Genomic DNA, 142,173 nt, shown 5'->3' on the forward strand with positions numbered 1-142,173 from the left:
TTAACCAGATAGTTTATTAAGTAGATTTTTATTGTACACAGTAGACAACAAATTTAAATTATAGTTTAGGATGAATACAGCAAGGTATTAAATACCTAATGAGCAAAAGTACCCTGATATTCAATAAACTCTTAGGCAAGTCACCCAGACTTGAAAAGTTTAGTTTGAGAACTGCAAAATTTATTGAGAAGACCAAGGCTAAAACTTATTTTTGCAATTATGTTGATCCCGATGTATCAGGATTATTTATTTAATGGTAAAATCTGGCTTCCCACTTACCCCAATTTGAAATTTTGTCAGTGGGAGTATGTTATTTGTATTTAATTTGAAATATGATAGCATTTTATGGCAAATATAAATAAGCCAGGCTGATATTTTGCCTTTTCTATCATTGTTTTCTCTAGTGGTGCCATATCTCATGCATTCTCAGATATGCAGCTAAAGAGTTTGGCATCTTTATTGTCTATTTGCATTACCTAAGCAAAATTAATTAACATCTGTTGGACTGGAAAATTATGCTATGATCCACTGCTTTAGTTTTTCTTATCCCTTAAGATTCTTTTACATAATTAGTTTTATTTGAAGAAGCTTGGAAGGTTTCTGCATTGAGATTTAAAATTCATACTGTTGCGATAATTTAGCTTTCCAGGATTTTTACATTTGAATTTTTGTCTTTTCACAGACAGTATAACAATATCACACTTAACTAGTGAAAATTTATCTTTTTATTGCTGCTTTTTCATGGTTACCTATGTATCTGATAGTAAAAGAACTTTGTTAACTTGTGTACAGTCTTTGAGTCTCTGATTGACGTGTTAAGTGTGAACTACATAGAACTTTAAGACAGTTTCATGGTTTAAAGCTGTTAAAAATTAAAGTGTTGTGTATGGTAAGAGTATCTTCAAGGTGGGTGGATGTTCTTTGTTCTAAGGAATAAGATTATTGGTATTCCAACAGCATTTTTTTCTTTTAATGTTTTCATCAAGCACCCAGTCAGCTTGAAGAGTCTCAAATGGACCCTACCACTGAGAAATCAAGATGGCAGTCCACTATGGGGAATAGAGGAAAATGGATTAATACAAGAGTGCTGTGATAATATACAACCAAGACAGGGTTCTTTTAACATGGATTGCATGAAATGAATGAAGACAGTAGATTTCTTACCCTACATAAATGGACAGTGGATTTGACTTTCTAAAGACTTTTTGTATCATTAAAACAAGTCCATTTTTCACATTTGGAACCAAAAGATGGCATGTTTTTGTATGCCTGGAATTTTTTTCATTTTGATTTGTATGAATATGAACTTGTGGAATGTTAACTTTAATAAAATTTCTAACACTTTAAAATTTCTCAGTTTGGGCTTTTTTTTTTAGCTGAAGGTTTATTAAATTAAATGTTCAGTTATTGCCATAAATAACTCTTTGGCCTTTACAGTTGCCCAACAGTAAAGCGTATTGAATAAAGCTGGTAATAATGGCAATGGTGTGCTGCAAAATATTTTACTTGGTTGATTAAAATTTTTCTCCACAAAGTTGTGGAAATGTATTTGTGCTTTTAAGAGATGGTTGTTTGGTTGAAATGCTGTTCTATGCTTTCTTAAAATGTCTTGCAAATAACAACCAACCAGTGGGTAATAATAGAATCTTTAGCTTGCCACATGATCTTAATGAACTTTTAAAACAAAGATGCATTTTGCCTCAAAATTCAGGATGAGTGATACAGTGTTTTTCTGAGTTATTTTGTGTTGATGAAAAGATCTTTTTTACCTCTGCTCCTTAATATTGTTAATAAAACATCTTGAATAGAATATTCATCTGAACATTTAAACTGTTGCCTCATTTTTGTCTTTAGTTAGGGGAAGAATTGTTGGCTTTATTAGGGAAGTGTCCTTTAGTATATTCATAAAAGGCCTTGAAATTTTTTTTGGTGGCAATATTGTCTATGATATACTTCATGTAAGTATAAAATAGGAATATTCTTCATTTTTCTTATTCTGTATCTTTAAAAATTTAAATAACATCATGCCACAGGTTACTTACATTTGATTTCCAGGTGAATACCGGCATTGTATTTATTGATAATGAGTTGATACGTACCAGTTTATAAAGGTGTGGTAGACTTTATTTTGCCAGACCAAATGAATTGTTGATAATATTTTCTTATTATACAGGAATAGCTGAGCTTGATTTTTTTGTTGGTGAGAAATAGTTATTTATACTGTGATTTGTGATTAATGCCAAATACTATAGCACACACACCCATTATCAGTACATATGCAGTATATATACTCGTTGGTTTGAAGTGGTTAGTTTGTATATGTAAAAAGTGGAATTTTGGATTTTGATTTTGGTACAACAATTATCTTTTGTAGAACGAAAGTATGGAATTGAAACTGGGTTTTGGTTATGGGTTTTACATTTACCTAGATGCAACTTGTTGCTTTTCCAGTGTATAAATGGAAAATGTATGTCCTCAGTGAGGAAAGGACATTGTTCTGGAAGATTATAATGTTGAACAGGGAACGTTTGATTCTTTTTTGGATGTGTGAATGTTTTCTTGGGTGCTTTCTGGGAGAAAAAGTGTTGAATAATTTGTTTTTTGGCATTAGTATTAATTTTGTTTCCATAGATCTTAGTGTTTTCATATCTAGGAGAATTTGCCCTGTGACATTATTTTAATAATTGTGCTGTCAGATGTGACTGTTATTAACCATTGTCTAAATGCGTACATACATAGAAACGGAATTGAAATACAAGGGAAGATTTGGGGGTATATATGTTGTGTTGGTTTTGGAGGTGGAGTTTCTTGGATTTGTTATTGGAAAGTGACTATGGTAGTTCCATATTCTTGAGTTTAATAACTTTGTTTTGCCTGAATCAATGTGGGAAGTAAATATATTTTGACTATGAGATTTTTGCGGGGAGAGGGATTTGCAAGGTTATATAACGGGTTAAAGAATTTTGTGAAAGTATGAAGAAAAATTGAGATACTAGAATAAAAACTAGTTAATTTTTGCTCTAATGCAACTGAACACTAGGGAGGCGCTCTTGAGTTGTACCCCTTTCTTCCAGTTGGGATGGAAAATTCCCCCTAAAATTTTGTCTTGAGATAATTTTTAGGCTTCATAAAGAAGGCAAAAGTTGCAATTAACTTATAAAATTGAGATTTTGCTTTTATTTAGAAACCATTTTACCCAGGGGGGTTGTTAATTTTTAAAAAGATTAGTACTAAAATGAGCTTAAAATTCTCTTAAGAATTATCCCCTCTTCAAAATGGCTTTATAAAACAGCACTTCCTGTCCAGAGAGGAAGTTATTTTAGCTCAAGGACTGAAATATTTAGCAGATCTTTAGACAAAAGGAACAAATTACATTTCTCTCTGGCTTAAAAAGGGTGCTTGAGCCAGAGGGGGTTAAGAAACCCTCCCCCTTCCCTCTGATGGGGTGGTCTGGAGGGGCAGAGAGGTGTGGGGTGGGGGGTCCTTAGGCTCCCTGGGATGAAAGATTTTTTTTTTTTTTTTGGTGGAGATGAAGGGGTGGGTCTATGGTACATCACCTGAGTTGTGGGGTAAATGTAGAGAGTGTCAATCAAAGGCAGAGCTCTCAGAGCTGGGAAGGAGGCTCTAGATGGCGGCTGTGCCTTAGAGAGAGCGCGCTCTGCTCCCTGCCTTCGCCTCACTTTACGCAACTTTCCCTAACTTTCGGGCAGCCTCAGGGGGCCCCCGCAGCCCCCTGCCTCTCCTGGTGACTTATTGGGGTCGATTCGAACCTTTTTTAGGGAGAAAAGCAGCTTTTAGGAGCTTTCTTTTCGTGCCTTGCTGGAAAGAAGCAGCCGTACTGAGAGCCCAGGTCGTTGTTTTTTCCAGCTTAGAAGCCATGGCGCACCTCCATTTTTGTGCGCTCTCCTAATGAGGTTTTTTTTCTTCGTACCCGTTTTAGTATTAATTGTTGCTTTATTTTTTTTGAACAGTCAACATATTTGAGGGCTATTTTATTTATTTTTCGTCCTTTAGCGGGGAATTTTGTTTTTATTTTTAATTATTTGGGCTCTGATATTTTTCTACTACTAGATAGGATTCTTGCTTTGGACCTACTACATGGATCAGGTAAGTTCGTGATCATTAGTGATTATTTTAAAGATTTATATGTTAAAGTTTGCTTTATTTTTTGTAAAGATGAGAAATTCCTGTATGACGCAATAAGATACAGAGATTGTTATTTGTATCCAGTGTGTTACTTTGAGAAACTTTCCTTATTGATAGAGATGATTGCCCCTGTTCGGTTTATCCCCCTCTTTTTTTTTTTAAGGTAAAAATAGAAATATTTTGTTTTTTGGTGCTTACCGCTGTTGTATTCTAACAATATCATTACGTGGTCAGGACTTTGTTCCTGATAATGAAACCATAGCTAGAAGCTGGGACCTTACCTTTCTTTCAACTTTTGACAGTAAATACCTGGGCACAGGACTTCAAAGCAAACACAGATTCCCCCTCCCCCTTAATATTTAAGAATTAAAAGATGATGAGAAATAAGGACAAAAGCCAAGAGGAGGACAGTTCGCCACACAGCAATGCATCGAGGTATGAGCTATCAACTTTCTTCCTTTTTTCTTTTTTTGGGGGAAACCTCAGCTTACATTGTTTACCTTGACAGACGAGGATAGCTGTCTGTGTTATTTTAAGTATTTTAATAATTTGGATTCGTTTTTTAAAGCGTGACCTTGAGACTGCTAATATGCCACACCCTAATTTTTTGGTAGCAATTTATGAAAGTTGAGTTGACTTAAGGCCTCTTACAGCAGTCTAAAGGTAAGGTACCTTTATTCAAGGGGGCCTTTTTTTGCAAACTACAGTTTTTCTGTTAATAAACTTCATGTTTTAGGTTTTTGTGCTGTAGAAAAATGACCTTGTCGGTTTAGCCATTGCTGCATTGCACCATTTTACATACAAGGCAAATTTTTTCTTTGAAGAAACTAGGATTCCCAAACTTGTAACTGAAGGCCATAGAGGAGCCTTGTGGTAGTAAATTATAGTAAATAGACATTTGAGAAAGTTATATGAATGAAAAAATGTACATTTTAAAATGAAATTGCAGATGGAACCCTTTGACTGATGCCTCTCAGTTTGTATTTTTACTTGATTCTATATTTCTTTTGATACCTTTGACATTTTAAGAAATTTTTTATGATTTATTAACATTTAGGCAGTGGTTACAGTTCCTGCATTTATGAAATTAAATCTGTGATCCCAGAAATCCTGGAGTACTCCTAATACACTTCTGCTTTGTGTTTGTTACTGTGATTAAAATTGTATATTTTACATTTAAAATATTTTAAGGTTACATTTGTATGCTTAAATTCAGACAATGTTTTCTGGTTGGTAGATGTAGTGTAGTATATTATCCTGGCACTTTAGTTGTAGCTGCTTTACATTTATTGATTTATTTCGACAGTGCCTTTTGGAATGCTTTATCTTCTGAAGCTTACAAATGTACTGTTAAAATCATGATTTGTTTCACATTTGTTGGAATATATATTAGTGCCTAAAGAATAAAGCCTCTGAGATGTTTGTATGATCTATATGTTAATTTTTAAAAGTATACGAGTGCTTTTTTGTGTTCTTATAAATTGTCATGGTATGAATTTTAAATCATGGGGTTAACAAGAATGTGATAATTTTTCTTCCTACTTTTGCTTTTACTTTTATGATTTTATACAAATAACAGTTTGCTATTGGTTAGTCAATATGAAAGTTTTTAACATGGTTTATTACCAATGTTGAATTTTATGTTTCATTTGACTTCAAATAGTTTACCCTTTTTTTCAAAAATACCATTCCACATTCTTTTGCAAACTGAGTTGTCACAGAGTTTGGTGCTGTCTTTTGAACTCCAATGTCCTTGTAATAACCCAGGTTAGATTTAGGACAGAGAACCTCTCCATTACTAATCCCAAACTGACTTTTCTGAAAAGTCATAGTGATTTGAAGAAATAAGAATCCCCACAGGTGTTTGACACATTACTAAAGATACAGTACCTAAAATTGTTAATCCCTTGAGTGTGTTTTGCATAGTCTCACATGGCTTTTGGTTTTCTTATGCAAGGGTTGTGGTTAATGTGGATCAAATTGTTTTCTAATTAAAAAGCAAAAGCAGTGTTACTATTCTTTTAATAATTTCTTTCACCTGGAAAACGACTCTGAAGCTATCATTTATTTACCTACTGGCAGTGGGGTTACATCTTAACAAGCATACAGTGTGTTTTTAAATGCATTTTGTCAAGTATATTTTGATTCCTGTACCTGATGAATGCCCAAAAATACTTGCAAGACTCCTTGAAGACACCTTAAAGTTCTAAATTTACTTGAATTATGCTTACCCTAAATTGAATACCTTAACATATGTACGTAATTATGACATCACTTCTTTTAAACTTGTAAAGATAAAGGGTATTATTGGTGTTTTATTGTAGTACATTGTTATTTTTGTTTTTAGTGAGCTAAAATAAAGGAGACTGTCTCTAACTAGTACTTTGTTCCTTAATCCATCAGAATTTCCCCGTTAAGGACCTGTTTTTAGGTCACAAAGTCCTATAATATTTACTACAAAGACCACTTCTGCACAAGAGGAAGGGAGAAGTTTGCAGGTCAAGTAAACTTTGGCCTGAACTACTTTAGGAGCTGAAGGGATTGAGTGCAAGTTTACTCTTTTTGGAAAAAATTCAGTACTAACCAGTGGTTATGTAAATTATTACTGTATTTTATTGAAGTATATATTTAATACAGTTATATTTTGTATAGCATGGCTTTTGAAGAGTGAAATGAAAGTTAACTTTCAAAAATAAGGTTTAAAAAATAGTTGTTTACCTGTAAAGTTTCTAAATATTTAAAACAAAGTTGCAGTGATGGGCCTCTGCAGAAATGTATACGACACACATCTAAATAATTGACATTTTCAGGTGGCTTAAGTAATAGCAAATAAGGGAAGCAGGAGAGAAGGGAACCAGAATGGAAGTGTGTGTGCACACAAAGAGTTCTGTGTTCTAGGACTCCTCCGCCTTTGCAATTTATCCTAAGAACTGAAACCGTGTATTAAATTTATCTCCAAATTGCCTCTGCACCAGATTTATTTTGGTAACCTGTGGTACGGTGACATTCAGCTTTTAGCAGCTATTCTGAAACCCTGGGGTGTCTGAAAATGGTAACTGCAGTTGCTTTTGTGACTGTAAAAGTCAGTTTTTTTTTAAGTGGCAGCCATTTTATGACACTTAATTCTTACGGATCGGGAGTTTTCACAAGACTGAAAATAAAACGAATTGAAACCTGAAATACCAAAACCTCTTTTTCTCCCACCTCTCGTGTTTTGGTCCTCTGGTGCTAAAATAAAGGGCATCTTGGTACTTAGCCCTGGCAGAAGCTCTGCGAGCCCCTGGCATCTTGGTGCAGGTCCAGCTCAGTCACAAAATGGCTGTTCCTTTGTGCCGCAGCGCTGACAGACATACTGCATTGCACTGTGTACTCGCCAAACAGCAGGAAGTTGCCGTGCCGAGTTCAAAGGCCGGCCGGCGCCGGCGCCGAAAGCTGATTGGCTGATCGCACGCTTGGTAACAGCAGGTCAACAGCGTCGGCTCCGCCTCGTGACGTCAGGCGTCTCGTCGCCGACGTGAGTGAACGTGGTGACGTGCTGCGCGCGCAGCCCAGGTGTTTCCTCTTCAGCCCCGCGAGTCGCAGCTGGAAGGGGCCGGGAAGGAAAGGGATCTTTAGTTCGGACCTGGCGGGATCGGCGTGGGGAGTTTACTACCCTGAATGATTTCGCTCTTGTTTCTTCCCACCTTTTCAAGCCGTCTACATCCTGCAGCACGTATTCTTTTACTTTTCCTGGGAATGGTTTTCCTGTTTTAGAAGTACCTTCTACTTTTGGAGAAAGTAAAACGGGCCAGTCGGAAACCTTCAGATTAAAAAACTGCCCGTTTTTACATTTTTTGCTTTCTTTACTGGTATCCTAGCGGCGGCCCCCCCCCCCTTTTTTTTTAATGATCAGTGTGATTAGTGAGTTTAGTTTTGTTTCTATTGACCAAAACTGGGCCACTATCAGAGGAGACATTTTTATATAAATCAAAACGTTTTAGCAGGTGTTAGAGCTGTTTTAATACATGGCTCATAAACAAAGGGATGATTATTTGAATTTGTCCCCGTGTACTTTTACTTGGTACCATACGTTTTCTGAATTGGCATTTGATGGAGTAAAGTTCAGGTCAGTATGTCCATAGTGGTTTATTTTTAAGATTAACAACGGGATAGTAAAATAGAACATCTCTTAAAGTTTTTCACTTTACCTTAATATTAGGTTAACTTAAAAAAAAAGAATACAGCTTTAGGCACTCATTACTGTGCAAATAGATGTCAGAAAAACAACCCTTGAAGCTTTAATAGCACATACAAAAGAAAAGTGACTCCTGAAACTTAGCTGATAGTAGAATCACTTGGCAAAGTGTTGGAAAACATCTCAGAATCTGCATTCTGGAAATTTTCATTCAGTCCCAGTAAACTTGTGAAAATACTATGGTGATTCTCTTGGCCCGCCTTGTTTGGAAACCCTTGCAAGGATTTCTGAATTAAAAAACAAACAAACAAACAAAAAAAACAGTTTACCAACAACAACATTATACAGGCACAGTTAATTTAAGCATGAAGGGAAGGCTGTATTAATGTTTTTTTCTCTTGTACCCAACCAGAGGTGGTTTTGTAAGTCAGTGGCATACTTTTAGTACTAACAGGAGGGAAGTGTCATGTAGTTGGCCATAGGATGAATGTTTTTTGAGTAAAATATTTCGAAAGAGATGTGTCCCATATGAATGTCGCTTTATAAAAGGTGTGAAAATCATTGTGGTTTTGTAAGTTCTCATAGTTTTGGTAACTTTAGGAAGAATTCTTTGGATACTTTATGGAAACTTTAAGTGAAACTGGGTTTTTATTTTGTTTTATAGACTTGATCATCAGAAGTTCTGTAAGTGATTTTTAAAAACATTTTATTTATTTTTAAAGAGAGGGAAAGGGAGGGAGAAATGGAGAGAAACATTGATGTGTGAGAAAAACATGGATTGGTTGCCTCTTGTACATGCCCCAACTGAGGACCTGGCCTGCAACCCAGACCAGTAACCTGACTGGGAATTGAACTGCCAACCTCTTTTGGTTTGCAGAAGGACACCCCAGTTCACTGAGCTACATCAGTCAGGGCTGTAAGTGATTTTTTAAAATGTGTCAAATGTAACACATTTAACAGCCTTAGGGACAAATACTGAAGAACTTGATCATAATTGGTGTTTATTTTTAGAGAGATGGGAAGGGAGGCAGGGGGAGATGAAGAGGTCTGTTGCCTGTCTTGAAGTGGCCCAACTAGGGGCCAGGCCTGCAGGCAACCCTGGGCATGTGCCCTGAATTAAACCAGCGACCTTTAGCTTTGAGGGATGACACCCAACCAACTGAGCCACATCCTCCGTGGTTAGGGCCTTTCCAATTTCTTGAAGTTCATGAAAAGCAACAAGAACAAAGGTTTTTTTTTTGGTTTGTTTGTTTGGTTCATTTATTAAGATTAAATAGTTTCATTAACATTTTCGTATTTGGTAAATTCCTTTTTGTGTTTTCCTGAAATTCCTAAAGGTGGAATACAATTGTCAGTGAAGTCATGCTCCAGAATCTAAACCATTCTGCTGGAGATGCTTTAGTCTAAAATAGGTATCAGTACTATGTGAGTTAAAATCTATCTGATAATGTGGCAATTTATCTATGAACTGTTTGCATGTCAGGTGAACCAAATATATTTTTAAAGAACCAGAGTATGGTTCATTGAGGTCTGTTCATTGAGCCTTTTCTGTGTTTTCCTTCTGTGTCCACAATGGAAAAGTGTTGATCTCTCTGTTTTGGATTCTTGCTTTGAAAATCTGTAGTTTTCGATTGATATTTAGCTCTTTGGAGTAACATCTTTTGTAAAGATTACATCATCACAGGAAGGTGGGCAAAACTATGATAAGGTTTTAGAAGGTATTGCTGGACAGGCATACTTGGGAGTTTAATTGCATTACACCTGCCAGTATGTGAAATTCACAATTTAACAATTAGTGTTTTCCTCGGCCACCCCCAAAGACAGCAGTTCCCTTACTTTTGTGATGAATCTTGAGGCCACCTGAGATTTCCAAATTCCAGTCATTTCTCCCATAAAATGTGGCACAGTAAACCTTTTCCTAATGTCAAGATGTGTGGCTGCTCTGTGTGACATCTGTTGAATACTTTCATTTTTAAAGGTCTTTTTTTCTGAAAACCTTAAGAGTTCAGTTAGCTTTTCTTGAAGGGGGGGGCACTTTAGCAAAGAAACAATGTTGTTTTTGGTGGTATTTCATCTCTTGCCACAAAGCCACCTATGAGAGTTAACAGTTTATTTTTCTTTAAATTTTTCAATTACCTAAGTTATTTTGTATATGAATAAAAATAACTATGTTGGCTCACTTCTGCTGAGTACTTGTTACAGCTGAGCAGTTTCCTCCTGCACCAGCCTGACTGGGCATTGAGGTCAAATTTGTGCTTCAGCAAAAGTGACTCACCAAATGCTAGGGTTGGAATACATTGTGTAAATGTCTGTTAGGACCTTTCTCCCTATTCAGTCTAAAGTCAAAAGTAAGTTCTAGTACTGTCTACCTTTGAGTGCAGTTTATTAGGTGAGTGACAGCATTACTTTATGAAATAAATCATGGAGGAGTGAGGTGTGTTAAAGCCATCCATGATAAATTTCTTAACAGTTGCAATTTAATATTGTTAACATTTTTGGTTAAGGGTCACTTTTTTTTTTGGATACTTAAGCAACATCTGGACTTTATTTCATATTGAAAATATTGAAATTCTTCCCCCCCCCCCCCCGAGAGCCCCCCCTCCCCCCTTATGGTTGGGTACCCATGTGATCACTCTGGCCTTCAGGCGTGAATACTGAAGAAGAGCCCTGGGTAAGGCATTGTTCTAAGGAGAGTCCAGATTTTATACTTTGGATTCAATTCTAGTGAGTTGTTTGGTCTTTGGTGATGTGTTTGTTCCCTCAGGGTCTGGCAAGAGTGTGTGTACTCTAGTGCTGAAAACTTTTCCCCGAATTGAGGCCAGTGAAGCCTTGCAGTTTGCTCTTATTGAGAGTGCTTCATAAGGAAAAGCTGTTAGTACTGTTATTTTATTCCTAATGTTTCATTTTACGTTCTAACCCTTTTGCACTTTCTAAGCCCCGTTATAAGAGCTAGGTTGTCCCCGAGAGCCTCGGTTGGACTCCTGGTCTTCCCGTGACAAGGGTCTGGTCAGGTCAGTTACAAGATAAGTTCCAATGGTTTTAAGGAATGGACTTTCCCTTTTACTTAATTGTAGCTGTGTGTATTTTGCACTCAAGTCTCTCCTACAATTTCTTTCTGGGAGTACCAGCCTTCAAGGGCATCTGTGATTTCTTTCTGGACTCAAATAGCCTCTCATTTGAGTTAGTCCTATGCTCTTGGCAGCCACCCTGAGCAAATGCCCTTTTTCCTACTCTGGGGCTAGTGATTATTGCCCCGGCCCACCCTCTACCTCAGTTTCCCTCTCAGGCTGAGTAAGAGTCAACAGCGAATGCTAAAGTGCAGTGCTGGTTGGGTATAAATGGAACAGCAATAATATTTACAACTAATGTTTATATTGGCTGCAGCTTGCTTTTGGTAATCGGTCTGCACATTGGCACTGTATATTTGATTTAGCATAATGTCTGAAGTCCAGTTTATTGTGTTAGAACTGTATAGTCTCAATATTTGCGGGGGGTTTTGGCATTTCTTTCACGTCCTTCCTTTCCTTTGTGGTCAATGAGTGGGTTGTGTTTTTAAAAAGAGAGAATGGGCCCCAAAAGGAGTCACTTGTGTGAAAGCCCTCACATGGCAAACCAAGACCTAGTACCTAACCTAATTGTACTTTCAGCCTTCCCCAAGAGTGTGGCTTTTAACCAGTCAACCTGGCGGCAGTCTGCTCGGTTTCATCTCGGTGTGCCTGTGGAGGGGGGGGGGCCTTGCCAGAAACCGTGGATTCCCTGCTGATAATTTTCTTTCACTGCCCCCTTTCTGCCTTTAAATCCTTCCTTTTTGTTCAGCCCTCTGGAGCTCCTCTCTGCTTGCTAGCTGGCATGCTGCCCAATTCCTGAATGATTCCATAAAGCCAATTAGATCTTTAAATTTAACTCGGTTGAATTTTAATTTAACAATTGAATTCTGTTCCTTCCTTTTTCATTTTAATATCACATCTGAGAGCTTCTAAAAATACCAGTGGTCAGTTCAACCCCTGGGATCCAGTTAACTTAAAAGCACTCCATGTGTTTTACATTTGCATTTGTTTCCATACATTTCCATGTGTCTCAGAGATTTTGATGGAGCCCAGAATTCTTGTCCTTATATTGTTTTCTAACCCTTGGTCTTTCCTTTGCTTATGCAGTATTCTCAGTTCCCTTTCTGGGCGGTTTTAACAGCAGCTTGAGTTGGGAGGTCTGGAAACAACATGGGGGTTGGGTCTTCTGCTTGATGGAAGAGGAAGTTTCTGCATCGTGTCCTGCTGGATCCAGCCGTAGTATACCTTTAAATTGTGTATACCGATGGGTTTTTTCCCACCTGAAGTTGCTTTAAATTCTAGTGCTACCTCTTCCCCTTTTGAAATACCTGCAAAAGCTCGGTTTCCAGAATTAACTTTGAATTCATTCGCAGTCCATTCAGAACTCCCTTTCTCTCTAGCCATTACCAGGTAACTAAAGCCAGGGGGCTGTGTGAGTGGACGTGGCTGCGCTGGGGAGCAGTTAGAGTGGTGTTTGTCACTGTTGGTGGATTGTGAAATGTAACCAGCATTAAAAACAAAATGAGAGAATAGCATGTGAAAGTGAACCTCAGGGTTTTGCAGTTCGTTGGGTTATTTCTTTTTCCTTTTTTAAAAAAATTTTATGTATCGATTTTAGAGAGTGAAACATGGACCTGTTACTTCTCCCATTCATGCACTCTTGGGTTGGCTCCTGCCTGTGCCTGACCCTGGATCACACCTGCAATCCTGGTGCCCTGGGGGACCGGCCTCCAACCAATGGAGCTACCTGGCCAGGCCTGTTGGGTTATTTCTTAAGTCCAGCAGTGTTTGTAATGCCAGTAATCTTTTCTTTTGGAGGGACTGTAGCACATGGTGAGCAGTTTAATTAAAGTAACAGTAGATTTACATTTGACTGAGTGCTGTTTTATTTAATGTGGGAGTTGGTGTAGCAGAATGGCTTAGTGACCTCCTTAGAGGTAACCAGCTCTCCAGAGTAACCGACAGTGGTCAGTGAGCACTCTGCCTCTGCGCGTCTGTGGGTGGTCCTACACCCTGCTGAGCTACTTCATACACCTACCTTTCTCCTCCTTTAGTTAACTTTTGTATACTTAACAAGAATTAGTAGCTACTTCTCAAATTTGTTTATGCTGATTGTGCTTCTATTCACACATTTCAACTAAATATCAAACCACCCAACCAAACGAGCTTGAGAGGTGTTTCACTCAAAACTAAATAGATTCCTTTGGAAAAATTTAGCGATAGCTTGGTGCAACCACTTGTACCTGTGTCCTTTGTATATGTTAAATTGAGTAATCCGCACAAGTCTGTTTTGTAGAGGAGAAAACCGAGGCACAAGGTAGAATAAATGGTAGAGTTGCAGTCAAACCCTGGCGGTTTGGTTGCACTTAACCGTCTTGTCAAAAGTTGCTGTCCACCCTGACTGGTTTGGGTCAGTGGATTGAGTGCTTGCCTATGAACCGAAAGGTTGCAGGTTTGGTTCACAGTCAGGGTATATGCCCTGGGTTGTGGGTCAGGTGACCAGTAGGGGGTGTGTGAGAGGCAACCAGTTGTATCTCGTACATTGATATCTTTCTCCCTTTCTTTCTCCCTCCCCCTCTCTAAAAATAAATATACTTTAAAAAGTTGCTGTCAAATTAGATGGGTATGAGGACACTCTATGGGAGATTGTGGAACATACTAAAAATCTAGAACAATTCTGTACTCTGCTTACTTTAAAGAAACCAGAAACTCAAAATCACTGCACTGTAGGTGTGATTGGTGCCAGACAGACAGTGTTGTTCAGCAGGCCACAATTTTACATTAGAAGACTCACAGTTAAAATGCAGCTGCTGGTGCGGCTCCTGTGTGCTAGTTGGAGAAGCAGTTCCAGGATGGCGGGGTGGGGGGGGTGCGGTGGGCTGCAGGAGGTGGTGTCCTGGAGACCTAGGAGAACTCTGTCCTTGCACAGTTGGATTCCCCTTCGTGAAGATTGAACTTTGCTCCCTTTTTTTGGTGGTTCTAAACCTAGTTTGCAAATAGACTTAGCACCAGAATCACATAAAAAGAAACCAGCCCACACTTGATTAGATTTTAGGGCTTTAGTTCTGTCTGAAGTTGCCCAAATGGGTCTGCTGCATAGCCAGGGTTAGGATTAGGTGTGTCTTCTAGGGGAGTAGTTCTTGAATGTGCAGTACGTATCTCTTAGGGTGGTTAGAATGAAATAAAATCACACTTCAACTAGGGGCATCCCCTGCCCACCCCTGTGACTTTTGACAGGGTGTGGAGACATTTTTGGATGGACTGGGGTGCAACTGGCATCTAGTGGGTGGAGGCCAGGGGTGCTGCTAAACATCCTACAACACATAGGACAGCCCAACCAATCAGTAATGCCGCACATGAGAAATTGGTCTAAAACGTTCAGCAGGTTGCTTGACATGGTGAATGTTGACTGTTAGTAAGAAAGTTGTGAGCACTTGCCTTTTCTGTTTTTTTTTCTTTCCTGTGGTGTGATGCAGGGACCCCACTTCCTGTGACATTCTTAGCATAATTTATTATTGAGGTTAGCACCCATGCCTTGGAAGCTTCTTTGAACCTCGGAGTGGCTGCGTTATAAAAGTCTAAAAATTATAGTGTGGAAGTTAATAAGGAAAGACAAGACTCCGTGGGCTGAAAGGAATTGCTGTTCAAACTAGGCCATCTCTCCTCAGGGTTCTAAATGGATGCGAGTAGGTCACTTGAGGATGGTGGATTAAAGGGAGAGATTTTCCCCTCAGGATGCCTTTTTTTAACTGCTTGTGGGTTGCAGAGTCTCTTAACCTGCTCTTGCCTGTGTAGAAACTTTTCCCTTTCCTTTATGTAATCCTTAATGCATCGCCAGGCCTGGGCTGGGTAGGTTGTCCCTTGTCCATGCTTCTTGTTATAATTCATTTTGCTCTGATGACTTGTCAGCTTGAGTGTCATTTGTTTGACGCTCCCCAAGGAATATGATAAAGATGACTTCTGTCTGGCACCAGTTGGGAATTTTGGAAACATACTTACTGAAGGTAGACCCCCCAGCCCCCACCTCACTTTGCCACTGGATTCCTCAGTCTGAGAGGTACTGATGGGACTTGGCTTTCATCCCCTGGAACTGTAAGCGGCATTTTTGTTACACATAGGCCTTTTTCTGGAAAGAGGATCCATATGTTACCAGTGTTGAGTAACTTCCAGAAGAACTGTCGAACCCTAGGTGAGTCTGCTCTTGAATACTGATCAGTCTGTAGTGTTAGAAAAAAACTCTTTTTTGAGAAATTCAGAAAAGTGCCAAGAATACAATTAAAGTTTTAAGAAAGTTGGATGTATATGGTTTAGCCCTTCTCCCCAGTCAATTTCATGAAATTGGCGTATAAGACATTAAAGCATACACGGTTTACATAATATATTTTATTTAAAAAACATAGTTTTGAAATTGTCATGTTGATAGTTATAGATCTAATTCATCCCCTTAGTTCATTGCATAGTATGAATATTTCACATTTTATATTTCATACATGAACACTTAGGTTTCGTTTTAATCTTAGGAGCAGAGCTCTGACCAACTTGTATATCCCACCTGCTGCATAAGTTGGATAATTTTCCTAGGTTACATACCCACCCACAGGTTCAATTGCATGATACATGTGGATATTTTGAGGTTCACTGAATAATGTCAAGGTGCTTTCCAAAGCTTCTACTGATTACTTTTTCAATAATGGTATATGAGTACTATTTTCCCTACTTTCTTTTTTTTAAAAAATTATTTACTTTTAGACCAAGGGGAAGGGAGGATTTAGAGAAGGAGAGAAACACCAGTGTGTGGTTGCCTGCCACGTGCCCCCTACTGGGGACCTGCCCTACAGTGCAGGCATGTGTCCTGACTGGGAATCAAACTTGTGACCCTTTAGTTCTCAGCCTAGTGCTCAATCCACTGAGCCACACCAGCCAGGGCTATTTTCCCTACCTTCTTACCATTGTTTAATATTATCAGACTTCCAAAATTTCTGCAAAGGAAATGAGTTTAAAATAATCTTGTCATATACACATCCCAAATTATGGGTGAGGTTTAATTACTTTTTCATAAATTTATTGGCCATTTCAGTTCTTGTTCTGCAGTTGCATGTTTCCTTTGCTCAGTTTTCTGTTGTTTTTCCCTTTGATATGGAATTCTTCATTTGTTGCATGTATACATGTTTTGTTGAGTATATAATACATCCACATTTCTCTGTTGCTTGCCTTTTAACCTTGTTTATGATGTAGGTGGCTTAGTCTTCAGAATCATAGACCTTGAGCCAGAGTCTGGAGGAGGCCTTAAGGATCTTTGACGTAGAGGTGATTGATTAGAAGGAAGCCTGCTGCATCAGCCTGGGGCAGCTGAATAGTAATCTGCTGACCTGAAGAATGACTGGTTTGGTAGGACAGCAGAACCGCTTAGAGGTTCCAGACTGGGGGTGGGGATGATGGCATCGCATACACACAACCTGGGCTAAGTCTCCGCTGTAAAATGAGGATGATTCATCTGGTTGTAAGGGTTAAAGAAGAATTTTTGTGTATGTCTGCTACATTGAGGGCTCCAAAAATATTAGCTGTTTATCATTGATAGAGCTTAATCTGTAAATAGGTTTTATGGAATCCCAGCATAGATTGCTTTGTGTTTTTACCAGATTTTGCTTTGACCGCCACCTCCACCAGCAACAGCAAAAACTTGCTCTGCCAAGTAGTTCAGCCATTTTGTTAAGTTCAGGAAAATAAACACTTAAGCGCTGAAATGGCAGCTCCTGGGCAGGGAACCTCGTGCTTGGTTTTTTAAGTGGATGTTGCTGCTCTGCCCTCTTGTGGCCCTTTGGGAAATGGAGATTAAAAAGTTAAAAATGGAACAATAGCTATTGATGCCTCTTGATTTCAAAGTCCATTTGTAGGAAACACTTAACGGCTCCATTTTGCCAGCTTCAAAATGGATTTTGAAAAGATACCAAATTGTTTTTATTTACAAGTGAATAGTGTTAAACTTTTTCCATAAGCATTCTTCTATTGGGATGTAAGATGTCAGGTTTGACGAGTTGCTTTCATTTATTTTTGTGTTGTATTTTCCTTGTATCGTTCAGTCAAAAATTGGGATATTTGTTTCTAATTTAGATTTTGAGTACGTTTCAGATACTGATTTTTTCTTTTTCCTAAGTTTTATTTTTTCAACTACAATTTACACTCAGTATTATTTTGTATTAGGTTCAGGTTCCGATACTTATTTTTGATGAGGCTTCTGTATGTATGGTGGGTAATTTCTGAAAATTCTGTTTTTAATTGCCTTATAACTATTCGTACCATTGGAAATCAGGTAATTTTACTAGGTTATTGTTTAGGTAAAAGCTTAGTGAAAGGACTTCTCATCAACTAAACTTTGACCCTACTTGTCAGGCCTGTGGATTTTTCGCATCTGATACTGAATCAGCATGGCAAACTACAGTTTAGCATTACTAGTGTTTGGTATTATAATGAAACATTAATAGCAAAGCTGCATAATATTTCAAGAAATACCCTGTCCTTTGAGGGAATAATTAGACAATCAGTGCCTTAAATGTGGAGATGTTGATTGTTTTTTAAACAAATATTTTCTGCTCCAGGAAGTGCTAACAAGTGAGAGCTCCTTCGGAGCGTGGGAGTTGAAGCTCAGGTTGAAAGCCGGCTTCCTGTTCTCAGTTCCCCAGGGGTAATCACTGCTGTGGCAGAGATGCTAAGTAAGACAAGGTATCATGGGAGTGCGTAATAGGCACTGAGCTTCGAACTGGAGAGCACAGATGATGTTTTCCTAGAGAAGGTAATATGGGAGGGGAGGCTTCAAGTGTCAGAGGTACTTAGCCTGGTGCAGAAGCAAGGAGTGGAGGTGACCGCTCCAGGGGTGACTGTGTGCTCTGCAGGTGGTCCAGTGTCGCTGGAACAGAGAAATGCATAAGTGATGAGTGACACCCCTTTCAGACAGGCAGCCCTTTTTAAATCCCTCACTTACAAGCACATTCCTGGAGCTGCCTCAGTACCTTTCTGTGAGCGCTTGGTGGGGTTCCAGCTGGTAATAAAGTCCAACCAGCGGCACGGATTGCGTGGGCACTGCCTCACCCACGGGAGCCAGCTGGGAAGAACTTTGTGTTAGAAGGGGAGGTAGAGCTTGGATGTGAGATTCTGACATTCTCATGTGTGGTTAAGAGTTTGGCATTTGTAGAGTGCTGCTTTCATAGCTGCCATTTCTTGCTCATGACCGTATAGATAATGGCCCAGAGGATGGCACAGGTCTGAGATGAGCCAGGACTGAGACTCACGCCATGGACACTGGAGTCTTCACTTCTAACTATGCTACCCAGCCTTCCTCTCTCTCCTCTCTGTGTGGTGACGCCATCTCATTGGTCACAGGTGAAGGGGTAACTAGTCAGTCACCTTAGGCAGAGGGGTCCAGCCTTTTGGCATCTCTGGGCCACACTGGAGGAAGAAGAGCTGTCTTGGGCTTCACATTAAATACACTGTAGCACGTAATCACAAAAGAAAAAAATTTCACCATTTTTTAAGTAAATTTACGATTTTATGTTGGGCCGCATTCCCAGTCACCCTGGGCTGCAGGTTGGACTCCGTGGGAGGATCAAGGAGTCAGTAAGTGTGATGAGGCCCTGACGACGCTGAGTCACTGGTACCTGGTGCCTGGCTGGTTTGCGACTTGGCGCGAGAGGGACAAGTTTACTTCCTGAGTCTCTAAGGTTTTGTACCCCTCTACTTTACAAAAGTAGAGTGTGCTCTTCAGAGCGAGACTTGGGGAGGAATTCCTGCTGTCCTCCCATCCTGCACACTTTCAAGTTACGTGATTAATCAAGGCATTTAAAACCTCTCAGTTTTTTTTCTTTTGTGTGGACATAGTAATGCCTAAGAGGGTTGTTCCGGGGAATGAGCAGAATGATACATACAGAGCACTTAGAGTGATGCATGGTACCTGTGCAGTGATCACAGCCCCCTTTGCCAAGGTACAGACTGCCCTTTCCCGTTTATTGTCATGGCTTCCTCATCTTAACACAACACCCCCGGACTGCGTTGTGCTTAGTGTGGCGCACACAGGACTTCTGTGTCAGTCCTAGTTAGCCTCCCTTCTAGAATTTTTGGGCTTTCATGCCATGTGTCTTATCTCCTGCTTACTAAACTCAGGGACCTTTCTGTTAAGTTAATGTTACTCTGGGTTCTGCCTCACCTCCTTCTCACGAAAATGAAAAGATAGGGTTTTTGTAGAAAATGTTTTTAAAGATTTTACTTACTTATTTTTAGAGACAGAGGAAGGGAGGGAGAAAGAGGAGAGAAACAATGATCGGCTGTCTCGCACACCTCCCGTTGGGACCTGGCCTGCAACCCAGGCAGGTGCCTGGGAATGAAACACCTAACCCCTCGTTTTGCAGGAGGACGCCCCACCCACGGAGCCACACCAGTCGGGGCTGAAAAAATAGTTTTCAGGCAGCCGAGTTGAGTGAGCAGTACATCTCCACCTCTTCCTCTGACATGTGTACCCCTTTAGGTCCTTTCTCTCAAATTGTCTTCACTCCTGCCAGCATGTTCCTGGCGTGCTTTCTCCTGGTTGGAGACCAGGAGGGTATATTGCCTTCTAGGCCTCAAAGCTGATAATCTCCCAACAGCCTTCTGTTCCTGTCTGTGGCTTCTGCTGTCACCTGCTTAGGTTGCCTCCTTGTGAGGGGCGTTGGGAATGAGGAAGAGGCAGGGATTGTGGGAGCCAGGAGCTGTCTGCGCTTAATTAGGCCCTCTCCTTAGAATCAGAATGTCCTTTTTGTTGTGTTAGATCTTCCAGGTCTGGGACTCACTGCAGGAGATTCCCCGGCAGGACCTCTGGTTTGGGGGTCCGTGTGTGTGTTTACAGGACTGCCCAGATGAGTCTGATTAGCACCTATTGTTGAGGACACTGATTGGAAAACTACAGCCAGATTGCAGTCTTATTTTTTGGGTAACCCTGCCTTGCTTTAGTTTTGTTCTGTGTTGGGTTTTGTTTGTTTTGTTTTGAGGAGGGAGGGATGATACTAAACAAACAAACTTGGTGGATTCAGACAGATGGACCTGGTTTCATATCCTTCCTGTGTCTCCTGGGAGAGTTACTTAAGTACTTCTGAGCTTCAGAGTCTTTTTCATTGGAATAAAGCAGAAAATAATATTCCCCTTCCGAGTTTTCGTAAGAGTGAATCTATCTAAATTAGCTGGTACGTGGCTTCCTACAAGCACTCAAAAAAAATGGTAGCTATTAGGGATGTTGAGGTTAATAGTAATGATATTATTTGCAATATAAGAATATAAAAGTAAACTTAGAGGTTTTGATCGTATATTATCAAAATTAGTGTCCATTGTTGTTTTACTGCTCAGATATTTTTAAACAGGTTTATATGGCAGTTCTTAAATCTTTAAATTTTTTTTTTAAATCAAGTCATTCGGCATCTGAAGAAGCTTCAGGTTCAGACTCAGGCAGCCAGTCGGAGAGTGAGCAGGGCAGCGACCCAGGAAGCGGACATGGCAGCGAGTCAAATAGCAGTTCTGAGTCTTCAGAGAGCCAGTCGGAATCCGAGAGCGAATCAGCGGGTTCCAAGTCCCAGCCAGTCCTTCCAGAAGCCAAAGAGAAGCCAGCCTCTAAGAAGGAACGGATAGCTGATGTGAAGAAGGTATCTCCTTTGCTGTAACTGTACAAATTGCCTGCCAGCTGGGACCAGCTAGCAGACCTTTACTTCCCAAGGAAAACTCATTAGGTGTCTTGGTAACACTGCAGCCACTTTTTCTATAATATGCTGTCTCTGGGTATAAGTGGGCACTGCTTTCTGCTCTACTAGCTGATCATCAGCTGTAAAGGAAATAATTACATGAACCATGAAATTCTAGGGCAGCGGACAACTTTCCGTAGTTTTGGTTTTTAACCATTACTACAGGTAGTTAGATTTTTTTTTTTTAAGACACCATACCGAGAAACACCAACGCATCACTGACAGGTGACTAAAAGGCAGTTGTAAAGCGGTGTGACGGGTGATCACAATGCGAGAATCGGGGCGGTTTCCGTTTTCCGAACAGTGGAAGGGGAGCACTTCCCACAGAGGAGAAGCCGCCTGCACATGGGCAGTGCAGGTAGCGGTCTTCGCTCAGCCCAGACGAGTCCTCAGGCAAAGGATGCAGAGCTGTAGGTTGAGTCTCACAGCATTTTCCTTTTGATGCTCATACTTTAAGATGCATTTAATGACTTGGTCTAATTAATCATAAGAATGCAGCTGATCTTTTAAAATACCATTTGAGACACTTAGGTATTTTTAGTGATTCACGTAAGAATATTGCTTTTAGAAATTTGAAAATAAAAGCTTTATGCTAAATCAGTTTTTGTTCTTCTTAAGATACCAGTTGATACTCTGCAGTTAGAGATTCATAGCAGGACAAATGATTTTAAATTACCTGCAGGTTCTGCAGAAGAGCTTCAAAAATCTAAAATTGAGAAAATAAAATTGCCTTGAACTGGAGCAAAATTGGGATTCACCGTGATGCTTCCATTCTGTTCCCAGTGTAACCAATGCATAATGGCAAGTGACCCTTAGGAGATGGTGGGAGATCAGGGAGTGCTGGGGGCCGTGTTAGCGGCAGGAGAGTGAGAGTTGTCCTTGCTAATTAACTGACCGTCAGAGAAGTGACCGTGAGACCCTCAAGTGCTTGCCTTGTTCCTGCTCCTCCATAGGCCAGGCCTTTCACAGGAGGCAGTTCAGGTGGTGACTGACTTCATTCAAAAAGACCCTGCGCTCGAGAGTGCTGCTGAGAAATCTCGCTCTGAGTGTCATTAAATGCAGAAACTTACCTCCCAGACTTGTAGTGGAAGGCTGCCCTGGGCCACCTACAGGGCGTCGTGCCTCAGCCTGCTTTCCTGTGGACGTCTAGACCAGGTGTCTCTCTCCCAGGGGCCACCACACAGGTTTGAAAGCAGTGTAAGGGACAAAAATGAGTTTGGATGTAACTTCCTTCTGCACACAGTTCTTTATTTGTACAGAGGGAAGGAGACCGGTGTGCGTTTAAAACTCGATGGAAATCGTGTTGACTGTCTATCTAGTGTTCTCAACTGTTAACTGTGAGGACCTTGCCTTTTATAAAGAGAAAGGGAAAATAAGAAAGAAGGGAAATCATTACTAAGACCGAATTTCAACCTAGAAATACAGCTTTAGGCAGAAATATTAAAATAATACTTTTAAAGTTAAGGTGATCGGTTCTACAAAGTTAATACAGCTAACACATGGGTGGACATCCCAGACAGAAAGATTGGATTGTGACTTTAGTGACTGTTACTGTAAAAGGAGAGCTTCTAGAGAAGGTTGTTTCCTTTGTCCATCTTTCTTCCACACGGTAAAGCTACATTCATTCATCTTTCTTCATTGAAGAATCGAGTTAGATATCGTGAACCCTCAAAAGGACTAAGATGATTTCAGGATGTAGGCCTTACAATGTATACTGTGATTAGAGTCTCGGTAGTGGAGGCCAAATGCCTCATATTCTTAAATGATAAGACCAGTTCAGGCAGTGACAGTAAATAATGCAGCCACCACCATTAATGAAAGCCCTCTAAGTACCCATGTTGACTAATTCCCCAGTTCTAGCAGAGGTTCGGAGAGGGGTCAGGGTGGGTGTTGGCCGACGGGACTGGAGTAAAGCTATTGGTCTCCTTCCCTCCCCCGCCAGGTTTGGTCCGTGTTCTGCGTTGCTGCCTCTTCGGCCCGGATTTCCCACCACTTGCTTATTCTTGACTCCTGTGGTTGGACCTTTTGTCTTCTGACTCTCAGATGAGTCTAAGGCCATTACACAGTCTTCACCTTCAAAAACTGAAGGCACTGGTTTACGTGCTTAGCTCAGATTCTAGCTCTAAAATGCCTGTTCCTGGAACATCTTGCTTGTTTTTATGGAGGCCTTGTTTTTCTGTAGCTTACTCAGGGCTTTTTTGTTTTGTTCTTTAAGTCACTTGATAAAGTGGTCCCTTGGCTTGATGCCATTTTTTTTTCTGGGCTGTCTTTCATCAAGTTTACCTTTTGTGGGCCACTTTATACATGTTTCATGAGCCTTAGCCAATGGCATTCTCTTGCCGTCACATATTTTTGTGACATAAGCTTTCACCTGTGGGGTTTTTTTGTTGTTGTTTTTTATTTATTTATTTTAGAGAGATGGGGAAGGGAAGGGGAAAGAGAGGGAGTGAAACATCAATGTGTGGTTCCTCTAGCACACCCCATACTGGGGACCTGGCCTGCAACCTAGATATGTGCCCTGACTGGGAATCAAACTGGTGATGCTTTGGTTTGAAGGCCTGCACTCAGTCTACTGAGCTACACCAGCCAGGGCCTCACCTGTGTTTTGATGATAAACCCCCATTTCTAATTTTGGCTCTCACGCATCTCTTACACGTTTAACTCTGGTTAAACACTTTCACGTCGGTATTCCACAGTGCATTCAGATGCGTTCTGCGTTTCAGCGATTGATTTTATTAAAAGAACACAATATATTTAGCTGTTGGATGGAGCATGAGATTGTTGGCTAGACCCTGTTACAGGCTGAGGAAGGAGGGGCCTTGAATATTTGTACTATGCAATTGTTGGCTTGACTCTTCGTATAAGATGGTGCTGAAATATATTGTGAAAAAAATTTTCTCTTCAACTAATTCCTCCTTTAAACTTTGTTTGATCACTAGTGAGAATTGTTGCTAAAAATAGTTCTTGGAGGCAAAGGGCTCCTGAACTGCTAAGAAAATAAAATCAGGTGTGTTGGAAAAAGGTAGCAATGATTCTCATTCTGAGAATTTCTAATTTAAGTGTTAGAAATACCTAATTTATATGTGCCTGGCATGCTACCCATCCTGAGGAATTTAAAGAAATACACAAACGCCCCGATTCTTACTTAATTTGACTTTGTTGGGCCCTGCTTGTTTTTTGAGTGTTTTAGATGGGTCAGTATGCAGTCAAAGCTGAAATGGAAACAATAGGACTTAAACATCAGGAAATACTTTGTCTTTAGTAGAAGCCAGTGTTCTTTTGCCATTTTCTTCAGCTGTAAGTTTGCATATATTTAATGATGAGTAAGCAGTGTACCATATAGTTTAATAGCCATTAGTAATGAGGCATTGGTAAACATGAATGTGTTCTAGGATAATATGCCTTATTCTTTTTAAAGATGGCTGCTTATTGTCTCATCAAACTAACAAAACAATCCTCTTAATATTCTGTTACCTGAATACTCTTAAATTAAAATACATGTTCCAGTAATGAAAGTAGTAAATGGAGGGTCAAGGTAAAAAGGAAAAAAGATCTATGCATGGTCTGTTAATTTTACAGATGTGGGAAGAATATCCTGATGTTTATGGGGTGAGGCGGTCAAACCGAAGCAGACAAGAACCATCACGATTTAATATTAAGGAGGAGGTAAGAAAAAGAAAGGTTTTACGGACATATATGGAAACGCCTTGTCTCACCTCATCCTTTTTGACTCTGGTATGTGTTGTGACCATTAACAAAAGTCAACTTCAGGATGGGAGTTCAGTGACTAATGATAGCTTTCTCAACCTGGTGCAGCAGGAAAAGCCACCTCTTTAAAAAAAAAAAAAAGAAAAAGAAACTTTGCAGAAAGCGCATGTCATGTGCATGCTTCAGTAACAGTGCTCAGAGCATTACACAGAACTGGCCTCAAATTTCTGTTTTCTTTTTCTTTACATTTCTCATGGTAAAATTGATTGTAGCAAGATGTTTATTTTTTAAAATACCTAATCTCTAAATCTAGATTTTTATTCAGTGAGTCACTTGCTTGGTAAACAAATAAAACAATGGAGGTAGTTTCAGGTTTATTTCTGAGAAAGGAAGGAGAGTTTGCTTGATGTAAGCAATGTACATCATCTTATTTCTGTAAATGTGGTTTACTAGCTCATTTTTAGTGTGCACTGTAAAGTGTTTCACTCTGATAAAACATTTACTCTGATGTAATTGTGAGAGATTGGTGATTGTTGAAATTAGTATTATATACTGGGTTCTGTTGTTTTTAGAGATTCAGACCTTTTTCAGTTTGTGATATTTTTGTGGATTCTTAACTCTATACCAGCTTTATAGATTACATTCTAAAGAGATGCTTTTTTGTCTCTTGATGAAATGTGCCTTCCTATTGCCGTTATTACCTATGTAACATCCTTCTGCTAAAAGCTATTAATGACCAGGGGTTGGAGAATTGCGGGTGGGTTTTTACTTTAAAAATATGTTTTACTGTAAATCTGCATTGCATTTATGGTGTTTTATTTTGAGTGGCCTGAGCTGCTGTGCCTTAGCTTTCTTTTTTCCATAGTGTCTAGAACTAGGTTAGTGAGCCATGTTTGTTATAACCAACCAGGTAGTTGTGTAAATGTTTTTCTCTTTTACATATAAATGAACACATTCTCTGTAGGGCACAAGACGAAGAGCAGTAGGGAGGGGGAGTTTGCCATTTTGCTTACTTTTGGAGAAAAGGAGCTGTTCAGAGATGTCTCAGACCGTCACCTTCCCTTGGCCAAGCGCTGTCAGCAGAGCTCTGTCGCTTCATGAGTGAACATGCCCTTCAGTGGGTCTAAACTGAAGGTCAGCAGTCACCACCTTCAGTGGCAGGCTGGATGTGGCAGTTTTGTATGGCGTCGTGGATCTGCAGTCCCCAGTGTGGTTGCCCTAGACGTGTGACTTTTTAGATTGGTTTAAATTGACTAAAATGAGAAACTCCATTCCTTAGTCACACTAGCCCCATTTCGGGGCTGCAGGAGTCATACGTGGCTGCTGGCTGTGATATCTGAGGGGGACAGTGCAGATGCAGAGCATTGCTGTCACCCCATAAAATATACTGCATTGCTCTCCTAGAGGAATCAAGCTGAGAGAAATGTTTCCTGACATTAGTAATGACACAAATTAGTTTTCAAAGCAGAAGGAGAGGGAGTACCACCAAACAGATGCTTAGGTTTCTCTGTCTGAAAGCTCCTATTGAATGATGTTGTACTGAGTAGACTGTTGAACCAGGGGTAGTGTTGACCCTAACAACTGCGCATTAAAGTCTGTACTCATTTTCTCCCCCTCACACACTGAAGGCCAGTAGCGGGTCTGAGAGTGGGAGCCCAAAAAGAAGAGGCCAGAGGCAGCTGAAAAAACAGTAAGTCTTTCCTGGGGGAAATTACGAAACCTAGTAGTTTGTAACATGTCAGCATTTCTGGGAAAGCTTGGGTGTGCCTTCCTCGCACACAGGTCCCAGAGTCCACTTCTCTCTCTCACCATCTTGGGTCACTGTCCAGCTTGACCTGCTGTGGCAGCAGCAGTCGGAGCCCAAGATTCTCGTCTGTATCTCGCATGTGCCTGGGCTCCTTCCTGGGGCAGCCCCCAACTTCCTCCACCTGGTTGGCCCGATTAGCCCAATTATTATTTTTTTTCTTAAAAATGTACACAAATACCAGATATGTATGCACTTGGTATTCTATTCTAATCAAACATGGAACAAATTTGGGTTTTCTGTTTTTCATTTCCCCTTGGGTTTTTTTTGTGTGTGTTGGCAAAATTGTATTGGTTAGAGACACCCACTTTAATGTGAAAATTCAAATTCACCTTGTTGTTTTCCATGTCATTTTAATATTACAGTTCATAAGCCAGATAATATTAATTCTTGGGCTTACTGTGAAATTCTTTCATAACATTATAATTCATTGTTTCAACATTTATTTTAATAATTCTATTTTTGGTGAAAATGTATTTGATTTTTCTTTTTAAGAAATAATTTTAAAAATCTCTTTTGGAGTGGATGTGGATCCCTTTGAGAGTCTGGATTCTGTAGCCTGTCTCCTCAGGAAAATATATAGTAGCATTTCAAAAAAGAAAGAAAAAAATGTGGATACTGAAAAAACCTTCACACAGATTTAGGGGCTTCTCCTTGTAAACCGAGAGAAGTTCTCATGGCCCCCCAGTAAGAGCCCCAGTTATGTTCTCTGTTCTAAATATTAGTAATCTTAAGTATTGGCCTAAGGCACAGTGATTGGAGTTTTCAAAATCTGTTTCCTCATTTCCAAAGTGGAGTAATGCTTGTTCTGCTGACCTAACAGGATTATTAGAAACTATGCCGAGTCTGGTGTTTAATGGTGGTGACCTGCGTGGAGGATATGCAGCTTTCCTTTCTGTTCTAAATATTTAGTTGGAGTTGGAAAAATAATAGCTGTAGGCGAGCCTGCACTTCTTAGTATCTTAAAAGGCTGTTTTCTACCTCTGTTGCATGGCCTGCTTAGGAGATTCTGTTCTCAGCTTACCAGGCTAAGTGGCCTTTGGGAGCCCTGAGAACTGTGTGACTGGGCTCTTTCCTTCGCCTCTCACTGCATCCTGCTGGGCTCCACCGGCATCCCTGGGTGCTGAGCTTGAAATCCTCAACTGCCCATCTTCACGGCCTTGTCCAGGTGTGCAGAAGCCCGCACTTTCCCAGAAGACTTGTACAGGTCATCAGGCTTCCTCTTTGGCTCCTGCACTTATTTTCCCTCTCCTGTCAATCCTCAGAGTTGTCCACGTTGGCAGCTTTCAGAGGCCTTCAGGAACCTTTCTTTACCCAGAGAAGAGCCTCTTAGTTCTTGTACAGGGGTGTGTGTCTTCTGTCACCCCGCCTCCGTGGCCCAAGACTCCCTAGGAACTCACCAGGGGCTTGTGCATTTGGGCACTGAGCTAGCCTTGCATCCAGCCAGCCTCTGGGTAGCTAGACTTACTGGGAGCACCTCTGCTGTGAGTTTAATTAGTAAGATTACTTGGAGGAGGTCCCGTAGCCAGCTGCTAAGATTCGGGTTGGGAGGCCCTCTGTGCCCTCTGTCTTTGGAGCAGGCTGGACCAAACCCAGCATGAGTTCAGGATGTGAGAGAGACCCACTCAAAGGGAGGGGGGGAAATTCCAAAATGTCAGCACAGGGAAATGGTGTTCTGAAACCCTGCAGACTACTGTAGATTTTAAAGATTTTTAGAAGGAGCAATTTTTTAAAACTTTTCTGGGGGAGAATTTTAATTTTCAAAAAGTTACAAGAATGAAAGCATGAAGAATGTGTGCTTTACCTAGTGTTTACCATTGGTTATCATTTTTGCCCCATTTTCTTTATTGTTGTGGCTGTTCATTTTATATATACTCACACATAGTATTTCTTCTGACTAGTTTAAGACATGTATACACCATGGCCTTTTTACCCTTAAACACCCAGGTGTGTGTTTCCTAAGAATGAAGGAGACTCTCTTTCATATGCCCCGTGCAGTTTTGTCATGAATAGATTTAGCACCGCTGAAATACTTTTGTGCAGTTCGTACTCCCATTTCTGCCAGTTGACATGATGGCTTTCCTGACATTTTCTACCTCCACTACAAGAGCCAGTCCAGGATCAGACACTGTCTCGGTTGTCAGGTTTCTTTCATCTAGAGCATGTTCATGGGCTTTCTTGCTTTTATGACATTGACAGTTTTGAACAGGACAGCCTTACAGGGACCTAATTCCCCAAAGTCATAGTGTGAGTTAGCACTTGAAAAGCTTAAAACACAGCATGATGATCCTGCACTGCGTATCTGCAGGGTTGGGAGGCAGTCTTCTTGGCCGCTAACAGATCGCTCTTCTCGCCTCACCTACAAAGTAATGTAATATTGCTGACCTTTACTTTTTTCCCTGGTTTTGAAAATCAAAACAAAACTTAAAATAATTCAGTCAGTGTCAGACACGCATGTATACAAAATTCATCAGGCCTCCTCCGATTGTTCAGACGCCCCCAGAATGTGGTAAGCCTGGCTGTAGTTTTTCTTGATTCTTTGGTTTTTGGGGTTGAGAGTTGCAGGGCCAGAGCTTTGACATGTGGCCAAACCACTTGTTTTCATGGGGCTTTAGTTTCCTTCTCTAGGCAGAGGCATTTGCTGAGTTTTTGTACATTTTTGTACGGGGAGGTTCTCAGTCCTCCTGTTGTCTGTAAGTCCGTACATCTGCAGGGCAACTGACAAGCTGTAGCCGCAACGCCCCCTCTCCCAGTGTTCCCTCCCCTGTTAGCCTCTTGAAGAGAAGACGTAGACCCTCACTGAGGTTCTCAGTACCTGGTGGGGTTACGTATATCACAACTAATACTTAAGGGAGGATCTTTCTCACCTGATCTATCGACTCTTAGCCTCCACTGTTCGTGTTCTTTCAAGCCTGTCTTCTCTGCACTTGCCTGCTGGGCCAGCTGTTCTCGGGGCTTGGTCCCGGGCACTACGGCTTCACGTGCCAATCTCCCGGTTGCTGCAGGGCATCTTCCTGACTTCTTGCTGTCCATCACTTCTATTGTTTGGATTCTTTAGCAGACATGTATTGTCTAGGCTCTGGGGAAAGAGAGTAAGATCGGTGCCCAGAGTGTCATTAGGCATATGGAGGTGGTTCTTTTAGAGAGACTGAAGGATTAGGCAGTGCTAATGGGCCTTACTCTCTTAACTGGTGTGCTTCCCTAACACTTCCAAAAGCACTCTACCTGTCTGACGGATAGACTGACAGGGCTCATTCGTTAATTATTTCTTCACTTAACAAGGGAGTACCTCTCTTCTCTTTGCCTGCCTTTGACCGGAGCTGTGATACAAAGATGAACGAACATGGCCATGCTCACAGGGACTGAGCTCCTTACTATTAGGGAAGTGGATGTGAAACAGGGTCACTAGAACCTAAGTAATGGATGTAAAGTGCTTCACTGCCTTTTCATAGAAGGCTTGAAGAACCTTTTTCCCTGAAGTCTATACAAATTCAGGTGTAGGGTGGCTCCTGCACCCGTTTGGAAGGTTCTCAGGCTCCACAGATCAGCCACCTCCTTGCAGCAAGCTTCCACTGTTACTTTGACCCGTTCTCCTGTGAGGAAGATCGATTTGACTTTCCAGGTCTGCAAACAGGTGTCTTTAGCATAACCATTTCCTGTACAAAGACCAAGTGGCACCTTGGTGATGGTTTTATTTGCAGGGAAACACCAAGATACTTGCCTTTTTTTTTTACATTTTATGCCCACTAGCTATTATATGTTCCTTGTTCCCCACAGGTGAGAAATGAGCTCAGTCCCTGTAGTACCTTACTGGGTTTTCAAGCAAACTTAAAACACTAGGGGACTGAGACACCTGTAGGGTGAGGCTCTATAGACCCTCCGACATCTCAAGGAGCAAAGGAACACCTTCCTAAAATCCACTGAAAACTACATATTTGGCTTAGTAGATAATTTTAGTAGATGGTAGGTTTATCATTAAAATAATTTTAGGGATGATTTCCTCAAATGTATTTTAATGATGTTAAAATAGCTAGTATGAGAGTTCTCAAGGAGGTCCCTAACTATATCAGCATCATCTGTGAATTTGTTAAAATTAAAAATTTAGGGCTTACATTAGGCCTACTGAATCAGAAACTGGCTGTGGCCTAGAAATCTGTTTTAATAAGCCCTTTAGGTAGCTTTGATTGATGGTAAAATCTGAGAAGAACTGATTGAGTATATGTTATAGCTCCAATCTGGTCACCGATAGTAATCAAAACAATATGAGATTTAATGGCACTTTTTTCTGGAACAAATCGTTTAAAACATAGATTCTTAGTTTCCATTTTCATTTATTTTGTCACAAGAGAGAAAATAGGAATGGATATTACATAGTCAAGGAAAGAACAGAACTAAAATTTCAATGGAGCTAGAAGAAATCTCTTTAGAATAATAGCTAAAAGATACATGTTCTGTCTTTTGCATAATTAAATCAAAATTAGTGTTGTCAGATTCTTCAGACTAAGTAACCTGGAAGAATTCTTTTGGAAAAAAATCATTCTGCTTTGCTTTGATCACAGAGAAAAATGGAAACGGGAGCCTTCAGAAGATGAACAGGAACAAGGCACCAGTGCAGAGAGTGAACCAGAGCAAATAAAAGTGAAAGCCAGGAGGCCTGTGCCCAGAAGGTGCAATGTTTGCTTGAACATCTCTGCTTCTGGTGGAACCCAGTTTGCGTTAGGTGGAGACGACGCAGTGCTAGCTTTGATTGGTGGAATGCAGTGTGTTATGGCCCTGGGTTTGGAATGTCTGTGGTTCACTTCTTGCCAGCCTACATCATTAGCAAGTGACTGGATGATGGAGCTGCTTGTGTTGATTGTGGGTGTTTGCATGGTGTGTAGCTCAGAGTGACTTACTGTTTCCTACTCCATGGAGGGTTAGGTCTGAGGGAAGAACGTATCTCCTAAAAAGTGCTCCCTGTGCATTTGACCACTGTACAGGTTCTTTTTCAGGGAACTAATTGTAAAGTTTAAAACGTTGATTGTCTAGTTGAAAGCATACTTCACTATTTATTACCTTGTTCATATGGTCTGTGTAGTATTAACCAGAGAATCAACTTGTGCAGGAAAGGAAGTAGGCCGAGGTGGCAGCGTACTGGTAATTTTTGATCAGACAGAGAACAACATAAAGTGCCGGTGCTGGGGAAGGCGGGCAGTGGAGGGCAGGGAGGCCCCAGGAGAGTTGACCTTGCAGTAGGGTGCAGGGTGCAGTTGGCGAGCGATTGCCTTTGGGCCAAATCCCACTCACCACCTTGTTTTGTGCGGCCTGCTAGCTAAGCATCGCTTTTACAGAAGGACATTCATAGTGTGACCATCGGGAACACTCAGTTTGAATCTTAATTAAGTGAAATAATACCTTTTCAGAAAGAATGATATTCTCTTTAATAGATATATATCACACACACAAAAACAACTCATTATTTTATTTTGAATTTTGTTGCTAAAAAACACGTGAGCATTTATTTTCTCTCACTACATAAGTAGCTGTGTAGTGGCCTCAGTTTTGCCTTTTGTCTGGGGAAGCCAAAAATCTTTACCTTCTGGCTATTCACAGGAAGTGTTTGCCGATCCCTGGCTTAGGGCATCACACCTGTACCCCCACTCCTACCCCCCACAGGGGAATCAGCAGCTGAGTTTAGTCTCCTTTCACCTGCGTTTGAGCACTTGGGAATGGGTCTGCCCTTCAGTTCCAGCTTCTAGACATTGCCCATTATTTACCGAGCCCTTAACCTTGACTTCTTTGTGTAGCATTGGTTTGGTAGGTCTGACAGAAACAGATTGATGCATTTGGGAGTTTTTGTCTCTAGTCACCCTTCTCTAGTCACCTTTTTGCCACTGATACAGTGGTAATTTGGGGATTTCGTGTGTGAGCTCCTACGTTATTGTCCCCGGTCCTGGCTGTGCACGTGCGTCACCGGGGGTGGGGCATGTCCTCAGTCTGTTCATTGGTCTATGGTAGGGCAGTCTGTCAGGTAGTCTTCAGATACATTTTGTGCATAAAAATGTATGTGTAGTTATTTCTTATCCTTTCTCCCTGTATATAGACTGTACATTCCGTGCCCCTTGTGTATTTTTCTTTCATGACCTTGGAAATCCTTCTGTATCTGTACATGGAAAAACTCCCTTTGTTTTCTTTTCTTTATGGCTCCATAATATCCTATTCATTGAACTAGTTCCCGGTTGATGAACACTTAAGAGTTTTTCTAATGTTTTGTTACTGCAAATAATACTCCAGTGAATACTTTTAATATGCCTATACCGGTGTGTATCTGTAGGATCAATCCCCAGAAGTGAAATTTGTGTATGTACGTGTCAGGTGACACCGAGGAGCAGTGGAGAACCATTGCCTCAGAACCCACTCACTGTACCTTTTATCAATGATTGAAGATTGGTAGCATGAAAACCACTTTCATGTTGAAAGTGAAGATTTCTAATGGATTAGAATCTCAGAGAATGGGACCCAGGAATATAATTTCTGACTTTGCCCTAATTAATCCTGCTTATGTACCCCTGATCTGGGAAATACAATTATGCAGATTTGAAGTAAATAACAAATGATAGTAAAAGTGGCCTTTTTTTTTCCTCTTCTTATTTTAGATCAGTGCCAAAACCTCGGGTTAAAAAGCAGCCTAAAGCTCAGCGTGGAAAGAAAAAAAAACAAGAGTCTTCTGATGATGATGATGAAGATGAAGAAGCTCCAAAAAGGCAGACTCGCCGCAGAGCTGCTAAAAATGTTAGGTGGGTTATTCCTCAGAAGGTTTTCAGTAGTGTGAGGGTGATAGTTTACTTGGTTTGAAGCCCAGGATTGTGCATATGTTAGGCAAAAATAATGACCTATGTCCTGCATAGGTGTTTGGAAATCTGGTCTGTGTTCTTGCAGAAGAGTGGTGTTGGCCAATGGGAATGTAGAAAGAGTAGCAATGGCTCATTGCAAGCCTTCATTCCTGTAAACAGAGCTGCTTTAAGTTCATGTTCTGTCGAGGTATCTTCGTTTCATAACATCCTTTTTTTTTTTAGGAGAGATGTTTGGGTTGTATTCTTGCTTCTGATTTGCTGTGGGGATCAGACAATTTTTTCTGAAGTTCAGCTTATATATAGTAGTTGGGTATAATAATTTTATCAAGCTTACTAATGGGGTATGATGCATTAACAGAAATTGAAATAAAGGAATAGATTCATGCAAACAGTATTTTACGTTACATGAATTAAAGGGCATTTAATTTTTTTCTTTTAGAAAATACTCAATTTTTTTCATCTAATTAGATGTTGATACAGAGTCCTGGAGCTATTAGTACCCTGTCCAGTGTATCCAGCGAGTGATCCCAAAGCCGGGACTAGACTCGAGTTTGCTAATGGAGAGCTTTCTCCTCTCACAGCTGCCCTCGCATCCAGGACTGTGATTTTTTTCTCTTGTGTGACTCCCACACCACCTGTTGTTAATATGTGGTAGAGGGTCGCGTTTGGGGATTTTATTAATAGAAAGTATGTTTGTTGAAGGTCTTAACAGTTTGAAAATACTCAAATTTCATATCCTGGTTATTGGAAGACAAAACGGAGGGTTAAAACATTTAATCTTGGAAATATTGCTTGTGTTTTGCCTAACAGTAGTATTTTTTTTAATTCATTATGCATTTTCTGTGTAGTTGTTCCCTTATTATATAGTAATGATCTCACTAAAAAGGAACACATAGGCATGTTCTTACAGTTTTTTGTATTTTGCTTACACAAATCAGTGTCAGTATACTCTTGTTTTTATTTTGAAACATGAGTTAGCCCACCTGTAGTTCCTGTGAACATGCATTAATACATAAATAGGGAAAAAGTGAACTTTGAGCCTACTTTATATGTGTCTGATCTGTAAAACAGTGTATTGGAGCCAACATGGTATAGTTCCTTTTTCTAACGACATTGTACATGGCAGTGTTAAATTCTGAAGAGTTTCCCACTTACTCAGCATTGTCCCTCCTGCAGTTACAAAGAAGATGATGACTTCGAGACTGACTCAGACGATCTCATTGAAATGACTGGCGAAGGAGTGGATGACCAGCAGGATAATAGTGAAACCATTGAGAAGGTCTTAGATTCAAGGCTGGGCAAGAAGGGAGGTATGTGCCTTTGGGTAGCAACATACTTTCTACAGCTGCTTAATGAGGCCCAAATGTTACATATTTCAACTCTGAAGTGCTGCATTTCACTCAGCCCGTACCTGTATTGGTTGTGAAATGTGAACGTTTTTCTGACCCCGTCTTCATGTTTCAGAGCTGAGACCAGAGGGATGTGTTTTATATTTTTGAGATTTGAAGCTAGTAAAATGTGTTACTGTCTTAAACAGCAGTAATGTAGTAGAGTTTCTTCTTCATTAAGCAAATACGCCTTTACTTCTTTCTGAATCTTGTGAAAAGTATGCAGCTGATTAAGTGCGTATTTGGACAATAGTGAAGATTTTTTTATAATCAAATTGAGATATATCATAACTTGGTTTCTTTTTTTTAAAATTTTATTTATTTATCTTTAGAAGGGAAGAGAAGGAGAGAAATATCAATGTATGGTTGCTTCTGGTACATCCCCTGCTGGGAACTGGCCCCTGCTGGGAACTGGCCTGCAACCCAGGCATGTGTCCTGATGGGGAATTGAACTGTGATCTTTTGGTTTGCAGGCCCGTGCTCAATCCACTGAGCTACACCAGCCAGGGCATAACTTGGTTTCTTTAAAGTAATCTTTCAATGTAGGAAATATTAAGATAACACCTAATTCATTTTTTCTGCCCCTTTTTTCTTTTTCTTTTTTTTTCTATCTAGCCTTACTTGAGGTTAATAGAGTTAACAGAGAACTTTGGGTAATTGGTGAAGAGATATTTATTTTCTTAACTTATTTTTAAAATTCCCGGAGGGCCAGATTTGCTTTCTGAGTTATTAGGGACCAAAATGAATGGATGTTTCTGTTCCATTTTTATTGTGTTTGGGCACAAGGACTTTTTTTTAAATTTCACCAGCAAATTGGAATACATTTTAAAGTATAAAAATTGGATTTTCATTTTGAAAATATTTGAAGTTATTGATCTTGTTTATCCTGTATTTGTGAAATTCTGCTTCTTTCAAGTTGAAGGATTTTGGTGCTTTAGCCAAAAGGAGACTCTTTAAACAGTTGTACGCATGGGAAACTTTTCAGTGTCTGGTTTCACACACTTTTCAAGGTTTGTTGAAACGGAATCCTTTTGCAGCCACTGGAGCATCTACGACTGTGTATGCAATTGAAGCTAATGGAGACCCAAGTGGTGACTTCGACCCGGAAAAGGATGAAGGCGAAGTCCAGTACCTCATCAAGTGGAAGGGTTGGTCTTACATCCACAGCACGTGGGAGAGTGAAGAGTCCTTACAACAGCAGAAAGTGAAGGGCCTAAAAAAACTCGAGAACTTCAAGAAGAAGGAGGATGAAATCAAGCAATGGTACATTTTCCACCATGGATAAAGGAAATACATTTGCAGCCCGAGGGACAGGAAGGGGCCATACACCCGGTCATCATACCTGCTGGTATAACGTGATCAGGTTATTCTGTGTTAGGAATAGAGACAGATGAGTTTTAATTTCTGTTTTATTATAGTATAAAATACGCTACTTCACAAAGGCACATACTCAGAGGGAGCTGAGTAAAAAATACAAATATTTCTAAAATAAGGGTAACTTACGAAGCATAGAAATTTAAAATTCCCAGATGCACTATATTATCTCATTTCAGGTGGCTGCTGCTGTCCTTTGGTGCTAAGAATAGTTTTCAAACAAAGTCATGTTCAGTCACTCCTAAAGCCAATCATTATATATTTAAAAAGGCCTATTTTAAATCTGAAAGACAGTTGTATTGTTCCAATCTGTTTAAATCTATGAATTTATCCCATGAAATTACATGAATTTGTCACGAAATAGTTATTTTTAGGTAAATAGGCCACATCAGAGGGGTGTAAGGTGGTCATTACTTTCTAAAAGTGTATGTTTTTTTGTAAAATCTCTGGTGTAGTTAGATTACTAAAGGGGCAGATAGACATGGAGATAAGATTCTTATCCTGTCTCTGACTTCACTTTCATAAACGTGTACAGATACCCCAGCTTTAATGAGGATGTGCTTTTTCTGTCTTCTTTCCAGGTTGGGGAAAGTTTCTCCTGAAGACGTGGAATATTTCAACTGCCAGCAAGAGCTAGCCTCAGAGTTGAACAAACAGTATCAGATAGTAGAAAGAGTAATAGGTAAGAACATGGAAACTTACTTTAGCAATGCATGAGCTCCACAAATAACAGGAATGATGTAAATTTTAAAGTACTTTTTTATAGGCTTAATTTGGGGAATAGATGCCTAGATTTACCTAGATGGAAAAGCTAACAAGATTTGCTGATAAATTTGGAGGTGGGGGGAATGGCAGAAAGAGGTGTTAAGGGTGATGCCAAGGTATTTGACCTGAATAAACAGAGTAGAGGTACCACTTACTGAACTGAAAAGACTGAGGGAAGAGCTGATGAGCTGATGTCTGGGTGGAAAACAAGCCTAGTTTGAAAAACTTTTTAGTCATTTAAATGTAGCTAGCATATGTGAATCTTAGAACTCTTAGTCTGGGCTGGAAATTTACACGTGCGAATGCATCAGTATGTAGATCATACTTAAAGCCTGAGATTTAATGAGATCATCAGAAATGGTTCACTTGGTGAGAATAGGAAGTCTGAGAGCATTCCAGCTTTTGGAAGTCAGAAAGAAACCAGCAAAAGGAGACTGAGGACAGCCAGCCAGTGAGATAGGAGAGCTGGGAGGGTGGCAAGTGGTTGATGTGGCTCAGGAAGGCGGAAATGCTGCTGGTCCATGTAGTCCGCCTGGGACTCGATCCTTGAGTCTGGCGAGAGGTGCGGCACTGGTGGCCGATCCTGCAGTGGCAGGGATGCAGGCCTGCCTGTGGCCGCTTCCTGAGAGAAGGGGGGGGGACAAGGTGTGAGAACAGCTGTCCGGGCATCGTGCTGTAAGAGGCACACAGAAAGGGACAGAGAGCCAGCCAGGGCGATGCAGACCTGTGGGTTTTTTCTTTTTAAGATGGGAGATGGTATATTTTTATTCTTATTCATAGGTCTTAAAATGGCACTCTGTGATTCTAGTGACAAGTTTTCTCTATTATCTTCCATTTGTTTAGCTATGAAGACAAGCAAATCTACACTGGGTCAAACAGATTTTCCTGGTAAGTAAGAGATCTTGTTTATCAATGTTTAGCATTTATCAGCAGCTCATGTTTTGCCACGTGATGTTCCATTCATTTTATGTAAAACAGAATGTCACTCCCCTCCTTTAATGGATAGTGGCTGACCTGTGAATTTTTATATGTGAAATAGCCCACAGTCGGAAGCCGGCCCCTTCGAATGAACCTGAATATCTATGCAAGTGGATGGGACTGCCTTATTCAGAGTGCAGCTGGGAAGACGAGGCCTTGATAGGAAAGAAATTCCAGGGCTGTATCGACAGCTTTCACAGTCGGAACAATTCAAAAACCATTCCAACAAGAGAGTGCAAGGTGTGGTGTTGGCTGGCTTTGGTGTTTTGTTTTGGGCGGGGAGGGGAGATGTATTGATACAGTGTGTTGTCAGATATTGGGGAGATCTTTACTTTGTTAATTTTTGTTTTTCAGGCCCTGAAGCAGAGACCACGCTTTGTGGCTTTAAAGAAACAGCCGGCATATTTAGGCGGGGAGAATCTAGAGCTCCGCGACTATCAGCTAGAAGGTCTCAACTGGCTTGCTCATTCCTGGTGCAAGTAGGTAGAAAAGGATGCTTGGAGTTGTCTGTACTGCTTCTGGCTTCTTTGTTGTTATGTGCGAAGAGTTACTTCTTTCTCCTGTGTGTTGTAGAAATGAGAAAATTATGAGATTGAGAGAATTCCTTTCTGGGGAAGTCCAGTCAGCCTTTCAAATCCACAGACGCAACCAGTTTTTGAATGAAAATATTCTAGGGAGAAACGTTTGTTAGGGAGAGAAAATGAATGTTGGTGGAAATTCACCCTGTTTCCTCCCAGTAGAGTGGAAAGCTGAGAGACATAACGAGGACTCAGGAACACGCTGTATCTGAACAGTACATAAAATAGGTGTGTCTGGGATTTATAGAGAAACGGCTTCCTCCTTTTCCTTTCCTCGAGTATATTCTGCTTTGTTCTTTTGTGTGCTTTTTCCCTAAATTAAAAATTTAATCTCTTCTTGGTGAATGTCTCATTTATCCAGTTAAGTTGTCTTGAACTTATATCTCACTCCAGCACTCTTGGTTCATTGCTTAAACATGTATTCCATGCGTGTAATCCTTCAGCTGCCCGATTTTCAAGAAACTTTTAATGTTTGCAACCTGCATCATACATGTATTCCTAATTTCTTGCCAAATTAGCTATTTTTTGTTTTCTGAACATACCTTTCCTGACTCCGGCCATTTCGTCATTTTTTTCCCCTTACGTCTCATAGTCCTTTTCCTATTGGTGTCCTGCTCAAATCCAGCCCGTCTGCTAAAGCAGGGCTTTTCAAAGTGTGGTCCCAGGAATACACCTGCATCACAATATGCAGAAGTGCTTGTTAAAAATGCAGATTCCGGAGCTATTTCGCAGATACTCTGATTCAGTAGGTGCAGGGAAGAATTTAGAACCCTACAGCCTGCCCTTGCTACAGACTGGGGTGTATTTAAACGAGCTGTACGCACAGCAGCATGTAGATCTAGGGGCAGTGTGTGTAGCACCGAACAACCTGGTGGCGTGCAGTGTGGACTGGGTGGGTGATTCGAGCAAACACTCGTGACTGTCAGGCTGTCGGGTTCACCAACAGTGGGGCGAGCCAGTCTGCCCTGCTTTCAGTATTGGAAGCCAAGGTCACGTGCTCGTGTCCACCTGCCTTCTCTGTTAACAAAGAATAGATGTAGACGACCAGAGGCAAGGTCATGAATGTGGTCTCTATAGGCGCTCGCAGTAATCCAAGTGACCATGCTTAGATCACTTACTGTTCTGCTGTTTGTAGCTTGTAGTTTCTTATGTGGGAGACTTGACTGCAGGTGACAGGAAATATAGTTGAGGTTCACAATGAAGTGTCTTACTCCGTGACATTGTGGGGCAGTGGTGTCCTTGCTCTCGGTGCACATACTGTGTGTGTGTTTGTAAACTAATGATTTTTTTCTCCCTGCAGAAGTAACAGTGTCATCCTTGCTGATGAAATGGGCCTAGGAAAGACCATCCAGACCATATCGTTCCTCTCCTACCTGTTCCACCAACACCAGCTGTATGGCCCCTTTCTTATAGTCGTCCCTTTATCCACCCTCACCTCATGGCAGAGGGAGTTTGAAATCTGGGCACCAGAGATTAACGTAGTGGTTTACATAGGTGACCTGATGAGCAGAAATACGGTGTGTAAACCAAAAGAACTGGGATAGAATCTGTGTTATGAATGTATTTTGGAAATTGACCTGTAGCCATTATAGTTTTTAGTAAAAGTATGATTCTGACACTGCTGTGCCCCTGATACTGGGAGATGATATGTATCACAAAAATGTAATTTAGGTGTTCTTTAAAACATGCTTACAGTATTTAAAGAAAACTTGTGAGGGGGGACTCTTTTAGATTGCAGTATTAATTAATTTTTCTTCTGTCCTCTACTTTGAAGACCACTTTACTTGCGTAGGGTTATAAGAAGGAGTTAATACCTTGTAGAATGTTAACATTATTGTTGCTGTTTGTAATTGAAAAAAATTTAAAACTTACAGGAATTAATTAAAATTGAGACGGCATAACTTGTAAGACAGGTATAAGGGGAAAGGACAAGGGGCCATTCTGAGGTGGCAAAAGTGAGATTTGCCTGTTATCATACTTAAGCATCAGAAACTTAGAACACTGGGACTTGAGTTTATTTTTAAAGAAGCACCTGTTACATGCCAGACCCTGTGCTTGGTGCTTTATGTATGTTGCACGTAATCCTCACGAGAGTCTTCCAAGTAGAGCATAGTATTTCCAAGCAACTGAAGGAGATACTCAGGTTTGCACTTGTCCCCAGGCCACCTGGAACGTGGGGATGGGACAGAGACCTGTCTGGGCCCATACCCTTGCTCTTTCACCCCTGTGTGTTCCAGTAAGCTGTTTCCAGGGGGGCTGCTTATATAAATGAGAGCAAATCATCATGAATCCAGAAACCTTTGAGGGAAATGTTAGAGTCATATATTATCAAACTGATTCAAATGTTTTTTTTTTTTTTGTTAGATACTTTCATTGTCTACCCTAACCCCTGGTGGATTTCATTGTCCTAATTTTGAATTTCTAAGCAAAGGATAGTTTTTAGCTTTGCTAATCCATTTTTTTTTAAACCATTATGAAAGTAGACTTTCTAGATTGCACTTTATGTAATAATGAAGACAAGGAGAACCGAAAAAGTGTGGCATCAGGGGAGTTTTCTTAATGGGCCTCACTCCTTTTGTTTTTTCCTTTCTTCCCCCTTTGGAGGCGATCAGCCACATGTACTCCTTGTTCCTCTTGTCCATTTTCTACCTTGTCAACCAAATGGCAGAGCTTTGTCACAGGCCCTTGCGCTGGCTGGGTGTCCAGTTACGCCCTCCGTGTGAAGGTGTCAGCTTTTGCGTTCCTTCATGTTGACATGATTTTCATTCATGTTCAATGTTATTTTCATCCATTAACCCTCACTTTCCTTTTCCTTGGGGCCCACATCTCTGTGCTCTGTGAAGTGAAATTTCTGAGTGAGCTAGTGGTTGGAATTTGTTTTACTCGTTAATAAAAGTATTGCCTTGCCCAGGGAATAAAATTATATTTTCTTAAGAAAATCCTCATTTTTGGGGTTTAATTGCTGATGAAACGCATCACTTGGTTAGTTGCGTTGGTTGGAGGGGCGAAGGGAGACAACAGTTTATTTGAATTCCGGCAGTAACGTTTTTGCTGCTCAATAATAGACCTTTTCTTAAAATTTATTTTATTTTTATTTTTTAGTAATAGACCTTTTAATTCTAAATTTTACTGCTTTTTGCTTAAATTGTGTCATTTTAGAATGTGTAAGGTATTAAGTTCTAATCAGGTCCGTTAGTGGAACATGTTTCTGTTGCATCTGTCATAAGACTTGATGGTGATAGAGAAAAGTAAAAGTAGAAATTGTATTTTAATTATCATTTTCTTTTATAGATACGGGAATATGAATGGATTCATTCTCAGACTAAAAGGCTCAAGTTCAATGCACTTATCACAACATATGAGATCCTCTTAAAAGATAAGGTATGTAACTGGTAGCTCAAAGGCTAAGTTTTATAGAGCTACTTACCAAAATGGTGGGGTTTATGACCCCCCACTCACCATGTTATCTTTATTTATTTCTTTAAAAAAACAAACAGATGAACAAACAAATCCAGAAAGAATTTGGAGGTTGTAAATAAAAATTAGACCCTTACAGCTGAAGGGGGCCTTAGGTCACCTGGTCCAGTTGAGTGATGCAGGATGCAGGATGCACAGGGGCACTGAGGCCTGTAACCTCCCTGAGATTCTAGTCCGTGTTGGAAACAGGGCCTGAGAGCCATCCTGTCCTTGCTAAGGTTTCTCCAGAGCACTCGGTGGGGACAGTCTCTGTGACGAGAAGGGCAAAAAAACGAAGCTCTTCCAGATTATCTTCTTCTTCTAGTTACTAAGAAATGTAAGTGACAGGTGATCCCATTAGTGACAAGGTGACAAGTAAGTGTAAAGGTCAGTTTGGTGACTCTTGATGTTTCTGTGCTTCAGGATGGGGCTGGAGAACAGGGAGAGAAGAATATTAGTTAAGGAGAGACTTCCAAATCACTTTTTTGTTTTTTTTGTTTTTTTTATTTTGTTTTTTTGCCCAGCATATCAATTTTTGCATTCTTCCTTAAGAGCACACAACAATACCTGGCATAAGAGATTCCCTGTGTCTTTTCCAGGAGGATGTGCCCTTTTGAGTAGACGTAAATCTGGCAACCAACTAAAATAAACAGAAGAGTCCTCATGTACTTCTAGTCAGCAAAGAATAAATGTTTCTGTGTATACCTTTGTGGTGGTATTTGTACAGAGATGATTAACACTTGAAAGCACTTTTGGGTTCCCTTCTGACCTGGTGGCTCGTTCTGTTTTGTTTTTACTTCAGACTGTGCTGGGCAGTATTAACTGGGCCTTTCTGGGAGTGGATGAAGCCCATCGGTTGAAGAATGATGACTCTTTATTGTATAAAACTCTGATTGATTTCAAGTCCAACCATAGGCTCCTGATTACGGGGACCCCTCTTCAGAATTCCCTCAAAGAGCTCTGGTCCTTGCTGCACTTTATTATGCCGGAGAAGTAAGCTCCTTACTGTGTATTTCAAAACATGCTGGGATGTCTGAAATGCCAATGCTCTTTAACTTTTTTGAGTGGACCTTAGGGAAATGGATGGCATGTTTTGGGGAAAGCAAAGCATTGACTGAGGGAGGAACAAATGTATGAAAATGTTCCGTAATAAATGAGAGAAGGCACAGAAACCAGCCTGTTAGGGAGGGAAGGCTGTCTACCAAATATTTAAATCAGTTACTGCTTTGGGGAAATACTTAGTAAATAGGAAACATCAGGCCTTCTCATTGTTGTTATAAGGTACTGAGTGAAAATTAAATGAAATCTATAAGGTACATAATCTGACAAGTATTAAAAATACCTTAAATCCAAACCTTTGCTAATAGAAGCATCAGCTTAAGGTCTTATTCCAGTCTTTAACTTACTAAAGATTTTTATGGGAGAGATGGTACGTAGTTTCATAAAAGTTAAAATTACCCAGTGGTGGTTGATGATACCTGAAATGATATCTGTACTCACTGCCCTAATCTGTAGGACCCTGTTCAGTCTGCCCCTTGACAGTACTTGGGCTTATCTCGTACCTCTTTCTCCACCGCTCACTCTGCATCAGCTACTCTGGCCGTCTTTTTGTTTCTTTATCATGCCATGCCATTGCCGTTCCTTTGGTCTGCAGTGATATTTCTCCTCCTTGTCTTCACCTGGCCAGTCACTCCTTAACATTATTGCCTCAGCTTATGTGACCGCCTCTTTTTAGAGGTCTCAGACCATCCAACCTAAAAGTAGCCTCTTAGATGTGCTGACCATCTCTACCTAGTTGCATTTTCTATATGACACCTTTATCTTTTTTTCCGCTTATTCCGTCATCCATCTCATGTCATTAAATTGTGAGTTCAGATGTAACAGGGATCTGCTGTACTTTATTGCCAAGAATAGGACCTGACACCCCGTCAGCAGTGTGGTTAAGAGGTGTCAAATTGGCAGGTGAATGCTCCTCCCTTTTTTTTTTTTTTTTTTTACAATTTGGAAAAGATGAGAGTGTGTACTGTGAGTCATAAACTGATCAAGGCATTATGGGTAGCCTGATGACCAGCACAGAAATGGTCCCTTCCCCCATGTGTTGTTAACTTTTAAAACAACTTTTCGACATAATTTGCATACCATAAAGTAAACCATTGGAGGGATACAATTGAACATTTTTAGTAAATTTGTGGAGTTGTGCATCCATCACCGTAGTCTCCTTTTAGAATATTTTTTCACCCCAAAAAGTTCCTTTAATCTCTGCTTTTATCTGTAGTCTTAGGCCTTCATGAATCAGCTTTCCTCTCTAGTAATTTACCTTTTCTAGAAATTCTGTATAAATGGGATCCTGGTAAGTGGCTTCTGTTTTTATGTCTGAGATTCACTTTTGTCATAGTTTACCAGGGACTGTTCTCTTGCTGTGGACTAACACTCCATTGAATGCCTAGCCATTTAATGGACAGATTGTTTTAGTTTTGAGCTGGTCATGTTCTTGTGTGGATGTACATTTTACTTATCTTGGTTAGTTGCTTAGGCGTGGAATTGCTGGGTTGCTAGGAAAGAATAAAGTTCTTAAGAAACTACCAGGTCGTTGTCCAAAGAGACTGTACCATTGTATGTTCCCATCAGACGTGTTTCAGTTTGCCAATTCCCTCTGTATCATCACCAGCACTGTACTTGGTGTGTTGTCAGGCTTGGGTTCTAGCCATCCTGGCTGTGTGGTGGCATCTCATGGTTTTGACTTAGATTTCTGTGATAATGGATAATGGTAAACATCTTTTTATGGGTTCATTAGCCATTTGTATATCTTTGGTAAGATTTCTTTTGCCCATTGAAAAGTTGGATTGTCTGTCTTCTGTGTTAAACAGGTTTTTAACAACTTTTTCTTTATTTTTAGTATTCTAAATGCAAATGCCTTGTTAGTGTATGATTTGCAGGTGTCCGTCCCAGTCCGTGGCTTGTCTTGTCATTTTCTTAATGTTGCCTTTAGAAGAGCAGAAGTTAACTTTGATGAAGTATACTCTGTTATTTTTTTAAGTGGATTGTGTTTTGATGTTGTAAAATAAGATGTTTGCCTAATGTAAGGTTACAAAGATTTTCTTATTTTCTTCTAGAAATTTTAGTTCTTACATTTAGGTGTGCATTTTGTTTTGAGTTACTTTTTTGTTTATAATGTTAAGCGTGAGGGCCTAAGTTCATCCTTCTTTGAAGAGAGATTTTGGAAATTGTTCAGGGCCATTTGTTTAAAAGAATACCCTTTCCTCATTAAATTGTCAGGGCATCTTTGTTGAGAATTAGTTCAGACCATAAATGGCCCATTTCTGGATTCTCAGTTCTGTTCCACTGATGCATATTTGTGGGCCTTAGGTTTCCTTTGTGAGAAGTTTTTTAATGACTAATTCAGTTTCTAGTTACAAGGTCTGTTCGGGGTTTCTGTTTCTTGATTTAGTTATGTTAAAGTGCATCTTTTAAGAATTTATTAATTTCCTCCAACTTGCCTTATTTATTGACATAAAGTTACAGTATTTCCTCATAATCCTTTTGATTTTTGAAGGATCAGTAGTGATGTAATTTTTTTGTTATGGTAACTAGTGTCTTGTCTCTTTTTCTTGATCATTTTGGTAAAGGTTTAACAATGTTGGAGCTGTTTCTAAGGCTGGTGTTGACCCCCTGGTGGCACCTGACACAGTGCCTGGGCGTTTATGACGAGGTCAGGAATGGCCGCAGATGCGGCCAATGCCCTTGTGCCTGGTGGCCGTTACTGTCTCTGACTTTCCGTCTTACCAAAGAGCTTGTCCTTTGAGTCTTTACCCAGGGGTAACACTGAATCACTCAGTGTCGAGTCACTCTACTTTGTCATTCTGGGACTTGTCTGGCCTCAGCCAAGCTGGGCCTCCTGGTGTCAGAGACCAGACCGTGGGCAGTGACTAAGCTTCCAGTTGTGGCCTTAGTTACAGGTGCTCCCTTACCTGCTGAGCGTGTCTGCCTGAAAAATGAGGCTAGTTCTTCCAAGTGGGTGTTTGCGTGGCAAGACAAAGTTTGTTTTTCTGATCCTTGTAAAACAAATTTTCCTCATTCCTTTTTTATTTTTGAAGAAAATTGATCATAATGTCCCATTCTGGATTTCTGCCACAAGTCCTTTAGTGTGATCTGAAGATGGTTGAATTAAAATTCAAATGTGAGAAACTTCTATCTAAGTTTGGGCAGAGCTACATGAGAGACAAGTTTTAAAATTTATTAATAAAATTTATGTCTGCAGATTTCACTAATAAGAACTTTATATCAGTTGTGTCGTTTTTGTCTGAGAGCTGTTGTCTTATTTCTGTTGTTATAACCCATTAACTTTTCCATTGATGAATAGTGAAGATTATTGATGGAAATGACATAGCTTTCACCTTTGAGCAGTGACAGCTCTCATACTGCCACTGATTATTCTTTTACCTTGGAATTTTATTTTCCCAAGGAATTGAAGCTTATTAAAAGATTGTTTTTTTTCTGCATAATATTTCACACAGTGACTTAACTATGTTTGTGCATATACCGATTGCATGATAAACTGACATATTTTGTGAACTCTGGGTGCATTCTCAAAATTGGAAAACTGTTATCCAGTGTAGACTGATGAAATTAATTCATTTGGTTTCCCCCTGTTTTATATTTAAGGGCTAGTGACAGATAAGATTTATCTTTTCCTGTAGGGAAGATTACTTGTTGAAACACATTTTTTTAATCATTTAGTTCCATAAAGTTTTTTTTGGGGGGGAGGAATGCCTTTTTCTCCTGTGTAGCTGAGTAACGCCCTACTGTTGCATCTCCAGGTTTGAGTTCTGGGAAGATTTTGAAGAAGACCACGGGAAAGGGAGGGAGAACGGCTACCAGAGTCTTCATAAGGTGCTAGAGCCTTTCCTTCTCCGGAGAGTCAAAAAGGATGTGGAGAAATCCCTGCCTGCCAAAGTGGAGCAGATTCTCAGGGTGGAGATGTCAGCCCTTCAGAAACAGTATTACAAGTAAGTTACGGGCTGGGTCAGTACCATGAAGCCACGAGAGGGATAATTGACAAACCAACTGTTTCTTTCTGTGATGTCTCAACACAGACTGAAGTAGCAATGTAATGGTCAGAGGACAGCTTATTACATCCTTGCTTTTTTATTTGGGTGAGAGGGTGCGCAGTACTTTCCTTTATGTAACTGGTCTGAAGAATATGTGAACTTTTAGTGCTAACCCCCTACTAGTAAGCAGGCTCGTTTGTATACTTTTTTGCTACTCACTCAGTCATTTAAGGTTTTGAGATAATGCCAGGCGTTCTGTAGATACTGGGAATATGAAGATGAGTGGAATGTGTTCTTGCCAGAGCCTTGCTGTTTAGTAGGAAGACCAACTGGGGACAATTACAAGAGTGCTGTTTAAATTGAGATGTGTGCTGGGGCTGTGGAAGTTCAGAAGGAAAAGTTCTGAAGGCGGAGGTGCTCCAGGAGGCACAGGGACCTTACGGCCTGGGTCTCGGCTGTACTATGTGAAAGGCAAAGTGCTGGGTTTGGGACAGAGCAGCATCCAACATGCTTGTCACGCATGGCCTTTCGTTTTGATGATTTAAAGTTGGATCTGGAATGATTGTAACTAATGATATTGCTATAAAAGCTGCAGCCTTTTAAAGTTAGAAGTTTGGTAATCTTAACATTCCCTGCTTGTTCTTCATTAATTATACAAGTGAATAAGAGCAGGATTTTAACTTTCAATACTTAACACTCTTACCTGTTTGCCTAACTCTCCCTTGAGTAAAAAAATACTTTTTATGGGAGCTGTCAAATACTACATACAGAAACGGAATAGAACGGAATCACGTACCCACAATCCAGCTTCATTAGGTCCTGGCTTATGGCCAGTCTTAGTTCATCCAATCTCCTTTGGTGTCTCCATCCCTACCCTTATGTCGTTTGAAACGTATTCCAGGTACATAGCATAAGTGTTTCCATACATCTAAAAAATAGGGACTTTTTTTTTTAAGAGTTAAGCAAAAAAAATAACCCCCCCAAATCAAGTTTAAGAACCTCACCCCAGGCTTATAGAGAACAGATGGGCGGTTGCTGTGGGTGAAACGGCTCCGAGGGAACAGACTTCCAGGCACAAAATACTGTGCCCAGTGGGACCCGGGAGCGTAAGGCGCAGCATCATGACCTCAGTTGATGGGAGAGCGGATCTAAAAAACTCTCCATCACAAGAAGAAAAATTGTGACTATATGGTGACGGATGTTAACTAGACTTATTGTGGTCATTTCACAATATGTACAAATGCTGAATCATAATGTGATGTAATGAAATTAATGTAATATGTCAGTTATACTCCAGTTTAAAAAAAGAGTTAAGCATGATATCAGTACTGTTATGCCTTAAAAAATCAATAATTTAAAAATATTTTTATAATGTCCAGTAAGTGTTTTCATTTTTTTGGTTGTCATAAATAGGTGTGTACACGCGTCTGCTCACACATATATTGCTTGTTTGCACTGGGATTTGAGTAAGCTCCTTTGTTAGGATTGGTTGGCATGTTCCTTAAGTTATTTTAACCTGTTTCCCCCTGTCCTTGTCAATTCTTTGAGTGAAGAAACTTGAGTCTGTTGCCTTGATTTTGCTGATTCCAGCTCTGTGGCATTATTTCCTATTTTACCGTGCACACTTTGTTTCCTGTGCAGTCACAGACAAGTGTAGAGGGTTGATCTGACTCAGATTCACCGTTGGTATTTCTTAGACTTACCCCGACTCTGTCGTTTGAATCTAAGAGTATCATTATCATCCGGAATTTGCAGATGGATCCTGACCAGGAATTACAAGGCTCTTGCCAAAGGAACCAGAGGCAGCACGTCTGGCTTCCTGAACATCGTGATGGAGCTGAAAAAGTGCTGCAACCACTGCTACCTGATCCGACCGCCCGAGGAGAACGAGAGGGAAAACGGACAGGAGGTTCTCACGGTGTGTGCCTGTTACTGTCTTGCTCCCGTTGCTTTCACGAACACAGTTTAGTTTCTACAGTTGCTCTTTATCAAAGTGACTAAAGCATCAAAAGAGGCTTTAAAAACCGGTTCAAACAGTTAACATAGCTAAGGAAAATCCTTAGAAAGTATTGTGGCATCAATAACGTCATTGATAACAGGTAAAGAGCATTTCAGGAATTGCTTGCAGTATGTCACCCAGGTTACAGAAAGCTTCAGAAAACTTAAATAGGATTTTGAGAATAAGAACTCGTAGAGGGGAAGGGCAGACTGCAGTATTTTGAACATTTGAATGTCTTTTCAATCTTCAGTCCCTGATCAGGAGTAGTGGGAAGCTGATTCTGTTAGATAAACTGTTGACCAGACTTCGAGAAAGGGGGAACAGAGTCCTCATCTTCTCCCAGATGGTGAGAATGTTGGACATCCTGGCCGAGTACTTGACTATTAAGCACTACCCTTTCCAGGTAAGGACGCTTGGTGATTGGATTCGCTCCTTCCCTCTGTTCCTCGGGGTTCTGTGCTTTGTTTGCTGAATTACCCTCCGGGGGAGAATGGGAGTTCCTTTGTGTGAAACAAACTGAGATGAGGGTTCCAGGAAGGTCTTCATTTTTACTTCTTTGTCTTTATGCTATAACCCTGTAATGAAAATGTTTGCGGGAAGATCATTTTTCTTTTGGGGGGTGAATGAGAGAAAGCAAAACTGGGCAAGAGAAAAAGCCTGTTAAGACGATGTGTAGCATCCGCAAGTCTGGGTTGAAGGTAGAGAGGAAGGAGGTAGGAACCTGGTTATAGAAACCGAAGCCCTAGAAAGAGAAGGAGAGGAGGCAGTGTGGTACTCCCGCTCCAGGGAGGCCAGCCCTGGCTGCGGGGCTGAGGACTCCGCAGAACAGGCTACCTGAAGCTTGCCTGGTCCCCGAAGCAAGTGACGGTCCCCTATTCCTCTGCAGATTTGTTAATGATGATTTTCTTCTTCAATCACTTATCTCCTATGAGATGAGAAAAATAAAATATGTGGAAAAGAGTTTCTTCAGCATAATATTTTTCTGCATGTAAGACTATGAAACTTATTTTTGAACTGTTAGTAGACATGTCTGCAATTTACCTTGACTCTTGGCATAATGTTTTTAAAATGCTTTGATTTTTAAGATTTATTTTAAAAGTTTTTCTCTTTAACTTTGAATGGATGGACTGTTCTACCAACTCACCTAGTTATGCTGGTATTGAAGAAATTTGGAGTCAGTGACTCTCTCTTAAGAAGGCTGAACTTTAAAACTAACTTACAGATTATGTTTCAAAATACACTGGAAGGCATTGCTATATCCCTAACACCTTATGTGGTCTTCCAGTAGCTGTCATAGCATATGGTTTAGTACTGTGGTTATTATCAGACTATAGTACACTGTCAGGCATCGGGTCCCTGTGAGCTTTCAGGTCTAGTAGTCATTTGATATCAAGTCAAATAATGCATTACTTTTCTCTCTAAGGAATAAGTAGGCTGGACTCATTCAGCTTTATCATGTCTTATGTCTTCTATTAATGGGAATGTTAAATGGGGGCATTTGGGTTTTCTGATTCCAAATATAGGCAGTGAACCTGCCATTTAAACTTACTTGTTGTCTGAGGCTCTTCATCTGAAAGAAGGAAGGGGGTTCCTGTGTGTGCTTCCACTTGGGGTTCAGGTGGCTCTGGGGCTGGTAGGCAGAGCTGTGAGCTGGGGGAATGTAGGTCCTTCCATAGGCTGTCCCCAGCCAGTCACTGGTCATTGCCCAGCTGACACCATCTCTTGGGTCAGTTTTGCCTTCTGTAAAATGAGGTATTTTGTTTATCTCCCCTGGTGATTGTGGGGAGAATACAAAAATTATTTTAAAGAGTGGGAAAGGCTTTGTATGTACAACACACAGGTAATCTTTACTTTCTATTTTACACACATGGTTTCTCTGTGATGATATGTTATTTTTACTTAGAACTGACATATGCTCTAAAGCAAAGCGTTTTATGTGCTAGGAAATGCTAGAGGCTCTCTTGAAGATGCATTTTGCTGCTTGATCTTGGCTCTCGTTTTAGAGTGCAATTTTTGAAAAGCTGGGCTATATGACCAACTTAATTTTTTACATTCTCAGTGTTACTACAAAATGTTTTTCAAACAAAAGGATGGAAATAATTTTTTGGTTTGTGTAGTACTTAATAATCAGGCAAATTTTAGCTACATTATCTACGAAGCATTTTTTTTTCTTTTCCCAGGAGCTAATTATTAGGTGACTGGGGGTAGTATTTCCTCGTCTCCTCAGTACCCACAGATGCAGAAGCAGACAAAGCCTCAAACCAGAGCTTGGGTTGCCTTCTTTTCCTTATAGGTCTTGGCAGCCACTCTGATCCTTGGATGAACCCAGATAGTCCTTTAATTCAGAAGCTTCTGACCTTGAGTTTGTAATTGGAGAGCTTGGGGCAAGTAGAGCGTGGTGCTTAATTAAGCACAGCCCCAGACAGCACATTGCCGGTGCATTCCAGTTATTTTTACCCAATGGGTCCTGTGCTGATAAAGGTTGCAAGTCTGGTGTTCTATTCTGAGTGTAGCTGATCTTCCTACCTTATGATTTCCTTGTGGTTTATTTTTACAGCGGCTGGATGGTTCCATCAAGGGAGAAATCCGAAAACAGGCACTGGACCACTTCAATGCAGATGGTTCTGAGGTATACCCTGCATGGCTTTGCTATTGGGACAGCTTGGGCTCTGTGTCAAGGGCAAGCCCTTTTGGCTTAATAGAACCCATTTCAGAAACAATTCACAGTGCAGTTCTCCTGTTCTGAGAAGGAAATGAGAAGTCACTAACACAAAAGGTGTGCCTCTTGATTTTGTGTTGACTCCAGGGAAAGCAGATGCATGCTTCTTTATCTCCCTGGTGTAGATTAATGACAGTCATTCTAATATCAACTGAGTTTTCTCTGGTGACTTCCAGATACCAAGCTTTTGGGCCTAGGAAACCAGCCAGGCAAAGGTGGGGAGGGCTGGCCAGCAGGCTAAGTTGGACATATTTTTCATATCAGGAGGTTCTAATTCGTACTCTTTGGTGACTTTGGGTCTTGTACATTTGCCTTGTCTCAAATTTGTTAGACCCTGGTACAGTGTGACTTAATGATCTTGCTTTGGCTAACAGTGACATTTACTATAGTGGCTAGCTTGAATGTGGTGTTACAGAGTATTTTGCGTTTCAGACATACAGGAGAGCCACTTAGGGCAAGTTGGAAACCCTGGTAGAGTTGTCGTTTGTGCACATGAAACTAGGAAGAACTGTGGGGTTGGAGGGGAGTGAGGAGAAGAGCTTTGGTGTTGGTGGAGGGAAAGGAAGCTGCGAAGAGACCCAGAGTGGACCAAGAAGTGCTCTGGAGAGAACAGTAGAACTTCTGAAGTCGGGGCCACTGTTTTGTATAAATAGAATGGACTTGGCTTCCTGCTTTCTGAAGAACTTTACACACTCTTAACATCTGTCTCGTACTCCAGAGTGGCATGCCTTCTGCCTCCAGAATTGCACGTAGTCCTAGTTAAACTGTGGTTTTCTGACTTTTCCAGCCTGAAATTTCAGTTCCTGAGGAGCTTTGGGCTCTCATCTGCTCAGAACCAAGGCTCCAAATAGTTACAGGGAAGAGGAACTGAATTACTGAACCCGAGCTCATTCCCGTTCCTCCTGTCTGTCCTCCCCGTCTCCTCGGTTGTAAAACTGTGGCAGTTCCAGTACCTCCTTCGTGGTCCTGCTGTGAGGAGGAGACAAGGGGAGCCGCCCTCAGCACTGAGCCCGTGGCCTGGCACGTAGCGAGCACTCAGTAAACGGCAGCTTTTCTGTCAGCGTTTGTTGGCATCGTTTTTGTGGTCCTTGCTCTAAGTTTAAAAAATAGTGTGTTTTATGCCGCGTTTTCTCAGAAAAAAGGCCAGAATTCTTTTTTTTTTTTCTTAGTTCTTAATCGATCCTCCTGCCCCATGGCTACATAAAAGGTGCAGGTTCTCTACCATTTTCTACAAATTTGAATGTTTTTAACTTAATTAAAAAATAATAGTCACTGGGGGGAAATATATGCACGTGTAGAAAATTTAGGAGACGGGAAAGAATACAAAGAAAACGTGCCAAACTCCCATCCCAGAGACAGCTTGCTATTTATTCCTGTCATTGGGGTGTATTTCCTTTCAGTACTGAGTGAAACCACTTATTTCTGTATATGTTCACCTGACTGGGACCATGTTACCACCTTTCATTCAAAATTATATGCTGAGCATTTTTTCTTTGTCATTAAAGATTTAAATTTTTTTAAATTTCTGATATTTTCTCATGCCTGTGCCATTATTTATTTAGTCACTTTGTTATTGGATGTTTAGGTAACAGGATATGAACATTTCAAAAAGGTTTCCGATACATTTTGTTAATTTACTTTCCCCAAATAATTGATATTCATAGTGCTTATGTATGAATATTTCAATATTTCATCGTTAGCTTCATTGAATTTCATAATTTTTAACCTTTGCCAATTTGACAATAGACACAAAGGACATCTTGTTATAATTCATATATTATCTTGGATAAAGAGAGACTTTGAAACTATCAGTCAGACCCCAGATTTTAAGCTTTGGATATTTCATTCTGAAGTATCCTGTTCACCTACCTGTAGGTTTCTTTAGAGTTTTGGTGTCACTTGGTGTTTTACTAAGGGTCATAGAGTATGTGTGTCAGCATCCGCATTAATCAGTTCTTTACTGGAATTATTTAATGTTCTTGGGAGGCAGCTGTCTCCATTGTCATTTCTGTGGCATGACGCTGACCACTGTGACTGTAGTTAGGGCATGGAGACCTTGTCGTGCATGTTTGTGTATTGAATGTACCCACTTATCAGAACCCAATTCCGGCTCAGTTGGTTAGACGTCATCCCACAGAGTGAAGAGTTGCTGGTTTGTTTCCCAGTCAGGGCACCTGTCTGGGTTGTGGGTTTGGACCCTGGTTGGGGTGCGTGTGAGATGCAACTGGTTGGTTTTCCCCTTCACATCAGTGTTTCTTGCCCTATTTCTTCTTCCCTTTCTCTCTCTCTCTAAAAATAAAAACTAGAAAAAAATTGAAAAACAACTCAGAACTGTCAGTTTTTGAGTGCCACTTCTGTGCCAGCCTTTGACATACACGATCAAATGCTCTGAAAATGGAAGTCTGACTTCTCTTTCTCCAGCTCGTGTAGTTTATTCCCCGCCTCGTGCCCGTGTTTTTCTGAGCACTGCGGCGTGGGCAGGTGTGCCGTGGCTGCCCAGTGTCGGTTGTCACTGGTGTGAACGCTGGAGTGTGCCAGCAGTGCCTAGGCCTTCCGCTCACGCAGCTCTCCCGCCACACCCACTCTGGTTCTCCGTGCGTGTCCTGTGGGGATGGAGGCTGCCCTGCTTCTCACCAGTCCCGCCACGTGGACTCAGAGTGCGATGTTTGTTTCCTCACCAGCCTGACAGATGGAGGGGTGTTCACAGAACAGCGTCCTGGTTTATCCTGACTGCCTTACATGGCCCAATCGATTTCCCTGTGGAAAGTCAGCATCTAGGCCACTCGATAATTAAGTTTGTCTGGTTTTTGTTACTGCTGGTATGCTAGTTTTAGCTGGGTGCGAACATAAATTCTTTTGCTGCTGTTGCCTTACCAGATCCTACTTTACTCCTCAGTTCATTGTACTGACTCTTGCCTCTTAATTGAATGAAAATTCACCCTGCCATCAAGTCCCTGACGTCCTTGTAGCCTCCATAAAGTTTGTCCATCATATCTCACTTTTCTTCACACCTGCAGGGGTTTCCAGGTGTAAGGGCTTGTTGGACTGTGAAACTGTCTCTGAGAAGGCCACTGCATAAAGTAGTGTATTGCATTGTGTACAGGACTTCTGTTTCCTGCTCTCGACAAGGGCTGGTGGCCTGGGAATCAATTTGGCTTCAGCGGACACAGTCGTCATCTTCGACTCTGACTGGAACCCCCAGAACGACTTGCAGGCACAAGCCCGAGCCCACAGGATTGGTCAGAAGAAGCAGGTCGGTGGGGAGAGGCCTCCGCATGTGGCTGTGGGAGGGGGAGGAGTTACTCAGGCCTTTCGGGCTGTTTGGTGAGATGCCTTTCTCCTGTTCACCTTCATTTCCCAAGGGGAGATGTCTTTTTGTTAATTAGTGCAGAGAAGCTGTCTTTGGGGCCAAGATGCACCTATTAAGGAACACTTCTCTTGCTGTTTAAAAAGTACGTCACTGGTGACTTTCTGGTTTACTCTAAGGAAGGTAAAGGATGAATTGACCAAGAACTGATCATTTCCTTCTACTTTAATATGGAAAAATTGTTACATATTCTATTTAACATCATTCAAGATGATATATTTTTATTACACAGGACCAATCCTAGCTCTAAGGAATGTGGGGAAAATATATACTTCCTTCCTTTGTCTATGAATGTTTCAAAGTTTGCTTTAATATTGGGTAGCTCATAAGTTTCATACTCGGCCAAAGATTCAGCTTTGGTGAACTGGATTATTTTAGCAAGATTTTTATTTTTAGAACAAGGCTATCATAATTCCTTGAAGGCAGTTTTATTTAAGTGTAACCTGCTGCAGACAGTAAAAATAGTGCATCTGTTTAAGCTGTCTGCTTGAGTGGGTGGCTTACAGTCATTTTATGGTGCTAGAGAACACACCTTTTTTAATTTCCCCTCCTGGTTTTAGACAGGTGTAACTCCATTTTTTGGTGTGATCAGGCATAAGTCTAACATTTCTTCTTCCTACAGGTAAATATTTACCGCCTGGTTACAAAGGGCACCGTGGAGGAAGAGATCATAGAACGGGCCAAAAAGAAGATGGTATTGGACCATCTGGTGATTCAGCGCATGGATACCACTGGCCGGACGGTCCTGGAAAACAACTCAGGGAGGTCCAAGTGAGTGCCAGAGGGATGGGAGAGGCAGTGGAGTCAGGCTGATTTTACATCAACATTTGGTGTGTCACTCATTCTTCTAATAGGACTTTGTACAACAGACATTAGGCCTTTACTTACGTGGAAAAGACTAAGGCTGCAAGAAGATAGCATTTTTATTTTATTTTGTTTTCCCCATTTCTTTTCCTTATCCACCCTTTGCATATGTGTGCTCTTGCCCTCTCTTCTCTCTGTCCTCCTCTCTCTTCGTCCCTCCCTGGCCTTGTGTGATTGGCTCCACATGTGACGTACGACACAGCAGCAGTAGCAGCTTTCATCCTGGCACAGTGTTGCCTTGAACTTTTCACCAGATTGAATTGGCTGCTGTTTTCTTACTCTGGGCAAAAACGTTTGTGTGGAAATCGCTATCTTTCCTATTGAAACAAAAGGAAGGTAGTTACGATCTTTATTTGGAAGCACAGCTATTTCTCTTAAAGAATTTACATTTTGACCAAATTGCTGAGCATGTTCTGTGGTGGTCTTGTACTTTGATGTAGGTGGAATCAAGTGGGCTTTTCCTAAACGGTATTTTCAGATGATTTTCCATGTACAGCAGTCTAGGGAGAAGCTTGGTTCTCTTATTTTGGACCAGAGGTGAGGAGGTTGAAAATTCTTGGTGAATGAATGGTAACATTCTGAGTCAGAGGACAGAGACAGACCTTTCTTACTGTTATGTTGCTAGTTACCTGCCTTGTTGAATCACGTGATAGATGAGCCAACAGGAAAAGAATTGATTTCCTAGTCATCTCCTAGGTTCGATTTCCCACCACAGTCTAAGAGGATCATTTTTCTTATGGCAGAATTTATGTTTTCACCAGTAATTTGACCCCTTAATGAATGATAGATACAAAGTAGAACTCCACAGAGGTTACTTGACATTGCTAAGGGATTGCCACTGCATTTTACTTTTACAGTTCAAATCCTTTTAATAAAGAAGAGCTGACAGCTATTCTGAAATTTGGAGCAGAGGATCTTTTCAAAGAACTTGAAGGGGAGGAGTCAGAGCCTCAGGTAATTAACAATGAGGGAAAAACGATTTTTGACAAGCATTGTTTGTGAGAGTATTTTGGAAGCAGATTTCCGAGTCCATGGTACAGGCTTCTATAAAGGAGCAGTAATTACTTCAAAGATGTAGGTTTTTTGTTTTTGATTTTTACAATAAAGCTCTACGCTCTTAATAAATTCAATAAGAAAATTAATGAGAAAAGTACTCGAAGATTTTCTTTGGCCTTTTGTGTCTAGTTTTATTTCTTGTAATTTCTGAAGTATCGCCTAATTGTTTGTATAAATGATAGTTTGAAACATTAAATGAAAACAGTGTAAAGCGGGGACAGTAGAGAAAGGTAGAAGTGGAACATGAGGAAAGAGAACTGACTGACTTGCACCAGGCATTTCAGTGCACGCCAACGCCGTCGCCTTGTTACCTGAGCTGTGTTCCTGTTCTTCCCTTAGGAAATGGATATAGATGAAATTTTGCGCTTGGCTGAAACCAGAGAGAATGAAGTGTCAACTAGTGCGACAGATGAGCTCTTGTCACAATTTAAGGTATGAAAGTCGTCGTGGGAGAAAGTCCTTCCCATTGATTCATTAACCAATAATAGCCGATGCCTGTAGCACTTGCTGGGCAGGGCACTCTGCTCTTCCCTTTACGTGAAGTGACTCATGTCCCCAGAGTCATGCTCTGGAGTTCTGAGTACAAGCTTGGTGTGGAATCGCTAGTCCTTCCCCTGCAGGTAACCACTGAGGTCAGTGGGTGGGGGAAGAGATGTCTCAGGAGGGGGCTGAGGATATGATATCATAGGATAGGTGCTGACTGGGGGAGTGGAAGGCTCATGGGAGAGACGTTAATGGAATCAGATGACAGGTCACAGGTACAAAAACAGAAGGTGACAGGGGGCTCTTGATGATTTGGTGAGATTTTCTTTCTGAGTCATTACAGGATGGTCAATGGTATCTGATATAACAGAAAATTAAATAAGATCAAGGACTAAATGCAGAAGCTGGGCACCAGCACTGAGTTGTACAAAACTAGTGAAGAGTCTAGTGAAGGTAATTTACATGACAAAAGGCTCAAGGAAGACAAGGTTTTCCAGAAACATGTTACCGTGTTTCTAGGTTGAGGAAGGGATTTGAGAGTAGGAGCTATTGAAGGTTCTAGGGGAAGAAGGAAAACTTGAGGACACGTTGCCTCAGAGGAGACTGGAAGGTTTGTAATCAAAGGCACAGATGAAGGAGTTGGCCTGTGAAAGAAAAACGAAAGTGCGCTTGAGGGAGAGACGTGGGAGTTCCAATTGGCGAACTTAAGTACCAGCAAAATAAGTGAGGTGTTTGCTGAGAAGTGGAAAAGATTTGGGACAGCCATGGGTGGGGCCAGGGTTGTGGGGAGGAACTTGATAGGGAGTAGCGCTGAATTTAGAAAATAGGGCTTCAGTTGGAGCCGGTCACCTGGCTCATATGACTTTCTCTACCAATCCTCGAGGTCAGAGAAACTGGATCGGTTGGTGATCCAAGGGTGGGAGGTTGGCTCGGGAGGCAGAGGAGAGTCAAGGCGGCAAAGGCTTCCCAGTTTTAAGTGGGAACATGGCCGAAAGGATTGACCATGGCTTAGTTTCATGCAGGTTAGAGAAGCCGGGTATAGTACAGTGGTGATTAAGTGTGGTAGACCCACTAGGATTGAGGGACAAGCGGGTGCAGTGTTTGGAAGGAAGCAGTGTGTAATGAGGTCAAGGCTGGCCACAGGTAGCAGTTGTCTCATGGAAGAACAGGGAAGAAGTGGATCAAAGAGCTCTAGTTTCAGAGTTCATGTGTCCGAGGGTGGAGGTGAATTATTGGTGTTTCCGCTGTATTCCATTTCTGCGAGTACTCCGTTCTTAAACAGAAGTGATCTTCATGATGTGGCCTAGGTCAGAATGATGTGTATTTAGGTGTAAAAATTTCTACATACTGCAGATTGATCAGAAGTCACCTGAGTGGTGATTCTTGCCTTTCTAAGGCCCTTTTAGCAATTACGTTTCAACACCTGGTCAGGTGATTTTATCGAAGGAGGAGTCTGTGCACTCTGCTTTTTCTGGAGTGCTTCCCTGAGTCGATCCATTTTTCACAATAATCTTTTTTTTTTTGGTTACCTTATTTTGACATGTTGGAAACACAGCAAATATTTTTTGAGATAAGTAAGATCTCCATTTTCTTAAGTAATAATAACCAGTACTTGTATAACTCCTTCTGTACTTTGAGCACTGTTCTAAATGCTTCACATGTATTAACTCTTACAACAGTGGATGAATGATCTCCATTCACAGATGAAGAGACTAGGGCACAGAGGGGCTAAGTAGATTTTCTAAGGTCACACATACATGGAGTTGGGACTACTTCTTAGGCAGGTGGTCCAGCCCTCACCCACCATGCCAGCTTTGGGAACATTCAGTTCCCACCTGCACGAACCACGAGCATAGGTATATGTGGCACTGACATTTATAGCATCTTGTTTATAGTTGCCATTTTCATCGGGCTGTTTTAAGAGTCAGACCTAAAGGAATTATAGGCAGTGCTTAATTTAAGAGATTGGTCAGATGGTTCCTTTTATATATATACAATAGAAATGTTAAATTTTTAATCTCAGAAATCATACCTCTTGTTTGTCATGGAATTTTAAAATCTTGATTGTGAAGACTGAGACATCCATGTTGAAAGGTAGAGTTAATTTTGGCCAAAAGTCATAAAGTTCTGACCTCACTGTCAGTTCCAGGTGACTTTGAGCAGTGGAAACTCTACCACCCCTTTTGTGCAGTGCCTTGATATAGTTGTAAAGTCCAGCGGGAAGGAAGAGAAGGAATGTGGACCCCGGCCTGGGGCTGTTTGCCGCTGCTCAAAGGCTGGCCGGAGCTGGTGGGAGTCTCTGTGTACCCAGGGTCTGAGTCTGTCTGAAAGTCATTTTTTGAGCATGTGAATTATTTGTAACTTCAGTTTCTATACTTCTGCTAAAAAAGAATAAGGGAACTAGTAGACGGCATTTGGGAAACAGGGACATGTCAGTTGTCTGTGTCTAGGTTGCCAATTTCGCCACCATGGAAGACGAGGAAGAGCTGGAAGAGCGTCCTCACAAGGACTGGGATGAGATCATTCCAGAGGAGCAAAGAAAGAGAGTTGAGGAGGAGGAGCGGCAGAAGGAGCTGGAAGAAATTTACATGTTGCCTCGAATTCGGAGTTCCACTAAAAAGGTGACCAAGTGAGATGGAAGATACATCCTTCCTCGTAGGCTCTGCCTGCTGCAGAGGGGCTGATGGTTCAAGGAAGGGGCTTTGCATTGCTGCCTAGACCCAGAGGGTTCTGGGGCAAGTCTTGGGAACCCAGCAGCGGAACAGGGGACAGTGCCCAGGGCTTGGGAGCACACCGAGAGGCATTTCATTGCTGCACGTTGCCTCTTTATGCACCAGCAGAATGGGGGTCGGAGTCAGACAGAGTTTGCATTTTGCCATTGGGATTAGAACCAGAAATCATAGTAACATGTTTCTCACTGACAAACTTGTTTTTGCCTTTAGTGTTTGTTTCTGTCACCTGGTCTAAATACTTCTAAAACATCATAGAACTGGATTTCACAGCTTACAAAGCACCACCACAGGCCCTATCAAATGTGATTTTTATAACGACATTGCAGTAGGCAGTTACCACCCACTTTGTTGGAGATAAGACACTCGAGTTTGTCCAAGATCTCAGTAAATAAGTATTAAGTAATAGCAGCTTCTGTTTACTGAGTATCACTATGTGCCAGGCATAAGCTAGTGCATTTACAGTTTCTGATTCATTTGATCTTTTTTAAAACCCTGATTGTAGATCTATACTCCCCATTTTACAAATAGCAAGCAAAGACACAAAGAAGTAACTTGTCCAAAGAAGTCAACATAAATGTACAAGCCAAGTACTTTTATTCCGGTTTACTTCTTAGGACGCAGAATTCACACTTCCCTGGAAGTGTGACGTCTCAGTCAGGTTTCCATTGCATGATACCTGCCTCCTTATTTCTTAATGAAAATGGACTTGTCTGATGCAGTGGGAGCTTTGAGTCCCAAAGAATCAAATCATGAGAGTCCGGTCTTAGTGCTTAGACCTCTCAGACCTGGCACGTGTTCCAATGCGACTTTGCCCTTCCAGGCTCAGACAAATGACAGTGACTCTGACGCCGAGTCCAAGAGGCAGGCCCAGAGGTCCTCTGCCTCCGAGAGTGAGACTGATGACTCTGATGATGACAAGAAGCCGAAGCGCAGAGGGCGCCCCCGGAGCGTGCGGAAGGACCTTGTAGAGGGATTTACGGACGCAGAGATTCGCAGGTTGGTGGAGGCTGCCCTGCACTTGGCTTTGGTGGGACGGGCACGCTCTCAGCTGGGGGCTGACTAGATCCCTGACGTTCCCAGAAGGGCAGGAGAGAGCCATGCACTATTCCAGAGATGCTTCTCCATCTCAGTGCTATTTTGAAGTCAGTCCTAAATGTCCTATTATCTCAGATGCAAAATGTTTCCGTGTATACCAAGGAGAAGTGAAGAGTGGAGGAGTAACCCCCAGGTTCACTTTCATGTGTCATACTTTCCTAATCCCTGTATCCACACTGTCCCTTTCTTAGTGTTTCTTAGCTGTTGTTACGTTCATTCCCATTTTCTTCAATCACCATGCCTTCTGTTTCCAGTTTTTTCCCCATAATATCTCTTCTGATTCCGTTACCTAACCAGGTCACTTGAGTGATGGGCATGTCAGGCCACCAGAGGCCCTTGACATGTTGTCACATCTTGCTTTCCATGGGCAGCGCTGGTTAGTTGCAGGGAGGGCAGCAGGGGACGCACAGATGGGCAGACTGCACGGGTGAGGGTGAGACTTGTGGAAGGGCAGGCAGGCTGGAGTTTTGGTTGGAGGTAAGGTTGGGCAGGAGTCAGCACAGTTTCCAAAAGAGTTTTGCCTAAGAAGCTTTAAGTCATATATTTATTGACCGGAAAATACTGAAAATATTGCAGGTGTGTAATCGAAAGTAACAACAGTGGACTGCATAGACCAGCTAAGTATTTAAGGGTTTGTATCTCCAGAGCTGTGGTGATTGAAGGATGTACTAAATGAACGTGTACCTTTTAAAATGCATAACATTTAAAATGCATAACATTAGAATTAAGTCACTGTTCTCAGGTCCCTAAGCAGTTTCACCATCAGTCATGAGTATAAAGCGGATCTTTAGTTTGAACAGATTGCCAGCATTCAATATTTTAAGTTGGCCATCTGCGGAGGCATTCGGCACCCATTCATTTGGGGCCTGTTGCAGGGATTGGGCCCAGTGTATTTATGACAGTTTACATGGCTCAGTGACGTATATTATAACACAGGATATGTTTGCATTCATGTAGCCAAAGTCTCTTTCTTTTAATGTGTTTTTTTGCTCATCTCTTTTAGGTTCATCAAGGCATATAAGAAGTTTGGTCTCCCTCTTGAACGGTAAGCTTAGTAATATAGTTCTTTATCTGCTTCTCTTTTACTTTTATTTGTAGCAGGAGTTTTTTTGTTTTGTTTTGTTTTGGGTTTTGGTTGGGTTTTTTTGGGGGGTGCACTATTTCCATTTTATTTCTGGCACCTTTTGACAGCCTGATTTTTAGGCAGTGTATTGACACGCTGAATATGACTTAGAGATCAAAAACATTGTAGAATTAACTGTACTTTGCTTCTGGGAACACTGTGACGAAGGGAAGAGGGCTGGAGAAAGGAAAGTGGGCACATCAGGAGCAGACCAGTGCCACACTGTTCGCAGGCACCACCCTGCTACAGCCCATTTAGTTAACAGATTGCTAAATCCCTGACTTTTGAAATTGGACTATTACAAGGCACAATTCTTTGTGATGAAAAATGAGTCCTTTGGCCCTCAGTCAGTGCCCCGGGCTTCTTGTCGATTAAGGAATGTAGAGAGAAGTGGGAATGTGGAATGTGGGAGCAAGCTTACATGAGGCCCAGTGGTATTTCATAGGACAGTAGCAAAGTGGGCACAGGGCCTTGAATTGTCTCCGTGTTGGTCTGTCCTCAGGCTGGAGTGCATAGCACGCGATGCTGAGCTAGTCGATAAGTCTGTGGCGGATCTGAAGCGCCTGGGCGAACTGATTCACAACAGCTGTGTGTCAGCAATGCAGGAGTATGAAGAGCAGCTCAAAGAAAACGCCAGCGAGGGTAAGTCAGGAAGCTGACTTCAGTGCACTTTTGTTGTGGGCTGGCGTCGCTGCTGCTGTGCGGCTCTTCTTAGAGCAGTAGACTTGATGGCAAGCATCCCTGTGCCTTTGAGGAGTGCGTTCTCTCCTGCCTTCCTGTGAGTTCGGTGCTGTAAGATTCCCAGAGACTTACTTGCAAGTGAAGTTGATTTGCAGAAGTTGCAGAGTAATGAACAGGACACATGGTTTCTTTTTATGTTGTTATGGAAAGTTTGAATTGGTTTGACGGAAATGGATAAAGCTGAGCAGACTCATCTGTATTTTGGGTGTAAACGAAGACTTAAAGACCACAAGTATCTAATTATCTTGGATGTACCTATACCTTTTTTGTTGTTGTTTTGTGACAAATTTCAAGGGTTTAGAAAATCAACTGGAATAAAATACAGGATGAATATCGTACACGTTTTGTCACACTGAGCTTTTCATAGCACCAGAATCCGTTGCAATTGAATTTGACCTATAGTCTGTTCTCTTTCACACCAGACAGTGTTCCCGTTGGGCCTCCTAACTGCGGGCATGGGGCTTGTGAACAGAGCTCTGACATCCTCCTGGTTAAGGGACCCTCATAGTGGAACCTCAGACAGAGAGATGAGGGTGTTGCCACTCTGGTTCACTGGACTGTGCTTTATTTATGCCAGTTCTCCCCTTCGCCTCCCTTCACTACCCACTGGAGGCTTTGTGAGCTCTGGGTAGTGGTCTCTCCCGGAGGCAGCCAGCTCACCTGGAATCTTGGCTCTACCATCTCTTAGCTGCAAGACTTGAGACAAGTGGTAGCTTCACACGTTCTCATTTGGAAAATGGTATTTTGGTACCTGCCTCAGAGAGTTGGGTGATTGCTTGAGTAATCTCATACACGCAAAGCACTTACCTCATTTAGTCTGTGGCCTGCGGTGTTAGCTATCACCATTAAGGAAAGGAGTATTTGTGCTTTGGAATATTCTCTTCAAAGATAATACTGAAGTAAATTTATAAAGATCTTAAATATAGTGAAAAAATTTTTAGATGTCATTTCTTTCATTCTTTTTTGTAAAGGGAACTTCAGTACTTTGAGTGGTTTGGACTGTGATCCAAAGTAGTGCTTTCATAGCACCAAGAATGCACCCAGCAGTACACCTGACGTCCCCAGTGTTTCTCTGTACTCCCCGGATTTTATAAAGGACCTCACTGTAATTTTTGCCCCCTCATACCTAAGTGGTTTCATTTACTTTTATATTTCTGGTACATTTGGAGTTTTTCCTGCCATATCCAGTTTTCTTTTACTTTTTCTATTCAGTATATGTCTGCTATAGTCATTTAAAAAGTGGTTCATCATTTCTCCACTGCCTGATTTTTTTTTAAGAGCTTCATAGACTGTTATGGACATACAGTTTCAGTGTTCTGTTAATGGACATTCAGCTTTTGATCAGTTGCTTCACAGCGGTGGTAAACAGTCCTGTTGTTTGTGTTCCATCTTGTACCATCTTGTCCCACCAGCATTGAGTAAGACTGTCTATTTTCTCTCAGTCTCATCAATGTAATATTTTCAAATTCCCCCCCCAATAGGGTAAAACTGGCATGTGTATGCATTTAATTTGCATTTCTGTTACGACAAGTGAGGTTGAATATTTTTCATATGTTCAGGAGCCTCTTGATTTTACTTTTTTTTGCAAATTGTGCCTTTATTCGTTGTCTATTTTCTTATTGTAGTCCAGGAAACTGGGACCCAGAGGGGTCAATAACTGAAGGTGAAAGGGGAGAAGGGGTAGTTTTTGCCGATCAGGGACTAAATTCCAGAAACCCAATTTTCATCAGGTGGTCTTGCCCATTTTACCATTTCCTGTCCCAGCCCTCATGAGTGTTGTTGTGAATGGCATTTGCAAGTGACAATCTGGTGGATTGCAAAAGAATCTCCAAATAATAGTCTGTGATTATTGTGCCATTTCACTGACTTGCGTGTTTTTAAAAAACGAGATCTTTTCTCACACTCTGAGCTATCCCTCTCACAGACACGTGTTGTTGTCATGGATTTCAACTTGGACTCGGGTTGGAGTACTGGCTTTTATTTTTACTTCTAGGATTATTTTAATTTGAAACAAGGGTTAGGGTAACCTTTCCATGATATCTTTTGTTCATTTGAGATGTGTTAGGTATTAGCTTGACCTCATACTTGTTTAGTAGAGATCATTTTTAAAACAAAAGCAACAAAAAAACCCACAACAGTTTTGTGAATGGAATAGTTAGAATAACAAAAGAAAAATCTTTAGCACTAAGTTCTTCAAAATCTCTTTTGCTAATTTTATGAATTTTAGGACTGAAGCATAAAACAAATAGGAAGATTAAAATACAATTATAAATACTAGTGGATAAAAATTCTAAATCTTAAGCTGAATTGTTTTGAGGTTATTTTACAAATATTGAGGCTTTTTGTTTGTTTGTTTTGGCCTTATATGTTGTATCTTTGATTAACAATAAGATAGAGATTGAAGGAATAAGCATTCAGGATTTGGTCATGTTTTCTGTGGAACTTCAGCCAGTTTTTGCTTAACTAATGTAAATTGGCCTTCTTTAGGGAAAGGACCAGGAAAAAAGAGAGGTCCAACAATTAAGATATCCGGGGTTCAGGTGAACGTGAAATCCATTCTCCAGCATGAAGAAGAGTTTGAGATGCTGCACAAGTCTATCCCTGTGGACCCCGAAGAAAAAAAAAAGTGAGTGTGATACGTGCCTGTGCTTGAGTGGTCGTGCCATAAGCAGACAGACTGGAAGTTACAGTTCGCATGTGCTTACATAGTGTGTTCATTGCCGTCTCTCTAATGTCAGAAAACTCCGTTTCTGTTTGCGTTTATTTCCAAATCAGGCCCCTCCTGACGTCCTCCTGTTTTTGGAATCCCTGTAGGTACTGCCTAACCTGTCGAGTCAAAGCTGCGCATTTCGATGTAGAGTGGGGAGTGGAGGATGATTCGCGTCTCCTGCTGGGGATTTATGAACACGGCTACGGAAACTGGGAGCTGATTAAAACAGATCCAGAGCTCAAGTTAACTGACAAAGTAAGTAACTGTGTGATGCTGGAGACTTCTAGATTTTGTCGTATAATATTTTTGTGTTTTTAACTTTTCTGAGGGAGGCGGGGATCAACTTAGAAATTAGTACAAGGCAAATTCCTGGGATTTCTTTATCCTTGGGAACGTTACCGTCTTTAGTGGACTGTGACACTGTCATAGGTTAAGATGATAGGTAAAGTTTTTGGGAAATTACAGGAGAAATCTTAAAATTCTGATATTTATTATAGGTCAGTCTCATTGCAACAAATACCAGGGTAAGATTATTAACAATAAAAGCATCCCCTCGGCCTTACTTGTTGGCCCTTTGTTGGCAACTGTATTCAAAACGATCGTTTTTCTGTCCTCTACACAAAGAAAGGACGAGCCACCTTGGTGTTTTTTGTAATGGAATTAAACATTGGCCGTACTTCTCCCACAAAATCGAGCCTCCCACCCTATCCGTTGCAAGCGGGCTACCAGGTAGCAAGGCCGTGCTCAGAGCTGTAAGCAGGGAAAGCTGACTGGCTCAAACTTTAGTAGGATGCGCTCCATGTGGTGCTCCTGTCAGGGCTTTTCCTGGCACGTCAAACAATGCTCATCCCACATGCAATGTCCTAAAGAGGGTGACAGCACCCTGCCATAAGCGCTGAGACCAAATCCGTTCTGGCCCGAGAGGCCCAGCTGTGGTAGCAGGGACAGATCTTGTCCTGGCATAGCTCAGTGCTCTCCGGCAATGCTCTAAGAAGCATTTTCAATCTAAAACGAAGCTTTAACCTAGCTCCAGGGATTCCCTGCTCCTGGAAGGAGGAAATCACGACGGCTGGGATGTTCTAGCAGATGAAGCCAACAAGCCCCTCCTACCTGAGTTGTTCTACCCTGTTAACAGCACAGGTAGGAGCCAGTGGGAGAGCTGGATTTCTCCATCCCATTTTGTAAAACGAGAACGGCTCATAAGGGATTTTCAGTGACTGGGAGCCATGGACATGAGATAGGATCTGAGGCTGTATCTATATTTTGGGTGGTTGGGGAGGGAAAGGACTGCTCAGTGCTTTGTTGTCTCTGTTTATCCTGATCCACTAACCGGGACATGGGTGGTGGCGGGTGCTTCTCTTCCTTTCCTGTTGAAGATTCTGCCGGTGGAGTCAGATAAAAAGCCTCAGGGGAAGCAGCTACAGACCCGAGTGGACTATTTGCTGAAGCTGCTCAGAAAGAGCCTGGAGAAGAAGGGGGCCGTGTCAGGCGGGGAGGAGGTGAGTGGGGCTGCCCGCTGGCATCCTTCAGTGATCTGAGGCTCCAGCCCTGCAGGTTTGGGAGGGAGAGATGCCCGCTGTGGCCACCGCTCAGAGTGGCAGCTTCTCTTCTGAGGTTCAAGTAGTTGTGGTTGGTTAGTAATGGAAGTGTTCATTTTAATTACTGACTCAAACATCTTGGTAACTTTCTTACCAGGTTGTCTCAAAATAGTCCTCATCACTCTCAGTGTCACTGGGTCCAGACATACTGTTGCACTTTCTTATGCTGCCTTTTGAGTTTTGGAACGTAGTTCTAGTAACTGACTGAACACCACTGGGTTTGCCTGTTGCCACAGCTCACTCCAGGCTACTTGTCATACTGGGTCAGGGGAAAAACGGGTAATGGGAACCCACAATTAATCAGAAGCAGGACTTCCGTGTGTTCGCCTTACGTGCTCGGTGACAGATACCAAGTGAGTTGCCAGTGAACTCATCTGAGCGGTATCTCATTTTATTTCCCCAACTTTTCATTTCAATTCAGACCTAGAAAGATGGCTGTCACAGTTGGAAGATGTAAGTTACATCTGGTCCTCGTCAGCCTTTTCGTGTATACGTTCCTTAAGTCCTCTTAGACCTGTGCCGTTCATATGAATATCCCTGTATGGGGGAAGAACGTTACCCTAATTTCACACCTTGTTTTTTTCACGCAATAGTATCACATAAGTGGTGTCATTCTCCAGATAATACGTTGAGTGTATACTCTCAGTGATGCCCTAGACACAGATCCAACATGTTTATACTTATATTAGGTGCGACTAAGTAGATAAACACCTTTCGCTTATTTTTAGAGGAGGCATGCTTCTGGGTTTGTTTTTTTTAGTATTACTATTGTCTAATACATATAACCTTTATTTGTATCTTTGTATGTAAGGTGATTTTCCTTTATTTGAATTTTGTCTTTAGGACGACTTCCAAAAAGCGCAAGGAGCGGGTCTGAGGCTCCGGGTGTTTTCACGCGGGGTGGGGTGCGCGAGGCCTGCAGTCCTCCTCCCTGGGCGTACTGGCCGCGCGCCTTTGAGTTTCCTCATTTGAATATGTGGCTGCTACTGTTTCACGAGTCATTGTGTTATTTTGCCAAGTTTTTAAGGGGGTCTGGATTTGTCATTTAATTACCATTTTCTCTTCTTTCCAGGCCAAATTAAAGAAGCGGAAGCCTCGAGTAAAGAAGGAGAACAAAGCCCCCAGGCTGAAGGATGAGCAAGGGATTGAGTTTTCATCTCCTAGACACTCAGATAACCCGTCAGAAGAGGGGGAAGTAAAGGTATGGGCTGTATTCCCCAGCTGAGGGTTATTATGTAAGCTACACTTACTGTGCCAGTTAGTGGGAAACCACTGAAAATACATTTGGTGTACATGTACAGTAGATCAAATAGAATATATATGTCTTTGCTTAACCTGAGATGAATGTAGTTGTTCATTTCAGTCAGCAATTGCACATTCAGCAATTGCACATTCATGAATCATGGAAGTTAATGAAGAGAACCAAGGATGTTTCGGTGCTAAGTAGCAGTTGACACTCAGCCTCAGTGTTGGGACTGACAGGGAGTGGTGGGGACACAACCAGAGAGCTCATGTCCAGGGACAGCTGCTGTGCAGTTCATTTTGTTGTTGGGCCAAACAAAACCTACCTGTGGGTCAGGCTTGGCCAGGGCCTGCCAGTTTGCAACCTCTGGTCTAAGCAAAGTAAACCAGCATCATTCGGTGTGTTTCAGCGAGTGAAACTTTATGGGTGTTTTTTTGTTGTTGTAACTCTTTGAGTATAATAACTGTGCTTCAAGATGAGCTCCAAGAGGATCAGCAGTGGGTACAGGAATAGTCTGGCTTTGAGTCATGCAAACATGAGTTCAGATACTAGCAATCTCACCAGTTACTTACTAGCTGACAGCTGTCTACCCTCCAATGTTCAGTTTTCTTTTTGTGAAATGGGAATGACAATACCTGTGTTGAAGGGTTGCTGTGTGAAAGAGAAGACATAAGTGACGCCTCTGCTGGCTTAACTGGTCTTTACAACTTTCGAATTGGGTACGGGCTTTAAAGCTGTCTGCTTGAAAACACGCTGCTGCGTTGTAGATTCGGTGAGGAGCCACTGGGGGCAGTGCTGCCTTCTCCAGAGTGTAAATGAGTCAATACAAAGCTTGTGGCCATAGCTCATAGCCCTGTTTGTCTTCCAGGACGATGGCTTAGAAAAAAGTCCAATGAAAAAGAAACAGAAGAAGAAAGAGAACAAGGAGAACAAGGAGAAACAAATGAGTTCTAGGAAAGACAAAGATGGGGACAAGGAAAGGAAGAAGTCGAAAGATAAGAAAGAGAAGGTATCTGTCATTCTACTTACTGAGATGCCCGCAGCCTCTGACGTTCCCTTCCAGGATTTAGAAATAGGTGGGGGTGTTGGGGGCCCTGAGATAATGTCTCGTGGGTACATCTGAGAAGGAAGAAGGGGGCTGTCAGAGTGAGGCCCGCACCTCTCCCTGTAGAGAGAAGGGAGTGTGAAAGTTTGGACTCTTCTTCCACGCAGAAGGGCTTCACTTAGAAATGTTTTACATATCAGAGGGGATGTTCGAGTGAGATGGGACCGGTGAGAGAAACCAGCATTTACAGGGAACTGCTTGGGGTATGTTCTCAGGTTCGTGATAGATGAGCACAATCCACAGATGAGTTTGAACGTTTTGAAGGCTTTAGGATTCAAACCAAATACAATCGAGGGTTAAGCTTTTGGAATAGAACTGGGTGAAAAGTTCTGTTATACAACGTTCCCTCTGTGGTTCTGTTCCAAACCACAGGATTCTGGTACAGCGGTGCATGTCTGCCTGCTGACTTCTACTGAAAGTGTTTTGTAATTAGTCCCTAATCATCTGTAAAACATACAAATAGCCACTCTTAACTCTACCATGTAGTTGCAACTTGAGTGGATTTCTTGCGGGGTACCTCTGGAACTCCTGTCTTAAGTATATAAGAACAAATATAAAATAAATATCAGACCAGACTGAGAAGCCCTTTCTCCCCACTTAGCAGTGTATCACAACACAACTTTCCAAGTGAATGAATACATGTTAAAATAATTTTCTAATAGCTAAGATTATATGTGGTTATAACAACAGCCTGGAAGTAGTTTATGTCTCTCAGATTGAAATTGTTTCCATATTTCTAATATCATAAACCATCCTGTGAAAGCTGTCTTTTTGTTTTTATCTTCCACAGAGGTACCTTTTTTAAAAAGTAAAATATTTCAAAAATAAAAGAATAAAGAATGATTTAACAAACATCCATGCATCCACTGCCCAGATATTATAGCTTCTTTTACCTACATAATATATAATCACAAAGCATAGTATTGTTTTATGTTTTTAAATATTTGTACATGCAGTAATTTTTAATAAGTGTATCTATATTTACTTATATCTCCACCCTTCTGTAACCTTTTATGGAGAAATTAGATTTATCAGTTTGGATTTATGCAGATTTCAGTCACAGAATATTTTTGTTAATAAAATTTGCTATGTGATACTATACCAAATCTCCGCCAATTTATACTTGTAACCTCTTAATGGCATGTTTGTGCATTTTATGGATGAGAGAACAAGCCAAAATAGCACTGATGAATCTAAAGTTAAAATCGGTGCGTTCAGAGACAGAAATGGGAATGATGTATGATTAAGCTGTTAATCATGCAAGTTTGGCTCCACGATGTCCCAGAGGACTTAATTTTACCTTTTTCGTAAACAGAGGCTGTCGAATTCACCTGCTCTAGTGATGGGACATAGGCAGGAAGTCCAGACTGCAAGGCAGGATGGCACAAGTGACAATGACTCCTTGTAACTCTTTTTCAAAAGCCTAAAGGTGGTGATGCCAAATCTTCGAGTAAATCAAAGCGATCTCAGGGTCCTGTCCATATTACAGCAGGAAGTGAACCTGTCCCCATTGGCGAGGATGAGGAGGATGATCTGGACCAGGAGACATTCAGCATAGTAAGTCCTGACATTGAGGGACACCAGCGCTTGCAGCCCCAGTGCTTGCTGTGGCCCTGCCTTTCGTAGGCCCAGCCACACAGGCTCGTTCAGTCTCATCCTCTGTACGTTACTTTGGGAACTTAGCTTCTAAAAGCGAAAGCCCTGAGCTCTGGAAAAGGCTGGTAGGAAGATCTTCATATTGCACTTCTAGTAAAAAAGAGTGTTAGGGAATGAAGGCCATGTCGTGTGCTTCTGGTCCGAAAGCGCCGCAGGGGCCCTTTGTAGCATGTGGAGAACGAAAGTGTCCACTGAGCTAACACTCGTTGAGTGCTGTGTGCAGCCCCTGGAGTTACTATGGTGAATAGATAAGGTTTCACTGTAAATGTTACATTTGAGCAAGGGGATAGTCAGATCACTATGCAACTATGTGTGTGCTACTGTCACAGGGCAGTTGAGGAGAAAGACTGGATTCCACAAAGGTCTGTGAGGAGGGGATTTGACCCAGTCGGGATATCAGGAAGGCACGTTTAAGGAAGGGATGTTTGAATTGGACTCCGAAGGAAGAGGAGGGAAAGGTAGGGAGGGGGACAGGAGGGAGGGGGAGACCGTGCCCAGGCCAGGCAGTGGCACACATGAAGGCCATGTGGCGGGACCCAGCGTGGTGTATTGAGGTTACAGAGGCCACTGTGGCTAGACTGGTGAGAGAAAGGGGACAGCATGACATAAGACAAGGCCGGGGTCCTGGCTGAGGTAGCTAGAGCAGTGGTGGAGGGGACATACCCTACGTGTTTCCTCCTTGCAGTGGCCTTGCAGTGGTGGGAGCTAAGGCGTGGCCTTGGACAGGCGCTGGCTCTGTATGGGCAGGGACGGTGCTGGGGAGGCTGTGCACGACCAGGCCTTGCGTGGATGGGGAGCACCCGGGCGTCCTGTCCTCAGGGTTCTGGCTCCCTCCTGGGGCCGCCTGTGTACGTTTCATTGTGCTGCATCCAACGAGTCCCTTCCCCACGTCTCCTGTCTCTTCCCTTGCCCTCAGTTTTCACAAATTACAGTTCACTTGAATGGTTAATTCTGTTTCAAAGAGAAAGTGACCTTACGAATGTCAAAATATTCTTGCGCTGTCAGTAAGGGATAGAATTTTGACCTTATCCTTGTAAAGTAGTTTTTTCTGTCTTTCCCCTTTTCTCTGTGTTCCCCAAACCCATGATGCATGTATGTACGTACATGTATTTTCTTTGTACTTATCTCATTTTTCTTAGTTCTCTTTACTCTTCAGCCTGTGGTCTCTCTCAGAGCAAGTTCTGTGTTTGTCTTTACGTGGAAATGCTAGTAGAATATCAATAAATGAATAAATTCATACTATCCTAAAAATGCTTTTACATATTGGCTCATTTACTCATTTTTATATTTTGAAATCTTTATAGATACAGAAAAGTGTTAGGAGTGTAATAGACATTGATATGGTGCCATGAAACTCACTCAAATCTGCATTCTTTCAAAGCTCAGAATATAAAGTTGAAGCCCATGCTGTTCCCTTTGCTAAACTCATGCATTTCCCGTGTCGCCTCCCCAGAAGTGACCGTGACACTAAATTCAGTTGTTATTTTCATGGGTGATTTTAGAGTTTCACTACTTAGGTCGCTAAAGACAATAATAATACTGCTCCCGTAAGCAGCCAGGTATCGTCTTTGTGCGTTATGTGTCTGTATGCTTTTTCCACAATAACCCTGTGATGAAGGTCATTACCTCAGTGCTACATACTAAAAAATGAGGTGAGGAGAATGAAGGAGCTTGTCCTGTGCCCCAGGCAGTTTGGTCAGAGTCTGGGTTGTGGGAATGACCCGGCAGTGGCAGCAGAGTGTAGGACTTGCATGGTCCTGATGCGTCATGGTCACATCGTGAGGCTGCCTGGTTCACGGTACCGTGTGCAGCAGGCCTAAGAATTTCATTCAGATTACTTCGTGATAATTTCTTCTTAAGTTCTTAGTTGTATCTTTATGGGACTTTGTGTTTTTGGGTAATGGACTCTGAAAGTGGTCCCTAGTGTTATCTGTTCTTTCATTTCTCCATTTCTGCTTCTTAAACTCTCTTCCTGGGGATCCCCTCAACCTTATCTCCCATTTTTTCATTTGAGGCTTTTGTTTCTTTTACATGTTTTACTGCCAACATTGCCCTCCCTGTGGTTCTCTGAATGTTAGATGCTTTTTCAGATGGCTTAGTAATTAATCCTCGGTTGTTCTCCTTTTTAATTTGGTCGCTGTTGTTCATGTCAGGCACTCCCTCTAATGGCTCAGGAGTCCTCGGTTGTCTGCTCATATTTACGAGTGGGGTCCAACTCAGATTGGGAGCTCTGAGCGTGTGGGCAGGGCTCGGGGGACTGAGAGTGTTCGCTCTGGGGCCATCTGGCCACGCAGCTTCCCTGGGAAGCTTCCAGTGGATAGTCAGCATCGTTCAGCTCTTCCTCTTGGGTGGTCAGATTTTATGGAGAAACCTCCCAGTCCCCTGACTGGAGAGTGAAGGCCTGGCTTTCTTCCTTCTGGAATCTGGGAGCAGCCTAAGACTGGGCTAAGGCTCATCGAGTGTGCCTGTGTTTGTATAACTCTGTCCTCGGTGCGGTAACGCTGCCCCTCTGCTCTGCTCGCCCAGACCAGCTCGGAGACCTTTCCTTTATCCTCTCGGAGAATGCGTTTTCTTGTCTTGGGCTGGGCCGTGTTAGAGACCTGGGTGTCTATTCTGAGTCTGAGTATGGTTACTCGTAGGCAGTCTTTGAAAAAACAGTCCATCCTTTTAGCCCTCACCCTTATTTCTAGAGACAGAAATCTTTTTTCCCCTTTGGGGGAGATTTGCGATGTACCTCAGGTGGTTCTCAGTTCTCGTAAGTCATTTCCCTTGTGCCAGTATTTTGTTGCTGTTTTCGCTCTCATTTTTACTTTGTGGGCTTATGTCTTTTTAAAAAACAATCCCTTTACTATCGTTTTATCAGGTTTGGGGAGGATAAAAAAGATTCTTATGTTCAGTTCACCATCTTTATCTGGAAGCCCCTCCCTGAGTTTCTTATAAGCCTAAAGAACTTGTAAATCAATTTTTTAAAAAACATGCAAATAATTTATCCTGTCATTTTAGCTGTTTGTAATGGGGGGTTTTCAGGCTAGGTCTGTAATTTTGCTTCTCATTTGATCTTCATGAAGGCCTTGTGGGATTATCAGGCCCCTCTGGCAGAGGAGGAAACAGCAGCATTTTCAGAGGCCAAGTAAGGCGTCCACGGTCATTGCTCCAAGCGGTGGTGGTGGGTCTTGCACTTCAGGTGTTTCTGACTCTGATATTGGTACTCGTTCCACTGGCTTAACCCACCTTCTCCAGTGATCTCAGGGCACAAGGGTGGGCTGTGTGTTCTCTGGGAATTCAGGGCACAGAACACAAAGGAGGACACGTCTCTGCGGCAGGCACTTTATGTTTCTACCCTCTTGGCCTGTTTCAGTGTAAGGAGAGGATGAGGCCCGTGAAAAAGGCACTGAAACAGCTGGACAAACCCGACAAGGGGCTCAATGTGCAGGAGCAGCTGGAGCACACCCGGAACTGCCTGCTGAAGATTGGAGACCGAATAGCCGAGTGCCTTAAAGCTTACTCCGACCAGGAGCACATCAAACTGTGGAGGAGGTAACCCACCCGGGCCTCCAGTTGCCCGCTTTGATTTGAGAGAGAGAGAGTGAGAGGGTGGGAGGGAGAATTGTTTTTTTGTCTTATGAGAAGTGACATATCCACGTAATGAAACATTTTTTTCCCCCAACGAAAGCCATCTTTGGCAACATACCTGCAAGGCTTGAATTTTACTTTCCTGAAATAGGCCATTCCACTGAGACCAGTCTTCTGAATGGGTTGGATGATGTCATTAATTTATAAGAGAAAGATGGCGAGACTGGGTTTGCTGGCCTATTCTCAGAAGAGACTTAGCCTTTAAGTGAAGGCATAGAAGTCATCTAGTTTTACTACTTTACCCATCTGAAGTTGATACTCAGATATAACAATTAATTCAGCTCTCTACTACCCAGGAGGGGAAACAAGTTAAAGTCACCAAACTGATAATTAAATAACTGCAGCAATAAGTTGGATTAATTCAGTTAATGTACAACTTTAATTTGTAAGGCATCATGACTTATATATTCATTTATATATGCACTTCTGATATCTTAAGAAAATACAGCAAATTTCCCAAAGGTAATTGTGCCATTAATTTCTTTCCATGATCCCCAGTTACTTGGACCTCATATACTTCATGGTTAATATAATTATTATCTTCGTGTCGTACGCTCAGTATCAGTGGATCGGTTTCCCAGTGAAAATGGTTTTAATGAAAACCTTCTATCATGACGCCATCCAGAGTGTGCTTCACACTCATTTTTTTTTCAGTTTTAAAATGTCACTCTTCCCCTTTACAATGTTACCACCTTCCTGTCCTTAGCCATCCGGCTTTCTTTTAACCGGACTTCATTCCTGTTGGAAGATAACAGAAGGCCAGCCTAGCACGTGGCTCCGTAAGCTGGGCGGCCTCCTGTGCCCGGGGCCTGTCTGCATGTTAGTGCACTAGGCGCTGTGTGCTGGCTGGCAGTGCTTCATAGGAAAGTTCCTGCTTGCTCCTGAGAAATTGTGCATCACGAAGTAGTGACCGCAGAACTAAGTGTAGCAGGAGTTCCCAGAAGCAGAAAGCATGTGCCAAAGAGGAGTTGGGAGGCACGTCTTTTGAGAAGTAGGCAGGTGCGCTTGAACCGGTCATAGAAAAGTAGAGTGGACCTAAATGAAGAGCATTCCCAGGCTGCAGCAGGGGCCCAGGGGCCCCTGGGCCAGGCAGGGGACTGGGGGGTTTTTAGGATTTAAGGCAGTTAAGATGGCTGAAGTCCTACTAGAGCAGTCCTTAGAAAGGAAAGGAAGGCAAACAGCTTTCTCCGTGGTGTAGCAGGTATGCGAGCTAGGGAGTCAGCCCTGTGTTCTGCGAGTAGCTGAGCGCAGCGGGGTGGAACTGCTCCAGAAAGAGCGTGAGGATGTGAGGCTCCCTTTCCAGCTCCCTGAGAGGGCCCAAGCCTCTGAGTTCTGCACCCATTTGGTCAGCCACTCCCGTGCCCATAGGAATGCTGTGCGCTAGGCTGAGGGCAGTGGCCTTGGAGGGGAGAAGTGCCTCAGGGTTTTAGGGAAGGAACAAGAGGCCTTGTTGACTCCGGAAGGAGAGAACAGGCAGCCACGCAGAGATCCCTGTCTGTACCTGGGAGGTGGAGGTCCTCGTGGACTGCGTGGCGGAGGCCAGAAGCATGAAAGGCAGGGGCAGGCTCGGACTGGAGTACCAGGTGCTTAGTGTGACAAATAGATTTGAGTTCTGAGAGAGAGCCCTGGTCTCTGGAGCTCAGTCAGAAGCCATTGACAGTAGCATGTCAAAGGTGTGTGACAGGCAAAGGCCTGAAGGAGTATTTCTTTCTGTAACTTGATTTCCACACTTGGACAGATTGCATGGCAAAATTCAGTAGCTTGCCATCAATCAAAAGAGAATAAAAAGTTATTTTTTTTAATCTATGATTTACTAGAACTGTTTTTTTTTTAAAGGAACCTATGGATTTTTGTTTCCAAGTTTACAGAATTTGATGCTCGAAAATTGCATAAGTTATACAAGATGGCTCATAAGAAAAGATCTCAAGAAGAAGAGGTAAAATACAAATTTAATCTTAATTCATTCAAACAGATAAAAATCAGTTCCACAGGAAATTTCCTTAGTTACTGTTTTCCCTGGGGAGGGGATGGTAGGCTCGTGGGATGGTGGGTCTCCTCCTGACTGTATGGATGGAGCGTAGGAGCCGGAGCGGTGCAGGAGCCCCTCTGCCTAGTCCTGTGCCTCCTTCCTTTATGTTAGCTGTGCGGCTTCTCAGCCCATTCCACTAGCTAACCGAACACGGTCTGGCAGGAAAACAGCCAGTACATTTATTGGCTGTTTCAAACAGTGTTGAAATTCTGATAAGGGGTTGTTATTCTCTGTCATTCTGTCCTGGAATCGTTTATTCACCAGGCCTTTTCTTTCAGATGCACATGTCTGTTGTCACAAATGTGGCTCCTGACAGGTGACAGGATTGCGAGCACAAAATCTTTTTTTCTGTCCTTTTCTGGGCCATGTGAACTTGGTGCCCTTCTCACTTCTGTACTGAGGGTCCCAACTGCTCACATGAAGGAGCGGACAGGAGTGGGAGTCCAGAAGTTGCCCCCCCTTGGTGTCGCCGGGTGGGCACAGCAGGGACTTGGCTGATGGTGCAGGGCCTGTGTTGCTCGTGCAGAGAGGTCCATTGGCAGGCCCGCTGACAGGCATGCGGGCCCAACCCATGTTAGCCATCAGGGCCTGTCTCGGAGCATTTACTGCCGGCTCTAGTAACACAGCAGCTCCGTGAAGGCAGGAGTTTTATGTCTGTTGGCCTTTGCTGTGTCCTCAGCACCCAGAACAAGGGCAGGCACTCAGAAGTACGTGTTGCATGAGTGTGTCCTGTGCCCTGTGTTGAGTCAGTGCTGTGCGGAGCTGTGGAGCAGTGCCCTGACGTAACTAATAATCTTACGCAGAAGAATGTGATGTACGACATAGCAGTAAATGCAGCAATGATATACTAACATTGCTGAATGGCAGTGTACATTTTAAGTGGTATAAGAAGTCTTTTAATGAGTAGTCGGGAAAGGCCCAAGGAAGGAGGGGAGTGGTTGGGAAGGAGTAAAAGCTGGGGTGAGCGTTGCAGGTTGCACACGGGGAGTGAAGGGCTTCAGCACCGTGGGCGTCCAGAGGCAGTGCGAGGTGGGCACCAACTGCAGTGGCCCTGCCCGGGGGGGTCTACATGCTTCGTCTGCAGGACGGCTCAGTGAGACCCATGATTGAAACATGGGCCTCCCGTCTAAGGATGTGAGCCTGTTTGTAGTGGAAATAACTTGAATGTTCAACAGTGAGAACTAGATTCAGTGAATCATGATACATGATTCATGTGGTGATACTCTACATTGGGGAATATTACTCACCGTTCAATATAATATTGTAGAAATAAGTATTCCTGTGAGATGTTCATGTTAAGTGAAAAACAGTACCAAATGTTTTTAACGTACATGTATTTTTTTTTAAAACACAAAAATTGGCTTAGGAAGAACACATAGACCAAATTAGACCAGTCGGGGCTGTCTGGTTTAGTTAGCCTCAGAAAGTGGGTGGTCCTGGTTTGACGGGGAAGGGGAACCTCAGAACACTGACCTCCTGGGCACCTGTTCTAGGGCCCAGGTGCTTACAGGTGCCCATCGGGGGAGCTGGCCTAGTGGGGCAGGGCAGCAGGTGGCGCGCTGAGTGTGCTTTGCAAAGAAGGTAGTAAATGGCAGGTCAGAAGCCAAGAAGGAACTATTTGAAGGTGATGATCTGCATACCACGCTTGGGAATTCAGCCTGGGACCTTGAGAGTCTCTGGTTTCCTTTTACTCTCTAGGAGCAAAAGAAGAAAGATGATGTGATTGGTGGTAAGAAGCCATTTCGGCCCGAGGCCTCAGGGTCAAGCCGGGACTCGGTGATGTCTCAGTCCCACACCCCGCACGGCCTGCACCCCCAGAAGTCTCACCTGCCCGCTTCCCACGGGCCACAGATGCACGGGCACCCGAGAGATAACTACAGTCATCCCAATAAGAGACACTTTAGTAATGCAGGTAGGTCGTGAAGTGGACTTGGGAAAAGAGCTGACAAAAGGACCATTTTATTTTCCAGAGATGGCACCTGGACCTTTGTGCTTTATTCTTGGCCATCACTTTGTTGTCCTCTAGTTTTCAGAATGAGATAAACCATGAAATAAAAGTATGTCCTTTTAACTTAAAGAAGACTTCATAGCCCCCATACACAAAAGACAAATGCTAGGCTGAGGGAAACAATCTACATTATCCATCGTAGTTAAATGGTCAGAATTGTCAACATTGAAAGACTGTTAATATTGAAAGAGCCCTTGTAAGTTAATAACAAAAGGATAACCGGACAGAAAAAATGGAGTCATTTCAAGGTTTTTTTTCAGTACTCGGTGGTGACACAGTAATGCATCAGGGGCAGTATGTTTCTGGTTTCCTGTAAGTCGAGGGCGTTCTCCAGTGTGCACAGATGCGGATAAACTTACGCAGTTTTCACAGTTGTGTAACGTGTAATGTTCAGCTTAGGCTTAGAAAGCAAAGCTGGTAAACTGGGTCTTTGTTACTTGCTTAAACAAAGAGAAAATTTTTTTAAAAAGGGCATTCACACCGAGGAGGAGATTCGAACGGCCGGTGTGACAGGACGGCCAGCCGGGCCGTCGGCCTCGCGCCTGCGCTCCAGAGCCCCGGCTCTCCCCATGGCTGCAGCAGTCAGCCCGTCCCTGTGTGAGGTTTTCTGCTCTTTGGAATCGTGCTCCTTCCAGTCCTGATTGGTTTGGCTGCTCTTTGATGTCTTTAAACAGGTTCTTTCTTGTTTATCTGCCCTTTCTTAATGTTCTTGGCAGTGTGTCATTTCTGCTGTAAGCTCCTCTGAACTGCTTGGAAGCAGAAGTTTGATGTCTTCTAATATTAAAAATCAAGTAGTTCCAAATTAGTCGATCACCATTTAGTGGGAGGGTGGGGGGAGTACTGAGTGTGCAGGGCAGTTGGGAACGGTTCCTGTGTGCTCAGATCTGGTTGTATTAGTTGTGCCGACTTTTTCCTGGGATTGGGCTGATTTTGTGTTATTCCTGTGATGTCACAGATTTTATATTCTGATCCTTTGAAAGAACTCTTCATATTAAGCTAACTGTAGTCTTTTATTTAAACCCTGGATTCCTCATCCATCTCCTTAATAGCTCAGTACTCCTAACCAATGACCTACCTCACAGAGGGCTCAAGAAGAAAGAGCAGCACTGTGTGACTCCTTTGGAAGTAAATGCGACTTGGCCCGGGCTGTGAGCATCTGCACTGTGCCACAAGCGTGGACACCCTGTTTGGAATCGGACTTTCCATTTGGCTTGAGCCGTCTTCAAGCACTCTTTTCACATTGTGGAGGTGTCTCATTTTGTTGTTGTTTGTTAATTCTTAGGGAGAAGCGTCACAATTTCTTACTTCTCAGTCCTCTGGCCCGATCCTCGCTGGATCAGCAATGAATTCAGGCCACTGGCTAACCGTACATGGTTTTAATGGTGTAAATTTCTAAGCTGCATAGTTTCCTTCATGGTGTTATTCTTTGGCTCTGTGGAAAAATGCTAGAAGACCAGCAGAATGAGTGGAGACATTTATTTGGTGGCATGTCTGTGGTCTTCACATCGTTGTAGACAGAAGATTGGATTCCCCTGGAGGCAGTTTTTGTGCTACTTTCCGCAGGCAGCTATGAGAAACTACCACACACTGGTGACTTAAAACAACAGAAATTCATTCTTTCACAGTCCAGAGGCCAGAATCTAAAATCAGGATGTCACCAGGTTGGTTCCTTCTGGAGGAACCGAGGGAGAGTATGTTCCCTGCCTCTCCCTGGGCTCGTAGTGGCTGCCAGCCACCCTGGGTGTTCTTGCCTCGGGGCTGCGACGCTCTAGCCTCTGCCTCCAGCTCTGCGTGGCCTTTCTCCGTGCGCGTCTGTCTCTGATCTCCCTCTGCCTGTCTCTCAGAAGCATATCTCATTGAATCGAGGGCCCTAAATGCACAGGTTCTAAGTGGACACCTCACTGTAGCCTCCATTCCTGGACTTCTGTGTCTTCACTACCTTTTTTGATTGAAATAAGATGATGATTCTCTGCAGGGGGACGTGGAAGCTGAACAAGCTAAAATAAGTTTTACTTTAGCTCTCCCCTTGAGAGAGTGCTGACCCAGTTCCAAAGTTGGAGGGAGCACTTTTACCCTCTTTTTTTTTTTTTTTGGTGGTTGGTGCAGGGGGTGGGGCGGGTATAGGCAGGGGAAGAATAATAGAACCAGTGAGTATAGTTTGGAACAATTTTCAGAGACTAGCTTATGATACTAGCAGGTAAAGAAACTTCAGACGTGTAAATGAAGGTTATTACCTTCCAGCTGTGAGTTTCTGTAGTGCTTTTTTTCTGAATTAATGTTCAGTTTTTTGAGTGACATCTCATTTTAACGGTTGGCCCCAGTTTGGAAGGTGTAAACAGGTAGAAAATAAAGCACAGTAGTTATTAAGATTTCAGAAGGAGAAAGGCAGTGAATTTTCTTTTGCCTTAAAATGTGAGGGAAAGAATGTTAGGACTCATTAGTGGTATATTACCAGCAGCGAAAAGACCAAAAAGGAGGAAATTTAATATCTATCTATAACATGTACCAGCCTTCCAGTTTAAACTTCAGCAGTGAAAAGACCGAAAAGGAGGAAATTTAATATTGATCCATAACACGTGCCAGCCTTTCAGTGTAAACTTCAGTGGAAGTGAAACGCAGGTCATTCCTTCTAGCCATGAGGTGACTGCTCTCTCTCCTCCTGCAGATCGCGGGGACTGGCAGAGGGAAAGGAAGTTCAACTATGGTGGTGGCAACAACAACCCGCCGTGGGGCAGTGACAGGCACCACCAGTATGAGCAGCACTGGTACAAGGACCACCATTATGGGGACCGGCGACACATGGACAGCCACCGTTCTGGGAGCTACCGACCCAACAACCTGTCCAGAAAGAGACCCTATGACCAGTACAGCAGTGACCGAGACCACCGGGGACACAGAGATTACTACGACAGGTGTGCGGAAGGCCCTGGGGCACCAGGAGCGGGCCTCTGCCAGGGGCTGCCTGTTGTAGGGGGAGAGACAGCGGCATACGCATCAGTGTATTTATTAGATGCAGTGAGATGATAATGCGTTTATCTCATCCTGTGTCCAGACAGGATGAGATAAACTTGCTAAACTTGCTCCCAAGTTTGAGCAAACGTTTGGCCATTGTGGTATCTTTGCTGTGTTGCGGAGGAAGCGTGATGTAGACAGCTGATACTGTGCTGATCGGATGGTTGGTAGTAGGGACATCTGAGGTCTTTTGAGGGCTGAGGAGGAGGTGAGGCTGGTGATTGTTGATTTGGGCCCTGAGGAGTAAGGGCAGCAGGGAGCCAGATTGGGCATCATGGGCCCAGGCCAAGGATAGGCAGCCAGGAAAGGACCCCCCGGCAGATTAACACATCAGCAGAGCTCTCTTTTGCATCTGTCCTGCAAACTCCGGCTGCTGTAGTTCTGTTTCCACCCCTGGCTCTCAGGTCGGGAAGTCTCCTGGGTTCTGGTCCCTTCCCAGTGCAGAGGTCTGGACACTGCAGGCTCTGTGTGGGCCGGTAACCTGGCCCATCTCAGTAGTTCCCCGTCCCTCAGGAATCACTACTGTTTGTTACCTGCTGTCTGAGGTGATGTCCTGAAAACCTTTGTTGCGTACATTTTGTCTCTTTTTGGTTGAGGCAGGAGGGTAAACCTTGTCCCTGTTCCACTGTCTTAACTGGGACCTGAAGTCACCATCTGTCTTTATCTTTCTCTCTTATTGAGGTGAAAGTCACATAGCACGAATTAATTATTTTAAAACGAACAGTCCAGTGACATTTAATATATTCACAGTGTTGTACAACCACCATTTTTGTCAAGGTCAAAACCTTTTCATCGCCCAGAGAGAACCCTGTAGCAATTAGCAGTCATTCTCCATTCTGCCTTGTTTCCGGCTCCTGGCAATTCCCAGTGTGTATTCTGTTTTTTGGAGTTACTTATTCTGCATATTTTGCATAAATGGAATCATACATAAATTGGCCTTTGGGGACTGCCTTCTTTGAATACTTAGCATGATGTTTTAAAGGCTCGTCCACACTGTAGTGTACATGTGACTTTTCTTTTTATGGCTGAGTAATATTCCTTTCTGTACATATATGCTGCATTTTATTTCTCCATTCACCCATTGGTGGACATCTGGGTTGTCGGTACCTTTTGGCTGTTGTGCATAGTGCTGCTGCGAGCCTGGGGTGGAATTGTTAGTCGTACAGTACTTGTGTGTTTAACTTTTCACGAATCACCTAACTTTTTTCCACAGAGGCTGAACCATATTACATTCCTACCAGCAACGTAGGAGAGTTGCAGTTTTCCTACGTCTTTGCCAACACTAATTTCCTGGTTTTGCTAACACAGCCATCCTAGTGAGTCTGAAGGGGTATCTCATTGTGGTTTGATTTGCATCTCTCTCTAGTGATTAATTAATGTTCATTAAGGATGTTGAGCATCTCTCCGTATGCTTAGTGGCCATTTGTGTACCTTCCTTGGAGAGATGTTTACTAAAGTCTTTTGCCCAGTTTTGAATGGATTGTCTTCTCGTCGTTGACTAGTTCCAGTTCTCTTTTACTAGGACAACAGGCAGTTTCCCGTGGCCCTAAGTAAGAAATTGAACATTCTTTGCACTGGGCCAGTTTTTAAAAATAACCCTTCATCTGTTATTGAATATTTAGGTTGATTGTGGCTTTTGCTCTTGCTAATAAGTTAGAGAATAATTTTTGTGGCTCTTTTTCTCCTGGGCTGGGTCAAGGAATAGGAAAGTGTGCGTGGACGTTGCCAGTTTTCCTGCAGGGAGTGTGTGTGTCCAAGGGCCTCAAGGATTCAAGTGTGTGCTTGTTTCATTGCAGCTTTGATGGGGCTTATGCCATTTCAAAGGATGTGTTTTGCCAATAAGTATAAAATAGCCCTTTGTAATTGTTTTTGTTTTGTTTTGGTTTTGATTCCTAGTAATGTAAGCACTTGCTCTGAGTCCTGTGGAAGTGCCCTTGAATTTGAGCACAGGAGAGGACCGCCAGGCAATGCAGAGGGGTGGGAATGTGGCTGTGACCTTCCTGCTAATCCTCGCATCTCCATTTCAGGCACCACCATGACTCCAAGCGGCGGCGATCTGATGAATTCAGGCCACAAAATTACCACCAGCAGGATTTCCGACGAATGTCTGACCACCGCCCCCCAATGGGCTACCACGGCCAGGGACCCTCAGACCATTACCGCTCTTTCCACACAGACAAACTGGGGGAATACAAACAGCCCCTGCCCCCACTGCACCCTGCAGTCTCGGATCCTCGCTCGCCCCCTTCTCAGAAATCTCCTCACGACTCCAAGTCACCCCTGGATCATAGGTCTCCTTTGGAGAGATCACTAGAACAGAAAAACAACCCAGATTATAACTGGAATGTCCGGAAAACATAAAGGACAACTTGGAAAGTGGGAGAGCACGAGTCATTAGCACCTGGATATTTTTGGTCTGACCCAACAGGAGCCAGTTATCTGGACCAGTAAGTGGCGTTTCTGGACATGCTGCTGCTGTCAGCTTATCGGCTGAGGGGCACTTCCGGGAGTGGGGGGCTTCGGTTGGGTCCAGCTTTGGTTTGGTCACCACTCCTGCACCCTGGCACCCCATCCTGCTCCAGCCTGGTTCTGGCCTCCTACTTCAAAGGGTGCTAGGAGGAAGAGGTGACTTTTGTGTCCCAGCCTCACAGGCTGTGCTTCCCCAGTGAAGGAAGAAGGGACCTCAGTCATGAATGTTTTATTGCCGGGGTCACTGTGCCCGGGACCTGGGTGCTGTGGTCAGGGAAGGAGTGTGTGCATGAAGGCTGCCGGGACCTGCTGGACGGTGGCCAGGGCGAGATTTGGTTCACGGTCACGTGACAGTGCTGCTGATGGGGTGTGGGGATGAGTGGGGTGGGGTCTTGCATCATAGAACTTGAAGTGGGGGAGCAGTTATACCCCTCAAATGTGTTCTTGGGAAAATACCCTTGGGCCTCATTGTGTGACACCTATGTTGCAGGGGGTGGGGGCGGGGGAGGAAGGGGGTCAGCTGCACAGCGGCCCTTCTCGACAAACACTAATTTTTCCCACACTGTCTGTACATTTCAAAGGCGTAGTCCTCCTGAATGGGCCTCCTGGGCCGGGGAGAGTTGGGTCTGTGTGGCTGACTTGGGTACTGCTGAGTCAGGTAGAAGTCAGCGGGGGTCGGACTTGGTCGGGAGTGGGCAGGGGGGCGGTGGGGAGTGTGGCTGGAAACTGGAATCCCTGGTGGGTTTCTGATTCCTGTGACGGGCAGTAAAACTCCAGGGTCTGGAGAGGAGGGGGGAGCAGAGGCAGCCTGCTGGCCTGCGTGGTGCCAGAAGGCACCAAGCTGGGGGGGGTTCTGGTGAGCAGGTTCCCCAGGTGGGAGGGTAGTGCCAGGAGGGGGGGGGAGCGTTCAGTGTTGTGCTAGGTCAGCGTTTGCAGTTGGCGTTTTAGTGCCCTTCACGCGGCTCAAAGGAGATGACAAGAGTCTTATTCCCTGACACTTGGGGGTGGACAGGTGAAAAGTAAGTTACCTGTGGTGAACAGGCCTCCACTATTGCCATTAGAGCTGAACTCGGTCTCTTTTAGAACGACATCAACTAACATGTAGACCCAAGGTAAACTTTTTTTCCCACGATAGGAAGCATCCAAGGACAAGGTGACTGAGCTACAGACAGTGAGTGGTTCAGGACTGGGGGGCAAGGTGGTCACATCCATTGAGCGGGCTCCTTCCATGTCCTGATCCTGGGGCCTTCCGCGTCATTCACTTTACAGAGAGCATGCCAGTGTTGTTAGCACATCCAGAGGCCTCTCTGGATGGAGCCGGAATAACTGACTTGAACATGCAGTGTTCCTGTCTGCATCCAGGCTCAGAGCTGGGGGAGGCCTTCCATTGGGCAGACTTGGCATTGAACTCCCCCCACCGACCTGGGGGTGCTTCATAAGATCATTATCACGTACTTGCTGGTGTCCTGGGCAACACCATTGATGCCTTTACCAACAGCCTCCTGGTTGCATCCTGCTGGGGAAGCAGATGCGGCTCTGGTGGCTGACGCTTCCTGCTGCACAGAACACCCCAAGGCCAGCCAGCATGGAGTCCCCAGAGAGGGTCTAGGCCCTCACCGCCCAGGCTGGGAGTCCATTGGGCCCACCACCTCCTTATTTACCTCCCCACAAACTTGGGGTTCTTCACCCTTCACGTGTACCACGCATACCCTACGGCAAAGCTTAAGGGACAGCATAGGAAGCCCTGGCTAGGGTCATCCACTGGGGGACAAGTGACTGCCCCGTGGGAGAAGGTAGGAAATCAGGTCTCTGCTTTGGCCACTGTAAAGTCGGCTTCTTGCTGACGATGCTAACACTACCCCATGTTTGAGTCGCCTGGGAAGAAGGAAGGTGAAGTTGGCTTGCCAGATCTTGGAGACCTGGGAGGGGCTGGGCCCCAGGGTCTTCCCCTGGGAAGTCAGGCCACGCCCTCCTGGAGGCTCCCAGAGGTCCCCAGTTTCCTTTTACTGTGAAGAGGCCAGAAGGAATTAACTGAGACCCTACATTTCAGTACTCACCAAGGCTTTTTGTTGATAAGAGATGTGAGTTAATCCCAAAGAAGTCTCACCATGAGGAAAAAGAACTTCCTCTTGTTTGCATACAGGACCTTGAGTGCCATATAAAAGAGCAGAAGGCAGTATCAGCCAGATCAGTGTTAAGTTTATTATAAAATTGCAGCATCCCCATAAAAGCACCTATTGCAGGTGTCGAAGTATGTTTGGAGAAGGGAGGCATCTCCCCACTGACCTCAGTCCCTGTGAACACTGTATGCTTAGATCAAACACGGACGTGTGCACAGGTGGAAACTCATTTGTGGATGGGAGAAGTTGCCCCAGGAATCTCGGAAGATGGGGTCTTCCATGGAGCCCTACTTTGAAAGATTTCATAATGGGGTGGAAATAGCAGGACTGAGGAAGAGGGGAATTCGCCTCACCTGAAACCCAAATATAAACAAGGATTGGCATGGCTACTGTCACCCTGGAAAAGGGCATGCGACCCCCAGACCCAGCATGGCTGTCTTTCAAAGACGGCTGGAAACAGCCAGGCTCTCCACACAGCTCCCCCCCCCCCCCAGGGCCCCAGGCTCCCTCTCCTCCTAGTCATTCCCTGTGCCCTTCACGGGAAACCAGAACACTTCTCACATCATGCTGCAGACATTCTAGCCTGGCGACTGAAGGCCGCATCAGAACGTGCGGTGCAAACGCAGTTCAGCTACGAACCCACACGGACCCTGAAATCCTACAGACCAAAACGCACTCGTCAGCAGGAATGGGGCCCAGGGCCTGCCGCAGGGGTCGCCCGGCTTCTCTGGGGGCTGCCGTGCCGGGCAAGGAGAGCCAGGCCAAAGGTCCAGGCTGCTTTAGTCCGTCTGCGCCCCCCTCGTTCAGGGGCAGACGGTTTTTCTTTATTGTAAAATTGTGGACTTTTAAAATCTGTTGACTAAACAGTAATTAATTTATATTTGTGAAAAATGCCACTGTCCTAGTGATTTCTGATGTAAATAATGTTGTTTATATAGTATGTATTAAATTTTCCTACATTGTAAAACTGCTGTACTTTTGATTCTTGTATATTAAAAAGTGTTACTAAGGATTTGTAGACTTGGGCGAACACGTTGCGTTGCATCCGCAGGGACTGACTGGCCTCCCCTCCCCTCCCCTCCCTTCTCTGGGTCTCTGGGTCATGGGGACTGTTTGACAGGTGGTGAGATGGGGCCCTTAAAGTTGGGTATTTTTCCCTCCACAGCGCCAGTTGTTGGGTCCAGGACCTCACACCACAGGGGTTGAAGGTTTTCCCTGAGCAGCCATTGCTGAGGTTAGCAGTCCCCTGGGTCACCTTGAGTCCATAGCCTGTGTATCCCCGCACCTGGTGAGATGGCCTGGCGGGGCTGCAGGTGTCCCGGAAGGTGCCTTTGGAGACCTGCGCCCTCTGCATCAGGTCCTGCAGCCCCCACCCTTCTTAGGAAATAAAAACACCGTGTCTGCCAGCCTGCGGCCTTGAGGGTAATTTAACAGTTGGGTTACATATTCTTGAAGGGGAAAAAAAGCATTTTATAATGGAAACACTGACACAAATGTTAACTCTAGCAATTTGGCACAGGGGCAGGCCCAGCTCCTGCGAGGCCCAGACGCAGAGAGGGTGCCCCAAGGCCTCAGACGGAGAGCCCGTCTGCGCAGCAGCAGCAGCTGCAGAGGTCTGCCAGGCCCGAGAGGTTTTTCTGATAACTCCAGGGACTCTGAAACCAACCTCTAGGCTGTGTGCTGCTCTTAATTCTCGGTATGACCTGGCTGCAGGAGCCTTGCCCAGTCTGGCCCACCCGTGCTCAGAGAGCTTGGGGATTTACCCACACATAGTTCTCTTAAGTCAGAGACTGAAAGAAGAGTTGAGGGTTCTTCCTGCTGATAAACTCACAGCCGTTTTGTAATTCATAACTCAGCTGGAACGAAGTGGGGGAAGTTTAAGAACAAGTGCTGCAATAATCAGCTTATTACGATTTACAATAGCAACGAAGCTTCTCAACTGCCTCCTGCCAAAACGCCTGCCTTTTACTGGAAGCAGCAAGCCCGGGCCTCCTCCCTCTTGCTTGGCGGGCCGAGCACGTCTGTCATCAAGGCAAGTCCTCAATTAGTGCCAACATAAAGGTCACTTACTGAAACACAAGGCACTGCAGTTTGCCAGACCAGTCTGGGCTTTGGGTTCCAATGTGTGGCTCTTAAAGGAGCCAGGCCAGTTTGTCCTAAGCCCTGGACCAGCCTTCTTTGTCCCATAGAAACCTGGGTAGCTGGTGGACCCTGCGCTAGGCCAGACACCAGGATTTCCTGCGCAGCTCTGGGGCCATGTGACCTGGGTTAGTGTGGGAACCTGGACAAGTCTGGGGCTTACAGGCTGCTCATCTCAAAGATAGAATACCCTCACTACTCAGGGCCAGCTGCCCAGGAAGGGTTCTCACCCGGTATCTCTATTTCTTTCGTGACCTGAAGGAGTTGTTAACAAAGTTCAGTTCTCGACCACAGGCACTGTGGTGGCCTCCGGGAGGCAGCAGTCTGAAGGGACTGGGCAGGAAAGTCCTCTTTCAGGCCTTCCCTGTGTGTGGTTAGGCAGTTGGCCTTGTCATTTGCAAAGGGAGGCAGCTTTGAGTGTTAATGTGGTTTTTAAGTTGAGAGCTCAAACATGAAAGGGAAAGGTTTCTACACCCTAGGGGCTACCAGGAGAGTGACAGTGCTCCTCAGTGCAGGGCTGAAGTGGGGTGGGGGACTGGATGTGCTGGCCTACTTAGTAGCATTGTGCCCCAGCAGCCCTCAGCCCAGAGCTTGACAGACCATCGGAGCCCTAGGCTCTGGGGGGGATTCAACCGCAGGAGGCAGGCCCATCCTGAACCTTCAGAGAGCTCCCAGGATGGCGGAAGTACAGCCGGGACCAGTTACAGCAGAGCAAGGTTTTCTCCTTGACCAAGATCTCGAGTCTTGGCTGTGGCCTGGGCCTGTTCCAGGAGCTGGGGACACACTGAACCAGGATGAGCCCCTGACCTCTTAGTCAAGAGATGGACGCAGAATCTAGACAAGCAAACCAGGGGCTGAAATGTCAGGTGAGATGTGCAGCCTGGGAGAAAAGACCTGGGAGATTGTTGGAGGGAGAGGGAGGGGCTGCTCTGGGGGTGGGGTGGACCGGGGTGCGAACCTGTCGGCCTTCTGTGTCTCCAGAGCTGTGGTTCAGAGAGCCCCTTGTGAGGCCGTGGTGGGGTGAGTGAGACCACTGAGGTGACACGTGGTGGGCTCAGCACCCATCATTGTCAGGAGAACAGTGTCAGGCATCCCTGACGCTGGTTGGAGATCACACCAGCCACCCCAGGTGGGGCCTGCATGCATGTGGTTCTAGAACTGTCCAGCAGAGGGTGGCAGATTCCCACTAATGGCCTGCCTGGCCCCAGCACTGGCTCCAACCCAGACACCCTTCAAAGGTGCAGCTCTCATTCCTTTGTGCTCAGCAGTCCTGTGTGGCTGCAGAGCCTGTAGATGAGGCTCGTGGGAGGTGTTAGGGACCAGAACCGGTAGAGGTGTATCGGCTGACCAGTGAGCCTGGCAGCTGGGTTCTGTGCCCCGCTCCTGGGCTGAGGGGCAGCCCCTGCCATACCATCACCTCAGCCAGGGATACACAGGCTTCTCCTCCTGGGTCCAGCTGCCTCTCCCTTCCACTCATGTGGCAGCCAGAGGGAGCATCCTGAGCCACAAGGCCCAGGCGTCACTGTTGCTCCCCATAACTCACCCTAACTCTAAGCTTCCTGGTCTGGGCCCCAGGCCCCCTTGTGGGCTGCCCCTGCTGGCCGCTGTGAACTGTTCCGTCTCTTTGAGAGTCCTGACTGCAGCCAGCTCACTGCTCTTGCCATTTCGGGTCCTTGAGCCAGAGCTGTGCCCCTGGGATGCCGCCTCCTCCCTACTCCTCTGTTACCTTCTGCCAAACCTTGTTCACCGTCAGAACTCAGTTCATGCTTAGTTTCCTCTGAGCAGCTGCACTGAATCCTGCTGTCTGGTTCCCATTCCTGACTGTCCCTTCCCTGTGACCAGAGGCGATCTGCCACCCCCACGTTGTCACAACTGTCTCCCCAGCAGACTGGGGCACCCTCCTGTTGTCATTTCCCGGAATCGGTCTTCCTGAGCACCCCTGCAGTGGGACATCGGTCCCTTCTCAAGTTCTTACTCCCCAGACCCTGTCCACTCTGCCTTCACCTTAAACCCAGAGCTGACCACTGTGTCATCTCCTGCATGGCCACCACCGCCCACTTCTGTCTGGCTTGGTGTCACAGCCCCTGCCTTCCTCTTTCTCTCCTGATGGTCCTGCCCTTAGCTTTCTACAGCAGTTGGACCAGGTCCTTCAAAACCCCAGTCAGGCATAACTGCTCCCACGCTCAAAACCTGCGAATGGTTTCTTAATGGAAGCTGGAATAGAAATGCTAAGTTGTGCCCCAGCTGGCAAGGCCTGCTGGGCTTGGGCCTCTCTGTGGCATCACTGTGGACCCTGGTGTGTCCACTCACTGCCGTCCAGTCCGTCCCTTCCTGCTGTCGCTATGCCCGGTCCCTGACTCACCCTTTTCTCTGTGTAGAATGTTCCCCCCAGATCTCTGCATGTCTGGCTCCCCAAATTCATGCGAGTGAGTGAGTCAGAAGTTCCCCTCCCTGCTGCTGACGACCCCACCAGAGATGAAAGCTTCTCCCACCCTCCCCCGAGGCAGGGTGTATCTCTCTCAGAACCTTTTATTTAACTGTCCAAGAACAGACACGCACACAACTATAGCAGGGAGGGCCCGCTGTTTTCGGTGGCCCCTGCCCTGCACCAGGGCCCAGGTGCCAGGCAGTTTATGAGTGTTAGCTCATTGGGTTTCTAGAATGACCTTGGGAGGTAGGTACTCATAATTCCACTTTACAAATAAGGAATCTAAGGCTCAGAAAATCCAAGGCAGACCACACAGCTAGCGACAGGCAGGGCCAGTTTGGATGCCAAGTCAGCCTGCCGCCTGAGACCACCCCTTGCTCCCCGCCATCGCTCGGAGGAGACCCACTCCGGCCCCGTGTTCTGCTCATTCTTTTCACCCCAGGGTTTGCCTCCCCTTATAAGCCACCCTCATTCATTCGTTTTTAGTAGCTGTTTCTGTCCTGTCTTCTTACCCATTCTGGTTCTCCAACAACCAACACGTGCAAGATTCCTGCCGCATGTCACTGAGTCTAAAGCGAGGGGCTGCACCTCCATCTGCAAATGTACTCACTGCGGGCCAACTGGCCGCAAGGAAGCTGGCACGGGAGACCCGCTCCCACCCAGCCCGCCGTGTGCGACACAGCCGCTTATTGGGAACCATTTAGCACAAGCCTCTGTGTTCCATATTCACATGACGAATTTCCATGTTCAGGAGGGCAGCTGGTAGCAAGGGACGTGGAGAAGAACTCCATCCCGAATGGAGGGATGGACAAATTCCAAACCAAGGATATTTCTGGCAAGGAACGTAGCATTTTCATCTGACGGTGAACAAGGTTTTTTAAAAAATGCCTGTGCGCCCTGACTTCAGTGGTCAGTTCTTCTGGGCTGGCTGAGCACACCCCCGCCCCACTTCATCTGGTTTCTGCTGGGAGGGAGAGGCCCCTTGGTACTGACAGTTTGGGCAACTGGGTCTAAGACTCAAGGGTACGCTGGATCCAGCCAGGCTTTGTCACTTTCAAAGCCCAGACTCCCCAGGTTCTCTCTGGAAGTGTAAGAGTTGTATTCTAGAAAGTTCTCCCTACTTTGAGCCTTCCTCTGCATGGTTGGGACTGGTGGACATTCTCACTCTGGACTCCTCCCCTCCCTTGCTAGCCTTTCAGTTCACATCCCTCCCAAGCTTCTAGGCTCTACGTGGCCCTCTCCCTTCTCTTCCCACCCACCATCTGACTCAACCCCTCCCGGCTTTGAAGGAATACCATCAACACAGGACACTCCCTGCGTGCCAATCCTCAGCCTAAGTACTGTACAAGAGTTAACTCAATCTCCCATAGCCTGATATGATATGCACCCCTCATTTTACAGAGGTGGGAATGGAGGCTCAGAGAGGTTAAGTGACTTGCCCACGGTCACACAGCTAGAAAAGTGGAGGAACAAGAATGCAGCCTGGCTCGACTCTGCTGCTGCTCTGCCACACAGCATGCAGTGCCAAGAGCAGGAGTGGACCTAGTTGGCCCGGCTCCTGGCTAAGGAATCCCTGGCAAGGCAGCTCACATTCGAGTATCCATTTCTTCACCTGTAAAATGGGCATGCATTGCTTTTTGGAGCACTGAGCAGTTTGACAGGATGCAATGTTGACAGCAGTGAACCTGACCGCAAGTCAGCCTCGGTCCTTCGCACAGATGTGGGTGGCCCTGGCAACGTGGAGCCGTCACTCTTTGACCAGGCTGCGTGTGGCAGAGGAACCCTGGGGGAGGGGAGCAGCAACAGTTCCAGGTCTGAGGCTCCAGACCGACCACCGTGATGGAGTCAGCCTGGGTTTCAGGCCGGCGCACACACCCTCGCCCCAAAGGGCACCTTACATCCTTCTGCAATGTTCCCATGTGTCCTTGAGACTCTGTTCCACCCCCACCACAGCCAGGGAACCTGGACCACTCCAGCCCCAAGACAGCACATCGTAAGGATAGAAAGTAATTTTAGAAAAGCAGGGGCTTTGGTGGTTCGGTTGCTCCATCATCTGCACACGCGAACAGCAGGTGCACCCACACGTGCTGGCTCCCTCCCCAAACACGCTGTCAGGACATGGCAAGGGGACGCTCACTGCCGGTCACCTCACCAGCCGCCAAAGGAAGCAGTCCGTTCTGAAAACAAACTCCAACACATAGCCCAGAGGAAAGTAACAAAACAAAACCCCAAACTTTACTTGCGTTTAGCCATTAATAAATAATTTACAGTATGTACACGCAGTGACACTCCACACAGGTCACAGACACAAGGACGCAGTGAGGGGTCCCCGCTTCCAAGCAGAATGTGAGCAAACACAACCAAAATAAAGTGCTTCACTTTTTCCTTCCAACATAGGGGCTGTCCAAAACACAGTAGGGGCCCCGCCCCTCCCACCCGCCTGCCCAGGTTTGGCAGAGAGGGGACCTCTTGGAGGGGGAGGCCAGTGTATGAGAGGTCCCTGGGGAACAGCAGAAGGGCCAAATTGGTGCCAGCGGGCAGGTGGGGACAGTGAGGGGCTTCGGGGCTTCTGGGGACATGGCCCTCTGGGAGTGGGGCCCAGGCTGGTGCTGGACCCTGCAGTTCTCTGGGGCAGCAGCAGAGGCAAGGCTGGTCCGGGGCTCCTTGGATGGACAGCCGGGGCTCCCAGCAGCAGGTCTCTCCTGGCTGTGTGGCCCCAGGCTTAAGGGAAGGGACCCAATGGGGGAGACCCTGCCAAGGCTGCTCCTCTCCCCAGACACAGCCCTGTGTGGATGGGGTGGGGAGCAGGGCTCTGGGGAGCAGCTGGGGAGAGCAGAGGATCAGGGCAGGCCAGCTGGCCCTATCCGCTGGTCTCCTGCCCATGCCCTGTGGCCCAAGCCCCCCTGCCCGGGGGGCCTTACCATCTGCTGGAGAGGAAGGAACAGAAATCAAAGGGTAGTTCTCTGTTCAGACATTTAGAAACTCAACTCAACTTTCTAAGCACAATGAGGAGGGGGGCCAGAGAAGGGTATCCGAGCCCACGAGTGGCGTTGCTCCGAGTAAGTGCCAACACCCACTGTCCCCAGCTGGGAGCTCTTGAGGCAGGGATCTGGGTGCCCTAAGGCCCCACGGGAAAGAAGGCCCTGCCGGGGGTCCAGCCTTGAGGGTGCCCCCGCCCTGCCAGCTCAGTGTGTGCGAGTGTGCTCGTGGAAGAGTGTGCGCGTATGGCGGGTGGGCGCGTGCAGCAGTCGGCCGGGCCGTTCAGTGCATTGCAGTGGGGCGGGAGGAGCTGACTCTGACCTTTCCCAGTGTCTCTGGCGGGGCGGGGGCTCCAGCCCAAGGGGCTCGGTTTTGCACATTCACACTGCGGGTGGGCAGGGGGGAGCCGCTCTCCCCCTCACACAGCTCTACTATCACAGACGTCACAGCACCAGTCAGTCACCACCGCCTTGTCCAAGGCCCTGGGAGGGTGAGGGGCCGCCCCGCGCCCCGAGCCCTTGCCAGCAGACAGCCCAAGGCAGTTCTGAGGTAACCGTCCCACAGCTCACCGGCCGGCTGCTGCCTTCGCTTCTGGCCCCTAGAGAGACCGAGGGGCCACTGGGAAGCAGCCAACGCTTCTGCAGCTGCAGGCTGGCTTGGTGACAGGCAGTGCGACTCTCCATCCTATGCAGCAAGGGCCTCCAGGAACACAGGGAGCAGGGCGAGGAGCAGAAGGCTGCCCAGGAGGAGCCGGGGGGCTGGAGGCAGCCCTGCAGTGGCCGCCCTGCTGGGTGGCTCCCGTGTCCTCTCATATAGGTGCAGCTTGTCCTTGTTGGAGTGGAGCATCTTGACGTCCTCCAAAGCATAGTAGGCAGCCAGCGTGAAGTTCACGTCCCCTGTGGTGAGCAGGTCAAAGACACAGGCCTGGTAGTAGAGGTCCTCCACGGGCAGCCTCTCTTTGCACTTGGCCACGGCCGTCTCGTATGGGAAGGTGTCGGGGGCAGCAGGGGCGGGGCTGGCAGCCTGAGGCCTGTGGGCACCCAGACCCTCATGGGCATGGAAGGCCTGGAAGTCGATCTGCTGGTTGAGGGGGCAGCCCCGCAGGCAGAGGTAGAGGCCCTGGCTGTCCCGGTCTTCCACGGCATTGACCACCTCCTCTGGCATGCGGACCGCGAAAGTCAGGTAGCGGCCCACCTGGCGAACCACGATGGTGGTGCCGATGTACTTGGCCTGGATCTCTACATGCTGGCCCGATACCTTCTCTGTGATCTTCAGGCTGTTGGCCCCGTGTTTGTCCCCACCGTTCTTGGAACCGTCGGCAAAGGCAGCTGGGAGCTCGTCCATCTCAGCCTGGTACACCTTCTGGTCCACGCATTCCTGGAAGTTTTTGAAGATGATGGTGAGCTGCAGGGAAGCAGGTGGAGAGTGGGGTTAGATGGGCTGGACAACTGCCGGAGGAGAGGGCCCAGCCCCAGGCTCACAGCGCTCCACGGAGGCAGGAAGGGGCCCCAGGGTGCCTTGGACTATCCCTGCCCTATTAGGCACTTAGTAATTTTCTTGAAAACAACTAGTTTTTACTCCCTCCCCCCCAAAAAAACTAGTTTAGAATGGGAACTTTGTATCATTACACTAAATAAAAACCAGCTCATTTACTATATAGAAGAGTGAACCATAAAAAGAAAAGCAGTGTTAATTAAAAATGAAAAACCCTTACGAACTGCAATGGGCTGAACAACAGGGCCCCCCAGATGAGGGCCTTCATCCCTGTAACCTGTGAGTGTGACCAGGTAGCACACACAGCGCTGCAGAGGGCATCAGATGAAGGGTCCGAGGTGCAGAAATGATCCTGGATTACCTGGGTTGGGCCCTAAACGCAACCCCAAGTATCCTTACAAGATGGAAGCGGAGGAGATCTGACCAAAAAAAAGGTTGTTTCCAGTGACAGAGACTCGAGTGAGCGATGTGGCCACAAGCTGAGGCGTGCTGGCAGCCACCAGAGGCTGGAAAAGACAATGAATGAACTGTCCTCTAGAGCCTCTGGAAGGACCTGCCCCGCTGATACCTTGATGTTAGCCCGGTAAGATGCGTAGCAAACTTCTCATCTCCCGAACCGCAAGAGAACAAAGTTCTGTTTGTTTGAACCGCTGGTTCGTGGTATTTGTTACAGCAGCAATATGAAACTAATACGGTGCACAACTGCCTCACACCATCTCTCACAGTGCAGTGGGCCTCCAGCAGAATTCCTGAAAAAGGACTGCAAGCTGTGGGATGGTTACCTCAGAGCTGCCCTGGGCTGTCTCCTGGCAAGGGCTGGAGGCCTGGATGTAATAGCAGGTGGAAGAGAAGACGCTGATGGCTAGAAGAAAGAATGAGGGGGCAAAGGCCACACAGGCAGGCCTTGGAGGGGAGCAGGAGGCAGAGGGAGAGGAGGAAGGTGCAGACCCGCACAAAGAAGATGGGGTCTCCGGGCCGAAAGCAAAACCCTGGCCGGGGCTGAAGCTGGGAGGTCCATTTGCACTTGAGCCCACGGCAGGGGGCGGGGCTGGGCCGAGCCCCTGATGGGTCATGTTAGTTACTGACCTCCCTGGACCAAGGACACAGGCACACTCACTGCATCAGTGCCCTGAGCACCACATTTACTAGCCCTAGTCCTGTGTGGCACTGCAGGGGAGGGTGACATTAGCTCCTGTTTACAAAGAAACTCAGTAAAGAGACTTGCCCAAGGTCACACAGCCAGCAAACAGCAGAGCTGGGACCAGTGTCTGTTCCCAGTCCCTGGGCTTTGAGGCCTCCAGTCCAGAGTATGGGAAGCCTGGGAGAAGGACGTGAGTGTGAATCCCCTACACCCATCACCCTGGCAGAGGCATCTGGCTTCTTTCCTGTAAAATCCTAACTAGGACAACTGCATGGGCTGGAGACGAGCAAAACTGGGAGAAGCAACTACAGACTCTCCTGTTCCTGCTACCTGGCTCACCTGGTGCCTCTAAGGCCACTACTCCCTGGACCAAGGGCACCTGCAGCTCTGCTGTCTACATGGGGCACAGGGACAAGCTCTGTGGGACCATAAAAGTGGCTGCAGCCTCTCCATCCTGCTTAGAGCCCTCTACATAGAACCATATGAAACTGCCGCTCACTACCATCCCTGGCTTATAAAAAACGGCGACTTCATATGGTTCTACCTCCTGCTGCTTCCTTCTCTCCATCCAAGGCTCCCGCCCTGATGTGGAAGCTGCCTGCGAGGGGGGGGGGGGCCCGGGAGGTGGGCCAGCCAGGGTGGTCTGGGCAGTGGGTGGTCCTGTCATTGGAGGAGGGGGCGCAGGATGAGGGACTCTGGTGTCCCTGCCTGGTGTACAGACACCATGTGCATGGGGGGCCGGGCGGTGGGGTGGGGGGGCGGCTGCTTTCCAAGTGCCATCCGTCTCCCTGGAACAGGAAAGGCTGGTTTTGCTCTAACTGCCATCTCTCCTGGAGACAGTCTCCTGGAAGGCTGACAGGCGGCTTGACTCCTCTTGGCACCGGTGCCAGCGACTCAACCACAAGTAACAGCATGAAGGGGGCCTGTCGAAAGCCAGCGGCTCCCTGCCAACAGGGCCCCGGGCGGGGCCGCCACTCCTGCCTGTGCTGCCCCCCTTCCCTCCCCACTGTGTGGGCACGGGGCAGAGCCCGGGCTTCATCCACAACTGTTCACGGAGCGCCAACAACACGCTAGGCCTGGTACTAGGGGCTGCATCCACATAGGGAACAAAACAGTCCAAGACTCCAGTCCTCACGGAGCCCACTCGGGCGTGGGGGCGGCAGGGGTCGCAGACCAAGCGGATGAGGTGAATCATGCAGCCCATGACAATGAGGGACCAGCGACAGGGAGAGGGGATGGGGGGCAGAGGCCAGAGTGCCTCTCTCTGCTCCCTGAGCCTGTCCCCTCACCTGCGGCATGGGGAGCGACCAGCACAGCTGGAAGGAGACAGGTGTGGCAGGCAGTCCCATGGGGTGGGAGGTTGGCTAAAGTGGCAGACCAGATCTTGCTCTTCCACAAGAACAAATGGATGGGCTGGGCAGGATAATGGCATTACCGTGGGAAATGAGGAAATGCACCACACTGAGGGCAGGCTGGAGGGGAGAGGGGTCGAGTGAGTAGGGGGTTCCTGCCAGGGCTGAAAAAGCCCAGGCAGCATCACCTCAGAGATAAAAGACCTCAGCTTCTCCTTCCCTCGGGGTTCCAGGATGCATCCATGCTAAGCCTGGCTCTGCAGTCGCCCACACCCGCCCTGGGGGGTGGGCTCAGTGCCAGGACTTGCAGGAGGCCGCCCCCAATGCTCTGGGCAGAGCCCTCAGCATCAGCACCATCTGCTGGTCTCTGTTTTCCATTATTAGCTTGAAAGCTATGGGTGGCAGGCCAACCCCAGCACAGAGGCTGACACAGAAGAGATGTCCAGTAGGTGTTTGCTGACTCAACGAACGGACCAACACACACCCCTTTGCATCGGGGCAGGACCTGGGCCCCGGAAAACAGCCACGACACCTCTCACCCCAGCACCATGAAGCCGTGGTCTGCCCAGGTGGCACAGGCAGTGATCCTCTCATTGTTGGGTCTCTAGCAGGGCCATATGCTGCCTCGTGGCTGATGGGGACAGAGCAGAAAGCCGCTGCACTCTCAGCCCGCTGCAAAATCAAGGTGGGTCTGCACCGCAGCAGAGGGGGGCTGGGCGAGTCCTGCTCTGCTTCAGGGACCCAATACCTTCTGGGAACTGGACAGCTGGGGCAGGCCTGCAGCTACAGTTCCCAGCAGTGAGCCTGCAGCAGAGCAGGCACTGGAAAAATGCAGCCGAGTGAGAGAACGGAGCATAAGAATGAGTGGCTAATCCATCTGGGTTTTGGACAGCACCGCTGGGCTCAGTGCCCCAGTGTGTGTCAGCAGGGAGCTGAGGGCGGGGCCAAGGGGCTCTAAGCCCACACTATCCCAGTCTGCAGGCTCCAGTCATTTGTGGCCTAATGGCTCTCGCTCCACTGTGTCTCCCTCCACCCCCCAGTCACTAGGGGCAGAAGCCCAGCCTGGCTGGTCACTAATCACAATTCCTCCCCTGGCTCTGTTATCACATTTGGTGCTTATACCTCACTGGTTTAGGAGGGGCAGGTCCCTTCCCACATGCCCCTGCTGGCATGGGACACAGAGGCACCCCGCCTCCGTGAGTGTGTTTGCTGCTGGATTTAGAAACTGCAGCCCCAGGCTCCCAGTATTAATTTATCTTGATCTAGGGTGGGAGGTGGGTAGGTGAAAGGGCTGCAGAGAATGCCAAGGGGGTTCTTGACATGGGTGGGCCCCCCTCAGTCTGTGGGGGGCTAGGAGTGGGACAGTGCAAAGAGAAAGCAGGCCACAACCCTGCTGTCACCAGGCTGCAAGGCCTGGCACTAAGAGCCTGTGAGTACGTCCATGGGGTGAAGACCCGCTTGTTTCCTACCCAGCAGCTGATCTCAGAAGGAGACCCTCTGTGGGCGTGCAAAGGCCACCGGCACAGAGGGAAGTGGCGGGGATCTTCCTGGCTGCCAGGTCACCTCGCTGTCCTCTGGGGCAAGGAGGGATGGCAAGGAGCAGAAACACCCTTGAGGGCCAGGGCCTAAGGGGGAAGAGGTGCCCCAGAACCTGGACTCTAGAGAGTCCACTCGCCTCCTTTCGGCTGAGTCTGCACATGAGATCACGGGAGGTGGATCTGGGGTGGACAGGGCTGTGCCATCGTCTGGGCCACACGTGTACACACACACGACAGAAACTAGGTTTCCTCAAACATTCACCCTAACCATGTACAGGCACTCGTAAACTGCCTTTTAGGTATGCCAGCTTCTACCACCCTGTTCCACCCTGCCTGATTCCATAAACCATATATATGTGGTTTCTGATACCTCCCCGTCCTGAAAGCCGATTTCACAAACCCACAGTGCAGGTGTGCAGCAGTTTGAGCAGCACCACACTCTATGTAACATTAAAAGTCTCTCCTTCCTTTCTAAATAACCCGCCCATTTACTGAGATGAGAACACGGTTGGGCGCAGGAGGCACCCGGGTGGGTAGAAGGCCAGGTTGGGGCCACCCGACAGCAGGACCTGGGCGAGGGGACCCCACAGGCTGCCACAGCCGCACCCTCACCTTGCTGGTGGCCGTGGCAGCAGACCCAGGCAGCACAGGGGTGTTGGTCACTTGGACGTTCAGGTAATTGTTGTCGATGAGTGGCCAGGCGCCCTGCACCTTGCAGGTCTGGAAGCGGTCTGTGAAAGTCCTGAGGTGCGGGTCCCCGAAGAGGCCGCAGTGCGTGTAGTTGGGGGCAGCTGAGTGCTTGTGGAAGCTCTTCTCATAGTGGCAGATCTCGGGGCTGTCGGAGCGCTCCTGGCTGTCGCCCGGCGGCGGGAGCGTGCGCAGGCGCGGCTGCGACGTGGGGCCGTCCTTGGAGCAGTTGTGCTGGCTCATGAGGTCCTCTATGCCATGGACCGCCGAGTGGTAGGCCAGGTCGCCCCGGCAGGTGCGGGCCGTGCGCCGTGTGCACAGCGCGTAGGTGCGCAGGGCGGCGCAGAACTCCGGGGCGTCGTCTGAGGCTGGGGCGTGGCCGCCTGCCGTGGCGCTCCAGAACTCAGAGTTGCACTTGAGGATCTTGCACGGGGAGGTGGCTGAAGAGAAAGGAAGGGACGTGTCATCGGGGGGGGGGCGCACACCCAAGAACACCCTATCTGAGGCGGCAGCGCCCACACAGTTGGAGAAAAAAACACTCGAAGGTAGTAATGAAATGCAGGCTCTCAGTGGTCCAGATTCTTCCGCAAAGCCCATAATAACCCCACGAGGCCAGGCATGCATTCCCACCAGCTGCGAGGGCTGTGGCAGCCCTCCCATAGCTCCCAGTCTGTGGAGGGGAGTGGTCAGTGTTTCGGGGGCAGCAGGACTATGGCAGCGGGCCTCTGACATCTGTTAACACACTCACAGCTACCCCCTAAGAATTTGGTAACAGTGGAAGAAATCTGGCAGGGAGTGAGTGCATTCCAGGCTCTGCTACTGTGTGACCTTGTGCAAATAAAACTTAACTTTTCTGTGTCTCACTGTACTCATCTGGAAAATGGGTCACAGTAGCTATCGTGTGAGGTTGCTGGAAGGGAGAGGGGACTTAGAAAGGCACCAGCATGCAGCTGAAGCTCAGTGAGTGATGGCTAGTATGATACTGGATCAGCCCTCCTCACAGAGGGCCTGGTTCTGCTGGCCTCATCCGCTTAGCTTCCCCCTCTCTCTCCTGCTCAGGTGACCAAGATAGGAAGCAAGTGAGGGTGGTAACTCTGGATTTACACAATGCGTGGTTTAAAAAAAAAGCCCCCCACAAGCTTTGAGACCCTCATGATGGCTACAAATGACCCTGCCTGAGGACTATGGCTTCAACACATCTGACTTCCCAGGTGTCCCCAGCTGCTTGAAAGCTTCAGTCTTTGCACATCTTCTTACAAGTTGAAGAGGGAGCCCATGCACCATTCTAGGTGGAGAAACCGTAGATCAGGGTGGGGGCTGGCTTGCAAGAGGCCACTGAGAGTGACAGGCTGGGAATGGAATTGATGACTACTGTTCCTCTCTGTCACCTCTCCAGGGGCTGACGTAGCTCTTCAGGGCCCGAGTGCCTCAAGTGGACATGCATGGGGCCATCATTTCCTTGTAGACTTGGGGAAGGGCGTCAGGGATGCCAGGGCTGGACAGTCCCCATGATGGTGTAACAAGGGGCCTCCGATCCCCTGGGAGCCATCCTGCCTCCCCATGTCCGCCCCATTAAATCATAGGCTGAAGGCCTCCCAGGTCAGGGACCAGAATGCAACTGGGCCTGGTATCAAAAAGGAGAGCTCTCGGCTGAGGTGTCACCTGCCAAAGAGACCCCAGGGGCGCTGATTTTTATGTTCAGTATCTCTAATAAAAAACCATGAGACCTGAATTCTGGGCAGTAAACCTCGACCTTTTCTGATGTGAGTGTCCAAGAAGCAAGGAGAGGAGAGTCTGAGAGTTTGACACAGGTCCTATGGTAACCGGTGCAAGCCCCTTGCAGAGACATGGCTGCAGACAGCAAGGCAGCCCTTTCTGGCCCTTCGGCCACCCCTGGATGGATCCAAGACAGTCAATGAGGTCGGAGCCAGGGAATTAAAGAAACTGACTGGATATAATATTTCCATCTTGGCCACTATGTCCTCTGGCAGGGACGGTGCTTGGGGCCTCTGCTAGCTCTCATACCCAGGGCTGTACCGCAGATGCCCAGAAAAATGCAAAGGCACCGCACAGTCACGGAAGTTCCTTTGAAGCCCATTATGCATCTTTTGTTTCGACCCAGGCACCTTAGGACAGCACTTTCAGAACTAGCTACAGGGGGACAAACAGGAGAATCCAGAGACTGCAGAGATGTGTCTGGCCTGGGGAAAGAGGACGGTGCAGGTGTTGCCTACTCTCGGGTCTCCCAGGCTTACTGGGGCTGGAGGGAACCCTGGGCAACCATCTGACCTGTTTGTTCCTGACTCATGCAATGAAGGCCAGCGCTCTCTGTCCTCTGTGCAATGGACTCTATCAAAAGCCCTAATGATCACTTTGTGACCAGCCTCTGTGTTGCCGTCTCAAGGTGCACCGTAGGAGTTTTAAAACCCAGAGCCAAAGGTCAATGGTTTCTACCTCCAGCCAGTCCCCAAGGTAGGAAATCTCCCTGTAGCACGGTCTGGTGGACATCCAGCGTCCACTGCCACTGAGCCCAGCTAGCGCAGGGCTGGTCCCCCTGCTCTAGGATACTCCAGCTGTGGACCCACCCCTGCCTCCCCAGGGACTTGCATGGGACCTCAATCCATCTTGTAGAGCCACACAGAAAAGGCTCAGACATTGCCAATCCGAAATCGAAGATAGTCCCCTGGCTCTCCCGTGTCATCACCCTTGGCCTCACCCTCCAGCCGCTCTGTGGGCCTGGCTGAACTGTCTGTGTCGTCCATGATACCTCAGCTCCAGTGCCACCTCCTGCCCTCGAATCCCCTGAGAGCAGGAGCCCCTCGTGTTTGTCCCGGAATCCTTGGCTCCCTCGCTCCTCCCTCAGCACCACCCCACAGATGTCACATTTCGCATTTGGGGGAGGTGGGCTCCAGGCTACCTCCCCTGTGAACTGAGACACAGCAGAGAGAGAAATCACAGCCACACAGCTTTTCTGGCTTAATGACTGTCCTTAGCAACCCAGCACCTCTGAGAAACAGAAAGAGGGAGGCAGGGAGCGTGGAGTTAGTTACCAGCTGCACCATCCCAGGCGGGATGAAAATATTTACCCACCAGAGCGCACCAGAGCGGCATTAGCTGCTTTTAGAGACCTCCTTTGAACTGTTAATCAAGCCCAATCTTTCAGAATAATAGCCTGATTATTACCGCCTTGTTTGCATGACAAAGAAGCCCAATAAAACGTACTGGCTGTGCGCAGAGGGGGTGTGAGGGACGGGCCCTGAGAAAGGAGTCTTAGGAATGCGGTGAGCCGCTCCACAGCCTGAACCCAGGAATAAAGACAATGCAATTTGCCACCAAGAAAAGCCCAATAGACCAATAAATTACCCGCGTGCAAAGGGATTAGATCAGGTTTCAGATGCCGGGCAGGAGGGGTGGGGTGAGCCAGGAAACAGAAAAACCTGCCTCTTCTTAAAGGGGTAAAGCTCAGTTTGCAGACAAGCCCCATGGCCACCCATGGCCAAGCCAGGGTGTGCTACTCCATGGCCTCTGCACGGCAACTTGCACGACTCGCTCAAAGTTCTGGATGCAGCTCTGTACCAGGCACTGTGCTTCACGCTGTTCCTGGAACAAGTCCCAGTGAGCTCCTGTGCTCAGGTAGAGTAAGCCATGGAAACTTCCAGAATGCAGGGTTTCATCTGAGTACTAAAACGCAACAACCATGGAAGAAGGGAGGCTGGAGACGCTATCATTTCTTTCTGAAATGTAGTAGTGTTTCAATCGGGTCTGGAAGGGCAGTGGGATTTGAAGGGTGCCGCCCAGACAATGGCCCAGGAAGACAAGGAGCCTCCCACCAGCTGAGGTTGGCCGGGGGCTAAGTGCTGCCCGGTGAGTGTGGAGCCAGGGGTTTGGGGTCAGACACCAGAGCCCCCAGAGCCAGCTGTGCCCGTTAGGAAGCGAAGGCCCACTTTCCTCTGTTGCAGGGAGCTGGGACCCCACCAGGCTCCCTGTAAGACTCTAACGCGAAGGGGCACAGGGTGGAGGAGAGAAAGATGGAGGTGCACATGGCTGCACCTTCTGTCCCCGGCCTGTTTCTATCACCACCACTGGACAGTGGCCCTTCTCTCCCCTCAGCATCGCTGCTGCCACTCCGAAGTACTGCGACCAACCAGGCAGGGGGCCCCTCCTCAGCGACCTGTACCCCCTCATCCCCCGCCCCAGGGGTGGAAACCACTTCCTGCAACTCTGTGTGCCACCCAACGGTCCCTCAGGGCTCTTGCTCTCCCTCCACCCCATCTGCTGTCCCCTATGCTGAGTCCCTCTGTGGACATGCCCTGTGTGGTTTTCCTTCACCAGCCTCAGGACTTCAAACTAGACCCATCTGATCACGGGGGTCCTGGGTAATTTTTAGTAAGTACACGGCACTACCCACACACCATTTTAGGGTGTGGTGTAACTTCAGAGGCGATGGCTCCAATCAGGATAGAAGCAGGCAGGGCTTAAGAGAATCTGCTGCACAGCCTCTGGAAAGGCCATGCTGACGCCTGAGTCCTCCCTGTACCCCGTTCTCACTGCCCGCCCACCCACCTACCCTGGGCAGCATTGGCGCTAAGGCTCCTCCTTGGCCGCAAGCCTTGGTGTGGGTGCTGAAGGTGGTGGGCAAGGAGCACCAGGCAGGAGCGCCAACCTGCCTCATGCCCTATGAGACCCAGCAGCTGCTGGAGCATCGGGCCACTCTCCACCCCCTTCTGTCCCTTAGCACTGAAACTAGAAGATGACACCAAACTGATGTAGGGGTGATATTTGGTAAACTCTGGCCCAGGCAGTATTCTGGAGTCTCCTTGCTTGACAGATGCCTGAGGCTGCCTGTCTGTGTCGCTCTGCAGGAATGTCACGACCATCGTTCTGGAGTAGACATACAGGTGTTTGGCATCAGACACCGAAAGGAACACACCCAGGTGACGGGGTGGATTTTTCGCCAGGTACGGCAGACATGACCTTACTTAAGCCACAAGCAGACAGAATTGGTCGCCTTTCTGAAAAGGCATTCCTCCCCAGTCCGGGTGAAGACTGTCCCAGGGAACTGACCCAGCCCGTGGCTCCAACGTGTCTCCCACCCACTGAAGGCACTGGGAATTTTAGGAGGCTTCCTCCACGAACTGGCTTTGGAGAAAGAGCGAGGCCAGAGGAATTTTCTCAGAGAATCTCAAGTGAGCTAGGAAGGGGAAGAGAGTGGCCTGGGGAGTGAGGGGTTAACTCCTTGCCAAGTGTGGGCAGAGGTGGCTGAGGCAACAGGCACTGCCCCCTGGCCCCACCCAGCCAGGCCTGCTCTGCCCCAGCCTCCCTACATGCCAAGTTGTTGCAAGAAAGCACACCGAGTGCCAAGCAAGAGGGCACACCTCAGCTTACAAACTGGATGCCCTCCCCCAGCTCCCACTGGGGCCACACAGAGCCAGGTCAATGGCAAACAGAATGGCCAGTCAGGCAGCCGAGGGCTTCTCTGGGTAGGAGGGCCCCATGGTGGGCAAGGGCTGGGCACCGACTCCACTTCCATACCATCCTGGCTTAGGACACAGAGCTGAGGCACCAGGGCTCCCCAAGGAGGTCGGTTACAGGCAAAGAAAGACATCACTTTTCAGATATAATTGAAGCTTGCAGGTGGGCAATTTAGTCTTTCTGCTTTGAGGCATAACCCGTTTCCCTGAGTCTAGGGCTAGCTCCAGAGATGCTCATTTTCCATTCTGGCTCTGCCTCCAGTAACCCTGGGCTCATCTGCTTGGCCACTCCAGGTCAACACTCATTTGAAGTGGCTTTTCTCTGTCACCGCCACCCGCAGGCAGGCCTTCCTTCTCCACCTTCCTTCTGCAGAGGGAGAGCAAAGGCAGGCCAGCTGGGCATGTGCCCAGTACGTGCACGCGCACACACACACACACACACGAGGGTGTGCCTGTGACCACGGGACATTCTGCAGCGTGGGGAGCCATAATGGGCTCCTTTCTGCAGGGACCTGGGTGCAGAGGGACAGGCAGCTTTAATGGGCGTCCTGGTATTCTGACTGCTCGGGTGAAATGGTGCATGAGATGAATAAATAAGCAAAGCTCAAAAGACATAATATCTGACTTAGGAAAGTTTGCACAGCGACAGCCCTGCCAACTGGTTTTTCCAACCCATGGCTGGGTGGCATCTTCTTTGGAAGGCTAAACCAGGGACGGAAAGGGTGCAGAGAGGAGCCCTGGGAGGAGGCGAGGAAGCTAGATCCATGAAAAATGTGTCCATCCCTCCTTCTGCTACCACCTATCTCCAAAGCCTGTTTCTTATTTTTGCCCACGTCAAGGCCACACAAGCTCACAGAACAAAGTCTAATAGGCTGCTGAGCAAGTTCGATGAGTGTCTCGATGCAAGATCAGCAGTGCGTGAAGGGCGGGAGTCTGTGTCCTTTCTACTTCTGGCTCTGCTGCTGACAGGCTGTGTAGTACCAGGCAACCTCCTGGATCCTCTGTTTCTTCATCTGTCCAGTGGGCGTGTTGATGCTCATGAGGAAGGTGTAAGGATCTGACGCTGTCAGTATGTGTTTAGCAGAGCGCCTGGTATATACCGTGGCCACTCAGTAAATGGGAGAGCTTTAAAAATGAAAAATTACTGTTCTCCTTCAAATGATCACACTCTGGAGAGAACCATATTGAGCTATTATGTCTCCAAGGACGTTCATGAATGTTCATTAGTGATGTCTGCTGAGAGGGTGGAATCTGGGTTGTTTACATTTTCTCACTTAGTTTTCAGCCTGTGGTTTAAAAATGAGTATTGTTTTTATAACCAGACAAATTTATTTTGGGAAGAGGATTGCAAGTCATTTGGCAACTTGGTGGGGGGGGGTGCAGGGGTGCAGGAAAGCAGGTCCTAGAGCTGGACAGCTGCTTGTAGCAAAATGGCCATGAGAACAGGCAGGGGACGGAGGCCCAGCCCTAGCCAGGTCCCCTGGCCTTCGTGGTCCTGGGCCGTGGCGCCACTCACAGACGCAGGCCGGTGCTAGTCCCGGGGACAGAAGGGGAAGAATCCTGGGTGAGCAATCATCCTGGTGTGCCCAGGACAGAGAAGGCTTTTTTGAGGACATGGGACTTTCCATTTTAAAACTAGAAAAGTCCCAGGTAAACTCAGATGGGTTGGTCACCTAGAAGAATCAGTGCCTTCAATTTAGTCAGGTTGGATTGAGCCAAGTACTGAAACAGCATGGGTCCTCACCATTCAACCACAGCACGAAGTCAGGGTTCTCTGCCCAATTCGGTTGGGAGGGCTGCCCCCCAATATGGAACCTGGCCCCATCCTACCTTCTCACTTCCAGAGGGTCCCGGGACCTTCTCCTCCCCATCCCGTGGAGCCTTGGGGTGGCGGCTAGCAATTTCTCCAGCCTCGCAGAGGGTTCCTGAAGTCCAGGCGTCCTCTCCTTTACTACCCTACTCCTGCTCCGGGCCTAAGGGAGCAACTCTGTAGGACCGTTCCCCCCACTCTCCCTGGGAGACAAGGTCTGTCTGGCAGGCCCTCAGGGGTGTCACGCACCAGCCTGCTGGCTGGCACTGCTGCCTCTTGGCTCTCGCAACTGGCCGTTGTTTCATTCTCTTGCTTTGGGACACAAAGTCCTACCAGGAGGGCAATCATATGGCAAGCAAGCTGCCTGACTTGCTTGCACATTTCTAAAGAACAGCTCTGGGAGATACCCTCTCACATCTCTAATGTCACAGATGTGCCTGCCTGCTACCGAGGGCCTTGGCCTTCCCAGCCTCAGTTTCCCCAGCGAGGAACAACATCCTAAAAACAGCTGCCATTTAAAAGAACAGAGGGGGAAATAAAGACGAAAGAAAGACTGCAAGGGCGGCAATTCTCAGAGCACTGGTCCTCACACTAGGGTGGGCGACGAACCCCCCCCCCCCCCCCAGAGAGCCTGTTATAAAGTGTGGACCGCAGGGCCCACCCCAGAGTATGTGACCAGACTTTGAGAGCCACCGTGCCAGGGTGCAGCACGCACATGGAGCTGCAGGAAGCGTGCCAACGTGGCGGCCACATATGCCTCAGACAGGCTGCTCTTAGAAATGTTTTAAGAAGTCCCAACGGTTTCCGTGTTACAAACGTATCTATTAATCGTGTTTAAGAGGATAGTATTTGTGGAAGACTGTTATAAGGAGCCTCTCCTGCCCCCATGCTCTGCAACAAGATGGGGTTAGTCTGTCCATCCGCTAAAAGACCCAGTACTGGACCAGCAGACATGCTCACAGCTCTTGGGACACCGCAGAGCCCCTTCCCCTGATGGCAGATGCCAGCCTTGCTCAGATGAGGGGCCCCGATGCCACTCGAGTCAGGAACACAGTAGGTGTGCCATAAACATCGGGTGAGTCCATGTAAACACTCCAGAATGACACAAACGCTCTCAGTCTAGCAGAAATTAAGGCATCTTTCTCCACATAACTACGTCCAATTTAATTTGCACTCCCCTGGGGTTACTGCTGGCAGTCATTCAAGTCGACTAGCATCGAACAAACCGATGCTTTCACGCGGCTGCTGGAGCCACAGTCCACCTGTTTTCAGCGGGAGAGGCCGTGGCGCAAGGGGTCCCCGAAGGTCCCCCTGCTCGCCCTTGCCAGAGCTTCCTTTTTTGTCCCTGCACGTCCACCCTGCTCTTCCCCAGAGCTGAGGGTTCTCCGACTTAACCCCAAAGCACCCCTCTGCCAATGCATCCAAGAATATTACAGTTCATCTCTGTGTCATGGAGATGGCCCATTTCACCTCTGCCTGAAGAAACTGTCTTTTGACCCGGGTTTCACAAGCACACAATGTTCTGGGGCAGGGGGGGGCTGTGTACCGAGTTTGGGGATCTTGAAAGCTCAGCTTTCAGTAAGGTGGGCAATTTTGACTAAATGCAGCTGTTAGGGCCTCAAATTAGAAGAAACATTAGCCAGTTGGCATGACAGGACTGCAGCTATCTGTTCTATCTGCCAGGTTTGAGTTACCAGCCTGGAAGCCAAAAAGAAATGGGCTTCTTGGAAACAAAAGTGATGGAATTCGGGTTGTGAATTACATAACCCACCAGCTCTCCTCAGACTATGGGGGATACTTGAAAGTTTTAAAGATGGACCAACAAAACAAAAACAAAACCGAAATTGCCACCAGTAGCCCTCGCAGCCCCCCCCTGCCCCTGAGTGCTCTGTCAGTCCTTCCTTTCCTCCCTCTCTCCTCAAGAAGTTAAAGAGCGCTGCCACTTTAAGAGCAGGAAGGTGTTGTTTTAAGGGCCTCTAAGCCCCCCTTCTCAATTTCAGCTTGGAGCTGAGATCACATCCCCCACAGCAGCCAAGGGACAAAAGCCATTTATCAACCCATCTGATAAAACTTCCAATAGGCTGGATCTTTATCTAGACCAAACTGAGATGCACACATATTGCAAACCCCTGCTCTCCAAAAGGGGAACTTCCTTTTAAAGCAGAGGGCCATTTTTCATTCTATTTTTTTATTTCTTGGGAGAGAACCAAATCAGCCTTTCAGCCGGACCTCTCAGGAGATGGAGAAACTGCCTTAGGAAGGGTTGGGGGGATGGCAGGGGCGGAGAGTAGGACGCCCTGCTGCCTGACCCACTGTGGAGGCCTGAATATTCCCAGGCCGGCCAGGACACAGGAGGTCCAAGGGCTCTTTGAGGCACTGACACCACTCCTCTCCCCTGGTCCTCGGCTTGGGCCTCCCCAAAGAAATCCTGGGCAGGGAGCAGGTTAGGGCTCTCCTGGGTGCCCTTGGGGATGCAGCTGCTGAGTGTGACCTGGGTGTGCTGGAGCCAGAGGGCGCACCGGGGCACCCGAAGCAGGGCTGGGGTGGAAGGTAAACTGATCCCTGGCCCCTTAGCTGCCTGCAGGGTCCGCCTGTGCCTGCGGGAGCCGTAACTTCTAGCCTGGATGGCCCAGTTCTGCCAGTTCCTGAAACCCAGTTGGCTGAGGAGCAAACAAAACAACCCCATCCCAGTCTAACTCAAGTCCTTTCTTGCCAAGCTCAGTGGAGCATGGGGGGCTGTGCATCCGTTCCTTGGGCTACGAAGCGAAACAAACTTGCATTTTTGCAAGACACCTCAGAGCCCCAACAACACAATGGCCTGGAGATTCCGCCTTGCAATGGGGCACCTTTGGCCCATGACACTGGGCTTATTTGTATTTTTAGCAAGAGAAAAATGGGTATAAAGGGTTTAACTAGTGTTTCCCAGCTGTGAGTAGCATATGGCAAAAATGAAATAAAGTTTTATGAAACATTATAAAGAAAACAGAGCAGGGATTTAAGTTTCGTGCCTCCCCCTCCCCCCCAAGGGAAAAAAAAAGTCAAGAAACTGGAGCATTTGGGAACGAACAAATGCTTCTCTGTGGAGTTGGTCTCCCTTCCCCCAACAAAAACAAGAGGTCCGGGCTCGGAGGAATTTGAAAGCTGCGATCTGCCAAAAACATTGTGAAAAACTATGGGGGATTCATTGGAAACAGATGGGCTTTTTCAGCTTTAATTCTGAAATTCTCTCCCTTTCTGACACAATAAAAACAAACAGGGGGCGACGCGGGATGTTATCGAACGGGAATATGGGCGGGTGTGAGCCGAGTCCTTGGGCTCCCCGCGTGGGGCCAGGCTGGGAGTCCCACTTGGAGGGGGTCTCAGGGACTTGGCTAGGGCCTCAGGAGCGGCCCGGGTCCACCCCTGTGCACCGGCAGGTTTGCAAACTGGTGGGAGAGGAGCCGGGGAGAGTGCCCCCGGTTCCGAGACCGCGCCACCCCTCTCCCCCTCCTCCAGGAGAGATACACATCCCTGGTCCCCACTTTCTTGGAAGGAGGTACCTCTGGCTCAAGCGACCTCTGCGTCCAGCCTTTTTGCAATGAAGCCCCACTATAGACCCCAACCTTTCCCCACGGCATCCATCACGCCTTCTGGGGGCGCGGGAGAAACAAAGACCCGTGGAAATGGGAGATGGGGTTGGGGGCACTCCCGCGGCGATGCCTTACCTGCGGGGAAGCTGCAGAGAAGGAAGGCGAGGGTCGGCCAGAATCCCAGGGCTGATCCTCCTGCCCCTCTCCCCATACCCATCCATCCAGCTCGGCCTGTTACCACTAGCCTCTCCCTAGAAGAAGAGTTTAGAAGAAAAGCAGAAAATCAATCACGCTGCGGAGAAAGGGTAGCCTCGCTCCGCCAGCGGGAGCAGCGAGCCGGGCGGCTCGGTCCCCCTCAGCCAGCTGCGGGCGCCCGGCGCGCCCCCTCCCCGTGCGCCCCGCCCTCACCATCCATCACCCGGTCCCCTCCAATGTCCGAGTGGCCCTGCCGCCCCCGCCGCCGTGCTGCCCGCCCCTTGGCGCTCAAGTTTCAGCACCGCCCGCCAGGGGTGGGGAAGCTGGGCGGGGACCTAGACGCCGGGCTGTGGCGCTGGCCCTGGGGACCTGGGGATCCCGGGACGTAGGGCGCTCGGGGCTCGTCATGCAGAACGGGCCCATTCCCCAGGCCCGCCAGTCCCCTCTTCTTCCCCGTAAATGTCTAATCCAAGTAGAGACTGCGCTTGGAGACAAACCCCAGGTCCCTTTCCAACTAGACTGTCCTCCCAAAGCCGCTCATTTCTCTCACTCGGATGTGTTGTCCCCCGGTGCCAGAGGCTGTAAATCGGCTTCCCAATTGTCGGGGGTTAGGCGGGATGACCTGTCGGACCTCAGCCACGAGCGTACCTGGAGGCCTGCCCCCTGTTGTCCCGGACCACCCACCCTGCCTGGGCTCGCCTCCCTGCAGCATCCCCTCCAAGTGCTCTCGAGAGGACTTACCCTGGCTGCGCTCCTGAGCCGCGGGCCTGCGAGCCTGTCACGGGGAGGACCGCTGCCACCCCAGACGAGGTGTGCATGCAGCCGTCCCCGCGGTGCTCAGGACCCTGGCACCAAGGCCGCTCTTGGGAGGGCATCAGGGTGAAGACTTCCCTTCACTTGGTCGCTTCTTTCTCTGGGAGAAACATGTCTCCTCCCCAAGGCTCCTGCTGGGCCCTACAGCTCTTCTGCCGCTGCTCCTGGGATATTTAAGAGACTGGCAGCTTCCCTTGAGAAACATCTTTTGGATGGAGTACAAATAGGCCAGAGCAAGTGTTTTTAGTCAAACCAATTCCTCCTTTGGCCCCCTCACATCACTTCCAAGCCTATTCATCTGGTTCGCTGGAAAAGAAGTATGAGTTTTTATCCAATTTAGATGTTTCTCTTAAGCACTATCACAGTCCTCACTTGCTGGAGGCCACACAGGCTGCAGGGCTCCCTGCCTGCGAGGAGGGGAGCCTCCTCTGCGGGAGCAAACTCTGGGCAGAGAAGCAAGACACAGCCCAAGGCAGTACCGCTTTGGATCTGGCTTCTGCAAAACAGGTATGAAAGGCCACGAAGGCCCCTAAGGCCAGCAGGGCCATGGGGCACAAGGAAGCGGTTGTTCCCTGGGGACTAAAGGCCATGCCAAACAACTGCCCACTGGCCTCTGCAGCTGAGGTGCCACTGCATTTCCCTGCAATCTCTAGGTCTCAGTCTGAAAGACTCCGTCTGATGAGCGCTTCCCTAAACTGAGCCACATCTGAAGCCCTGGTTTGCCAAACACTATAGGTCTGCCCATGGAAACCCAGGTCTCAAATGACATTCCTCTCAGGGTTGGCCCATCCTTGGGCCAGACCCAACGACGATGTAGAATCTTCAGGAGCCCAGGACAGCCCTGGCACCAGGAAGCAGGCACCGAGGCACCTTCCAGCTCTACCAGTCAGCACCGTTGGCTGGAGTCTGCCTTTCACAAGTTAACCTAAAGCCTCCCGCTAAGGAGAGAAGGGACCCATCTGTATTCCCACCTGTAAATGCACCACCACCACTGCCGCCTCATCTACAGGTCAGGAACACGGCAGACAGGCCACCGGTGTGATTTCAAAAGACCCGAAACAGCCCTGCCCTGCCCTGCCCAAGAGTGGGCCTTTGACAGCAAGACCTCTGGTCTCTACACCCCAGTTTCTTCATCTGTAAGGGGCAGGCCAATAATACCATTTGGGAGGGGCACCTGCTATGGGAGCTCCCCAGCATCCCTGCCGGGGACTCACTGACTGTCATTTGGAGAGGGGAAGCAATCCTCACAGCAGAAGCAGATAATCTGGAAAAGGTAATGCCAAGGGCTTTTTCCTCACGAGGAGAAATGTGTGCGGCTGAATTTGGACATCACAAAAAGTGGAGTTTTGGCTTTTGCACAGTTTATAGACTATCAAGAGAAATCCAGGCCCATTAGAGCAGCGTGGGGGTGTGTTGACCTGGAGGAACCTGTCTACGCTGGCCAAAGCGGCCAGCTTGTTGACAACTCCCGAACTCTTTGTGAGAATAAGAAATTCTTTAAACGCTGGGCTTTGGAACTCAGCATTTCATTTGCCAAAGAAACTCATGTAACTTAAAGTGTAGCTGACTTCAGACACACAACTCCTGTTATAGTCTCATCGCTGATGCCTTCTCCCCGGGACTGTAGCCTGGGCCTCGTACCTTCTGAACACTTGGTCCTGCGTGGCCTTTAGCAAACACACACTTTGCAAAGACTCCCCCAGGGTCCCTTTTGTGGCTGTAAACAGAGCAGACAGAGTCCATTTTCTTGTAATTTGGAGGATGTTCTCCTAAATGCATTAAGTGAGGCTGGCCTCTGCAAAAGCTTAATATGCATTCTCTTGCTAACGCCTAAGCCTGGCCTGCTGTTAATCACCATTTGTTTGCCATCTCTCTGCAGAGCCTCCATTGCAACCACAGGCCTGAAACCAGCTGCGTGTTCTCTGCTTCAGATGAAATGTGAACATTTTCACTAAGCCTGGGAGCACCAGTGACCCCCGGGGATCCCCGCCGTTTATAATTATTCATCCAGAAAAGTACCTGTTTATTCTACTTTTTTTGTTTCCCGCCTCTAAAGACAATTCCGATCCGTGGCAATTTCCCCCCCACTCTGGCACAACTTACTATCCTGAATGACCCTGGGGGTGGACTTTTGTCAGAAGGAATTCTGGAAGTCTAAACATAATTCGCCCTTGGGTTTCTCCCTGGTCTCCAAGCTTGTTTCTACCTCCTCAAAGAATGCTCACAGACTGGCCTGGTTTCACGGTCTTTTTTCAGAAAAGTGTGTTGTGCTTTGTCCCGTCAATTGGGACTTTAAAAAGTGCTCAGTGATATTACATTTTTTGCATATATTCCACCAAAGTGACTATTAAAAATGACCCTTCCTACATGGGTGGGCTGCCTTTGTGGACAAGGGGCCCAGGGCTGGTACAGAAGGGCAGTTACTCATTTGGGCCACTAGGTATTGCTACCATCTTTAATTACCTACCCATGGTGCCTCCCCTTCGGACGGTCCCGGGGTAGACAGATATAAAATCAATCAATCAATCAATCAATCAATCCATCAAGCTATCTAGCTTCCTATCATTTTACCAAAAACTATTAGCAACCCCCTGTCTGCTTCCTCCCCGGTAGGTATTTCCTACTTTATTTTCTTTCTCAGTGAAATAGTCCTGTGAACCTTTCCATCTCGGCAAAGGCATAAGCAGTCAGAGAAGAACCGAGTTCACTGGCCAAAGGAGATGTACAGGCAGACGTATATAAAAATAGTCCAGATGAGGGATGCCAAATGCCTTTAAACAGATACATCCTCTCTAGAACTTCAATTCCCACGGTAAAGATGTTAATTCTATCCCTTCTCATGGGGAAGTCAGACAACTCATACTTATTATCCCAAATTCCAGTGCAGAAGGCAGGTAACTTGCCAGAAGTCACCCAGCTGACATGGTAGTAGGTCTGGGTGACTCTCAGCGGTCACACCCCACCTCTAATAAGCTCACCAACTCCTGCATAGGCATGGGAATATTGGGTCTTCTCTCTGCCTCTGGTATTCCTACTCCATCTACGTGCTCCTTCTCTGGTTCTGGACAGGGCAAGGGGTCCTCTTTCTTCACCCTAGCCTCAGCCTGGGTTGGAGCCCTCCTGGTAACCTCTAAAAGTTTCTGGGGTTGCATTTAAGCCCCACCCCCGTCTATCTTTTCACACCTTTCCTTCTTGACCTTGGAGTTGATCAGTAAACGTCTGGAGCAGCCACGGTTTCTCTTTTGACACTTCTCCCATCTTCCCCTACTGGGATTATAAACTAGTGTTTAATGAGAGTTTCATATACACAAGTCTCCTCTTCATACTTCCCTCTTGAGCCTCTCGTCTGAGACTCCAGAGCACATCTATTATCTGGTCTACGAGTTTGCAAACCTTCTGCCTCCAAAGCCAAGGATGAAAGTGATAGCATTTTGAATTGCTTAACTGCCAGCATTGAGATGGAGACTTCCAGACTCGGCAGTAGATACGGAGAAAGAGATGTGGGGTGTGGGGTAACTTTACCTCCAGCTCTGTGGCCCCTGGGTACCCTGTCCTATTTCTACCCCCTCAGCTTCTCAATGCACAGAATCATGACCTGGCTGCCTGGCGGGTAGTCTTCTAGCTCAAGGGACCCCATGTGTTCATGCATCCCGTGAACTGGTGTTGGCTGTGTAACTAACTGGCTTTACCCACCTCTGACTCTGAGGAGTTTCATCTGTAGCATTTTTTAATATGCCAAGTGAGCACATCACTGAACAAGTGGGGAATGTCATTTGAGGAGTGACATCTTGTGCTTTAGTCTCAGCGTGAATTCTTCAGTTATAACCCCCAGCAATACTTCTACATATCTGAAACCACACCGTGAAAAACATTTAGTAACTTCTTGTTCTAAAGCAGCTTTTGGGTACCCATATCAAGATGCACCAGGTTCCCGTCATGGAGAACAGACAGCCTGGTGTTTACCTCTCCCCGTTCCACTAAGTTCTTGGGAGAAGAACCAGCTTGGATCCATTTAGGCACCAAAAGGCAAGTGTCTGAACTGACAGTGAGCCTCTGTGTGTCTCTCAACCGGCAGAAGGCTGGAGTATTTGGATTAATGAACAGTTTGGTGCCAAGCACACATACCACAAACGTTTAGCAATAGGAACAGATAACCAAGTTATTTATCAAGTTCAAAGTTGTTTAGAATGGCCCATGCAAAGCTGAAGGAAAGAAGATCCCCAGTTGGTGGGAGGTGGGGAAGAGTGCCAATGCAGAAAGAACAGATGTGTCAGATGGACGTGACTTTCCCTTCCACCTCCACGGTGTCCTTTTTAAAATGTGTTGGAGGCTGAGGGGTTCCTCCACATCTACACTGAGTGGCAGCATGCTGGCCGAGAACATGCAGGCTGAGCCGAGTCCTGGACCTGTGAATCAGGCATACGCTCTAGCTCATCATACAAAGGGGTGCTCGTATGGATTAAATAAGTGAAAACAGTAACGGGCCACTTCGTACAATGCTTGGCACAGAGAAAGTGTTGATGAGTAGTTGGCAATGTTAGTTTTAGATTATGGATAAGGACCATTGTTTTGATCAGGACCGTGTCTACTGGGGGGAAATATGCTGAGTTCCCCAAGGACTCTTAGATAAACTTGACTTCTGGTGGGTTCCAAGTGCACTCTCAGTTATACTCAAGTTCTGGTGAGCTCTTGTCTCCCACATAACTGCAGGGTCGTCTCAACTACGGGATGGGTGCATATGTCTCCAGTCATAAATGAGGAGACTGCTATGCTGCTTCTCATCTTCACCCAGAGCTTTTGCTGTGGCCGTTGTTAGTCAGATAGTATACCTTGTACATCTAATGATGGACCATGCATTAGAGATGGGACTATGTTTAGGGCTGTACTGTTTTCCAGAAATAAACAAAACCCATACATTTTAAGATAAGTTTCCCTGAATAATCTCCCTCATCTCCCTAGAAACTTAGTTATTTAGTAAGTTAAATAGTTACAGAATTCTTTTCTTTCTTTTGCATTCTAAATGGTATATTTAGGTCAAGTTTTTATATAGTACTTACCTGCACTTAAAAGCCTTTGAATGACAGGTGAGTACCACGCAACAAGGCATTTAGGTGAGCCTCTCCATAGCATTAATTCATTGCAGTCCCTTGAGGCCACAAGCTATTTAGGGCACACCTCAAATTCAAAGCTAGATGGACTTCTGCCCCTAGAGATTGGTCAACGACCCTGGAAGAGAGGGCCTGGGTACCATCTTGGCTTGGGTTTGCTTTGCCCTCACTAACTTTGGGCCCAGGCTCAGAGGGGCAATGCATCCCCTGTGAGGTCCAAAGTCAGTCAGGCTGCCAACAGAATCCATACACTCATGAACAAATCAGGTACTTGGAGTACAGGGATATCCTCTCTCAAAATGTCTCAACAGAGAAACATCAAAGCAACGTAAAACCCCAACAGCATGGAAGAGGCTGGCATCTGGCTTTTTTCTCACTGTATGATCTTGAGACACCCAAGGTCCAAAACCAGGTGTGCTTCAGGATTGTGAGGGAAGCATTTGGAAATCAGTATGTTGAAATCTAAGTGTTACACTATTTTAGCTGGACTGACTGATGTAAAATAATATTAACCCCAATGAATCCCCTGTTTGGGGGCAGAATGACCTGCCAAACTCAGCCGTGAGCGATGATGAACAGGGCTGGACCTGGGAGGGGATGCCATCAGGAACCTCATCAGGTCTGCAGGTGACTCTGACCTCATATATGCCCTTGGGCGAGGCAGTCCTTAGGTTTTCCCACTGCCCTATTTATTTCTCCTTCACAGCTGTGTAGCTGAGGGAAAGGAGGCTGATGCTGAGCTGTCATTTGGTCAAAATAAGTAAAAAGAACTGATATTTAAATAGGGCTGGATACCAACCACACAGGTGGGAAAACCTGGACCTCCCTCCTTCAGGTTGAACTTCTGATCAGTTTGTTGAATGAATAAGCAATGCTGTTGTTTGAAAAGCAAAGCCATTTCCTAAAGAGCCACAGGAACATCACTGATGCTTGTAAGTTATTTGAACTTCTCTTTGGGATTATAAGTCAAGTTCTAGAACAATGATCTTTCAAGAGTGGTGCCTTTTCATTTCACCAACATAACAGATTCCAGTGAGGCTGCACTGGTTTTTGACAATACATTTGTTTAGGCTCTGTTTCACTTAGGAATACACCTTCTCTTTGTCCGGATGGAAGAATTCTGGAGAGATCGGTGATGGTACCTCCTGAGGCATAACCGGATTTGGGGACCACGCAGTGTAAAAACATGTGTTGAGTTTCATTCATTTGGTAGCAGGGCTGTAGGGGAAACAGCACTTTGATTCTGCAGACCCCAGCCGGCACTGCTTCACCTATCTGAGTATCAATTTCTTCTTCCAAGAAATGGAAATACCAGCACATGCAGAAACACTGGGAGCGTGGCTCAAGAAACTGCCTACCCCATTGTCAGGGATGCTCAGTATCTATTCATTTTCTTTTGCATCTCCTCATCTAAGAATTCCCATGTTTGGTCCCTCACTGGGTGTTTGGAGAGCCACGTTAAGTAGGAGCTTCTGACGCCTCATACTGTATTATTACACACACTAGGGAGGCAGTGGATTGTGCCTTGAGGAGGCTTGGAAGGAGAGAAGGCAAACAGAGGTTTCTCAGCAAAGATCAGAGAAGCCCTCCTTGAAAAAATGCCAGGTTACTGCAAGGCCCTTTTTTTCTTTTGTCACAAATCTGGTTACTAAATAAACACTTGCAAATGGGAGAGACAGCTTGGGGGTGTGAGACAAGCCACCCACCATTCTCCATGTCTATCCAGAGAGGAAGCACCTGTCTGACACCTGGGAAGGAATGAAGGGAGCAGGGCCACCACCGAAGCTCCGAGGATCTCATGGGGCAGGGTCTTCACCACAAGCAGAACCTGGCACTGACGTACAAGGGACCAAGGCCCCTTTTCACACAGAGAGAACTCAGCTCATTGCTAACACCATCCGGCCTGGAAGGTGGCAGGAAAATTCAGCCACGGAGAACGTGGGGATGCCTGGATGTGTCGAAGCCCCACCCAGAGCCTTCCTCCGCTCCGCCTGCCGCCCAGCAAAGTCTGCCCTGTTGTTGTTAACAGGAAATCACGTCCCTCACGAGCGGGGCTTGCCTGTCACCTGCTATGGTGGTGGAACAGTGGGAAACCTCTTCTTTGTAGATGTAAAAATGCCACTTTTGTTACACCACGCAGTTCCTGCACAGATTGGTAAGAGCCCTGCTGAATTCTCCTTCAGCTGCCCTTCAGAGCACAGCTCATTTTGTTTCCAGGGATTGGGGCTCAAGATTCACCTGGAAAATCAACTCATCTGTACAATGCACGGGAGAAGAGCAAGGTCTGTGCACAGACTTTCCAGATTTCTGCCACAGATGCCTGAAGAACAGGCGCCCCTTCTTATCAGCAGGTAACATTTTATGTTATATTTCTGCTGGAGGATCCTAAAGCCGGATAGAGAAGGTGATGGCTCTCCTTGAGGTGACAGCATGACCGTGCCACTCACCACGACCTGCAATTCTGTCCCTTGAGCTCAGACACTAGGGCTCAGCAGGTCTGTAGAAACCCAGGGAATTAGTCTTCCTTTCAGTCTTGTTCCTGCCTCCCCACCTGGTTCAGGAGACACCTACTGTAGAGAACACCTAACTTTGCAGCCTAAAAGGAATTCGCAGCTCACCATTTCCTCTAGATGGCGCAATTTCCCCTAATTCGTGGGCAAGACACCCTCTATAAAAGAAATAAAATCGAACGCCTTCAGAAACACACTACATAATAGCAGCTCGAAGGCCCCCATGAAAATCTCAATTTGAGGGAATCGATCCTACCTCCGAGCAAATCCAATGCAATTACATTAACAAGATGCAATCAAGAATTGCATCCCAGCGTCCACACCTGGACCTGCCCCCTAAATACACCTGTCCCCTTGCCCCAGCTGGTTCCCTGGGACGAGCCACGGCCAGAACTAGGCGCGCAGTGATCCCGGTGCCTGGCCTGCAAGCCCCAACCACCCACTTAGGGACACCAGGGCCACTTGGGAATCCTATCCCTTAGCACTTAAGCCAAGTTCCGCATTTTCCAGCGCACCTGCGTTCCCAAGCAAAGGACCGCTGGGACCTGAGCTCTGACCTAGCTCTGAGCCGACGACCCCGGGCTCAGGCGCTCATCCTGCAGCTGGTTTAGAAAAACCGACGCACCGCTGGAGGAGGGAGTCGGGCGAGTCGGTGGTTCTCAGCGGGGCAGCCCCGTGACCCGCTCCACCGCTGGCTCCATCTTCTGCTTCACCCCGAGGCAGAAGAAAGGGAGCTCCCAGCCCGCACACAGTGGAGACCTTTGCCGGGACTGTCCAACCACGCGCGCTGCTGGCTGCCCGGGGAGAGCCTTTTAGGAAAAAAAGAGCAAATACCAAACCACAAAAACTTTACTGCTGCCAAGAGCTAAAAGCGATCTAGGCGCAGCAAAGCTCCAAATCTGGGCAAGATGGGAGCAAGATGAAACATGGGGCTAGGGAGGACCCAACCAGTGCGGTGGCCCCGGCAAATGTCAGAGGCGCCTCCGGGAGATCGGAGTCAGGTCCACCCAGCTTCTGGCCCGTGCTTACCTTAGCGGCCGCATGAGCCCCTGCGGCCCGCGGGGGGTGGCGTGGCGGGGCTGCAGGCGAAGAGGGGGTGCCCGGGAGCCACTCGTCGGCAGGAGGGAGGGGCTCGGCAGGCGTCGGTTCCCGCCGCCCCGGCCGGATCAGCAGCAGCCCGGGACACGCGGCCAGCTCCCCCGCTGCATGCTTGCTAGCGCCTGGAGCCGGCCAGGGAGCGAACAGCTAGCTATTGCGTATCCCGGCGCAGCCCGCGCTCGGGAGACAACTGCGGAGTCGGGTAGAGTCGGGTTGCTCGGCCACCCCCTCCTTCGCCCGGCCTCCGCCGGCAGCCGCTGAGCGCAGCGTTGCGAAGTTCGTTTGCGCGCAGAGGGGAGGGGGCGGGCCGGCGCCCAGGCTGGGGCGGGGGGCGAGGGCGGGTGGGAGAGTAGGTGGCAGTGAGAGTTCGAATTGCCCCGCCCCGTCGCTGCCGCACCCTCCCGCATCAGCACCCGTTGGGTGGCAGCTGTGTGAGGGGTGCGCACGGTGAAAAGCCAAGACGTCGATAAACGCATGGGTTGGGGGGCGTGGGCTAGTGTGGCGATCCCGGAGATCGCCAAACTTTCCAAATCTCCCGCTGGGAAGCCGTGGAGAGCCCGTTTTGCACCCTGAATTCCTTGATGGGCCAGAGAGAGTTGCTGTGAGGTCTCTGCAGTAGACAGTCACAGCCGCGAGAAACGCCGCTGCCCTCTGGGAGACGCACCTTTGTTCTACTGACAAGCTATTTTTATTTCAGAATCTTATTTTGAAAAATTCATACATATGTATGAAATGTGTAACACAAGAACACATTCTTGAGTAAGGTTTCACAGGACTTGGGCGTATCTAGAGCAAAAAGACGACATTGCGTTCCCTCCCCATTGCAGCCGCTCCCCAGAGGTGTGCTCCCCTGCGGCTCTTTCCAGTCTTTGCTCTGCTCTTTTGCATGCATACGTACGGATTGCAAGTGGATTCTCACGGGCTTTTCAAAAGAATGTTTAACCATACGGCGCTTCCACACACTGGCGAGAACACCACCACGCCATTTCAGCAGTGGTAAATCCCCAGAGGCTTCCAGAGACCAAAGACGGACTATGGAGGGGGAACAGCAAAGAGCCACCCAAGTCGCTTGCACATGTGCAACCCCAGCTGGGGTATGAAGTCCGCTGCAGTGCCGCTCACTCCCAAATCAGCATCGCATCACGCAGGTGGAGATTTGCCAGTACTTTTTAGACAGTATTATGACCTTCCCGTTCTTACAGAAAACAAACCGCCTTGGATTTTGATATGATGGGAACTCTTTGGATTTGCAAAATGAAAAGGCATCATCCACATTAAAGCACAATAGTTATTGATGCTTGTGGTCTTGAGGGATGTGGTGTTAACACAGTAATAGCCTGCGTCTCATTGGCCAAGTGTACAGAGAGAATCTATAGCTGGGATAAAAATAAAATCATGGGATTTAGCAGGAAGGGATTGAGTATTGGAATGGCTGGTTTCTATAATTAGTTCTGACCTTGGGCAAGACGTTGGGCAAACTGAGACACTGCTGGACCTCAGTTTCCTCGTCTGTAAACAGAGTTGTACTAGATGTTGGGTGAGTGTGTGTTCCAGTCCTCGTATTTGGTGAATAACTGATTTCTTCCCTTATTCACCTTTGAACTCAGCTCCATCATCTCCTTTGGGAATAGCTCTCCTAACACTTCATGCTCTCACACTGCTCTCACTTTGCAGTTATGCACTTGAGGGTAACCCTTCCATAAGTATGGGCCTCTCCCACTGCACTGTAAGCAGCCAGGACGGCAGGACCAGGACTGCCTGGGGCCATCACTGCATCCCCAGTACTTACTTAGTACAGTGCCTGCTGACACATAATAGGCATGCTACAAGAATTTTGGAATGACTATCACACAGATAATGGATTTCTTATTGCTCTTCCAAGTTGCTTGGCATTTTCAAAATATGCCAAGCAACTTGGCATTTTCATACGAGATGTAAGTGGAAACATCTCGTTTTAAAATTAAGCCTTTGGAAAGTACCCAGGAGGGTTTCCCCATCTTGGGGGGACAAACAGTCCACTGTCTAGATGAAAACAGACAATTCTCAGCTCAACCACAGGCAGCACAGGCAGCAGGCCAGCAGCTATTTACCTTGATGAGCATAAGCTCCTGTGGAGAAGACAATGAATATTAATGCTACTCATTAAGTACTTGATTAAGTTGGAACCACGCATAGGCAGTTGAAATACACAGATGAGCACTCACAGTTAAATGAGGCCATGGGGTGTGTTTAGGGTGCAAATTAACAAATATACGTGCTTTCTACTGACAATCTAGAGACATTCTCAATAGAAAGCGCCAGAGAATGCCTGTCTTCTTCACTGCAAAGGGCCTGAATTTCTCAAAAATATGAACAGGTGATAGGATTCAAGAGTTAAAAAAGTACAGTCATTAAGAAACAAGCAGGGGTTGGCGGTGGGGGGGATGTCTAATGCAGTACAAGGCTAATATTTCCATTATTTCCTCTCTTGTCCAATGTGCAATGTTCCCAAGGAGGAGGTTAAAGTCTAGACTCATAGTTGTAGAAGAAAACAGGGGAGCTGGGTTTCCACCCCTTCTTGGCCATTCTTTCCGTTTTTCTTTTTGTGAGGAATCCCCCTCCAGGCCCTTTTAGAAGCCTGTGCCACGGAGGCAGGATTGGTTTGAGTTGTGTTATCATTTACCGAGCACCAACCCTACCAGGACATTGTATGAAGGTTATAGATGTTTCTTCAGTCCTCATAACACTCTATGAGGTGGGCGTAACTATTCCCATTTTGGTGGGAACCGAGGTTCAAAGTATTAAGTGAGGCGATGAACAAGGAGTAGAGTCAGGACTCAATCTACATCCACCTGAGTCCCAAACCAACGCATTTTCCAGTCGGCATACTGTCTGTTTTCCTTACCATCCTTTTCCCACCTCCCCTGCTGGGCTTAAGCCAGAAACACCTACACCTGCCACTTTGTGCAGCGCTGACAAGGCTGGTGGAGTAAGAATGGGGTCACTTACTCCTGTCACTTCTGGCCCCGTGTACTCAAGTGTTCTCAGAGCAAGGTCTGCTGGTGGGTTGTTTTCCTGGTGGGCTTTGGGGGGCTTTGTCAGTCTATGAACTCTGGGGAAGCTTAGAGAGACATTTGCTTCAAGTATTCAGGTGAGCTTCCCAGGAAGTGAGTGAGTCACACCTGTTTCCGAAGACCTTACCTTGGTATTCAAATTTGGACACGTTGGGAAGGAGCTCATTGGTGGATATTCATTCTCATTGCTTAACTACGGCCCCCCTTCCACTTACCATGCTTCCCAAGTAACTCCTCAACATCTTTGAAAACTAAAATGATTCATGAACATATGAAGGCCAGATCCCATGATCCCCAGAAGTTGGCCCCTGCAATAAGCCCAATTCAATGAAAAAAACTCTTCTCCTTTTCTAGCCTGGGTTAATTTGACTGTGTGATCTGGTTGCTGAGTGGCTAGGGCATATGGCTGACTAGGGTAAGACCTTCAGTAAACTTCTCTCTCTGGTCCTGGATTTATTTTACATAAAACAGTGGTCTCCAAATTGGGTTCCTTTGTAGTTCTAAAAATCCTATGATTTAGTGGAGATAAAACAGATATAATTTTATTACTCACTAGAGCAAAGTTCAATAACTCCAATTCTCTTGGCAATTTTTTTTTTTGGATTTTTGCTCTTGACTGTGATTCCTCAAATATTTTCTGTAAGCAAGTAGGATATAAATAGTAACAACATCCCAACTCTAGACTTTGGGATTATACATTCATAGTATATCAACTGTTGTCGATCTCTAACATTCTTATTCTTTTCTTCTTTGGTAATATTCACAGTATCTTGTATTTTTATAAATCTCTGAATTTGAGAGGTATGTGCTTGGGATGGTTACTTTCATGTGTCAACCTGATTAGGTTATGGTTCCCAGTTTGGTCAAACATTAGTCCAGATGTTGCTGTGAAGGTATTTTTTAGGTATGATAACAAGTACAAGCAGCTGACTTTAAGTAGATCATCCTTCATAACATGGTGGGCCACAATGAATCAGTTGAAGGCCCCTTAAGAGCAAAGACTGAGGTTTTTGAAAAAAAAGGAACTCTGCCTCAATATTAAAACAGAAACCCCGTCTGACTTTCCAGCCTGCTGTCCTGATTGACAATTTTTTTTGTCAGCCCCTAGAATCATGTGAGCCAATTTCTTAAAATAAATCTCTCTCCAATACTCGCTATTTCTCCAGCAAACCCTGACTAATACAGCAAACAGGTCCACTCAAGACATATGAGAAGTATGTATTCATTCATTCACTCCTTCATCCGGTCAGTAATGATTTACTGAGATAAATGTGTACATAGCCCTGCAGAGGGCCCTGGACACAATTTGTCATAACCAAGTGTGATGGACTCATAGTGTGGTTGAAACAACCAGGTCGTAAGCATTAAAGGGGCTCAGAGATATACAGCAGGCTTGGTCAGACAGTGGCCCCTTTTCTGGGAATTTCAGTCACAAAAACTATAGCGGCTAGAAGATGAGAAGTCTAGCAGAGTGCCAAAGAAAGGAGAACGTTCTTTTTCTCCTGAGCACTGATCTTCAACTGCTGTGATTTTAAGTTTTTTTTGAGATGGAAGGTGGGGAAGGAGGAGTGAGAAGCAAAGAGTGAGGAAGAGAGGACACTCACTGCCAGTCGGAAGGATCTGGTTTTAAACCTTGGCTCTGGCGTTAGCTGAGTGACCATGGGCAAATCATACAACACTGCTCTCATTTTCATATTTGTAAAGTGGAAAGAGCTTTCCTGGAAGAGTCGGTGAAGACTCAATAAGCTAAATCATATAAAATACCAAGAACAAGATTTTGAATCGATCGGCAGGAGTGCAGCAAAAGGCAGCCAGCACATCTAGGTCTCCTTTCATCTTCCCTGCATCTTCGCATCAAAGACAGTAGGAAGCTGACCTACTGTCTTAAAGCCAAACACAGGCCATACTCACTGTTTCCAAGCTGTGGATGACACCTTTCTGGAAATGAGGAAACGGCTACCGCAGACAGTGCCTGTGGCCGCCCCCGTGTGGTACAGACTCTTCTCTCCTTTCACTCACATCCCTTGGCATTGATGTTGCCCTGTGCCACCCCGGAGAGCGGCCACAGACTTAGGGGAGTCAGAGCAGGATAGTTCGTGAGCCAAACGGTAAGCTCTTTGGATTCAGAGAAATGAGCTTGAATCCTGGTGCTTGAGTTGTGTCTCTGCCTCAGTTTCCCTGTTGTAAATGAAAGAAATCAGACTGCTGGAGCAGACATTTACAAAATGAAAGCTGTTTTTGCTTTCATCATCAGGGACTACAAAGGAACTAAAAAGAGGACTCCCTAGAATTAGCATAATTTGTTCAGGCATCTAGTTCCTCATTTCCCAAACTTGGCCTGGCTTTAGAATCAGGGGGATGCTTATTAAAAGTACAGATTCCCAGCACTTACTCCAGAGCTACTGAAATAAAAATCTCACAAGGTAAGACTTAGGGATATGTTTTAAAAAGCTACTTAGTTTGAACAGATATTGGTACGCCCATGTTCATAGTAGCATTATTGATAATAACCAAGAGGTAAAAGCAACCCAAGCATTCATGGATGGATGGATGAATGGTTAAGCAAATTGTGGGGGGTGTGGTGTGTGTTTGTGTGTGTGTGTGTGCGTAGTGGAATATTATTCAGTGTTGAGAAGGAAGGAGATTCTGACACTTGCTACAACACAGATGGACCTGAGGACATTATGCTAAGTGAAATAAGCCAGTCACAAAAAGACACATACTGTATGATTCCAATAATTGTATGAGATACCTAGAGAAGTCAAATTTATAGAGACAGAAAGTAGAATGGTGGTTGCCAGGGGCTGGGGGAGGGGAGAATGGGGCCTTAGTGTTCAGTGGGAACAGACTTTCAGTTTAGGATGATGAAAAAGTTCTACAGATGGCTGAAGGTGATGGTTGCACAAAAGTATGAATGCATTTAATGCCACTGAGCTGTACACTTTAAAATAATTAAAACCGTGAATTTTATATTATGTGTATTTTACCACACACACACAAAAACACCCTTCACAGACTTTTCTAGCACAGCAAATCTGGGAATCTAAAATCGAGACTATTTTGCCATTCCAAATGCTTATTTTCTGTTCTTTTACCCCTAGCTTATCCTATACCCTTTTGCACCATCTCAAGCCATCCACTTAGATAGGGATGTGGCAAGAACTGGGAAGGACCCAACATGCTCTGAAGGACCAGGGAGCAGGAGTGGGAGGCAGGAGGGTTCAGCCAGAAGAGCTGGTGGAGGAGGGATTTCCTCCCAACAATAAGAACCTCCCTCTCCTGCCAACCCATCCTCTGCACCAGTCAGGGTCACCTTGGAAAGTACAGCAGTGCTCTGGGGAGGTGACCCCATCAGAAGTGATGCAACCCAGCCTTCTCTTCATCACAGAATTGCCACCTCTGACATCAAGCTTCCAGGATAACCAGCACTCCAGGGCATCTCCTCCTCACCTCCTTGGAGGGTTGAGGGAGACTGGAGTCTTCACCCTTCCTCCTGGGAGACAAAGTATGGTGGCCCGGGAGTTCAAGGGTCAAGAAGAAGGAAAGGGCCAATTCTTAGGGCCTTGGGGCTCTACCACAGCCATCTGCTGCCGCCTGGGGTCAGAGCCACACTTTCCCTGCAGGCTTCTCACTTCTCCGAACTAGAAATGTTGCCCTTGAACTAAGATAGTCGTTAAATACGTCTAAATAATTAATCATTCTTTTGAATTGGTCCCGCCTATGCTCTTCTGGTTGCTTTTGCTCATCTTTTTCTCTTGTTAATTCAAAAGTGACATTAATAATTTATGAGCACCTACATGGTTCTATATACCCATGCTCACATGCATAGGGAGAGGCAGCCTCTCCTTCATGCTTCAAGTCAAAATCAATACCAGGGAAGTTGAACTTCCCATGTCAGGCTGTCTCTTTCCTGCTCTTTTTGGAACAGAAATGAGGGCCAAATCTATCTATAGAGGTTTGGCCTGAATCTAGCACAAGTGCTTTTTACTCTGTTCAACAACTTTGACCGTTGCTGGTTCCCAGCAGGCTTGAAATAAAGCAATAAGGCATTTTGTGACAAAGCACAGGGAGGGGGAGAAATTAGGAAATGGAAAATGCAATGTTACTTTTTATTCAGGTGTGACTTCAAGAGAGGGGAAACAGAAGGCAGAATTGGGGGAGGAGAAAGCCCTGAAATACTTGGAGTCCTTTTTTGGAAAGTAGCCCCTCCCGGCCCTCCCACGCCCCCTCCAGAGGCCGGGGACCCTGGAAAAATGGGAAGCAAAGCAAGGGCTGGACCATGCACAGCAGATCAATGGTGAGCGTCTGAGGCAGGCAGATAAAGGACATCCTAAAGAAAATAGAGTAACTACGTATACAGAATGCCCCCTTTTACATGGTGCCTGAGTGGGACAATGATAAATGGGATTGTCCTAAGAAGGGGAACAGGGATGATGGGAAGGGTGGGTGGGAGAATCACTTTCACTGAGTATGTTTCAGAACCTCAAAAAGTCCTGCATTTGCCTGTATTCCTTCTTAAGAAAATAAACAGGAAACGAATAAATACATGGGCACACAAAGTTGGGGCGTATTTAAAGAGGTTTATTTGTGGTAAATGCAAACAAATCAGAAATGCATAGATTGGGAACTTTCTTCTTGCTTCGTAAATACTTTTATGTCTTATAAACATGTAAAACCTGGTTCACTTAGGCTGCACTGTACAAAATGACTTATTTGCATGTCCAAAAAGGTAGAAGAGCAACATGGTTTAACTCAGGTCTTTTTTTTTTTTTTTTTAAAGCTTGGGTCCTAAAGTAGTACCCCCTTATCCTGGGGGCATATGGTTCCAAGAACTCCAGTGGATGCCTGAGGTCATAGACAGTATCGAACCCTATATGCACTATGGTCTTCCTTCCTTTCCTCTTCCTTCCTCCCTCCTTCCTCCCTTCCTCTCTCCCTCTCTTTTTTTTCTATACATACCTCGTCACTTAAAGGAAGCATGCCCGGCTAATCTTCAGTGTTTCCGAATGGCCAGAAGCCCTAGTTCTGCGATTAGAGGACATTATGAAGCGAAATAAGGGTTCCGTGAACACAAGCGCTGGGATACGGGGCTAGCCCACGTGACCACGCAGGTGCCGGCACGCGCCACCTGGCGGGAAACGTGCGCCGCTCCGCTGCTGCGTAACGCGAGCGTCCTGCTGGCGTCTGCGGGAGCGGTCCGCTGCGATATCCTTCCGCTTCTCAAAATGGCGCTGTCGAGGACTCACGGATTACTTGTGTCTGGAAGTCTCTTAGTTGGTATTTTCAGACCACAGCCGATGGCGAGTCAGTGAAGCTGTAGGTAATCGGGCCGGGCCGTGCACCACTCTGCGGACGTTTTGATAATTCTTTGCCGTTTGGCGGGTGCTGTCTTGTGAGTTGCAGAATTTTTAACAGCATCCCTCCTCTGCCCACCAAGCCGTTGCCCAAACAGAGTCTTCCCGGGTGTCACAGTCTTTGATGTTTTCCGTGTCTCCAGCACATCTGCCAACCTAATGTGTGAGGCTCAGTATGAAAGAAAAATGTGGGGCCCCTGCAGAAAAAGTAAGAATTTCAAAACAGTGATAGTAAAGTGTTAAAATCAGGTGTGGGACTGGGGCCCTTCTAAGTATGGTACCGCCTTGCCTTGTGCAACTTACACACCTGGGAAACACCCTGGTCTCCAGAGGCTGCCAAACGTGAGAATCACCGGTTTGATCTCAGATATGTTGGTTTGCATATTACACATGCTCAGAGAGAGCTCCCCCCAATCGTTTTTTAAAGAATAAAATTGCATGAAGTCTTAAAAAATGCCATAGCAGAATATTAAGACCCGCCACCTGCTTTTGTAAATGAAGTTTGATTGGAACATGGCCACGCTCACGTTTGTTTTGTTTACGGATTGTCTGTGTTTGCTTTCCTTTGGGGCCGCAAAGCTGAGAAGTTGCAACAGAGACTTTAAGGCCGTGAAACCTAAAATATTTATTATTTGGAGTCTTACAGAAAAAGTTTGCTGACCCTGTTGTAGATGATTGAGTTTTCCACCTGTGCTGGTTGTGAGACAGATGGAATTAATTAGAAAGCCTTGGGTGTGTACTCCTCTAGCCCCTATTATCCACATAATTTAGAGCAGTTAGGGTTTTTTGTTGGGAGGCAGTAGGCAACTACTCTGGCTTATTTAATTAAGCAGAGGAGAATTTATAGATAGAATGTTAGGGTACTCAGAACCAATGGGTGGCTGAGTTAATGCCCTGTGTGTAGAGTGCCCAAGAAATAATGCATTGGTTGGTTTCTTTGGGGGTTCAGTGTCTGAGCTCAGTTAACAGAATGCACATGAGAGGAAATGATCAGGATGGAAGCTGTTCAAATGTTAAAAAGAATTGCAGGCTACACAAAGGTAGTGTCTAGGTTTTTTTTTTTAATGCACACATGGGTTCCTTTTATTTCTTATATCCTTTTGCATGTGTTACTTTCTTTTCCTTCATTAAAAAAATTACTTTTTTGAGAAGTGTTTGGTGAAAATAGTTAAAAGGAAGGTGGTCTGATGGAAATTCAAGTAGTTTTGCATGAGTAATAATTATTATTATGATGATAGGTTTCCTGCCTAAGCCTTCTGAGTAGGTAGTGCTTGCAAATTAAACACATTAGAAAATATTCAGCCCCTTGCCACATCTTGGTTGCTTTGCATAATCCCCCTGCACGGGCTCTCGGGTGAGCTCCTCCCTAATTAATTATTAAATTCTCATCTGTACAGTGTGCACAGGATAATGAAATTTCCACAAGCCCCAAGAAAAGCCAAGCATCCCCTTTTGGAGAAGGCTCCTGGCTTTCCCGGGCTTGCGTCCTCCTTTCAGCCAAGGGTCCCTTCCCATGTGTCTCCCCCAAGGACTCATGGAAGATTTGACCAGTGGCAGAAGCTGTTCTGACCTTCTATAACCCAGGATTCCACGGTTCTGGTCTCAGCCCCATACCACCCACAGCTCAGCCACTGAGGAACCGCCATATGGCTTTATAAGGAAGTTCTGAATCCTATCCTAGGCTTGCTTTATGGACAGCCCCTAAGGTTCATTGTTATTCCCCTATTACTTCATTTTTCGCTGCATTTTTTCCATGTAGCAAAAGATCAGTTTTTCTCCTGTTGTTCAGCAAGGCACTGTTTGAAAACCATGACACCCTCCCCATATCTCTGAAAAACAGACCCAGAGCACAGGTAGAAGGGTGGGTGGGCATCTCGGATGAGGAGGCAGAGTCACTGTGGCAGATGACACAGATGACTGGGTACAGGGAAAGTTGAGGACACAGGTGTGATTTGGGGTCCCCCAAAGTGGACTCCCGAGCCTGTAAACAGGGGTTCTGAGACATTTCATCATGTTCCCCTCAGGCTGTTCTTATTGCCAGCTGTGTCTCTGGGTAGAGTTTGTGTGTGTAAAAATCGGTATTCACTAGCCAATGTTGTCTTTAGATACACAGATGAGAATTCTTTACAAAATGGCTGATAGAAGATTTCTTGGGGTGATGTCAGTGCATCTCAAAGTTCCCTGTCTACACCAATCATCTGGTGGTTTTGTTAACATGCGGATCCTGGGAGATTCAGGGAGCCTGAGATCCCTCATTCCTGGGGAACTCCCAGATGTTGCTGATGCTGTTGATTTGTGGACCACACATGCAGCAGTGCGAGGCTGGCAGACTAGAGCAAACGTGTAAACAGAGGAGAAATCAGACTTACAAATGAAGGGGCAGATCCAACAGGGTACCTTCATGTGTACCTTTTTTTCCCCTTTAGTTTTTTAATTAAAGGTGTGATTAGCAGGGATTAGAGCAAAGCCAGGGTTAAACTTTTTTCTTATGCTTATTATCATCATCTTTTCATTTCAACTAAGCCTGTGTTAAAATTTAGAAGTGGATTTAGAACTGGGTCTATTGTTGACCTGATGTAATTGTGAATCTGCTTTTTTTTTTTTTTACCAGCTGGGTGTAACTCTCAGGGCGTTTTAGGATCTCTCTGGCCACTTTCTGCACCTGTACAATAGGGATTATAATAGGGCCCGTGAAGGTTGTACAGCTGGTATCTATTGTTGGGTGTGGACCCTGGAATTGCTTTCATTTGAGTTCAAATCCTAGCTTGGCTACTTAAGTGTTTTTTTCCTTCTCTGGGCCTTGTGCTCCTGATCTGTAGTTTAACATCAAACTAGGCTCTGCCCTGGAGGGTTGTTGCTATATATCAGCACTGTATATCAGTGAGGCCGGGTGCGAGAGGTGCTTTCAGTTGGGCTAAGATGAAAGTGCCTACAAAGGGGCAGTGAAGAGAAGGTGTGTTGAAGGTTTGGAGTCCATTGTTCCTCTGTTTCACATTTGTGAAATGTTCACTGTTGTACAAATATCAGGTGAGGCTCCTGATATTTGTGGGACACTCGAACAGCAATCTGAAAGGGTGCCAATGTGAAAGTAGTCGAAAGACTCATGGACACAAAATAAATGCCAAATCAGACACAAATGAAAACAAACTGTCTCCTTCTGGGAGGCCGACTGATCTGAATGGCCTGTGGTTAACAAAATCGTGATGTTATTCACCCATGACTTGTGAGGATAAAGGCTTTCTGGAGGAGCAGAAAGTGAAGTCCAAGTGGCAGCCGTATGCTGAGGGCCACCATTTCTGTGTCTGAATCCTCTGAAAGTCCAGTTGTCTAAGAGAGCTAGCAATCAAAGCAGTGCAGACTGTACACTAGGAAATGTTATGGCCCACCCCAGTTTCCACATGGTGAGGTGGTGCCATGTGAGTGGGCAGGGGTGCAGGAGCTGAGTTAAATCGATGTGTGTGGATCGATGGATGTCCAGGGGGTGGGTCTGTACCAGAGTGTGCACACTGGTAGCCTACATGTAGGCTGTGTTCAGTTTGCTGATGTAGTTGTTTGGCCCCAAGTATTTTTTTGAAGCTTTGGATTAGCTGCTGACATTAAAATACTGTAATTTTCATATGAAAGTCCAGATTTCCAACTACAAAAATAAAATCAGTAATTCTGGGCCTGTGTTCCTGTGTGGTAGCAACCTGTTGACTCTGAATGAGAAGTGGGCCTGTCGGGTGGAGTTGACAGGTGGGTCACAGTCCCCACCCGGACTACGTCAGCCCTTCACAGTCCCAGCTTGGCATTTGGAGGCATTTTGATTTGTGGCCATGGTGTATTTTTGGCGCCTCTGACTATAATTTACCATCCAACCATATGTTGGAGGGCAGGGAAGCTATGTTCTGGGCTTTTACCCTTCCAGGATCTTGATTCCCTTAAAGCCTTGTTCCCTGTAGCCCCTGAATGGGGCAAGTGACACCAGACTCGAAATCAGAAAATCCAGGTGTAGGTCTAGCATTGAAAGTCTTTTCAAAGTCTCAACTCCTTGATGGATAAAATGGCAACTTGTAGTTATAACAATTCAATGGGAAGTCAGAGGTCGTTTTGAACTTTAAAGGGTGGTAGAGATATAATCATAGCAGGGGAGGATGGAAATGTTATGCCTCCAGACAGGTGAGGGAGATAGTATTGATGTAGACAATGATATAAAATCATATATTCTACAGAGATGTTTGTGAGGCAGATGCTTGTTTCAGCCTCAAGGTGGGAGGCAATCAGACAGGCTTCATGGAGAAGGTGACCAGCTGAGTTTTGGAGGACTATTTGGCTCTGCCAGCATGAGCAGATATTCCGATGCTTCTAATAACTAAAATGTACAGGCTTCCTGAGAGGGTATTGGGAAGTGATTATGGAGCTGTAGATTGCCCCCTGGGGAGAGATGGTGGGGAGAGATGACTCTGGCCAGCCTTCTGGACACCCCTCAAGTGTCTTGGGTGGAAGCTGATCAGCTGAAGCTGGCTTGGGAAGTTCAGGCCGACAGACTGACATGTTCCCCACCAAACCTTCTTAGTTGCTGGTGAGAGAGGAAAGTGAATATCTGGGAAAGAGGACCTTTGAGAATCTTTGGGTAATCGGTTAGTGTGGGAGAGTTAAGACAGAGTTAAAAAACAGGGTTTTGGCCCTTTCCATCTGGAGCCATCACTGTGCATTGATGACTGGAGAAAATAATGTAATCTGATTGTTCCATTGGGCCATTTCTGGGAATAGGAGGACATTTTTCCAATACTGGAAGTTCATGCACTGGGAGAGCATCTCGATGCTTCATAGTGCATCCTTCCTTGGCTCCCCTTCCCTGGCCCCCCAGCTCCATCTACAGCAGACACCAGATCCTCCCTGAAATTCGATTTACTGAGATGTGATCCAGTTTTTTCCCCCTTAGAACTGTATTAGGGGTGAAGATTCATTTGGCTGCTCAAGGAAACCCCAGCCTGCTTCTCCTCTCTGCATTACATTTGGCAAATGTCTTCTGCTCAAAGAATGCGGAGAATTTCCCTTTTCATCATGTCAGATCATCTGGCTTGGGCTGGCCCTTCCCCAAGAGCCCAGTGGACACAGCTGGAGCAGGGTGGGGCCCAGGCAAATTGCTGAGCTGGGAGCCGTGGCCTTCCCTTGGCTTGAAGGCCACAGCGGGGCAGGGCTGACCAAGTCCAGCGAGTCCCATGGGGTGCGGGGAAGCGCCCAGCCTGATGCACAAGTGGAAAGACGTGGGGCATGGAGAGGTCTGTGTCTGTGATCTAAGCTGTAACCCCTGCAGCAGCTGACTACTTGGCTGGAAAATCTTTTAGGTAAAGGTGTCATTTCTGCAGGGGTGGATCCACATTCTTGGTGGCCAGAAGTTCATATGATTTTTGGAGTCCTCTTTGAAAAAAAGAGAGTTATAGATACAGAATGAGAAGTACAGGGCCTAGGGGGTCCTTACAAGAGAGGGGTCTTGATTTCTCAGCTACATTAATTGTTATGGTAAATCTGCCATTTCAGGCTTTGTTCTAACAGGAGTGAAATGCAGACACGAAGACTGGGAAAACATTTTGAATTGGGCTTTGGTTCTTAGTCTGGGCCACCAGACAGGAGCTTTGACCAGTGGGAGAGGGGGAAGGTGAGGCCTTGGAGGGCCCGGTACCTGCAGGGACATCATGGGAGGTGGTACACACTGGGGCAATTTTGCTGGGGTGGGGGATTCATCCAAAGTCAGCAGATAAGGTCAACCAGAATGCCAAGTGAAGGGCGGCCCGGCGCAATTCTGAGACGTTGTTTTTTTGTTTGCTAGAATATGCACAGTTATTTAGAGGTTGGGAATAACCATTTCAGAGCCTCATGATCTGGACTTAAATGTGGGCTAAATTGCTGCTTTTTTTTGCCCCAGTAGCTAAATATTTCTTCAGTTGAAGATACAGACTCCTAGAAGTAGTTTCCATCCCTGAGTCAGATCATCCACGTTTTTGAAAAGTTGGCAATGATCAAAGTAACTGAAATTTTAAGACATAACTCTTCAAAATGAGATTACATAGACACTGATTAGTAAGTATGCACTACTTACGTGCTTGATCTGGTACACATAGAAGAAGCCCAGAAACAGAGACACCGCATGCTTTGCAGGCCCGCATGGAACATTCCTTAAACTGGCCACATTCTAGGTCTCAAAGTCTCCAGTCCTAAGGATTTGGATCATACAGGCTCCATTCCTTGCGAGTGCCCTGTATTCATGGGGGTGAGCCCTGAGCCACATTGCTGAGCTCAGTTAATGTTCTGCACTTTCACTGTCCCCAGCTCCTGAAAACTTAATGTCCAATGAAGACACGATGTGGCAAAATCTAAATGTAATGTGATACCAATTATGTAAAATTAAAAATACAATGTTTTTATGGGTACTTAGATTAGTAAAAGCATAGCAAAAGGAAGGAAGGACCCAATTAGGGGTGTTTCAGAAGTTACTTAAATTCTATCAGAAATGCAGTGTTTAAAAAATTAAAAGGGAGCCCTGCTGGTGTAGCTCAGTGGATTGAGCTCAGGCCTGCAGACCAAAGTATCGCGGTTTGATTCCCAGTCAGGGTACATGCCTGGGTTGCAGGCCAGTTCCCAGCAGGGAACATATGAGAGGCAACCATACATTGATATTTCTCTCCCTTCCCCTCTAAAGATAAATAAATAAATAAAAATTAAAAAAAATGAAAAGGTCTGAAAGAAATGCGGCAAATCTGTGTGTTGAATCTAGCCTGTGTTTACTTAGAGGACTGTCCCATCCCTTCCTGCATATTCCTTTATGCTTGAGATTATTTGAATTTAAAAAAAGGGTGCAGTGTTCAGACATGATTGGTGTTCAGCAAATGTTAAGTTTTGTTCAGGCAAGGTTTTCATACAGCATTCAGTGAGCTAATGTGGGCAAAATTCCCCTGGGCAGGTGTCCAGGATGGGCTTACATCCTCCTTCCTTGTTTTTGTGATTCGGTCCAGCCTGTTACCTGGAAGGTGTGTACCACAGGACCTTGGGGGTGGGATGGTGGCAGCACAGTCTGCTCCCCCCACCACCTGTGAGGTTCTGTGGGTACTGTAACCATCAGAGAGGCAGCACAGAGGCTGGGGAACATGGCTGGTCCTCAGTTCCCTCCATTCAGCAGGATAGCAAGATTCCCTGCTACCCTGCCCTGCATATCACACCTGCCTGGCAGGTGAGGGAGTGATGGATACTCCAGGCTGCCCCATTTCTCCATTTTCTTGCTGTGTAACTCATTAATACTCATCCTGGTCTCCCCTTAGGCAATGGACTTTCTTACCTTTTTAGTATAATTAGCAAACCTATTATACAGTAAAAACATGGCTTGGTTTCCATGGTAATTTGCATGTTCTGTCTCAAGATGCTTTCTAAGGAGCCTATCTTAATCTTCATCAGCCCTACCATGGCTAGTCTCTGCCCTATCTCACTAGAGGGAAAGTTGCCTTAAGAAAATATTGTATTTCCTAATGCTCCTTTCACCAGGGCAAAAATCCCAATGTACAGCATGGTGACTATAGTGAACAATACTGTGCTGTATACTGGAAATTTGCAAAGAGAATAGATGTTGAATGTCCTTGAAAGACAGTCACTTGAACAGAATGGTAACTGTACGAGGTGATAGATATGTTCACTGACGTTATTGTGGTAATCTTTTCATAATACATATATGTATCAAATCATCATGTTGTGTACTTAAAATTTATACCATTTTGTCAATTGTATCTCCATAAAGCTGGGAAAAATTGCATTTTGGAAACAAAGGTTTCTTGGGCTTGAATTCATTAATTTGCCTCCAATGCAGGCTATAATTGTGAATAACTTGTTTCTAATCATGAGTTTTTTGTTATTGGCAGATAATAAGCACTTAGCATGAATGCTGTTAAGCTTCAAGACACTCAGGACACGTGTATGTGTCTGTGTGGACACTCCATGGTTGTGTGCATCGGCACCTTAAAGACTGTGTTTGGAGACCCATGAGAAATGCTTGGGGGATTTCAGTGTCTTCAACTGCAGACTTTGCAGATGGGCAAGCCCGAGAAATATCAGGTTGGTTGGAACAAATCGTTCTGCATCAGACCCAGTGGGAGACATGCAGGGCGGATGACCTCTTAATGAATACAGACTTGCACCACCCAGCTGTGCCCATCACCGCTGGAGTAATTTCAGGGGATTTGTTATGGGGTAACTTGACTGACTGCAGTCAATAAGTAGGAAGCCAGGATCCGGTCTAAACCGCATGAGAATCCTCTCTCCCTTAACTCTTTCTGCCCTTGAACATCTCAACAACAGTCTTAAGAACTGCCTGTTGAAGAGTCCTCTGTGACCTGAACTGTGTCTGGCAGGCTTCCTTCACTGTTGCTGCTCAGAGTGTGATCCACAGAATGGCTGCTTCAGTTTCGGAATCAGCCTCATCTGGCTCGTATTAGAAATAAAAATTCTCAGTCCCATCCCATACCTACTGATTCCAAAACTCCGGGGTAAGGCCCGGTAAGCTGTGTTCTAACAAGCCCTCTAGATAATTCTGGTGCATTCACAAGTTTGAGAACCACTGGACTCAGGTAAGATCAAGTCTTAAGATCATAAGAGAGTTCAAGTGGAGTCTAGTTTTAATGTCTATCATGCTTGCCTTATTATGGTCCATGAGACTTACGAGTTGCAAGTTATGTCTTCTCCATCCCCATGCCCAGCCCCCTCCACCTCTCCCAGTGTTCCTTCTAGCATCTTCTCCACCTGAGCATGCCCCATCCCTCTGGCTTTGCTCCATGGCGTCTCCCAGCAGAACTCTCACTTCACACCTTACTGGGAGAGTTGTTTTTATGCATATTGCAACGGCCAGAATTAACATTTGTTATAAAACATATTTCACTTTCTTACATCTGCCAAACAACCAACATGACACTTCTTCCAACCCCCAAACAAATCTAGTAATAGAATGAGTTTAGCAAGTAGTGTTTGAGAGTGACATTTTTTGATTAGTCTGCTCTCTTGTGACTGAGGAGTGGCTCTTACTTTGGTAATTGAATTAACAGTCAGCATTTCATCTATCAGCATTTAGAACTAATCAGTATTTATAACGATCTCTCCTCAATACAGCGAGTACAAGAGCCTTGGTGCACTTAAGAAAATTATACATACACCAACTTTTGTGAGATACAATTCCCACACAAGTTACCCATTTAAAGTATATAGTTCAGTGATTTTTTTTTGTATACTTCCAAAGTTGTATATTATTTCACATGGTCACAATTACTATTAGTACCAATTTTAGTTTTCATTACCCCCCAAAACAAACCCTGGACCCTTTAAGTCATCACCCTCACCTCCCTCCTCTCCCCCCTCAGCTGTGGGTAACTATGAATCCACTTTTTGTCTGTGGATTCATCTATTCTAGACACTGCAATTATTTCCTGTAAATGCGCTTACATATGTGGTCTTCTGTCAGTGGCCTAGCAGAGTGTCCATGCGTGTCATAGCATGAGTCAGTCCTTCATTCTGATGGCCAGATCTTAGCAGTTTACTTCCCCATGCCCTCATCATCACCTTGCCACCTTTTAGGTTGGGTTTTAGTTCTAGAATGTGTGTGTGTGCGTGTGTGTGTGTGTACACTGTATTTTATTTTGTATAACAGTCAATAGTAATTTACAATTAATTTCAGCAGTATTATCTTCTCCCCTTCTCCTCTTCTTCTCTTTCCTTCCCCCACCTTGTCCCTGGTGATGGGAACCAGATTCTTACCTTGCGTGGATGTAGAGCCATTTGAATCTAATTGCCAGGCTCTGAGCTTAAGGAATAAGGACTTACCAGGCCATTTTCTTAAACCCCCCTTTCTTAGGTGCTGCCATGACCTTGCCTACTACAGACAGTGACGGGTGTCTCTCAGCTGCCTCCATCTCAAAGAGAGATTTTTTCTTCCCGAAGGGAGAAAAGATTGCCCATCATTGGAGCAGGGTAGGTGAACAGCTTTGCTAGCCAGGGATTGAGAAGGAGATGGTATCCTTCTTAATAAATCAGCGCTTCAATGAATCAGTACCTTTGGAGACATCCATCACACACTGTATGGGTATTACTCACTCCTGGTTGGTTTCTCTCATGTTATGGGAGCATTTCCTGAGGCCAGGACCATGTCTGTGCTTGTGACCATTGCCCCAGACCCAAAAAATTGGCCCCGAGGTATGATGCTTAAGCGACACAGCCACATCATCTAGTCAAACTCCTTTATGTCACAGGTGGAGACTCTAATGGTTAGCCAGTGCAATGACTAGTCTGAGGCCACAAAGCGTGGTGGCCATCCCAGGGTCAGGGTCAGGGTCAGACTCTATTGGTGGATGCCTTGCCTGCCTCCAAATGTTAAACTGTCTTATGAGCTGGGCCCCTGGGGTTTGAGGGCCACATCCTGGTATTTTTTCAGCTTGAGGATTACTTCCAGGCTGTAGAATGCTTTCAGCTTGCAGATTAATTTCCCAGTGAAAAGACCCTCTGGGAATGAAGCCAATCTTCCCAGCAGGGAGCCACTCACACTTCTGCATTTGAGAAGAACAAGCATTAAACCGTAAAATATTCCTGGCTAAAGAAACTGGAGAAAAAAGGCAGGCGAGACCCGAATTCCCTCCAGTCCTAGGTGACTGGAGAAAAGGCAAGGGGGCAGAATGTTTTCTGGAGGAACACTGGGCTTGTACCACTTTCTCCCTAACGAGTAGGTTTCCCTGCTGCAAACATTTGGGGCACTTTCCTTTAGCTCATCAATCTGAATCACCCATGGGTTCTTGTCCATGGGGTGTGCACCCCCAAACCAGCTGCTTTCTGAGGTCAGTGTGAGGGCCATCTTAGGAAAGAGGGAAACATCGATGAGGCAGAAACTCTCCTTCTACTCCTTAGTCACATGGGCTTTTCTGACTGCTGCTTAGACACGGGGGAGGGTGGGTGCAGCTGGGGTGAATGGTGGAGCCCACTTTTTAATAAGCCAGACTGACCCAGAAGTGAAGGGCAACAGGCATAGGATGAGTGCAGCCCAGAAGAGGGCTCTCTGGGGAACAGACAGCCTGACTGAGGTTGGAGATAGGAACAGCGGGGGAGTTGTCGGCAGATTTCTCTGGCTCCCGCACTGGGTTTGGAGGCAGATTTTACCCAGGAAGTCAGTGCTGGGCAGTTCAGGGTGGGGTTTGCATTTTAAGGGAGATCAAGCTGACGACAGGGTGGAAGCAGAGATCATGCTGAGGACAGCCTGAAAGCAGAGTGGAGAGAAGATGAGGGGTAGGTCAGAAGGCTGTTTTTTTTTAGCCCAGCCAAGGCTGCTGTGGGCATGGAGAAGAGTGAGTGGTAGAGATGTCAAGCATTTGCTACCAGGAGGCTTTGGCTGTGCCAGTTGGCTGTGGAAGGAGTTGGGAAGAAGTCGGGTATGGCTCGAGGACACTGGTGGCCCAATAGTCTTAAGAGATATGATTGTGTGATCAGATTTTGGGGGAAGATTCCAGGTTGGGTTTTGTATGTGTGAAGCTAGAGCTGTCTGCAGGTCATCAGAGATGCCCTGAATGTGGGGAGCTCCTGTTTGGGGCTCAGAGACATTATCACATGAGATGTAGGTGCAGTCCTGGGGAACATTGGCCTCTGAGCAGAAACTGGTCCCATGGGGTCGAGATTTCCCAGGGAGATGAAGGCCACTGAGCCTGATTAGTCCACAGTGTTTGCATTTCAGATGCCTCAGAGCTGGTGTCCTGATGACATTGAGAGAGGCAACTGAGGCCCTTGGGACCAGGTGAGAAACTGTGTGGCTACAAGGGCCACCCCCCTGGACCTGGGTGGGAACCTTCCTCGACGCTCCAGGGCACCTGTGTCAGCAAGGCCTCAGTTTCTTGGTCAAGGGAAGGAGGTTCAAATTCAGTGTGTCATGTATCATAGTGTGTGTGTGGGAGGTGAATACATGCGTAGTAAATACTGGGCCCATGAAAACCAGGTTGTCTGAAACAAAGACAGCCTTTACCATGCATAGGCAAGTTCTTTCTTTCTTTCCCAAGGTTGGAATTGCACTTGTTCTGTCTGGAGTGGAGAGAAGGCAAGTTGTTAGACACTTAGGAGGCATTGATGAGCTATTAATATCAGAAACCCAAGGAGCCAGCAGCATGTCAACAGTTAATAGGTTTTCTCCCCAGTTTAAATGCCCCCATCAGCTCTGCTTCAGAAGCTTTTATTATGCAATGCCAGGGGTAGCCCAGAGCCTGCAGACAGTGCTGTGCATAGGCACTGAAAAGAAACGGCGTTTAAAGAATGTTGCTATTTGCTTTTAGGTGAAGTGTTTCATTTTCTCTTTAGTCATCAAAGGCAAATAATCCTGAGTTGGAGCTAGGAGGGGTGGCATTGTTGATTGCATGAAAGGGGGTGTCCCAGCAGGGACGAGTCCAGGACCCCAGGGACCCCGGGTGCCAAAGCTGCTTGGGTGAGGATTGCCAGGCATCCGACACATGTGCTCCATTCAGCTCAATGCCTTACGGCAACTCCTTTCCTTCTGCCTGCACTCTCCCTGGATTATCCCCTCCACCCCTTAGTCCTGATGCCTAGTCACCATGCCCTGGTGCCCCTAGGATTGAC

At 45.9% G+C, this 142,173-nt stretch overlaps 2 protein-coding genes across 11 annotated transcripts; one reads left to right on the plus strand and one right to left on the minus strand.

The window, feature by feature from the left end:
* The first annotated feature begins 3,520 nt into the window (after positions 1-3,520).
* Positions 3,521-87,814, plus strand: CHD2 (chromodomain helicase DNA binding protein 2). Of its 8 annotated transcripts, XM_037145078.2 has the most exons (39): positions 3,521-4,107; positions 4,449-4,581; positions 20,795-21,026; positions 24,702-24,788; positions 26,459-26,520; positions 31,194-31,301; positions 33,270-33,410; positions 34,644-34,777; positions 35,866-36,118; positions 36,811-36,911; positions 37,838-37,882; positions 38,034-38,212; positions 38,327-38,451; positions 39,851-40,067; positions 41,842-41,931; positions 42,809-42,999; positions 46,824-47,012; positions 48,810-48,972; positions 49,304-49,456; positions 51,611-51,682; positions 54,876-55,025; positions 55,762-55,910; positions 56,861-56,957; positions 57,399-57,491; positions 59,993-60,163; positions 61,095-61,270; positions 62,373-62,414; positions 62,995-63,134; positions 65,721-65,859; positions 66,048-66,198; positions 67,320-67,442; positions 68,614-68,742; positions 69,653-69,793; positions 71,312-71,446; positions 74,904-75,082; positions 77,015-77,114; positions 78,906-79,119; positions 81,881-82,127; positions 84,255-87,814. In XM_037145078.2, exons 2-39 carry the CDS (start codon positions 4,520-4,522, stop codon positions 84,586-84,588), a joined length of 5,514 nt encoding a protein of 1,837 aa, XP_037000973.2. In that variant the 5' UTR covers positions 3,521-4,107; positions 4,449-4,519; the 3' UTR covers positions 84,589-87,814. The 8 variants fall into 8 exon arrangements, with proteins under 8 accessions (XP_037000973.2, XP_037000979.2, XP_053514814.1 ...); XM_037145076.2 differs by lacking the exons at positions 3,521-4,107; positions 4,449-4,581 and adding an exon at positions 7,208-8,251; XM_037145077.2 differs by lacking the exons at positions 3,521-4,107; positions 4,449-4,581 and adding an exon at positions 8,043-8,251 and having other exon boundaries at positions 35,893-36,118.
* Positions 87,815-93,591: 5,777 nt separating this feature from the next.
* RGMA (repulsive guidance molecule BMP co-receptor a) lies at positions 93,592-121,111 on the minus strand. Of its 3 annotated transcripts, none has more exons than XM_053659014.1 (4): positions 121,080-121,111; positions 111,560-111,675; positions 100,500-101,014; positions 93,592-95,766 (listed from the first exon to the last, which is right to left on the minus strand). In XM_053659014.1, the coding sequence occupies exons 1-4, from the start codon at positions 121,091-121,093 to the stop codon at positions 95,047-95,049; spliced, it is 1,365 nt and encodes a 454-aa protein (XP_053514989.1). In that variant the 5' UTR covers positions 121,094-121,111; the 3' UTR covers positions 93,592-95,046. The 3 variants fall into 3 exon arrangements, with proteins under 3 accessions (XP_053514989.1, XP_053514988.1, XP_037000980.2); XM_053659013.1 differs by lacking the exon at positions 121,080-121,111 and adding an exon at positions 112,361-112,474 and having other exon boundaries at positions 93,592-95,739; XM_037145085.2 differs by lacking the exon at positions 121,080-121,111 and adding an exon at positions 112,361-112,470.
* Positions 121,112-142,173: the final 21,062 nt, after the last annotated feature.

The sequence above is a fragment of the Artibeus jamaicensis genome, unplaced genomic scaffold (assembly GCF_021234435.1).
Source record: "Artibeus jamaicensis isolate MK-2021 breed Jamaican fruit bat unplaced genomic scaffold, CSHL_Jam_final scaffold_612, whole genome shotgun sequence".
Classification (NCBI taxonomy): domain Eukaryota; kingdom Metazoa; phylum Chordata; class Mammalia; order Chiroptera; family Phyllostomidae; genus Artibeus; species Artibeus jamaicensis.

Excerpts from the sequence above, each read along its gene's own strand:
- CHD2 (XM_037145076.2), top strand. The coding sequence starts at position 8,151 with ATGGCTCATAAACAAAGGGATGATTATTTGAATTTGTCCCCGTGTACT. Across the intron at positions 31,302-33,269 it reads AGGAGGCCTGTGCCCAGAAG|ATCAGTGCCAAAACCTCGGG; the intron begins GTGCAATGTTTG and ends TTCTTATTTTAG. Across the intron at positions 55,911-56,860 it reads AACAACTCAGGGAGGTCCAA|TTCAAATCCTTTTAATAAAG; the intron begins GTGAGTGCCAGA and ends TTACTTTTACAG.
- RGMA (XM_037145085.2), bottom strand. The coding sequence starts at position 112,437 with ATGCACACCTCGTCTGGGGTGGCAGCGGTCCTCCCCGTGACAGGCTCG. Across the intron at positions 111,676-112,360 it reads GGCTCAGGAGCGCAGCCAGG|GGAGAGGCTAGTGGTAACAG; the intron begins GTAAGTCCTCTC and ends CTCTTCTTCTAG. Across the intron at positions 95,767-100,499 it reads CTGCCACGGCCACCAGCAAG|CTCACCATCATCTTCAAAAA; the intron begins GTGAGGGTGCGG and ends GCTTCCCTGCAG.